The sequence below is a fragment of the Hemicordylus capensis genome, chromosome 4 (assembly GCF_027244095.1).
Source record: "Hemicordylus capensis ecotype Gifberg chromosome 4, rHemCap1.1.pri, whole genome shotgun sequence".
NCBI lineage: Eukaryota > Metazoa > Chordata > Lepidosauria > Squamata > Cordylidae > Hemicordylus > Hemicordylus capensis.
In genome coordinates this window covers 211,638,204-211,782,382 of record NC_069660.1, presented here as the reverse complement: position 1 = coordinate 211,782,382, position 144,179 = coordinate 211,638,204, and the positions used below count along the sequence as shown (strand labels likewise).

General features: G+C 45.0%; 2 protein-coding genes and 1 long non-coding RNA gene across 7 annotated transcripts; 2 read left to right on the top strand and 1 right to left on the bottom strand.

The window, feature by feature from the left end:
• The first annotated feature begins 19,760 nt into the window (after positions 1-19,760).
• Positions 19,761-46,708, top strand: TFAP2A (transcription factor AP-2 alpha). Of its 3 annotated transcripts, none has more exons than XM_053248979.1 (7): positions 19,761-20,708; positions 28,416-28,850; positions 32,657-32,708; positions 35,590-35,821; positions 38,106-38,224; positions 42,125-42,266; positions 44,578-44,817. In XM_053248979.1, the coding sequence occupies exons 1-7, from the start codon at positions 20,487-20,489 to the stop codon at positions 44,675-44,677; spliced, it is 1,302 nt and encodes a 433-aa protein (XP_053104954.1). In that variant the 5' UTR covers positions 19,761-20,486; the 3' UTR covers positions 44,678-44,817. The 3 variants fall into 3 exon arrangements, with proteins under 3 accessions (XP_053104954.1, XP_053104952.1, XP_053104955.1); XM_053248977.1 differs by having other exon boundaries at positions 19,763-20,708; positions 44,574-46,708; XM_053248980.1 differs by lacking the exon at positions 19,761-20,708 and adding an exon at positions 26,966-27,130 and having other exon boundaries at positions 44,574-46,708.
• Positions 46,709-76,106: 29,398 nt separating this feature from the next.
• Positions 76,107-143,681, bottom strand: LOC128324432 (uncharacterized). Of its 2 annotated transcripts, XR_008306852.1 has the most exons (9): positions 143,452-143,681; positions 129,195-129,313; positions 128,922-129,000; positions 103,709-103,818; positions 102,279-102,467; positions 85,035-85,110; positions 84,181-84,258; positions 80,036-80,190; positions 76,107-76,232 (listed from the first exon to the last, which is right to left on the bottom strand). It is a non-coding gene; the product is annotated as an uncharacterized LOC128324432 (long non-coding RNA). The 2 variants fall into 2 exon arrangements; XR_008306853.1 differs by lacking the exon at positions 102,279-102,467.
• LOC128324431 (uncharacterized) lies at positions 133,830-139,457 on the top strand. 2 transcript variants are annotated; one of them, XM_053248981.1, is made up of 7 exons: positions 133,830-133,853; positions 134,585-134,613; positions 135,841-136,372; positions 137,424-137,549; positions 137,729-137,770; positions 137,855-138,085; positions 139,052-139,457. In XM_053248981.1, the coding sequence occupies exons 3-7, from the start codon at positions 136,156-136,158 to the stop codon at positions 139,225-139,227; spliced, it is 792 nt and encodes a 263-aa protein (XP_053104956.1). In that variant the 5' UTR covers positions 133,830-133,853; positions 134,585-134,613; positions 135,841-136,155; the 3' UTR covers positions 139,228-139,457. The 2 variants fall into 2 exon arrangements, with proteins under 2 accessions (XP_053104956.1, XP_053104957.1); XM_053248982.1 differs by lacking the exons at positions 133,830-133,853; positions 134,585-134,613 and having other exon boundaries at positions 135,480-136,372.
• Positions 143,682-144,179: the final 498 nt, after the last annotated feature.

Below are 144,179 nucleotides of genomic sequence, written 5' to 3'. Positions count from 1 at the left end.
ACCTTCAGAGTAACTCCATTGATACAAATGGATTACTCAGGAGTGAGGCTCCTGATTTGAATCTGCAATCTCTGCTGCCCACTCAGAGGTCAAACAAAGTTTATGATTCAAGGAAGAAGCAGAATGGATTCAGGTCAAACAATGGTAGAATCCAGGGCCTGTACATTTCCACCCACATCAGCTCAGGATAATTGGCTTCTCCTTGGCTCCAATGCCCTGGTGCTGCTGTCCCAGTGCACTTGCTACCCTTTGAAAACGCTGAACAGTGGGTTTCAGGAAGGCCGTTCTGACATGCCTGGGCAATGTGTCAGCCTCCGCTCCTCCCCTGAGCAGAAACCTTTCGCTAGCTCCACTCCTTCTGTGGGCCTCCGCTACAGCGCACGCCTCAGCTGTGACACATACATGGCTTCAACTACAAGATGTTTCCTGCCCAGCTTGCCTCCTCCTCTCTTGCCACTCAGCTGACTTTGGAGAAATGCGGCCCCAGCAAAGGTTAGGTCATTAGGTCTGGCATGATGACAAACTGCATCCTACTTAGGACATTTTGGGCACTGCAGTTGCTTATAAAACCTATGACACCACTTATGCCACTGATTCACAACTTAAAACACACATAACCAGGGCCATATTTTGACTTGAGTATGGCTGGAGAACCACCCGCTTTGGCTCTAATCATAGATTCACTCCGATACTGGATTCACTGCAGGAGCAAAGATGCAACCAAAGGCTTCTCACCCCATTATCCCCAGTGCATCAAGAGGGTTTGTCCATTTCTCCTGTTATGCCCCTTGGTGTGCTGTTTACACTGGGTGTTAAAGAACCCTTCACTACAAAGCAGCAGAGGTGCTGCTCTGGGGGAAGTGGGAGCTCTGCCAAGATCAAATCCTGGCATAGGATCCTGGTAGACTGGGAGCTATGCTGTGAGGGCAAATCCTGCAGAACAGATTGTGGCTCTGTCTACACATGTGAGGGACAGGATTGTGCACTGGACTGTACCACTTCAGGCTACAGGTAGGGAAATGACGTGTGTTATGTTTTTTTTCTATTTTATTTATTTAAAACATTTACATGCTGCCTTTCACATACATTTTCCCAAGACAGTTTACGATTAAAAACTCACATCATTTGCGATTACAGCAATTTAAACTGGCAGTTAAGATCTAAAGCAGAGATTCTCAGCCTTGGGTCCGCAGATGTTGTTGGACTTCACCTCCCATAATCCCCAGCCCCAGTGGCCTTTGGTTGGGGATTATGGGAGTTGAAGTCCAGCAACATCTGGGGACCCAAGGTTGAGAACCCATGATCTAAAGTCCTTCAGAGACTTGGGAGAAGGATTAAATATTTCGACAGGCACCCAAACAAGAGAACAGCAGCTGTGCCAGGCAAGCCTCTCCACGGAGGAAGTTCCATAAATGGGTCGCAACAATAAAAACAAGTCCTCTCTCTGTAAGCAACAAACTAGCACACAAGACAAGCTCAGCCAGAACCTCTTTCTCTATGGTGTGCATGTATGTATTTTACGTGTGTGTGTGTGTGTGTGTGTGTGAGTGTGTGTGTGTGTGTGTGTGTGTGCACTCAAAATGGTACTTCTCCCCAGAAGGAGAGTTTCCTAGAAGAAATTTAACATTTTTATGTATGCAACCACAGCGGCTAGGATAGTCTATGCACAAAAGTGGAAAGCCACTAAAATGTCCTTGAAAGAAGACTGGCTGATAAAAATTTTGGAATATGCAGAGATGGCAAAGCTCACAACATTTATAAGAGAAGATCATTTCGAATGCTTTAAAGAAGATTGGGAGCCTTTTTTGCTTTATTTAAAGAATTATTTTCCCAATATGGACTTTTCAGTAGGGTTTGAAATATAGTAATACCAGCAGGTCGGGTTGGATAAAATCGAGTAGTATCGAATGTAGTTTGTATATTTTGAACAATTATAGCAATAGCTTATATGTAGTGAACCATGCAGATAGGTGAGCTGGAAGTCAATTTTTATTTATGTGTAGAGTTAGGAAATGAATGTAAATGAATATAAAAGTTATTGTAAAATCTAATAAAAATTTAAGAAGCAAAAAATAAAAATAAAAAATGGTCCCTCTCCCTCCTGCAGCTGGACTGTCCAGTCCACCCTACTGCTCCCTTCTGCTGCATGTGGAGACCAGATCTGTCTCCCACCCCCAAGACCACCATTTCCCTATGCTTAATCTGCAGCATCACTCTTTTATTAAAGTGAAGAAAATGAAATGCAACAGCTGGCCTGCATCTAAGAAGAATGCCTGGACTCAGTGATCGAACTGGCTCCTTTGTTGAAGGTTGCACCAACCCCCTGTACAATGGTCACACATGCTTACGTCACTTGCTGGAACAGTGGTCCAGCAATTCAGAGAGGTAGAAAGGTTTAGGATCTAGATGCCAGTTCCACGTATATGACTTCTTGTTGGCAACCAGCTTACACTACTGTTCCAGCTAAGCAATTGTGACAGAGAGAGCCAGCATGGTGTAGTAGTTAGAGTGCTGGACTAGGACTGGGGAGACCCAAGTTCAAATCCCCATTCAGACATGAAACTAGCTGGGTGACTCTGGGCCAGTCACTTCTCTCTCAGCCTAGCCTACTTCACAGGGTTGTTGTGAAAGAGAAACTCAAGTATGTAGTACACTGCTCTGGGCTCCTTGGAGGAAGAGTGGGATATAAATGTAGTAATAATAATAATAATAATAATAATAATTCATGTGTGTATGTGGTGATGAGTTCAGGGGTGTCCTTAGAGAACCCTGGTGGGGTGTGGGGGCCTGGGGCTAATCCGCTAGTGCAGGCCCTCCCTTCCAGTTTATTTTGATGGCAGCAACAAGTGTGTGTCCCTGCAGCTGCCCTGCTTGCCCTACCCTAAGGACAGTCCTGGGTGATGGCACATATTGGCCACATCTGCATCCTCCTTCCTCCAAGAAGCTCAGGGTGGTGCATATGGGGTACATTTAATCCTCAAAATAACCCTATAAAGCTGAGAGGTAGCAATATTGCTCAAGTCACCCGGGATGCTTAATAATTGAGCAGAGATTCAAATATATATTATGAAGTCTATTTATCTCTGTCTCTGGCCAGCTTCACATCCTTACGCACACAAGAGATCAGAATATGGCTTTCCCACCGGGAGGTTTTTCACACATGGCTCTATCATGCAGCCCAAACCTGAACAATAGAACCCACCCGCTAAGTCTGGTGAGCCATTAGCACAAAGTTTCTGTTCTTGGTGCCTCCCTGGGGTTGGTTACTACGGCTGTGTGGCTACATTCAGTTTGGGGGTGGGGCTCACACGTTCTAGAGGCCTGCTCTACCTACTAGGCCATGTTGTTACACTACACAAAGAAGACCACACAGGTTTGTGTTTCCACAGAGTTTTCAAAGCTATTCCACAAAGGACAGGAAAAAACTAAGGGGACCCACCTGTTATCCACTATCCAGATATTCTTCCCAGAAGCTCTGAGGGGACTTGTTTGAAAACTAGGCTTGTGAAGTTGTATGCCAAGCAGAGAGAGTCTTCTTAAGAAGACTCTGGAGGCGCTGGCTTGTGAAGGAAGCTGACAAAAGCTCTCAGGGCAAAGGAATTCAAACAGCCCCACCTGGAAAAGCCGGTCCTGATCAAAGGGGAAGGGAAAGACAAAGGCAAAGGTGCCACTTCATCGAATGGAGCAGGCAACCCAACTGACAAGCAGCCGCAGCAGCATGCTGAATGAAAGCGTTCGGACCTATCAGGGAAGCCAGAGGCCTCCTAGGGAGTGATCACCCCTGTAAAAGGAGTTCCAGTTCGGAGACTAAATTGCCTTAAATCTAAAGCACTCCAGTTTAAATGTATATAAATGGACCCCCCAAGTCCCTGTCTTAGAACTTTGCAGGGCAGTCCTATGCGTAGTACTTACCTGGCAGTAAAGCCTCACTCAACACATGGAGTGTACTTCTGAGTAAACATGCACAGGATTGGCTAAGTCATATTGTAACAGCGGTGATGAAAAAAACCCTGAAGAATGTTTCTCAGCATTTCCTACAAAATAAAGCCTAGGAACAAAAGAAGCTGCCATATACTGAGTCAGGCCATTGGTCTATCTAGCTCAGTATTGTCTTCACAGACTGGCAGTGCCTTCTCCAAGGTTGCAGGCAGGAATCTCTCTCAGCCCTCTCTTGGAGATGCCAGAGAGGGAACTAGAAACTTTCTGCTCTTCCCAGAGTGGCTCCATCCCCTGAGGGGAATACCTTACGGTGCTCACATTTCTAGTCTCCCATTCATATGCAACCAGGGTGGACCCTGCTTAGCTAAGGGGACATGTTATGCTTGCTACCACAAGACCAGCTCACCTCTCCAAAAGAACCTCCCCATATATTTCTTTTTCCTCCACTTTTTTGTACATTGGTCCCCTGATTTTACAACTACTGCAATGTAAACTAAGCCATTTTCAGCTGCAAAGTGTGTTGTCATCTTTAGTGTACACTTTTACAGCCACATTGTGAGCAAATACACTGTTACTCCCATTTTACAGATGGTAAACAGAGTTGTAAAGATGTGCAGAACGTTTTGAACATGAAACGTTTTGACTCAAAATATGCCTTTTTGAGTGTTTCAAGCTCGAAACAGAACACCCTCTTTTTAAAGGGCCTGTTTTAAGCTCGAAGCAGAACAACCACATTTCGACTGAAATGTTTTGATGTTTTGAGTGCCATTATGGAGGCCTGTTTTTCCCTTGCCGATTGGTTTTCTGGCACTGGCTTCTGATTGGTTTCCGATCTCTTGCTTCTTGGTTGGCTTGTTATCATATAAATCAAGTGGTCCCATGGGCAACTATGCCCCCATTGGCTGGGAAGGAGAAACACAAAAGGAGGGGATTTCAAATTCAAAATATATTAAAAGGGACTGGGGGAGGCAGAGAGAGCCCTTATACTGTGCCTCTCTTGAAGAAGAGGATACATAAGGACAGGAGAGGAGAAAGAAAGGTTTGATTCTGTGGTTTTCTTTTCTTAACACTGAATATAATATGCTGAGCTATTGCTGCTATAACTGTCTGTTTTTGCTGGATCTCAGATTGACAAAGGCAGAACTTGGATGTCTGCCTGCCTTGAATTGTGGTTTGGTTTGTTTGTAAGATAGTGTTGTGGCACAAAATGGACAGTCACAGCTCTCTGCTCTGTGTGTGTTGTGTAATACTTCTTGGTGATTGCTGTGATGAGTTCCATGTCTGACCTTGAGACTAACTTGTGCTTCACTCACTGCTCTGGTCTGCTCTGCAATCTGCACTGCAAGGTTTACTCAATCAAAATGTGGCTGATGAAGCTGTAGTTGAACTTATGGCTATACTTGCTCCTAAGAGTACTGCTGTGGCAGCTGTTGCAATGCTAGGAAGTAAGGAGTCATGATTGTGTGCGAGAGAGCAATTTGTGCCAATGATGTTACTGCAGCATAAGCACTGTGGCTGGCAGTGGATTCTGGGTCAATGATTCTTTTTTGGCCATTTTTGGACTGTGTTTGAAATGGGAGGGACAGATTCCCTTTTACTGTGTGCTTCTGCAGAGTTTTTCAAGGTTGGGTTGCAAAAAATGGGGAAACTCAAAACACCCCATTGTTCCCCAAGCACAGTTCCTAGAGACACCAAAGTGGGTTGGGTGGTAGGGCATGATGGGTGCTACCTGCCACTCAACCCACAAAAGAAATGGGCAAGCAGGTGATTTTAAACAAATGTTTAACCTTTCTCCCAAACCCCCATAGGATCTGCTATTCTGACAAAACATTTTGTCCATTTTATGTTTCATTTTGAGCTTGAAACAGAACGCAGAATCCATTTTGTGCACAACCCTACTGAGTTGAGAGCACCAGCAAATACTCCCTACTGGAGGTGCCATTGGCAGAATACAGAAGTCACTTTTCTGTCAGGAGAACATTCAAAGGGCTCTGGCTGACTCTGCGCTGACAGCAAAGATGGAATTCAAGACTATGTCTCACAGATCCAAAACTTATCTGGCTTTCTTTGTGTGGCAGAGAAATGCCTTCCTTCCTTTCTGCTTGGGGTCTATGCCCCTGCCAAGATCTCCCACACAGTCCTCTTTGAATTATCCCCATAAGCCAATAATGCGTGGAGGGAGTCCGCAAGGTCATCCTCTCCCTGGTCCAGTGTAAAGAGTAGTGAGTTTTCCTGCCCCATTATACTTGACTTGGAATACCTGCAGTATTAGTCATCAGCCTGGAGAGACACTCTTTAGAGCAATTCGGCATCTAGCCCAAGGATACTCTTACTGGGCAATTCTGATTCCTTACAAGAAGTCAAGAATTACTGCAGAGCCTCCTCCTTGCTTCTTGTATTGCCTTGCAGCTGGACGTGACTGCCTGGAAGTGTGAAAAACAAACAAGAGCTTGGAAAATGAAAGTGTGTCAAGTGCATCATCAACACACATATGAGGAACCCATATGGAGAACTTCCTTGTTCACCTACCTGTCATTCATTTAAAGGTGCTGTCTTAAACATAGAGAGGTAGCACCTGGTACTCCCCTCCTAGGATTGTACCATGTAAGAATGCAGGTGAGGGTGACATGTTTGAATGCTTCTACAAAAAGTCAGTGATTGTAAACACATCCACACACACCCACACCCCTAGGTTAGAACCTCCTCACATGTATTTGGGTGTGTGCGTGCAAGGAGATTTTGTTTCTCTAGATCATGACTCAGTTTTAACACAGATAGTATGCCTGTGTGGGTTTTTAATAAGAGTGAGTGCACTGGTGTGGTTAATAAATGAAATCATACATTTTATGCAAATGAAGACTTGTTTTATGGCTGAGTTTAAGTGAAGCTTCTGCTTATGAAAGCAAAATTCAGTTCTGGTGAGCCTGTTAGCAACAGTGAGTCTGAACAGGTCTCCAGATTTTGGAAAATGTTGGTGGTAACTTTCCCCAGTAATGCTCAATGTGTATGTTTCATTCCAGAGAAACTCTCTTCATGGATTATCTTCAGCACCACACTGAGAAACTGAAATGAATATTGCAATTTACTAGCAAGACAATTGCAGCCTAATATTATAAAATGTATTCTGAAATAAGACTTGCTGTGCTCAGTGGTCCTTACTCTCAGGTAAGTAAGTGTACATAAGATTGCAGGCATGTATCTTGACCCCTTGCAAAATTACCCATTGGTTTCAACAAATTCAGGCCCAATCTACTCTGCATAGGATCGGGATGTGTAACCGCAATCCTACTCAAAAGTACCTTGCAATAAGTCCCAGTGACTTGCAACCAGTGTGGGTTAAATATTCATGAATAGTCTCACTGAAGTTAATAGAGCAAGTTAGTCATGACTAATCTGTCCCATTAACTTCAGTGGGACTACTTATGAGTTATTTAATCCAGATGTCAATCACTGGGGCTTAATCCAGAATAAACATGCACATAAACAAAGGCAGTTAAACTGCAGTTCCTAAATTGCCTACCCTGAAATAAAGTGTGCTGTCAAGTGCCCACAGAGCTCTGTGGTTTTCTTTGGTAGCATACAGGAGGGGTTTACCATTGCCATCTCCTACGCAGTATGAGATGATGCCTTTCAGCCTCTTCCTATATCGCTGCTGCCCGATATAGGTGTTTCCCATAGTCTGGGGAACATACCAGTAGGGATTTGAACCAGCAACCTTCTGCTTATTAGTCAAGCATTTCCCTGTTGGGCCACTAAGGTGATCGTCCTTTTAAAGCAATAGAGGCTCTTCTAAAATCAAATCCTTGGAGGTCTTAAAGGAGGCGGGGTTTGAGGGTGTCCTACAATCTTCTGCGTGCAAAGGTGCTGGCTTCACTGAATTGTAGATTGACTCTGTAATTCATCTTAAATAAACACACTACCACCCATTGGGTTTGAGACTGGATTGATTCCAAGCCTGCCATCCTCAACAACAGGCATGCGTGGCTGCTGTTTCCTTCAGTCTGGAGAACTACTTCATTTACAGCGGTGGTTGATGATCAACTTGGTGCAAAAGAAAAGAAATTCAGGCTTCCATATATGCGTCCCTTCCTCTATTCCCGCAGCCTCAGTACAGGCGGCGAGAGGAAGAGCCGGATCAGCTTAATCAGGATTCAGGAACTGGGGTCGGTGATTCAGGACAGCCATTTTTATGTATTTATTTATATCTCCGTAAACCGCTTTGGGAACTTTTGTGGGAAAGCGGTATATAAACATTCCTGGTAGTCGTGCTATTGAAGACAATTGCGAAATGCCCTGGAGTTTAAAGAGCGCCCTTGGGGGCCCGGATCGAAAGAACTAGTCGTGACAAAATCCCCTTGGAAGGAAAGTGAGAGAAGTTATTCGTGGCCGGTGACACTGACCCCTGGTGGCTACTCGAAGATCTTTCGACACATCTCACTTCAATCAAGCCGTGGCACTCCGAAAGGCGATTAATGGCTGGCTCTCACCAAAGAGAACCACACATGGCTCTGTGGTCGCCAGGAGTCGACACCAACTGATGGCGCAACTTTACTTTACTCTCCTAGTTGTGCATAACCCGGGGCAAGCAGCATCTCCGCCCCGCAGATAAGTAGCTTGCGCCCTGCCGTCCCCCATTGCTGGTCCCCCTGGGGAAAGGCACTCTTCACATACGAAATAGGCACATACTCTTCACATATTTGTATACCGTTTATGTAAAGAGCCACCCTCTGCCCTTGCGTTGTTTGGGATGGGAGCATTCATGTGAAATACACACTTGTTTTCCTTTCAAAGTTCGCCCCCTCCCATGCACTGGGCCCACTCTGACCCGCCCCACCGCAGTATTCTTGCTGATGCCACTCCTGTGTACTTCCGCAGAGCCCCTAACCCAAAGAATTAGCCTCCCGGCCGGGCAAAGAAATCTGTTTCCTCTGCAAAGGTCCCGTCCCTGAACACGCAAAGGAGAGAGAGGGCCTTCAAGGTTGCAATCCACGCACATTTGCTACGAAGTAAGACCCATTGCTACATCTGATGCATGTCTACCTGGCTGGGGGTCTTACTGGATCCCTTACTGAATCGAATGGGTCTTCTGAGTGAGCATGTATAAGATCGGGCTGCAGGAGTGTTAAACGAAAGGGGGAAAGGAAGGCTAGACTACATACATATTTGGACCACTGAATAAGTTGAAGCCATTTATTGATAGAATATCCCTCCTGTGATGTAACCGACAAACCACGTGGGAGTCCTTCAGGGGCACTGGTACATTACAGTGAGATTTCACTAGAGTAAGAGGCTCGGGTTGCAATGTTCATGTTGGAGAGGGAAGGCGGCGCACGGCTCCGCCTCTTAGTGGGGCTTAATACTTCTTGACTTAAAACCGGCACTCAACTTCCCATTGAGATGAGATCCATGGGACTTTAAAATACCTGACTTTACTCGAATAGCACGGGGGTGTGTGTGTTTTATTTATCTAAATAGGAACATAGGAAACTGCCATAAATCAATGTTTAGATATTGCTTTTCTTTACACACACACACACACAAACCACAGCGGGATGCAGGTGTGAGAAAGAGAGGAGTATAATATGAATTAACATATAATGCACCATTAATTATGCCAGCCAACTTTTCAGGAATCAGGATTGTTCTAAGAATTAATAATAGTAATTTTTAAAAGCAGAGAACTTTGTATGTTCCAAAGCACTATACAAATGCCAAGCATAATTGTTTATTATTAACACTGGTATATCTTTAAGATATGCGTACATGGGAAAGGATGTATAGCTCATTTAAGGGTATTTCGCTCTCTTTGTAATCTACAAACCTGGATAGGTATATATATCCCGTTGTTATACTGCTATCCTAAGGAATATCAACCTTACTTATATAGAAGTAGCATATTTGGTGCCCCTTAAAACTCAGTGGCACTTACTTCCGAGTAAGCGCGTTGGGATCGAGAAGCTACTCACTGAGTCTCTCCGGGTTTGCCTCCAAGTCTATGTGTGTGTCGACAAAGCCAATGGAATCACTTGTGCAACAAACTTTTGGCCCCGATTCATCACCCGTTGTAATGGCCAAGATCCAGTAAAGTTAAACATGCAGGCTACTTGTTATAGAGGTTCTTTCAGACCGCTCACTTTAAATGCGAATTGTAGGAGCGCATATTATTGCAACTCATTTCGATGGAAAAGACTGTAATGCATACAGTATTTAATTCTCTCCCACTGAAATCAAATTGACATTTCATAATCGGAAATCAGTGGGGATTTCCAGTTTCAGTTTGGCCAGATGGAGTCCATTTGTCAGGCTCCTTCTTAAGCTGGCAAGGCCATTACAGAAGACAGTATTTTCTCCACCAGTCCCACCTTAGGGCTGGTAAAATCCTCAGCACAGCAGGAGCCCGTAGTCGGTAAACTTCCGCAAAAACTTCCGCCGCGAAGTCCTAACGGCTTTGCAAGTAAAATCAACAATGGCTTTCTATTGGAAAGGAGGAGAGAGAGAGATACACAGTAGACAATTAGCTGGTTCAGGGAAGGCACACTGTCACACGGGCATCCTTTATGAATGGAAATGCATTTTTCAGTAACAAAGCAACTCGAAGTGTCTCCTTTTGTTCCTTAGCCTCCGCCCTGCGCACTCCCCTGCCGCCTCAAGCATTTATACTGTTTTCCTCCAGGGCGGATTAAACTATGACAGGATGGATAAGTGGTGATTTTGTCTCCTTTGATGGGGGAATTGCTGTGTAAACAGAAGGAAAATCCCGGACTGATAATGGCCATGCATCCGCAACAGCAACTTGCGATATGCCGCCGAAGAATCCTGCAGCACTAGTTGCGCGCGGGGTGGGAAGGAACAAACTTCTGCGGGAAAAGAAGGCTTCGCCAAGAAAGCCCCCTGGGTTCTTGTATTTGCTGGCGAGTGCATTTCACGGTCTCTGAGCCACGACCTAATGAATCTGAAGAATTTGGATTTCAACCAGCTTCGTCAGTCCATCTACTCCCCGGGTTCTAGCTGAACTTCTGAATCCTATTTTGTGCAGCCTAGTTTAAACTCCATTAAGGGGACGCCGCGCCCACACAATTGTGACAGGATCGAGGAGACATTACATTCTCTTTGGGCATTTCTGAACCAGTTCTAGGGAGCCAGTGGAAACGTACAGAATCGCTGCCAAAGTTTTCAAGTGGCGGGGGCGGGGGGAGGCGGAGGGTAATCCTACCGATCTTCTGATTTCTCCTCCAAAGTGAGAGACATAATGTATGGAAAACATATCACCCTGATCTTCATAGGCCCTCCGTGTTGTACGCTGTTCACGCTCAGACACAAGCCTTTTTGTATACCTCCTACTATTTCCAGTTTCTACCGTCGCCAATACGAGTGAAAATATCTTGCCCCACACATGGGGAGTAGGGGCGATCTGTGAATGGTGATGTTTTTGTTTTAGGAAAAAATGTATTAATCGGTAGGAATCCTGGGTACAGATCAGCGGCTGGCATCCAGTCTAAATTACTCCACAGAACAACTCAGGAGTTACTCTCTAAAGCACTTAATTCTAATAGGAATTAGGTCTGGTAATTTAATCTGGATGACAGTCAGCGTGGACTGCATTGTGGGGGGAGGGGACTGAGGGGGCACAGAACTGGGCCAGAATCACAGGCTAGATTTCAGAAACAGAAGTGGGGAGCAGCTAGGAAAGGGACTAATTTTCTGAGGGGGGGTGCTTGCCCCCCTTGCTCCCCAGAGCCATCCTTGATACAGAAGAGCGAAGTTGGAACACTTGTACCGCGCTTACAGGGCGCGTTCTAGACTTGCTTAGATTCGCAAACTGAGCATTTAGGAACTTTGGATTGACTGGGTCCTGACGCCAAAACTTTGGAACGCTGATATACATGGTTTGGAACTTGCCTTGGCAAACTTGCGCAAATAACAATTACAATGTGCAAATACTTGTTCTGGAGTTCCGCGGGAGACCCATGCTCTAGGATAAAGTTCCACCAAACAAAAGTAACTTGTGCACATGCGTAAAAACGAATAAATAAATTCAAAACAAAGCAAGCTGTGGCATAACATACCTTGCGAGAGTTTACACGGAGGTAAATCCCACTAATTTCAATGGGATTTACTCTCAAGTATGTGTACATAGAGGAGATGTGTAGCCACACCTGTGGCATGGCGTTATACGGGCTTGAATCAGGAATTTCACAATGGAAGCCCGCAAAAGCGTAAACGTGGAGTGCATTTGAGAAGACGACTCAGTTTGTTGTTTTTAAAAGCCTCTTTGATTTTATGGGAGGACGTTTCAAGAATGTACTTAGCAGAATAATCCTATGCATATCAGCTCAGAAGTTTGCGATTAGAGATGGCACCTCCGTCCTCCAACCTCTTTCTTTCCGCTGGCAGAGAGGCGCACGCGTGTAGTATATCCTACTTGCTCGCTAACTTCCCATTCCTCTTTTGGCGCGAATCCCACCTCGAACAGGATAAATTAATTAAGACCTGCTGTTTTTCCAGTTGTCATCACCTGCCGGCCTTAACCGGTGTGAATCGCAGGCTTTTGCGTTCATCCAGTCACAAAGCAACAGGAGCGGAGGCAAAAAGTTAATCGACAGAGGTGCGCAAAAGAGCGAGGGACCAAAGAAGGTGGCGATTTGGCACACTCTAGAAGGGTGGGGTGTACCCCGGATGTATCTTTAAAAGCGCTGACTGCGTCATTTTTGTATGGGTGATTGATAGATTTCCGATCCGTCAGGGGAATCAAGCTTTACAGCCCATCGGGATTTATTTCCTCGGCTGAGAAGTGTAAGGGAACTTAGGGAGAGGGAATGTTCCCTTATCTACCTTTCCCGATGCCAACACGTGATTTGGAAAATTAATTGTTTTGTTGGGCACCTGTTGCCTCATAATGTTGATTCAGCTAAAGATAGTGATTGCGAAGGCTACATTCCAAAACGTATATACTAGAAAATAGCTCATTGTACTTTCTCAGATTCGTTTCTGAGTAAGCAGTTTGGCCCATGCCGTAAATCCCATTAAAACCAATGGAACAAGGTGATCACATAACTCTCTTGCTTTCCCAGGGGCTTAGTCACCTCAGACATAACTGTGATTCAAGTCAATTCGGGGCCAGTGGAGGATTGTGAAAGATATTGACTTTGGGCACGTCCTCCAGCTCCTAGCACAGACAACCCCACAGAAATTGGCCTGGCACAATATTGACTCTAAATGTGAATGTAAACTGTTCTTAGCAGCATTTGCATGGACTGATACCACGATCACGCTTATTTTTATTTAAGGGATTACACTTAGGAGACCTAAGTGGGGCATAATCAGAGGTTTATACAGTTATGAATGATGGAGCAGGAACTTTTTCTATTTCTCTTATAATGTGCTCAAAGGGAACTGGTTGACAGTAGGTTCGGGACCAAGGAGAGGAAGGACATATCAACCAGGCATAATTCACTTGCAGGATTTGCTGTCACAAGACGTGGTGGTGGCCACTCAGTTCAGGGGTTGTTTTTCGTTAAACAATTAGACAAATCCATGGAAGACGGGACTATCAACAACTAGCCTTGATAGCTCCATGGAACTTCCATGTACACCTGAGAACTAGATGCTAGGGATCAACATCAAGTTTGTTCACAGGGGGAAGGACTGTAGCTCAGTGGAGGAGCATCTGCTTTGCATGCGGAAGATCCCAGGTTCCATCTCTAATATCTCCAGATAGGGCTGGGAGATGCCCTTTTGAAACCCTGAAGTGCAGACAAGACTGATCTAGATGGACCAATGGTCAGAGTCGGGCTAAGGCAGCTTCCTATGTTCATCTTGTGTTTGTGGACCTTCAGAGACTGTTCCCTTCTGCAAACCATATTCTGGACTTGGGGAAGGGGGCTTAGTCTGATCCAGTAACACAACAGAATAATAGAATCATAGGATTTTAAAGCTAGAAGGGACTCTGGACAGGAGTCGTTTGCTGCAGCGCCCTCTATAGGGCTAAACCGGTCCTGCTTTAACAAGCTATTGAGATCAACCGGATACCGTGGACTAACCCAGAGTCTTACTTGGAATGACCTTCTTAACACAGGGATGATTGTACTGATATTATTAATAAAGGCTAAGAAGGACTGGCACAGTGAACGCGTTATAGGAACCATTAAGAAACTGGGGCCAATAGCTGAATCTCAATCCAGCAGCATCTTCATTTTTCTTTCCTGCTGGTGGACTTTAAAGGGTATCCGGGATACCTTTTAAAGGTATCACCTTTAGACTGTGATCCACAAGCCAGTTCAGCCGGAGCGCGTTGAGTCAAGGCGATTTAGCCCTGGAGACTGCAATCCTTCACACCCTTACTTGAGAGTAGGTCCTATTGCGTTCTGGAGACTTCTGAGTGAAACCTGCAGAGACTGTACCAAGGAAGTAGATCCCAGTAAGTAAATGTCGTATAAACATCCCGGCCTGCGGGTATGGGACGGTGAACAGAACGCAACTTCCTTAACACCATTTCTCCCCAGAGCTGAGAGCCCTTTCTTCTCCCTTCCATCCTGGAGTCAAATCGGAGTCCTCCGGCCTCCCTCCCTGCTGGCCAGTGCCTGACTCCTTCGACGCCCAGCCTGGTCTGGAGAGCCTGGCGCTCCGGGAGTCCCACGGCACCGGCACCATGATAATAGGTTGCTGTTTATTTGCAAATACCTGTGGCTGAGCAGGCATTTCTGCTCCCGCCCCTCCCTCTCCGCAGGGATAGGAATACCGTCACTGCTGATGGGATGAACTCCTACCCTTCGGGGGAAAGATGCTGCGTTGCAGCTTCGTTATCGCTCAGCTCTCTGAACCCCCCTTTAGGGCACTTGCAAAACCTCCCGCCTCCTTCCCTGGGAAGCAAGAAGAAAGGAAGACCAGCCCTGCGCGCGGCGAACTCCGGCTCGGATCCACAAGCTCCTGAGTCCAAGGCCTATGACTTCAAAGGGAATAAACCGGTTTAACTGAATGGTAAGCCATGCATGGTAATGAATGGCAGAAAGTTCACAGCCCTGGTTAAGCCACAGCACACTTGGGCTTAGCTCCTTCGACTTCATCGGGACATGGAGCCCGATCCATACACCGGTTAAGCAGAAGCAACAGGATGTGCGCCGATTGCGCCGCACAGATTTCGTGTCAAGGAGATTTGGTCCCAAGAAATGTGTGTGAACCCTGCATAGTCTGGTTTAACCAGGCTGAAGTTCGAGGCCGCCTGTTGCACCCCAGAATCAAGCGGAGAAGGAAGTAAGGTGGAAAATATCTTCAAGAAACCTGTTCCACCTTTTGCCCAGAAAACAAAACATAACCGCAAAGTCAGAAGGACCAAAACATAAATAAATTACTTTGAGCCCAACATTCAAATTCATTTATCCTTCCTTCCTTCCTTTCTCTCTTTCTCTCCCCCTTCTTTCTCCCATAACTAAAGCTTCCCTCACAAAAACTAGCTCTTGTGCGATTGTTGTGAAACTGTCCCGATGCTTTTCTCGCCTTGTGATATTTCTCTAAGATATTTCGGAGAAGTGCAGTTTCTACTCCACGTAGTGTCAGCTGACATCTTATTGGATTGCTCTGGAGCAGGGTGCTTTCCTAACAATGTGTGTGCCCGTCTTTCTCCAGATCTTCCTCAGTATAGCATACCGGGAAAGATAATCATTTTTTTTTAAAGGAAAAATAACTAGAAGTGAACGAGAAACACTAGAAACGACCGAGCGTTTTACAAGCCTTCCTCTCGACGCACAACTTATATCATAACAAAAACCTTGTTCCACTACTCTGTCGCTTCTTAAACGACAAGGAAAATGGTCCCCAAGAAGGTTGCTTTTGAAGTGTTGCATTCAAGTTTGGAACACCAACAAAACAATCAGCCCGGACCAACAGCCTGGAGAAAGGTCCCAGAAGGTTCCACGCCATGTATTGCTGTTATTTGTTTACATGAAGATCCTGCGGAAAGTCGCCAAGTTAGTAAACTGGAGAAACTGCAGAGAAACACACCACATTCTCCTTCCATCTGATCTATGCAAAGAGAAGTCAAAAGTCTTTTCAAGAACTCCACCCCTGCAATATATCCCTTCTAAATACCCCCTTGTTTCTTTCCCCCTCCTGTCTGAATCTTTCCTGTAATCATTTTGAGTTTTACAGCCCGATCTCCTACCCCGTTAAGCCGAACTTTCATTTAAGTCCCAGCAAAGCCACCGGAGCTCTAGATCGGTTCTAGTCCAGGAGATTCGGCTTTAACCGAGCCGTGGATCGTGAACTGAACACCGAAAAGCGCTTCCTCAGCTGACTCTCGCCCAGCCCACCCGCTCCACTTCAGGCTTGGTTTAGTCTTAGCAGCCGTCTTAAAACCCTCTTAATATTTCCCATTTGTTTGAAGGGAAGGGATATAATGAATGCATCTGCAGCGACGTCTGCATCAAGCCGATCTATCATACTCAATGGAGCCCAAGTATTTGCATAGGAGCCGACTGGGGGAGTTCCACTGCGACTTGGTCGGCTGAGTTAGGCGCTTTGGCTGAATTGAACCGCGCCGCGCAAGCGAGATCCCCCCTGCCTGCCATCAGCAATCCCAGGAGACCGAAACACTCCGCGGGTGGCCGCCCCAAAGACCTGACCCTCCTCCACCAGAGCGCAAAGCCAAGAAGAGGCCAACCTGTCCTCTAGAGGGGGTGAGGCGCGGGAACTCAGGGCGCGACCCCTCTCTTTTGAAACCCAAGGGACCTCGGGCCGTTGCTGGCAAGGGGACCGCGCGCTCTGCAGCGAAGCCGCCACCTAGCCTCCGCCTCGCCAGGCGGGCAAAGTGCAGCCGTTGGGCTGTGGCAGTCCTCCCAGCAGCCCGAGGAGACCGCAGGCCGGCGTTCCTGACGGCTCGTCACCTGGGTGGCAGGGAGATCGCCCCGCTGGCACGCACCTTCCCGTCCCCCACCTCGGCACGGGCACCCAAGGCAGCTGGCACACCGGTTGGCGCTCCGTGCCTCGCAAGCCCTGTCCGTCAGTTACTCAGCCGCCTCCATCTCGCTTGCTCTCCTTTTGCTTCAGCAAGCAAGCCACCCGCCCTCCCTCCCCAGGTCTCTCCCCGCTGCCGCAGAGCCAAGCCATAGCCTTAGAGGAATCCCAGCAGGTCCTTCGGCTCAGCGCTGTTCCGATCTCCCCGCTAGGAAATCAGGCCGCTCCTCAGAGAACCTGGGAGTGGGAGGCAAGAAACCCAGCTCCAGAGCTGCTGCTTGCTGTAAATCCATCATCCGCTTCCAGACGCGAGCTCTGGAAGGGAGCTGGACGCATGCATTCCTGCGTCAGTGCGCAGGCGCGGGCAGGTAGCACCCTGCTCTTTATGACCAGGTGAGCTAGTCCTCTGGCAGGTAAAAGGAGGATTTGCCTAAAGAGATCGCAGGCGAGGCGAGCGGGCGGATCACTCATTCCATGACCAGCAGGGACCTTGTGATAGGCAGCCCGAAGCCAGGATGTCACTCCTTGCAAAAATGGGGGACTGGCAGGTAATATTATTTCCCTTCTCTCTGTTTCTGTAATCCCTCCTTTCTTCCTCTCTCCTGGTTTTCTTTGGAGCTTAAGAATGCAGTGGGGATAATGGATCCAGCCCAAGCAAATGAGCACCCTGTTCCCTTGGGAATTCTCGAAGGGCATTGCCCTCAGGGACAATACAATCTAACTGATCGGAGCACTTCGTGGAGGCGAAACTGCTTGCCAGAAACGAGGCTCTGGGTAGCAATTCCACAAGGGGGGGGACACCAGTAACAACTTCCCCCCAAATATGTCGGTTTGGGGAGAAACGGTGCACAGGGTGCTCCAGGAGCTCCCCTTCCCCTTCCCTTCCAAAGCTTAGTGGGAAAGAACCAATTCGTCTCCAACGTTTTATAACGTCTATATAAATCTGAGTTGCTCATTTTTCAAAAGGGTTGGACTGATCGGGTGGATCAGTCTACTTTTGTGCTACTTTTCTTGAGGTAGATCGGCCGAACTGTTTTGCAGGGAAGCAAAAAGAGACGTTTAAGAGGCCTGAACTCAACTCTTTGATTCTTTTGCAAACTTAGTGTGTGCAAGAGAGAAATGAGGGGTGGGTGTGCGTGGGGATGGGAAGGCTTCATGGAAAGCACCGGCTGGGCCTGAGGGTCAAAGAAAGGCAGGGGGTCGACCCCGTTCGAGGAAGCGCTGCATTTTTAGAAAACACCAGGGTGGGGTTTTGTTGCTTATGAACGTCCCGCTTTCACCCACCGGCTGCTCCGTCAGCCTAGGCCTTGCTTGCGAGGGAAACTCACAGAGGAATTCCTGAGCCAACCTGGTAGTGCCCGTAGTCCGACGGCTGTATTTATGGCTCCAGCGCTCATTTATTCTTTGAAAATTTCGAGAGTGCTTTCAACCCAACCCCTCACACCTCCCCACCCCCACCAAACAAAAAAAAAAAAAAAAACCTGGAAAAAGTGAACTTTGTGTAAGGTTGGACGCTGCTGCCTCCTCCTCCGGGTCTGGACCGAGTGATCCAAAGAAAGTGTCAGCCAAACTCTCATCGTTTTCAAGTGCCTTTTGTCTTCGAAGAGTTTTGAGCAGTCCAATTCTAAGTACGTCGGGCACGAACCTAAAAAAGTGTCCGGCCGATTATACATGTGTGTATGTCTGAAGCTATTCGAACATTTTATGGGAGTCAAACGTGTTAAACTGTGACTGGATCGTGCCCATTGGGTGCAGTCCTTATCCAATGAGAGACAATAGCAAAACTCCCGTTGTCTTTAATACAGCGTAGTTTATCTTGTAAGAAAGGTGATCCTCCTAAACACCTTTCCTTTTGAAGTTAAATCTCACTGAAATTGACGTGACTGTAAAGGAATCTAAACCAGAGAAAAAGTTAAGTTAAACCAAGAGTTGCTTTCTTTTCTAGCTTATGCTAGTGGAATGGCATCGGCTTAAGCCCAGATACCGACCGAAGTACTACTGATCGAATTGTAAATAACACCCCGATCCTAAATCTCTGACTTAAAAGGAGGAAGCTTCTTTGGTTTCAGTTCAACAGGACATTGAACCAAGTGGATTATTTAGGATCAGAGCGTTATTTAACATTCCCCAGGAGAACTCCTCTCATCCCACATACTCCGAAGTAATCGCCTCGGCCCCACTAAAATGGATGGGACTCCTGCAGGATGAGTGTAGAGTACGTGGTCTGTGGATCGCAATCAGCTTTCACTTTGGTAGGTGCTATAAAAGGCAAGCCTGTTTGGGCATTTCAGTGTCTTTAGGGAGGCCAGGAAGGGTCTTATTGGAGGGGGGGGGGATATTGTTCGGTTTGTAGGCGCACCACTAGACCTTTCCTAAGCGGCGCGCGCGTCTCTAGTGCACGTTTGTGTGTGCTTTCACGTGTGCTGGCCTGTATTCTCAAAAGGAACGCTTCTTGAGAAAAGTGGTGGCCGCTTTCCATTCCGAGCGAGGCGAATGTATTGTGGAAGATTACCAGCCGCCCCGGCATTTCAGTGCGTGCCCGAAGCCCCGCACCAGGAGGCGGCTTGCAAAATCTCCCCTTGCCGTCTGTCTCTCAATCTTGGAGGCTTCCAATCGCGGCCCAGCCAAGACTTTGCAAACTAAGTGGTCTTGCATGCCGGCCAGTCGCTCAGCGGCCAGGCAGGCCTCTCCAGTGCAGCCCTTTCTTCACCCCCTACCCCGACGATAATGGAGCCAGGGCCGTCTGGAGCCAAAGCTGGGGCCGGGGGCGGGGGGGGAGGGCGGAATCCCGCATGCCGGTCAGAGCTTGCCTGGGAGCCAAGCGGTGCAGTCGCCGCGGGAAGGCAGGCCGAGCGCGCGCGCATTGGTTTGCAACTGACTCGCTTGTCATCGGGGTGATGGGCACCGAGACCAACCTGGCGCTCTCGGGGATGACGCCTGTTGGAGCGGGAGGGGGGATCTCCTCCTCTTCCAGAGCCCTCCCCTTTCTCGCCAGCTCCTCGCAGCTCCATTTGAACCTCAAAGGGCATCCGACCGACTGCTGTGTATTCCCAGCAACTTTGAAAGACAAAAGAGGGCTGCAGAAGAGTAGAAGAAGGGAAGGTGGGGAGGGAGGCCAGGAGAGACGGCCCTTTCCAGAATCTTGAAAGGGGCTCAGGACGACGAGTCTCGCCATCTCTTCACCAGCTAGAATTTGACTCGGTCTTGACTCCCTAAATTTCAAAGTACCAGTCCATAAGCAACTTAAGTCGGAGCCAGCCAGAGGCCCTCCCCCTCAAAAGGTCTGAATCCAGCTCCCTCCGGTTTAACTGTCTTGTGGCTGGTTCTGATGAAGCATCGGGCACAGATCCAGGGAAGCTCAATAAGTGCCCAAATGGGCGGACTGCGACTCATTTCGCAAGGTGCCTCTGCCTCCTTGGACCTGTAGATCTCGCTGTGGTTCAACAAAAGGAGAAGCGCTCAGCTGGAGGCTGGTTCCGTCCTGAAGCGAAGCCTGCCTCAACTGCCGTTCCAGGTAGACGGTTCAGACACGCGCCCGATCCCACTACAGTCTCCCCATTATAGCTTCAGCATCAACAAAATGCGGCGGCGAGTCCCCGATGAAAGGGCAAGCGCATAGACCTGCCTGCCAGACTGCTCGGAGTCTTTATCTACAGGGCGGAGAGAAAGCGAACAGGTTGCTGCTTGTCTGTTTCTTTCGAAAAGATGCTTTAAAGCGGAAGGCAATGCGGGTCAGTGGCGTCCCACCTGGGCGATCAGAAATGAAAAGACAAAACAGACCCCCACAAACACGGTTTTGGAGAGAGCATCGTGTCTCAACGGTAGGAGGCAAATCAAAAACAGGGCATGCATGGGGTGTGCTCAGGGATACCTGCAGACGAAGGCACCCAGCGCTTCCCATCCTGAGACTCTAGGGCTGTAGTCCCCACTACATTTATGTGGAAGTAAATGCTGTGCAAATAGGTAGATGTCCCGGAGGGCAGATATACCGGGACTCAAGCCATCTTGGATGCTTAATTCCAAATGTTGTGGGTACACACTACACTGAGAGAAAAGCACTCTGCACATTGTCAGAAACACCTTTCCGTTTCTTGTTACTTCAGAAAATCCAAGATTCGGAAATCTGCTTATTGAAAGCAGATTTTGGGCTTGGGTCAAACAACCTCCACTCACACCATGGGGAATTCTTGATGGTAATAATAACGGAAACTGCAATTTGGTTCGAACCAATTACAGAAGTTGAAATTTCATTGACTTCAATGGCACTATCCCCCCTGCACCAGATACACTTCATACATTTATTTAGAATAAATCTTGTTGACTTGAATGGAATAGACTTCCGTGCTATTGCGATCTGCTTAGGAACGCAACCTAAATGGCCTAAATAAACATTTCCTCAAAGAGCCTCACTCAAAACGCCTTCCTTGGGGTTACAGGTCCGGCTGATTCAGCGTACTTACTTGGAAGTAATGGTGCTTAAGATCGCAGCCCTGGACACAGGGGCTAGCTATAATTGAGCATGTGTTCAAAGAACCCGATCCCCCAGCTCCCGGGGGCCACCCAGCTCCTGAGGGCCACCCAGCTCCACCCCTCCCCATTTTCTTCCTTATCTCCCTCACTTCAGGGGGCGGTGGGGAGAAACACGTCCCCCGCCTCTTCCCTAGCTACGTCCCTGCCTGGACAAATCTGGAACAGACTCAATTCTCTCTAATTAGTGGCACAAGTATATTATTCTGCTAAAATACAACAACAAATCACTCAAACAGACTACAACTTCCAATAGTCCACGTGGTGGGGGGAAGTTTAGTTAATATAATAACTTCAGGAAGAGGGATTTCCCCCGCCCCAAGGGACCAGTGCTCCAAAGCTTAGGGGGAAATAGGCCTCAGAAGAGTTTTGCAAACTAATAATAATAACAGTTAAACACCCATAAAGACAAGAAAAGCTTGTTTGCAAACTTGCAAGCCCTGCAGCTCTCAAATGCCAGGCATTTAAGCCTCCAGCCTTATGCACAGTTACTTGGAAACGGGTCCCAGTGACCTAGTGGGACTTCTAAGCAAACCCGCAGGGGACTGGGCTACCTGGCTGCAATCCTTGTCTCTGGGACCTTAGTGGGAAGTGAGCCTCGATGAAACCAATCCATTTCCTTTCCTGCAAACGTGGACAGGATCGGACTGCAAGTTTCAGTTCATTCAAACCTATTGGGGATTCCGATTTAATGCCACAGGAATTGCGCCGCTCCTGCATGGGTCCTGCTTTTCATTAGAAATCTCATTTCCAAAGAAAGAGAAAATATGGTGGTGGGAAGAGGAGATAACCGGAAGTATGGCCCTTTCTCCACTCCCCGATCTGACGACTTGAGGAGGGATGCCAAGACTACTTTATTGCTTTTACTCAGCAACCAGGGAGGGGGGGAATGTATGGGAGGAGGGAAGTTGGATCGACACAGAGGATCGCGTGGATTAAAAAACAAACAAACACCACACCCGTAATAAAAACCCTTCTCCTTTCGCTTCTCCCTCCCCACAAGAGTCCCGGGGCTTCCACGGACCTTTCCCCTTAACATTTATTTAGTAAAGTCGCAGGCGGCCCCCTTAGCTACCTGCGTCCATTCGCTTGCAGGTTGTTGCGCGGCTGAGCAACTGGCCTATTGTTGCTATGCTAATGAGGCGATTAGGCTGTTGTTGGTAAAAGACTAGCTGGGAAAAGGGAAAAGTTTCGACCATTAGAGGGAGATCTCCGAGCGGGCACGGGAGATCTCCTCCTCCTCCTCCTCCTCCTCCTCCTCCTCCTGGTCCTCCTCCTCCTCCTCCTACTCAAGCACTCCAGCGGGCGCGCTCTGCATGCCAGAGGAGAGCGCAAGGCAGGCAGGCAGGCAGGGCAAAGCAGCCTCCTCTCTCTCTCTCTCTCTCCCTCTCTCTCTCTCCCTCTCTCTTTTTTCCCGCGCTCTCGCTGTCTCTTCTCTCTCTCTCGCCACGCCAATCCATGAAAATGCTTTGGAAACTGACGGATAATATCAAGTATGAGGAATGTGAGGTAAGCGCTTTCCCGCGGCGGCGACATAGATACTCGAGAGACGACGACCCCCACCTACCCAACCGTCCCGTCCCACCCTCCCTGCCAAAAAAAAAGCCCAGGCGCCACTCCAGGAGCACCTTGCGGGAGCCGCCGACGCTCTGGGAGACAAACTTCCTGGGCAGTCTACTTGCTACATCTTCCAGAGGGCGCGTGGGTGCTGCGGGGCCAGGCAGAGGAGACACAGTTGGGGAGTGGGGTGTCTTGGAAAAAGCGACCTTGGCCAAAGTAGATGAAAAAGTATTGATTCTTCGTCTGTCTGTCTGTATGTATTTGTTTATTATTAGAACCACACTAGTCTTTTTGCACAAAGTACAGGAATGGGAGGAAAGGAAGAAGTGAATGAGTGAGTGAGTGAGTGAGTGAATGAAATAATCAGGACGAGAAAAGGCAACAAGGCAAAGAACAAACGATTCTAACGGACAGAGTCAACAGAGGGGTCCCCCAGATCCTTTCCTGACGCTTGCAGAACTGGTGCCGTTGATCCACAACTCTGATGAGCAACAGTGAGGGACTTTTCCGGGCTTTTCCACTTCAACCCCCTCGGCCCCCCCCCCCCCGTTGCTCACCTCGTCTTTCTCAGCCAGTGGACTAGGTTTTGATGGCAGGACTGGATGGCTTTAAGCACGCCTTTCAAACAGAGAAGCCGCCTCAAAGGCGTTGCTATTGGGTCACGCTCGGCAATGTTGATTGTGGAGAGGAGGGCAGGCAGAGGCAGAGAGGTGCCCTCTCTGTGAACAGGGCAAGCGGTGATAGGGCTAGCCGTCCTTTCGCTTCGACTCATTGTGGATGTTGTGCATAATCTTTGAGGAATATAATGTAATATATGCGACACTGGAGGCTGGCAAAGAGAGGTGGATACATCGAATAGATTGATAAATAGGAATAGATGATGGAAATGGATGCATGGACCACTACCGTGAAACCTAGGAGACTTCTTAAATAAGCGCATCTCAAAGTTGTGTACTTAGAAAGAGCTTTTACGTTTAAAAGCTATTTTTTCATGCTTAATACTTTTAAAACCATTTCCCTTCCCCTCCCCTCCCTTCGTGGACTGCAGAAACAATGTCTTCCCAACCCCGATCTGGTTCTTGTGGGTCTTTCATTCCCATCCCATACCAATGGGTGGGGGTGTAAGGGGTGTGATATACATTTTCGTCCTCTGTGTTGTGCACAGGATAGAAGCCGGCGAATGCCAGTCTGGGAGGTTAATTAAGAAAACAAATGTGGTTGGGTGTAGAGATTTATGGCTCTGTTGGAGGGGCAGGTCTGTGTACAAATGTCAAAACCAGAGAGTAGATGGCGTGCAGAGCTGAGATCTCCTTTTTAATAACTGAAAAAGATGTGTGGTGTGTTCTCTTCTCCTACCCCCCAACTCCACCCACAATCACCGAAACAGTCGTTTAGAGTTAAAGCTGTTCACTTTTTTCCCTGTGAGAAGCACGTGCGGCTATGGATTAGTTTGCAGATGTCTTTTGTTGTTTTCTCGCTCTTGCGGCTTCACACTGAGGTGATAAACAAACAAATCAAGAGGCGAGCCTTCCAAGGCCGATCGGGGTGGCGTGTGGGGACCATGGTGGGATTTCTTCGGTAGGAGAAGGTATCTCTGCAGTTCTGGTGGTCGCAGAACTCTTGGAGCAGACGAGGGCACCTGACACCGACTAGGCGGTTTGGGAACTGACTAGGGTTGCAACTCTTTGCGCACCCTTACTTAGGAGTAAGACCCATCGAAGCCAGTGGGGTTTACTCCCGAGTAAACACGCATGGAGTCGCAATGCCCGAGAGCGTGGAGAAATTCGTCTTTATTTTTTTGTTTGTTTGTTGTTTTTAAAAGGCTGATGATGGGACAGCTTTTGGAACTTGGACAGAAGTTCTGCTGACTTGCACGGAATTTTCTCCAGTATTTGCTTGCGGTGATTTGCTTAGGATCGCCGCCTGAATCGCCTCAGTTCTTAACATTTCTATTACCTTCAGGACTGAGAATATACAGTGTTCCTTTCCGATCGCAAAGCCTCTTGTCTCTCTCTCTCTCTCTCTCTCCCTCCCTCTTTCTGAAAGTAAAGACGAGGTCTGAAGACGGTGGAGCAACCGGCTTGCAAAGCTGAGGCTTGTTGCAGAGCTGATTAAAAAAACATAACAAACAAAAAAAAAAAAATTGGTGAGGTGTGCTGCTGTGGGAGCTCTGCAGGGACTTGCTCGGTCGGCGGCAGAGCGCCTGTTGTTATGATAAGCCGGCAGGAAAAGTGGAGCATGCCTGTCATCTCACAGGATTCGCTGGCTGCGAGTTGCCCAGCCAGTCGGACGGGTTGGGCCGAGGCTGGGAGCCCCGGCTTGTCAGGGCCAGCAAAGCTCCAGTCGCCTCCCTTTTCTCCTTCCCTCCCCCCACTCTTCGCCACCCCTTTTCCCGATCCTCGGCCCCAAAGGGGGAAGGCTCCGTGGGGCTCCCAGGACGGCGAGAGCGGCTCCGCTGCCCCGATCCCCCGGCGACTGAGCTCGAAGGGGCGACGGGGATCCCACGCACCGAGCAGGGAGGGCCCAGCCCGGGGCTCCGGCCAGGCCCTGCTGCTGCTGCTGCCACCGCCGTCGCTGCCTCCGGGCCCTCGAGTCATGGACGTGACGCAGCAGGAGGCCGCCGGAGCAGAGCAGCTGAAAGGTGGAGGCGCCGACGAGCCCGGGTCCGAGAGCGGCTCGTCCTCCGAGGCCAAGAGGGGAGCCGGAGCCCAGCAGCAGCAGCTGCTCGCCCTGCCTTTCCAGGCGTCCGCCTTCGCCCAGCAACAGCCACAGCCTGAGGTGCGCGCTGCGCTGCGCTGCCTGCCTGCTCCTCCGAGGGAGCATCGCCCCCCACCCCGCCCCGTCTGCTCCTGCCCCCCTTTGCCCGACTCTTCTTCCCCTTCTCCCTCCTCTCCGCAAAGCTTCTTTTTCTCCACCCCACTTCCTCCCTCCCTCATCGCCCTCCCCACTTGCTTCTTCTCCCCCCTTTCTCTCCCCACCTCAGATGTCTCTAGCACCAGGTCTCCTTTCCCCAGCCTTTCACTCCTAGAGACCCCCGCTTTCGCAATGCCGCTTCCCCTTCTCTGCTTCGTCTCTCCTCATCCTCTCTTCTTTCCTCCCTGCTCCCGCCGCCTCTCTTCTCTTCCACACTCACTTTCTCCGGCAGTAGACAGTAGTCCTTTCCCATTCGCTCTCTTCCCCTCCTTCCCCCCTCCCTCCCTCCTCCCCACCCCCTTTCCCTTTTGCCCCTCTCCTTTCTCCCTTCTCCATGCACTCCCTCCCCCCCCCCTCCACTGCCTGCTTGCCTTGCCTGCCGCCTGCCTGGGCTAGCTCCCACCCTCTCGCTCTGCTTGGCTCTCTTTCTCTTTCACTTCTGCATGCCCTGCAACCTTTTAAAATGTTGCCCCTTTCCTGTGATTCGTCAGACGCAGCAGCGGCATGGCTCCCCCCCCCACCTCTCCCTCTCGCTCCCTTTTTGTGTCTCTCCCTCTCCCCCCCATCTCTGATTAGATACACTGATTCTTCATTCAATGGACGTCATTTAGAACAGACTCTGCCTTGAGTTGCTTCCTCGCTTCACGCTCGATTTCCAGCCATTCTTCCCTTATTAAGTATTCGTGTCATATTAATAGTCATGAATATCTGCTATTAGGACTCTCAAGGAAAGCAAGCTGCAGATCTCTCTCTCTCTCTCTCTCTCTCTCTCTCTCTCTCTCTCTCTGTTATTAGGAGCTCACGTGAAGCAAAGAACGAGGCAGAGAGAGAAAGAGAGAGGAGGGGGCGACAAAAAAAATCGGATTAAGGAACACACACACGCAACTTTGAATCGTAATATCACGACAGGATCCGCCGGCTCTTGCCTTTGCAGCTGCAGCACGTCGGGCATTTGGTCAAGTTCTGATGGATTATAGGCGCGCTTCCCCAGGGCTCGCGGACAAACCTGGGCGTTGGGGACTTGGTGTAGCCACAGTCTAGACCTGGGCTTCTCCTATTGTGTGTGTGAGAGGGAGGGAGGGAGGGAGGGGGAGAGAGCGAGCGCGTGTGTGCAAGAGCGAGAGAGGGAGAGAGACCGAGCGAGAGACCTAAAGAGCGGGCATACTTTTCTCTGCCTTTTCCCTGCTTTGACTTGGTACCCCCGGAAACCGCGCAGATGTTAGTTCACAGTTTCTCAGCGATGGTGAGTGGCTTTAGATTTCTCTATCCGGGGTTGATGATGGTGGGGTCGTTGGTATTTCTTTTCTCACACCCTGCGAGGATCTCTCTGTGGTTCCCCGCGCTTTGATTCTCTCTCTCCCCACCCCACACACCTTAAACGATCACTTCTTTATTATTGCTTTGGCTGCTTAAACTGAACTACAAAAGGCTGTCTTTGCTTCCATCCGTTTCCATTGTGATTTTTTCCCCTTTTATTTCTTTCCCTTTCCCCTCTCCTTTCAGTGTTTCCAGTTGGATATCCCATCTTTCCGTAAGGCTCGTGTGAGATTGAAGTCGAAAGCATTTAACGATATCTTTCTAATAACTCCCAGCCCGCATTCCCACCCCCACCTTCCATTTGTGTGGCTGTTAATTTCCTTTAGATGTACCTGTGGGCTATAATTTCATAACCTTTCAAGTCCCAATTGTGCACCGGCAAAATAATTTACATTTCCGCTCCTCTTCTCCTTTTTTATCTTTATTTCCGTTTTCCCACTTATACCTCTTAGATGTTTGTCTTTGCATTATTAATACAGAATAATCTCTCTGTGTGTATATACATATACAAATGTGCTTATATTATACCACAGATTCTACAAATAAAGCAGAACACTGTTATGGCCCCTTCGTCCAAACATTTTTTTTTCTTGTCAAATTTGTAAATAGCTGTTTTACTCAAAATCACATTTTGATCTTAGTTCCGGACATGCTGTTAAAAAAAGGGCAAGTCTTTTTGATGGCATTTTCCTGGAGAAATTAAGGGCGATAACAACGTTATCATTTTTAATTTTTTCGATGGGCAGGGAAATCTGTTTATTTGTTTTCGTTTTAAAAGTCCAAAGCCGAGATACATATTATTATTATTACTATTATTATTATTGCAAATTTTGCCTGTTGGATTCTCTAAAAAGAATGGCTGAGTTCAATTTTCGAACTACAAAAAAATCCGGGGTATGGGGTGGGAATATGTTTTTCAGAATATGCCTATCAAAGTAGGATTTTCCCATTGTATATTAAACACCTTTATTCTTTTAATAATAACAAAGATAATTATTCAGCTGTTCCATTTTAAAAATGTCAATCCTCAAAAATAAAAAATAAATCTAGAGAGTTGGATTTCCCCCCTCTCGCCTTTGAACCCAATGAATTGCAAATCGTGGTTACATCGTTTGGGGGGGGGGGTGTAGAAATTAACAGTTGGCCTGTAAGACAGCTTGGTTTTGATCTTCCTCTCCCTCTTTCTCCCCCCTCCCTTTCTGATTCATCAGGATCGTCACGATGGCACCAGCAATGGGACAGCCCGGTTACCCCAGTTGGGGACTGTGGGTCAGTCTCCTTACACCAGCGCCCCTCCGCTTTCCCACACCCCGAACGCCGACTTCCAGCCTCCCTATTTCCCCCCTCCATACCAGCCCATCTACCCTCAGTCCCAAGACCCTTACTCCCACGTTAACGACCCCTATAGTTTGAACCCTCTTCACGCCCAGCCCCAACCCCAACACCCAGGCTGGCCGGGACAGAGACAAAACCAGGAAACGGGGCTTTTACACACGCATCGGGGACTTCCCCACCAGCTCTCCGGCTTGGATCCACGAAGGGATTACCGGCGGCATGAAGATCTATTGCATGGACCTCACGGCTTGAGCTCAGGACTAGGAGACATCCCCATCCATTCCATACCTCACTCTATAGAAGACGTATCGGTAAGGAGAACCTCGCGTACATTCAGGGGCTGCCTCCCGGATTTGGTCTTTTTTTTTTTTTTTTTTTAATGCACTTATACCATTTTTCTTGGGGCTGGTGGACGGGATTACAAGGTGCATTTCGAGCCAAATGACCTCCGGCCTGCAATGAAGACAACTAGGTGATTGTCTAGAACCGTATGAAAGGGGGGGGGGGAGTTAAACCCTCGTTCATCATCGCGCCCCACTATCGTCTCCCCAGCAAATACTAGAAACATAACAGTTCTTAGCATCTATTCCCAGAGTTGCGTTAAGAAGGTGGTGGTGGTGGTGGGTCGCTGAACAGACAAACGAATCGAGGAATAAATCAAACCAATGTCCTAGTTAAGGCTATCTTTTTCATGGCCAGTGACGATGAGTGGTCGCCACGGGGAGGGCTGTGTGATAATATGGTCCGAGGGCCTTTGCCTTTAGTCTTGGGAAAGGAAGCAAGAGCCCTTCAGATGCCCAAGGCTCCTGCAATACCTTTCTCAGTCTGAAGGCGGGGAAGAAAGGGAGTCATCCCAATGTATTGCAAATGAAAAACCTGCCAGCCCAAAACAAGAACAAGAGGATTGGAGACTTGACAGAAAGGGCTGTCGAAAGTAGCAAGAGAAGCTAGCCAGAGTCTCCCTTCTGACGAAAGGACAATACATTGAAACAAACATCCAAAAGTGTTTTTGTTGTTGTTCTATTATCTGCTCAGTAACTAATAGGTTATCCTATTTTAGTCAAGAACCGGAAGCACCCCAAATATTTATTGTCCACTGTCTGGAGTTGAATTCTGTTATCCGCCAATGCAGCAATCCGTTCTCAAAAGATTTCTTAATAAGTGTGGCATTAGCACCTTGCCTCCATGCAGCCCAGCTCGGCCATTGTCCATGGGGAAGCACCTTATATGCTTGTATTCAAAGGACAATTCGCTATCAAAGGTCTCTCCCTCCTGGCTTTCCTACTGGAAATAGAATGTGATCAGGCCAGTAATTTCATGCACGTTTCCAAAGGCTTGTTATACCACGCAGAAAGCATTGGGGGCGGGGGGGGCGGGGAGGGGGGGCTTGTGGTATCTGGATGTGATTTTTGTTGCTGCTGCTGCTGCTAAAATGCCACCCCAAATTACAGGATCAAATATTATACCAATATATCCGTTGACAGTTTAATGATTTACAGTTTCATGTTGCAAGGATAATGTTCCACGGGTTCACCTATTTGGGGGTCATTTTGAAACCTTTTATTTCTTCCCCTTTCAGTAAATCATAGTTCGAAGAGGGAAAATAGCGCGCTGCTCTAACTCTGTCCACCCCCGAATATTGCTAGTTGTGTGTTTAGTTGTTTTGCAATAGGTGCGGTGCGTTTCTAAAAAAGACTTGTGTGTGTGATTTTAGGAAGCCGTTTAGATGGGCTTAAAGTAAAACAATCCTTCATTTAATCTGAAAGAAAACAATAACATGCAGGCAATATATGGGCTGCGATTCTAAACAGACTTATTCGGAAACGCTCAGTTGAAATCAAGGAGATCTACTTTCAAGCGAAAGTAGTCCCGTTGAAACCAAAGGGACTTCCAACCACATGTGTTGAGGTATCAGGATATAAACTAATTTGATGCTAGCGGGGGGTTGTGTTACTGTGAGAAATATGATCCAAAAAATAGTCCTCTTTCTTACAATTTCGTTTCGTAAAAGTGAGTTGAAAAACGCACATTCCTATAGATTTGTTTTAAACATATTCCTGCTTTTATTTCCTTCTCGGGAAGTAAAGACTTTATCACTAGTACATTTTCAGAAAATCAGATGCCATCTGGTTTAAATCCGTAAACTGACATAGCCCTTCTCCCTCCCCTTGCCCCCCCATTCCCCTCCCCTCTCCTCTTAAGCTTAAATGGAGGCTCAGCCGGATCCACAACCCAGTTAAGCCGAAGCGCTTTGCGTTAAGGCGGTGTTGTGCCACCCACTTCCGTGGAGTAAACGGGCCTAAAACAATTTCTTTGGGCAAGTGGATTGTGGACCGGACTGGGGAAGAGTGGCTTTTAAGAGTGGCTCTTCATGGGTGGGGTGTGGGTGGGGTATTGAAGTTCTTTTAACGGAATTTGGGTCAGGGAAAGGGGTCATTTTCAATGTTCTCTTCTTTGCCGCAGTTAACCTTTCCTAGAAACGGTTCTTTAGTATTGAAGACATGCTAAGGCGAGGGCGAGAATTATTTAATCATAAAGATCGCGGCGGGATTTTAAAACCTAAACAGTCGGTGCTTTGCATGGACTCTATATAGGTAGAGAAATCAGACAAATAAAAATGTTACGCCCCACTACGTTTACTTTATGGGTTTAGGGCCGCCTGCTTGAAGGGATCATATTTCCCCATATAGTTAAAAAAAATCCAAAGAAAACTGCAGCAGTAGTCATTTCTGAACATTTCTCAATTTAATTATGCTCAAATCCAGAAGCACTTTAGGCAAGTTACAAATGAGAGCATTGAGTACAATAAAACCTGTAATAAAGCAACTTCGTACCATCCACCCGGAATCATTGAGATCAGGCACAATTAACAGGAGCATAAATCCAAGGCAGAATGGAAAATGTTAGACTCGGTATTATTGTTGGACAGAGACTACAGAAGGAAGAGAAAGCGGCTTGGGGTTGGTTGTGCGTACGTGCGTGCGTGTATGTGTGTGTATTTTAAATGGCAGTGTCTGCGTTTTGTTACACGATTGTGAAATATTCTATCTCAGCAGCGCTGGTGCTAATTTGTAAACACAGACAGACACATTAGATTGACTGTCAGGTTGGGAATTAGAAAACATGATTTTCATTTTACTTTCTAATCACGTTTTGAACCCCAGCGCGCGCGCGCGGACACACACACACACACACACACACACACACACACATCTGTAAGAGAATTGAAACAGCAGCAATAGCAGCAACAAAACCTACTAGGAGACAATGGGGAAGAAGTAGGGCTTTATGTTCTTGGACTGATCTTCAGCTTATATACAGTGATTCCGTATCCCCGCCCTCTGTTTCCTCCATGAAAGCCTGCCCTGGGATTGGGTTTTACTCCCCGCGGTCTCTTTCCAAAATGATCATTCCTACTTCCACTCCTGTTCCTCTTTCTGGCTTCTATTGTGTTTCTGACTGTCCTCTGTGCCCACAGGCGGCACAAGACTCTCATTGTGAAATCTGGCGATTATCTGAATAACCCATTTAAAATGGCAGCAGCACTAACAACAACAACAAAAACCCCATTGAGAAGGAGAGACTGAAACGCTCAGGCTGCGATCCTATGCACACTTAGTCGGTAATAAATCCCACGGAAATTAGAGGGGCTTTTCCCGAGTAAAGGTGCACAGGATTGTGCTGCAAAGTGGCAAATCCATGTACAGTTACTTAGGAGTAAGCCCCATGGGACACAGTTGGACCTACTTGTGAGTAAATGTGTTTAGGATTCAGGTACGGGGCTGCAACCCTAAGCATCTTTATTTAGAAGCAAATTTTCTTGAAATCGATGGAACTTGTTTATTAGTAGAGGATCGTCTTATTAAACTGAAATATTTTACAGACTTTAAAAATAAATAAATAAATAATAACGAGATTAAACTGAGTATAATATTGCCTTAAAAAACAAGAACCCTAACATGTTCACACATCGAAATGAGATATTTCCCTATACAAATCTGTTTAAAAATCTCTCTAACGGAGAAAAATAACTCAGAAGAGAGAGGAGGGAGCTTCTTTACGTGTTTCTTTTGGTTTGTTTAAATATTCACATCCCTGTATATTCCTTTTGTTGCAGCACGTAGAGGACCCGGGTATTAACATCCCAGATCAAACTGTAATTAAAAAAGGTAAGCCATTTCCTTTAGCATTCCAAGCATGTCCTCACAAGCTAGGTACTGTTGCCGAGAGAACTTACTAAAGCTATTGTTTCCCTCCCGCCCCCACGGCCGCCCCCCCAATGTAATTTACAACAGGCTTGCAAATGGAAAACGAAATTGACAACAATCCCGGTTGAAACCAACCTTTTAGTTAAACCAACCTCTCTGATTCTGTATGTGTGTGTGATTATATTATCTAGCTAAACGGATCCAGGTTTTAGTTCTTCCTAATCGCATTCGTGGTTCAGCACCGACTTCTAATTTCTTTAGTTGCCTGAAATTATTTTTCATTATAAAAGAAAACGTCAATCCCCTCCAGCCCGCCTCCCCACCCCCCCGGCCACTTCAGGTTTATGAGATTGTTCTGGATTGTTTACATCCGAGGGCTTTGTTGTAACAAGCGAGCAAGGATGGCGGAAGGGTGCATACTGGCTTGGTGCGTCTCCGTGGCGGTGGTGGTCGCTTGTTTTTTGAACAGCAGAGTCTGGCTTTCTTCTACTGGTTCTTAATGGTGTGCTGTAGTAGTTGTGTGTCTAGAAGATGAAGTGTTCTCATTCCCATCTCCCTTCAAACTACTGTGCAAGGATTATGGAAAAATAGCGCGCGGCTTGGGGTGGTTGGTTTTTTTTTTTTTTTTTTTTGGTTGTTTTTTTAAGGTGGTTCTCGATGCTGGCAAAGGAGCAAAACGATTGGCTCCCGATTTGAGTTCTGTTCGGAAAACTGTTGTTGGAGTGAAAATCATTGGACTGAATGCTTGGCTATTATTCGGTGGGAAAGGGCGCGTGTTTGCATTCGCTCCAGGAGAGCGTTTGGGTATTTTAGGCACCACCGGGGTCTGATGCTCTAAAAGCTGTTCTCCTTTCGAAATCTCAGCGCTGCACAGAGAAGCTAAAGTTTCATCCCCCCCCCCCAATCTGGGGAGCCTTTGTCACGTCAAATTAGATGTGCAAGGAATAAATCTTAAAGAGATGCTCTTTCCAAGTCGACATGATAATTGGCTCTTTTATTAGTAATCTCAAGAGTTCGTTTAACTCCTATTGTCTCTATTAGCCTCCCCAGAGCTATTAATGTCACAAGTGATCTATCCAAAACCTAGATATCCCCCCTCCTTGCTCCACCCTTTAACATTTGGATTAGGCCCACTAAAGTGAGAATGTGAAAGCGGGGTGGGTTTGGAAACAGGGGGAATAAGCATAAACTGAAGATGACAAAAGAGTAAATATTTATAGTGTAACCGGGCTGGAACGTGAACACAACGTCCATCGCATGCAAACAAGGCTATCCTCCCGCCCCGCCCCCACTTCTGTTTAGCTAAGATGGAAAATCCAGAGGGGTTTGGAGACTTTTGAGCTGGTTCTGGATGTTTTCTAACAATGCCCTAGATCTTTTTTGTCTCTCTTTTCAGAGAAGGGTAAAAGATATGAGGAATGTCAGAGAGAAAAAACAAAACAGTTATTCATTTTGGGAAGCAGATATGCCCAGGACTAGGGAGAAGCTTTTCAGTTTCTGTTTTCTGGTGTTGTTTTGGGTGCTTTTGCATGTGTGTTTTGCCAGTATTGTCACTTTCTTTTGATGATCGAAACTGCCTCCATGGTTTTCCAGTTTAAAGAAGTGGCGGTGTCTGTAAACGCTAACCTCACTTATTCTGAAACAGTTCATTTGAAGAGGTTGGGGTTATTCTGGAACAAGTGGTCAAGTGATGTATGGACTGTACCATTAAACCCCCCAGAACAGGCTAAGGCGTATGCTTTGGGAGTTTATCTCCCAAAGATCTATCTATCTATCTATCTGTCTGTCTGTCTGTCATAAAGAGTGTGTGTGTTTACATATACTTCTCAGCATGCTCAGTGTTCCCTCAATACAGCAATTTGGCTTTAAGTCACAACAAATCAATAGAACATTCCCCATTCTATACATTTAAGATGGAAGTAGCTGAGAACTCCACCTCTTTCCCCGCCCCTTTGGAATATGCTCCGTTTGACACAACTCCCGTTTTAGATGGGCCCTTCAATGGAAGGGGGGCAGGAATCACTTTAAACCAGACACTAGTCTTGTTTGTGTCTCTGCCCAATGCCAGCTTCTCTTGAAAAGCTTGATTTAGCTCTAGAAATAGCCAGTGTACATCTAGGAGGATCAAACTTTTAAGCAAGAGATGGGAACCCCCTTGAGCTTTTGCTTGCCTCCCTTCTTTCCCCTGCAAAAAGCCCAACATAAACTTGGTGTGTTCTGGAAAGATCATCATTGTATGAGTCAGGTGGTGTAGCTGTTTGTTTGTCTGTTTATTCGGTGGCATTTAAGGGCAAGTCTGTTCTGTTTTTCTTCTTTTCCCTCTGAGTTGGTGCTGCACTGAGCAGGACATGTGTCTGTGTCAATGTGTGGGGTGGGGGGGGGGGAAGAGCCTTCCTTAGTCCTTGGCCTTCAAAGAAAGAGGACGGGACTTTGGGGCTGGGAGACAGAAAGCAGCCGCCAGCCAGTCCGGGGGTTAGCCGGTGCCCCTTGCCAGAGTGCCCGCGGCGCTCTGATTCTCGCCCGAGTTCTCCAATAAGAGCCCGGCCTTCCTTGCCTTCGCTGTTGCCTTCCATCTGCCAGCCACCTTCCCCGGCTTGTCGCCTTCCCCTCCCCCCGCTCTTGTTATTCCCCAATCCCCTCCCCCACGTTTCCCAAGCCAGCCCCTCCCCTCCTGGCCCTCCCCCCTTCCAGCCGTTCCCCTCCCCCTCAATTCATCTCTCCCATCCATCCATCCCCTTAGGCTGCTGGCAGCTGCTAATCCTCTCAGCATTTGTGCACTAACGCGGCTCTCCCTTCCCTCGGCCTCCCTTCTCTCCCCACCCTTCCCTCCCCGACTCTGCAGGCCCCGTGTCCCTCTCCAAGTCTAACGCCAACGCCGTCTCCTCCATCTCCATCAACAAGGACACGCTCTTCGGCGGCGTGGTGAACCCCAACGAGGTCTTCTGCTCGGTGCCCGGCCGCCTGTCCCTTCTGAGCTCCACCTCCAAGTACAAGGTCACAGTGGCAGAAGTGCAGAGGCGCCTTTCCCCGCCCGAGTGCCTCAACGCGTCTCTGCTGGGCGGAGTGCTTCGGAGGTGAGGGGCGGGGCTTGGCGGGAAGAAAGGAGGGGGCGGGGGCAATTGATTGTTCGTGGAAACGCCCCAAACGCCTTTTGGGAGGGAAGGGAGCCTATTGGAAGGGAGGGCTGTTGACTGCGTAACATCCGGCCAATCACGTGGCCCAAAAGGCGCCACTTTCCTACAGTTCTGCTTGGCTAGCCTTGCAGTGTAACTTCTAATGCAGGAGACACCAGAGTTCAGTTTGCATCCCTATATGGACTGGCAGTGTCTCCTTCTAGTTATAAGCAAGGGTAGTTATGAAGGAATCGTTAGTTCTGCTTCTGCTATGGCCCCAAACACGTTCTTTATGTTTAGAACATAAAAGGTCCCACGTTGAGGCCTAACATTAAAACTGAGTTCTGGGGCTCTGGTGGGTCTAAGTCCTGCTCCACAGTTATTTCAGACCCATGGAAATATTTCAGCACTTTGCCTATTGTGCCTTCATGGCCTATCTTTCATGCTTAGCATTTCTGGGAATGAAGCTTGCTACTACCGGGCTATTCAAACATTAGCTGTATACATGTAAAATCTGTGTGCAGTGAACTCAGACTGTTGGTTTGTATACAATGTACAGTTATTCACATAAGTTCAACACAGATATGGCAATACACACAACCTGTACCCTAAATTTGAGAGTCACCAGATTCACTCTTAAATGAACGGATGTGCAGTCATCCACAAAAAAAATGTGCGTTTAACACCTGTACAAATACAATATGTGTGAATAGATATCTTTCACAATATGGATTTGTAATAGTTTTGGGGTTTTTTTTGGAGGAAAATATCTGATCAAATTGTTTAGTCATGTATGAAGTAATTTTAGTTTCACCATAGTGCAACCTCAATCCCAGAGTCCCTTCTTCTAATACTTATTCAGGGATAATATTTGTAGAAATTTATCCCTTTTGTGAGGGGGCTTACATGGGAATATGAAGGGCAATAACTTACATCAGTACACTTCAGCTTCATGAAACATTTTGAGACAAAGAATGAAGCACAACATACACATAAATAGTAATATGTGGAGCATCTTAAATGCACTGGCCTTTGTGCCATTGTACCTGGAAGTCCTGAGTTCAAATTCCACGAATGCAGTGAGTGCTGTTAAGCAAATCACTCCAACTCAGCCCTAAGTTTGCAACTGGCGGGAGGTGGCGGGGTGGGGGCAACCATGACTTACTTTAGTGGGGTGTTATTAATGAGACAAAAATGCATGGCACTTTGCAAATTACAGATACAAATGTCCTTACTGAAAATGCAGATACTATTATTGTTATTAGTCATTAGCATTAATGATTTTTGTATGACTATTAACTGTACCTGCCCCACCACATAGCACAAAATCACAGCTCTCTGAAGACTGGACTGCCACAGTGCTCAGAGCAGCCTGTGTGTTTTGCCACAGGAAACTTGTGCATCCAGTTACTAGCAGCAAGGAACACGTTCCCCTCAGTGTAGCAGAACACGCCACAGGAAAGCTCACACACACACCAGTTGAGGGCACTGCCAGCATTACTTTACTGAGGAGAGCCACCAGATATGCTGAGCTAATAGGCCATGCTGCAACAAGGGAATTTTCTAGGTTATATCCAGCATGCTGCAGAGCAGAGTTCCTCCTTTAGAGTTTTCTTTTCTTTTCTTTTTGGAGTGGAAGAAAATAGGAAACAGGAAATGACCTTTCTACCACCAATATATTTTTGTTTTGTGACAATAAGATAATTTTAAAAGGGGAGAGAAAATTTGTGTAAGTAAAGAGAGAGGGGGGGGGCACATCTTTCAATTTTTATATTTACAGCCTTCCATAATGAAGGCTCTTGATGATTGTGAATTAGGCTTGTTAATAATGCAAGGGAATCTGGCTAAACCAAGTCCCCATTGGACCACTTACTCATGTGTAAAAAGCACTAATAGCAGTTATAGCTTTGGTCACAAGATGCTATGACATGTGACAGCCTCTCCTTGTAGAGTTACTTGGTATCTTTCTATGGTTTGCCTTAGAAATAGTACAAGAGTGAGTAACTTTGGTTGCCTTAGCTCCATAGTTATTTCAGACTCAAGGAAATATTTTAGCAACCTCACTTTCTTATGCCTTTGTGGCTTATCCATGCTTACCATTTCCTGGAGTGAAACTTTTCTTATTTCTTTAAATAACCTTCATAATCAGGATTTGTAATAGTTTTTGAAGAAGAATATTTGCAAGTATCTGATGTATATTAATCATAAGTTAAGTAGTGTTATTACTTTTAAATATCTGAAACAGGGCAAAATCAAAAAATGGAGGGAGATCTTTGAGAGAAAAACTGGACAAAATAGGATTAAATTTGCCAGCTGGGAGACGCAAAGCTGCTAATGTTACCCTGCTGACATCACTAGTGGAGGGTAAGTGATGGTTTTGGTTTTGGCAGTGGGATTATTTGGAAAATGTGTGTATGTATTTTGACAATTGAACAGAACAAGAACCTTTGGGAGGCCTGCACTGAAATGTTTATGGGTATTGTTTAATTTAAATCATTATGTATGAAGAAATTGCTCATTTTGACTTTTTTAATTGTTGTTTTTCAAAAGGTGAATTGAAACTGTCAGCCCAGTCTAAAACCCATTTATGTCAACATACTTGGAAGTGGGCTGTATTGAAATATGTTTGGACTTAAATCTCTGTAATGCATTTAGGATCTCATTGAAATAAATGAAACTAAGTTGGCTTCAGTTCTCCAACTTCACTTTAACTGGGTTGTTGGCTGAATGTTCACTTCTACTGAAAAGTAGGGCTGAAAACATTAATCGAGAAAGCGTAATTAATGGATTAATGTATTAATCACTGATTGACATGGTGGATTTTAATTGGATTTTCATCAGAGCAGTCCCTAGTGAAAGGGGTACAGTAGTTATGTGTACAATCACTTTACATCTCTTGATTCAAACAACAAGGTTATGGTAATATCCTAAATACATTTCTTAGCTGTACTATTTGCTTAAGAGAAGCCAATTCTTTTCACGATAAATGTCATAATTTTTATTGGTTAACAAATGGATTAATCAGTTTAAAACAAGTAACTTCACTGTGATTCACAAACCAGTTGATCTGAAGCATTTGGGTCTAAATGGATAGTTAATGAGAAATACAACCCAGTTATACTTAAGTCTTTTTAGTCAATTTATTTCAATAGGACTCAGGCTTCTCACCTAAACATATTCACTGGAAAATATGTTATTAATTACTATTAATGTTTGGGTTAAAAATAAGTAGAGTAAAAAAATGGGAGGTGGCCTAAAACTGCCATCCATCCATCCATCCATCCATTTGCAACTACTGTAAATGTGTCCAGAATCTGGATGTAAATCTGTTTTAATCCATGCATTCAGCTTAACTGTATTGCAGATCCAGCCTTAAAATCAGGCTGAATGAATTCATCAGGGATTAAACTGGAACTCCAAATGTTCTAGTCTAACTTGTTGGTGGATAACCACTTGATAGTGACAATCAAATAGAATTGTATCCATTGCAATATTTTCAGCAAACTTTATCGCAGATTATCCTTGAAGTCCATGTTGTTGGTGTGTTCTGCTGAAATGGACTGACTCAAAGATTCTTAAAATGACTCTCAAGAGTATTAGGCTGTTTGTAAGACCAGGACCATGGCAATGATTCAGAGAGGCAAGGAAGGGCTCTGGGAACAATTCCATATTGGCAGCCCATCTGAATGAATCCTTGTAAAAAGGATGTTTTAATTAATCCAACTTAGAAACTGTAATATATTGCATTAATAATACTGCCAGACCCAGTAGGTGTCATCACAAGTGTATGCATTATAAACAAAGGCAGCACTGGACAGTTACACATTTGACAATTCAGCCTACCTATCAGTGGAGGCATTATTATTATTCAGAACAAAATTACTTATACAGCACAAAGGTTTCTAGCAAGTGTCATGCCTCACCTAGGGAGACCCATTATGACTGAAAAGCAGTATTAAAAGCAGTATTTTTAAAAAATCAATATTAAGGTGGAATTTGAAATGTTCAGAATAGCTTCCACAGTCGATAACCTCCATCTTTGCCAGCTATCACGAGAAGGTTGAGTAATTCTTACATAGTTCCCTTCAGCAAATATTTGAATGAACCCCTGTGAGGTGGAGGAGAAAAGGAATCCAATTTAGAAATGAGACTAGATATTTACTTACTTACTTATTAAACATTTTGCACTGTAACTAAGGCGCAGTGTAACTGGTAGGCTGGGAGATCATCTGTCTGAGCAGAGAAAGTTTTCATGCCCCCCTCCGGTCTTCTTCACCTCATTCTCTGCCAGCCCATCACTAAATAGTTTTAAATGCCAGATACTGCAGCTACCTGAAGTTAAGTCTCTGCTGCTTTAAACCGCATACCAGTAAATCATTTAAGTTATTCTGACATCTGCATTTGAGAAATGCGTGACCATTACTTCCTGAATTAGTTTGGGAATCCTTGACCTAAGTCATGATTTAATAGTGTCTTGAGAGCCTCGAAGCTAGCCCCTGAAGTCCTCTTTTGTTCTCAGTCGCGGCAGAATATGGGGCAGCTTCTTTGATACCGGTTCCTATTTTAAGTGTAAAAAGGGGGAAACAGTGAGCAAACTATGTCAACGTTAAGATGGAAGTGGGGGGGTGGGTTCATTTGACCAAATGCTTTATAATGTGGAAAGAGATGCAATGGTCCGGTTTTAAAGAGGGCGACATTGTCGCAGCTGTTGACACAGAAGGAAGCTGATATGGGTTGATAACGCAACCTTTCTTCTTCAGCGTTTAATTTTTGAGGTCTTTAACCCCGATTTTGGTTACTGTCTGTAAAGTGATTTTTAAGCTCTTTGGGATCCTCGGGTTAGTCCTGGTTTTGCTTGGAATCAGCTAATAGTTTTCTTTGCTTTATGGTCTGTTTTAAAATATTTAAGGGTTCAAAGCAGTGAAACTAAAGCATTTTAAGAATGCCAGCCGCAACTGAGAGAGCATCAAAGAGATTTTCATTGTCGTTAGTAACTAAAATATATTTACATGGGCATGAGGAACTGACGAGTAACAAAGGAATGGGAAGTTCACAGACTGCTGAAGAAACATATTAAATGGATACTAATGTAAATTCCTGTTGGCAAAAAGAATTAGAGAAGAAATTTCTGGTGGTTGTTAACGTTTTTGAGATGTTAAGCACAATGTAGATGGTTTAATAGGATCTATAGTCTATTTGCTGCCTCATACCTTTCTTTATAAAGAACTTCTTTTTAAACTGTCAGTTTAAATATAACCACTTATATTTAGGAAAAAACAATGAAGTAAGGCCTAATGCGCAGATAAACCGATAATGGTGACTAATTCTTTTCTCAAGAGATAATATACAGTTGTTTTGGCTGCGGGTCCCTGTGCGATGAGGCAGTTTCTAAAGTACTGTTATTGTTTATGATCCGCTCCATTTTATGGAAACAAGCTCACTGGACTGAGGCTTTGAAGCTCTAATTGGCGCATGCGTTCTTCCGGACCTAGAGCTAATGGCAGGAAGCCCTGCAGTAAAAACCAACTGGTTCAGGAAATTAAAACCAAAGATTTGAAAATCAACAAAACAGACAGACTCAGCGGAATGACCCTAAAATTCTTATGGTTAATCGTTTGAAGGAGGGAGAGAAGGAGGGAAGGATGGATAATTATATGCGATCAAGTTAAATTTTAAACACTTAACTGTTTAATGCAGTTCATTCAGCGAAACTCTGATCAATAATCAGTTTTAGTCATTAGTATATGCTAAAAAAATAGGAGCATTTAGTTTGTTGTGGTTTTGAATGTACACAGAGATATCAGAATTTATCTCTTTCTGTTTGTAAGAGATGAATTGTAAGAGATGAATTGTAAGAGATGAATTGAATCAGACAGATATGGAGTGGATAAAGTAGATTTCAACATGCTTTAATCGTTCTGGTTGCTTCTGGAGATTCTGAGTGTTGAGTGCTGATGTCCGAGATGTAAACAATGTCCACTGCTTGATTTAAAACAATGTGTTAATCTTAGGGTTCCTCAAAGCACTTCCTCTTAACTAACTCCTTACTTGTGGATTATAAATGTGGAAATTTTAACGTCTTCAGTGACTGCCTGTTAAAATCAGGGGTGCAATTTTGCGCTTACTGATTAAAGAACAAGGTCCCACTGACTGAAACATGTAGCAGGGCTAGCAGCTCAACCATGTTACCAAGTTCTGTTTCTCCGTTTGAGTTCTGTGGATTGATCAGAAATGTATTCCCACCCCACCTACCCCTCATTTCAGGAGAAGCAGTTCACCTAGCCAGAGATTTTGGTTACGTCTGTGAGACAGAATTTCCTGCCAAAGCAGTAGCTGAATTTCTCAACCGACAACATTCCGATCCAAACGAGCAAGTCACAAGAAAAAACATGCTTCTAGCTACAAAGTAAGACATTTACCTTTGTGGAGTATCACTGAGTTGTAAAAAATATTTTTTTTAAAAAAAATATTAATGGTGTGATGTGATTTGCTTTTTCTTAGATTAATCTGCATTTGTTCATGGGTGATAATTCGCCATATATGAACGATTTCCCTTATATGACGTACCCTGAGAGCATGTATGCATTGCAGAGGGGAAGGATATGTTATCAGCGTTACTATCGGGAACGAGTTTATGTAGGTGGATGAGGAGAATTCTTTTCTCCAATGACAGTAAATTGTGGTGGCTGCGAAGTGATGCTTTTCTTGAAGAGTGGCATTTGTAGATGGGTCTCAGTTTATCAATTTGCTGTTTTTACATAGTAAGCGGCTCAATAAGGTGCACTTGTTAGGGAGTAAATCCCATTGAAGTCAGTGGAATTGCTAGAAGGCTTCCGATTAAGAATTGAGCTGCACTAATGCATTCTTATGCTTGATATCAGTGGAATCTACATCCGGAATAAACATGCAGGTTGCATAATGATCTTGGTCCACTCAAATTTGCGTTGTAGGACATGGAAAGACATTTTAAATGTGACAGTCAGCAAGCGGCTGAAATGCCAATGGAGTTTCTTTTAGAAGGGAGGCGTTCTCTGCGAGGCCTGGGGTGGGGCGTGGATAGGGAACCAGACTAGACTTCCAGGAGGGTGTGTGTGTGTGTGAGGTATAGAGAGAAATCTCTCGATTGTTGTGAACTATGTGTTTGCTGGAAATTAAAAGGCTTGTTTAGTAGCCCTTAATTACCGATGGAAATGTCGCCAGAGGGCACCGGCTGAAGATGGTGGCAGTGTATGGCTGCGAGATATTTAACACTGGCCTTCAGAGCCAAAGGCTTCAATAGGCCCCTAGTCTCTCTGCTGTATTCTCCCCTCAAGAGTTTGCTCAGAGATGGTTGGGAATGTAACTTCTGCGCAGGTCCCTCCCAGCCATGCCTTTTCACCTGCCGCAGAGAGCGTTTGCATTGCTTCCCCGTTAATGCCAGGCTAGCCCCCGCCCCTCGCACCCAGCTTCGCGGAAGAGGAAGTCCTAGCACTGGCAGGCCTAGCAGGAAGCTCGAATCCAGCCTCCCCTCTCCTTTGAAAGCTCCAGCTTCCTTCCTTCCTTCCTTCCAGGCATTCATTATCTAATTTTATCGGCAAGGAATTAAAATCCTTATATATTTGTACTATAGGAACACTGAAAAGAAAAATTCCTAGAATAGCCTATGAATTATTTTGCTTTGATATGATCGGACTAGATAAGCAGACCCTAAGCTCACTTATTTGAGTGTGCTATTGGAATCGATGGATTCCTGTGAAAAAATATGCTTATAACGATGCACTAAGAGAACTGTTCACTTGAGATCAGAAAGCTGCTCGAGGAGAGATTGGATATACTTGTGGCTGCTATATAGACCTCATCGATGTTTGTAGTGGATGTGTGTGGGTGGGTGGTGGGGGCGGGAGAGGGATGGAAGAAGGAGGTGATAAAAGAGTAGTGTAGTGAAGGGGAAATCTGGAGGATGCCCGTGTGATTCCTGCAACGTTTCATTGAAGCCTTTGGTTTGTGTGTATGAATGCTAGAGGGGGAGAGTTTGGGGTTAAGAAGAGAGGCCCCCTGTGTGCGGGAGAGAGCTTCTCTCTCTATCTTTCAGTCTGACCAGGAGTGGCTGAGCTTATGAAGCACATAGATAGGGACAGATGTTAGTGAGACTGGGGGCGCTTTAGGGGAGTCAAGGTCATGCATGTCTGTGGCAGTGCTGCATGTTGCTTCCTGCCATTGCTATGGCTGTTTCTAGAAAGGACAGTGACCAAACATTGCACTGAAAGGGGGGCAATAAGGCATAGGGTCTGGGCTTGGGGATTACACTCTGAGAGACACACCAAGAAAGAAGGATGCAGGGGAGGTGGTGTGTGGAAGGCCGCGGGTGAAAAGAAGAACGCGGGTGCAAATGCATTCGTATGCTAGGAAGTAGAAAGGGAAAGCTGGCTTCTGAAGAGGGGTGTGTTTGGGTGCATGCGAGAGAGGATGGAAGGGAGAGAGGTGGGCGATGGAGGCAAAAGAGGAGCCTGTGTTGGTGTGTGCACGAGATCGCGGTGGGAGGAAGCAAGCAGGCATGGGGGGGGTGGTTTCTCGCCCTCCCCCTCTGAGTGGGTGTCGAAGTCTCCACGCTGGCCTCTTTGCTCTGGAGGTGCTACTGACTCCTTGGCTTGGCTGCTTGCTGACAAGGCTGGCTCACCCCCGCCCCCGTTTCTCCCCCCCTCTCCCCCTTCTCTTTGCTCCATTTGTGCTGCAGACAGATCTGCAAGGAGTTCACCGACCTGCTGGCTCAGGACCGGTCTCCTCTGGGGAACTCTCGGCCCACCCCCATCCTGGAGCCGGGCATCCAGAGCTGCCTGACCCACTTCAACCTCATCTCGCACGGCTTCGGGAGCCCTGCTGTGTGCGCCGCAGTCACCGCCCTGCAGAACTATCTCACCGAGGCGCTCAAGGCCATGGACAAAATGTACCTCAGCAACAACCCCAACAGCCACAACGACAACAGCTCCAAAAGCGGCGACAAAGAGGAGAAGCACCGAAAATGAGGACTTGCCTCCTCCTCCACCCCCTGCCGCCCAGCCAGCTCTCCAGCCTGCCCCTCCCTGCTTTTCTCTTTTCCTCCTCATCATCAACTCTCCCCCCCTCCCGGCCTCGTCGCTCTAAGGCTACAGCAAGAGAGGCCCAGAAAGCTTCTGCCCCAGCCTCTTCACACACAGACAGTAGGACTGGAACCCCACTCCCAAGCTCGCCTCCTCCTTTCCGCCACCATTTCCCAGTTCATGCCCAGTTGCTATCCAGTCTGGAGCCTAAGAAAACGAACAAGGCGATGGAGCCAGTCTAGGAGGGGGGGAAATTGTCTGAGTTTGTGTGAACTTTTCATTTTTTAAAAAACAACAACTTCTAAAAATTAAAAAAAGAACTTTTTTTCTAAAAAAAAGAGAGAGAGAGAACTAAAATAAAGATTAATAAATAAGTAAATACGGAGAAAAATAAACGAGCTTCATCGGACTGAATCACCATCTCCCCTTACACAAACTTCCGTTTAAGATTGTAGCCATATTTAAAAAAAAAAGCAAAAGAGGCAAAAAGGATCATGACGACATTTTATCAGTATTGTGAATAAACTTGAACACAAACCACGCAGTTCCATGTCATGTCTTCAGTTGTAGAACCTTTCTCCTGTACAAGGCGACCAATTTGAACTTTCCTATGGTGACACCGATTCACAGTTCTTCTATGAGGGAATCAGTGTTCATGTATGTATATATTTATTTATGTGTAATTTAATGGGAATTGTAAATATGGTGAGTCTGTTTGAAACTTTTTTTTTATTTATCTGGTGATCTCGTTTACCTCTTGTTTAGTGGGTTTATAAATCTTCCCCCTTCTTAGTTCCATCACTGTGGTTCATGGTTCCTGACTTAGAAAACAGAGGGGTGAGGTTTTTTGTTTTTTGTTTTTGGAGGGAGGGGGTGGTATTTTTCTGGGATTTATCACTTCAGCCCTGTTGTAGCATGTTTAAAAAGGCGACAATAAAGCAGCTAAGCAAATAAAATAATCAGGATTAAAAAACCCAACCATATTATTAGTATGACCTTTACTTTCTCATTGAGAAAGAAAAACAATAACCCTGAAATGATGTTTGACCCTCTTCTAGAAAGATTTTTTAAAGTGTTCGTTTCTAACCATTCCTTATGTGTTACAGCTGAAAAAGTAAAGAAACAAAGTTTATGCCCAGAGTTGTCCTACTGAAAACAGGATCAGAGCAATAAATTGATATTGTCTATTCAGATAAAGGCTTAGGGATCTTCCCTCCTCCCCTTTTCATTTTGAGTTGTGTTTTGGTTCAAAGAACTTCCACACATTTGGGACCACCTGGTATCCTCTATTTCCACCAGCCATATTGGAAGCAGTTATAGTTGTATTGTATTGAGTTGTGCTGGCAGTAGTTTCCATGCCTGTCAATGTATCATAGTCCTTTGTTGCCCAGATAAATAAATATTTGATACGCTTTATGTCGATTTTTTTTATTCAGTGGCTGTCTTTACCCAGGCGTATTTTTGTTCTTGGCAGTATTTTTTATTCAGTATGGTTACAGTAATTGAGTTTAACTCTCCCTTGACAATTGCTCCTTGCAATAAGCAGCTGAACCCATTGTTTCCCTCAAGTATAATAAAAACTTACTTTCAAGTTGGAGTTCAGAGCAGGGTATCATTTAGATATTCCACTGAGTCTGTATTCAGACAAATTACACAATAAAACACAATGTACTCTTTTGGATAAAAAATATTGTACTGTTAAAGAAATGGCATACTTTTCTTTAACTGAACGGTAATTTTATTTTTTAAAAAATAAAGTTTTATTTTATTTATTTGATCTTTTAGGTTTTTATTTCTGCTTTGTAATAATGTATCAGGACTACTGATCTTACATTAACGTCTTAATACTAATTTGCATTACCTTTTAATCCTTATTAGCCATTTATAGGAAAAGGGGGATTATATTCATGATCAAGACCATGCACAAGTTTATATATATATATATATATATATATATATATATATATATATATATATATATATATACACACACACACACACACACACACTCACATACAACTTTGAATTAATTGAATGTTTGTGTGTGAGGGAGGGAGGGAGAGAGAGAATTCATACTGTGGAAAATGATGTTCTAGCTACCTATTGAGCAATAGATATATTACAGTTTTATTATGGATAATATTTAAGTCTGAGTGGTGTATATAAAACAAATGTATATATTTATGCATATATCTGAGTATATTATATTTTGATCAATATTTTAGATATGGAAGAGTGAGAGACATGTTATATCTCAATTATATGTTTTAAATTATTACCAGTGCAAAGTACATACTAGATATAGAGTATTCTCATGTTGTTAAGATCTGGGCCCAAGTTGAAATAAGTCTTCAGTTGAAGTATTTGCTCATTTTTGACAATTAAATTTGGCTCAAAATGTTGCTATTGTGAAAATTGCAATTAACATAATTGCTTCAGTTTCATTCTGGTGATTTGTGATACAGCGTTGGCTTGTGCTAATATGGCTTTAGTAGAAAAGGAATGGATAATTGACCTTAAGGTGTTCTCCCTGTGGAAACCTTTTTTTTTTAAAAAGACAACTTGGTTATCATGCTTATTTGGAATGTTTAGCCAGAAGAGTCTGAGCAAAACATTGTGAAACTCTTACTTTCAGCACAATCTGGTTGGATCCAGCACAGATTAAATTGGTCCATCCTGCATTCTCTTAAGCACTGCAAAATAGTTGAATATATTAGGAGGCTTTATAGTGCCTTGTGGAGGCTTTATATTTCTAAGGCAGAATGGAGAGCACTAACTAGTCTGATACATTTTCCATTAATCTGCAAAGAGAATTATTCTGTTTCTGTGATTTTACCTTTGGTAGGTGAAGTAAATGCAAGAGACAATGTGCATGATGTTCGTTGGGGTTTTTAAAAAGATTTTTTAAAAACTGCTTAGTAATCTACTTATGGAAGGCAATGGAGTAAACCAGTGGCCAAGCAGAGGAAAGTTGGTGGAGCTGAAATGCTATTTTTCAATGACAGACTGTTTATAAAATGATGTGCAAATATATATGAGAGAGAAAGAGATGTGAAAAATGTAGACTGAAAGGAGATCTTCTGCATGTAAAGATGACATCGTTTTGAAAATGCTTATTCATTCCCCACCCCCAAGATATATTGGTTAACTGTAAAGTGGATGTAACAAAATAATGAGGTGAATGAACCCTAACTGTACACGCAGCCTTGACATAAATGAAATGCACAGCGTTGTAGCAGGTGAAGTGAAGCATTGTCTATCTGGGCTGTTTTTCTTGGCTGCATCACAGATTGTGTGGGGGATCCTAACCTCAGGCACAATGGCATTCATAAACAGCAAGGCACACACTGCTGCTCTTTCTCTAGCATTGCATAAATACTCATTTTTAAATGAAAAACAATCTTATTAAATACCAGTCATTCATATCTGGATTTACAGATGCTTGTTACTCTTTTTTTAACTCTGCCTAATCGTTTGAGGCTATAAGTGGGCAATGTGTAAAAACAGGCTTAATCTTAGAATATGAGGAAGTCCTAATAATTTTAAGGCTCTGGATAATGTCCTGTGGATATAAAATATGATTTATTAAATGTAAACCAATAAATGATATTGCATATTTTGATATATTGCAAATAATATAATTACATTTATAATTATTGGGGCTTTATAACATTCTGATATTAAACCAACATTAACAACAACTAACATTCATATTGCTCATTTATAATATTAAAATATTATATATTATATATACTTAGCAAACTGATTTTAGTATCCTACATTTTAAGACATTTGGATTACATTTTTAAAAAGCCTATTAAAGTCAACTAGAACTTTACAATTGCCTTCAGTGCCATTTTAGCAACCTAATTCCAAACACCTTCACTTGGAAGTAAGAGCCACTGAAGTAAAAGCAACTGTCACTTTCAAGTATCGGTTGGCAATTATTATTTAGACATAGATTTAGAATTGGTTGGCTATCTTCCATTCCAAATAAACTGAATATATTTTTATTTCATTCCCCCCTTAAAAATATTATGCATGGCAGAATTACTTCTCAGCTGAATGCTTAGATCCATATTTGAAAGTTATCCTATTCATTTGCATTGCTTTTTTCATTAGAACATAACTTCCAACATATTTAGGGTTGTGATGGTGTGAAGGTTATTAGTAAGTGGCCCTATTTTCTTTAGAGAATTTGGGTGAGATTATTGAGATATTTCTATACCACTTTTCTTCCTTTTTGAACTTGTTGCTGTTACTATTGTTCTTTTGTTATTTATTACTGAGGATTTTTATTTTTATTTTGCAGAATAATGGAAATGGTGCTCACTGCAGTTTGGGGCTCATCTGCTGTGACCAAAGTGCAGTTACCAAATCGTGCTAATTACTTTCACATTCTTTTTGAGGGGGATGCATTTTACACGTTGTAATCAATCATTGTTTCAGCCTTTCAAGGCTGAAATAGGCCATGCTTTTACTTGCTAACCCCAAAAATGTTTTTCCCCTGTAGATTAATTGAAATTAGGATGAATGGTTAAATGTTAATGAGTTATAGCTCAGTTCCTCCATGCTATGCTAATTTATGCATTTTTAAAAATGTAGCACAATGCTCCTTCAAGCTGAATGGTTACCTCCCTCCTCTGTAATAAATCATCATCTATCCCTCTTCCCTCCCAACCCCCAAAATCGAATATTAATATAATTTGAGATTTAACTGGTGGAACAGCCATCAGGACAGCAATGCCCCGCAGCTGAAATAATATTTAAAATAGAAGAGATTTGACATTTGATAAGTCAGTGGCTTGAAATACCCAGTTGTACTTAGCTAATTCAGTCCTTAACCTCTGGTTTCAAATAAATCAATTACAGTCGATTCCACTTCAGTTCAGAAGTGCACGAGGTTTTGAGTTAATTGAATACATTTTATTCACTTGCTAGGAATATTCATTTATCCAAATCCTTAAATATCAAGGAGATTTATTTGATTGCCCATGTTAAATCTAACTGCATAATCAGATCAAGCCTTCCCTTGTTTGCTTGGAATCTCTCTAAATTCCATAATGGGCATCTCGTTTTTTCTCTAGCACGCGCACACCACACACACACACACACACACACACACACACACACTGCAATTGAGCAGAATCAACTTTATACCTGCATTTAATACAACTATAATACGAACTCGCTTAACGTGGATTAAGTTCCACTGAAACCAGTAGAACGTACTCCTAAAGAATTGTATTTAGGAATGAGGTTCCATATATGTACGAAGGAAGAAACAGATTTAATTCGGTTTAGCTGGTTTGTGGCCTGAGCTGCCGCAAACCAAACTCAGAACTGTAGTCACAGTCACAACTATATGCTGGGAACATGAAGAAGAAACGGTATCGCGACGATCCACAGTCCCCTCTAGTAGTAGTGAGATACTTCATGGCTTCGCCATCAATGAGCAAGACTGCAGCCCTATGCACGCTCACCTGGAGATATGGAGTGCCATTGAACATAGAGGGGTTAGCATGCATAGAATTGTGCAGTACGCCTGTTGAGCCAAAAGCAAACAACGGACTACAGTGGCTCGTTTTAAAATCCCATTGATTTTAGTGGCGCAGCCTAAGTCAGTAGAATTCGAACATTTGCAAAGAGCAATGTGGAAGAAAATCAGACATTCTGTTTCTGCGGAAGGAGGAGCTTGCTTAATAGGGTTAAAGGCTCAGGGTGTTATAGCTGTTTTGCAAGATCTTCGTTTTGCCCCTCCAATGATTGGTGTTCAGCACTCAGTGAGGAAACCTGCATTGCCTATCGTCTCCATTTTCTATAGCCATTATGTTTAGAAATCCGTAAGAAGTAACGGGAACATAAATATCGACTTTACTAGAATACGTATTTTATTTACCTATATACAGTGTAGGTGATGAAGTCCTTATTTAATGCTACTACTAATCATAATACCACAGCACGTTTTGAGTGTCCAGTAAAGTAGGTGGATATTGTTTTCTCCATACTACAGTTAAGACGGCGAGATAGTGGCTTGCCTTAGCCCACTCACAGATACACCCCTACGCACACATTTTACTCCAAAATAAGGCTCACTCTGTTCAGTGGAAGCTAGTCTTAGATAAATTTGCACACAGGGTTGCTGCCCTAGGGCAGAGGTTCTCCAGGTTGGCTCCCTAGATGTTGTTGAACATCTATCTCCTCTCATCCCAGCCACAATAATTGATAGGAGCTGGGGATGATGATGCGAGTTCTAGTCCAACAACATCTGGGGACCCAAGTTTGAGGAAACTTGCTCCAGGAAGTTGCAGAGGCGAGATCTGAAGCCGAGAATTGGTTCACGGGGCAGCCAGTACGAGACACTAGTCTAACTTTGCAAAGGTAGAAATAATATGGATACAGATCATAGTTTGCGGTGTCATCAGTTCTAGGCATGTCCAGACATCCCTTCTACGCCAGGCTTTGAAAGCGTCGTCTACATGCTTGGTGCATGCTCCTCTTGTGCTTACAGATCCATCATAAATGACTTTGCGCCATATTCTCCTGGCAGTGACGAACTGTGCGGATTCTGTATTCTTTCTAGCTGTATGTTTGCATGTAGCCAGCCAGCCGCCTGCCGGCCGCGGTTTGCCTCTCTAGGATCGGAGGGGGCTTCATTAGCGTCATTATCAATCACTACCGCTTGCCTAACGTGTCCAAAGAGTAATCAGGTTAGACAACTGCTTGAAACCAACATCTGCTCCCCTTCCCACGCACCCCAGTATAAACCCCTTTCCCTTTATCGTCCCATTACTGGAAGATCAGGCAAGTCCTGGGCAGGGGTCAGGGCCATAAAGCAGAGGCAGATCGTTAGAGCTCGACTGGAGAGGAAAGCGCATTAGAAATGACAAAGGGCTTCATCACCACAGCTACCACCATCACCTTCATAATCGGGGGCTGCAAGTAGGCAAAAGGCTCAGGAGTCCGCATCTGTTTGCCTTGTTCCTTCCCTCCTGTTCCGTATTCCAAAAACCTTTCATTGTGCTGCCGAGGCAAGATATTATTCCCCGCTGCTACTGTGTGCTTTGGAAAAAAAGAGACAGAACAGCCCATAATCGTCGTCATCGGCATCATCATCATCATCATCATCATCCATCCCATTCCCTCACACCTGATTACTTACTTCAAGCAAATAACAGGAAACCTCTTGATCGTTCAGTGAGTCACGCTCGGTGGCTCCCGGTTAAAGAAAAAACAGCCCCGTGAAAGAGGCCAAGAGGATTGCTTCAACTGAGACGTGTGTGTGTTTCACGCCCACGCCCTAAGCCCCAATCGCACTCGTAAATATAAAGCAGAAGGTGGCAATTCGCGATTACAGAGACTCAGACTCACTCCACGCGGAATCGGGTTATTTTGTATACTCCCTGACATGCTCAGACACCAAGAGATCAAAAGGAAGACACCACCATCACCAAGCATACACCATTTGACTTGTGGTGGAATTTAGATTCTGATTCGTGATTTTGAGTCACTAACCACTACAGTGATTTTGAGTTCGTGATCTTGAGTCACTAACTATAGTTCTTCCAGATAGGAACATAGGTATTATTATTATTTCTTGTTTACACAGTCAGACAGGTGTTGTTGACTGGTTTGTTTTATCCAGACATCGAGTCCTTCCCAAGGACCTGGGATGCCAGAATTTTATTGTCAATGGTTATAGATATCGTCGCAGAATATAGGCTGTTCCCAGTAAAGCTGCTTTTTGTAATTGGCTGATGGTGATTTCTGTGGCCCCTATGGTGTTGAGGTGCTCTTCAAGGTCTTTTGGAACTGCACCCAGGGCACCAATTACCACTGGGATTATTTTGGTCTTTTTCTGCCACAGCCTTTCAATTTCAATTTGTAGATCTTTGTATTTGGTGATTTTTTCTATTTCTTTTTCTTCTATTCTGCTATCCCCTGGTATTGCTATGTCGATTATTTTGACTTGTTTTTCTTTCTTCTCGAATACAGTGATATCTGGTGTATATTAAAAATATTTATACCCCGCCCCTCCAGTGCACAACTGCTCGGGACAGCTTACAACAATAAGACAGACACAGATACAATAAAATTCACTATTTTTTTTTTAAGTCAGTTTAAAAACCACAGTTATTAGGTTCAAATTAAAACGGAAAATTATAAAAAGCTGAAGAAGCTAAAGAACCTACCAGATATAACAAAACAATAATAGAGCATTAAAAAGCCTCCTTTAAAAGGTGCGTTTTGGGATGTTTTTTTAAAAACACTGAGGAACAAGGGAAGCTGCCATATACTGAGTCACACCACAGGTCCATCTAACACAGTATTGTCTACCCAGATTGGCAGCGGCTTCTTCAAGGCTGCAGGCAGGAATCTCTCTCAGGCCTTTCTTGGAGATGCCAGGGAGGGAACTTGGAACCTTCTGCTCTTCCCAGAGCCGCTCCATCCCCTGAGGGGAACATCTTACAGTGCTCACACATCAAGTCTCCCATTCATAAGCAACCAGGGCGGACCTTACTTAACTAAGGGGACAAGCCATGTTTGCTACCACAAGACCATCTGTCCTCCAGATTAATGAATCCGGGGTCAACTAGTGTGTATACATATTGCATAGTGTGCAATGTATATGCACACACACTACAGAATAGTGTATATGTGGATAATGTCTTTAGGATTGGCGAGCATTGGTGAAACCAGAAGCGAAGACCAAGTGTGAAACTGTTTCTTTGTTCTATACATCCAGTTAAATCGCTCTGCCTTTTACTCCATTTTCGGACCCTGTCCTAGTTGTGGCTGAAACTCCATTTGAAGGCAACCATCATCTCAATGCATGGTCCAGTTGAACAAACGTTTAACTCGAGGAGCTTCTTCTGTATCACCGGCTGCAATCCTGATTGCACCCAGTGCACTCCATGAGACCTACTTCCGAGTAAACATGCGCAGGATCGGGCCGCATACCTATTTAAACTCGAGTCCTTGACTCAACCTGGTGCATAACTCCAGATAAACACTCCTTCCTAATTCCCTCGGGCGGGCTAACCGTTCCTCCCCGCCACTCTCATAATCTCGGTATGTGATCGTAGAATTGGATGGGCCAGTCGCCCAAAAAGCATCTCTTCTGTGCCCCGACGACAGGAAGAGATCACAGGCAGCACGCAGGACACGTCAATTTCGCTTATGTTGTTAGAGGGTGGGGTCCTCTTCTTCCGGATTGCCTCGTCTCCACAGAACATGGTGGGCACTCTTTCTTTCAGAAGACACCCCCCACCCATAGCACTATTTCTGCACCCTATTCCCACTTCAGTTAAATCCGGTATGCTCTTTAGTTGTGTAATGAGATCAGACAGTCTCTCCTTCCCGCCATCAAATCCACCTCTTACTAAAGGTCTTGATCCCGCTTGCTGCCTCTTATCTCTACAAACCAAATCATCACCGAAGTCCTCTGAAAATCAGTGGTATTTCTCCTGATGATCAACATCCATGCATGCATGGATGGATCATCAGTTCACCGCAAAAGGTAAAACCAAGACCTAGTGTGGTGCTTATGCTTAAGTGGACCTTTCAAATGATTCAGGCTACTTGACAAGTCTATTGCAAAATGCTTCTGTACCAACCCTGTAAAAAAAGTTGATCGGTACATCTTGACTAGGAAGCAGATGGCCTGGCCTTTGGGTGGCCGTACCTGGATCGTAGCCCTCCACCAGGAAAACAACAGCAACCGATCAGCTAGTCTGCAGTTACTTCTAATTACGGATCCATAACTCGTAGAAGAAAGTCCTGAGGCTTTGTATATTTACTCAGGAGTAAGTCCCACTGAGAAAAAAAGGCCTACTCCCTAGTAAGTGTGCACAGGATTGCAGCCTTATTCCTTTAAACTTACTTGGGCTGCACTCTAAGTATTATATTGTTATATACTAGTTGGGAATCGATTTGTACACCACCTAGAGATTTACATATCAGGCGGTATAAAAATATAGATAGATAGATAGATAGATAGATAGATAGATAGATAGATAAAATTAAATTAAATTAAATTAAATTAAATTAAATTGCGTAGGTTCCTGCTTTTGCATAGTACAGTATCTGCTTTTGTAAGCGACAGCTAAAATACAGGCTGGTGTAAAGGAACTTGAAGGCCCCTTTCTTATTCCAGAAAAGAGGGCGATCCTAAACACCTTTGCTATGAAGTAATTCCCACCGATTTCTAGAAGACTGACTCCTTAGCAAGTGGGTTTGGAACACCTTAATGAATGCAGACACGTTGGACACAATCCAGTCAACGTTAAGAATGTTTAACCCTCATGAACTTCAGTAGGAAAGTCAAGTCTTTCCCAATGAAATGAATGAAAGTGCTTAACTTGGGCTGGATCTCTCCCTTTCTGTGTAGTTAATCTCTTTTTATTATTACAGCAGATATTCATTGATTTTATATGGATATGCGTTAATAATTCCTCCTGGGTTAGGTTACATTTCATCGAGGAGAACTTTCCCTTTTAATCCAGAAGGTGAATAGGACTTAATCCGGCTGTATTCTTTGCAACACGCAACTGTTTATAAAGAAGTTTTCTTTTTCAGAAAGGAATGCAGTATAGGGCATTCCTTGCCTTTCCTTTTGCCAGTATAGGGCATTCCTTGCGTTTCCTTTTGGAATTCTAATTCTAACATCTGCCCCACTTTCTCTAGGGTACTTTCAGGTTTCACCGACAGCCTGTTACTTAGCTGGGTGAGGAGAGCACACAACTTCTTTAACCTATTTATTGGCAATAAATTTGTTTATTTTAACTCCTTACAAAGATTTGAACACTGTTACAATAACTGGTTTGAATGTCTCCCCCACCCCTATTTGCCTAGTTTGCCAGTATCTTGGGAATAATTTCTATGAAGTCCTTTTTTTAGTAATGTGTCACTCTGGGATTCATCACTCAAACTTCGCTAGCATTTCTGCGGGGGGAATCTGTGAAACAGGACATACTGTGTAGCAAATAACTGATTATTGTCAAGTGGATATTAACACACATATTTTTAGAAAGTGTTGTATTGACAGATCATTAATTGTGATTAAAATTCTTCCAGTATCCTCTTAAATGTAGCATATCCGAATCTGAGGTACTTATAATTTTTTTAATTGCTTGCAAATAAGGTATTGAATACTTTGGAAGAAGGGGAAACATCTAAAGTACATTTCCTTGGAGTAAATCCAGAGTAGCTCTTTGGTATAAAGCAGAATTAAACCTACTTGAAAACTGAGCCAACAAAAGCAACAGCAAACTCATCCATCTTATTCTCATAGAACTTCCTTTTTCAGATGGAATAGATTCCACGGGTTATTCTAGGTGACTTGTGGGTTGGCTTCAAGGTCGAATAAGTACATCCTTACGATTTATGTCTATTTATCTTGAAGTAAAGGCCCACTGAAGGCAATGGGACTTACTCCCAAGGAAGTGTGCCAGCACTACGACCTGGAAGCCGGAAATGATTTTCCACAGTTCTGTTCGCTTCAATGACGCTTTCTTAGGTAACCTTTCCTGCATATTGGGCAAGATCCAGATATGGTTAAGCACCATTGAAATAAATGAGACATGACTAACTGAAATCCCATTTGTTTCAATGGGAGTTATTATTTTATTTTATTTTATTTTAATAAACTGACTAACGTAGTTTGGATCCTGCCCACTGTTTATTCCCCACGTGACACTAGTAATTCATTCAAGAGATTCCTCTGCTGCCTCGATTCTTGGATGCTTATAGAATGCGGAGTGCATTCAAAATGAGCAGATTCTCTGCAGTCGTGTTGTGGTACAGAGACAGGCGTGCAAGTTGCCCGGTTATTCTGTTCGTCCAGGAAAGGTCGCTAATCTGCGTTTTTGATTCAGAAGAGGGTGTTTTGGTGTCACAGCAGCTCTCTGGTGGGGCATACTTTAACAGACCTGCTGCAGTGGGGAACAGGAAGGGCCAGTTCACACACCCACGTTCCTCACTCCTTGAGTCAAGATGACCTACATGTGTGATTGAAGTCATCTCTACAGATGGTAGAACGTCCTTCTCAGCGATGTCACCTTCTCTTTTTCAGGGGAAACAGTTCAGTGAGTTTAGCTGAGCGTCCTCTTCAGTGAGTCTAAGGCTAGGCATGCTTATTCAGAAGTAAATGCCACTGATTTCAGCGGGGATACTCCCAAGGAAATGTGCATGGGATTGTAGCTCAAACGAGCAGGGAAGCACCCAAAAAGTGGATCAGCCCACAATCTTTAAATGTCTCCTCGGGCAGCAAGAAGGAAAGGGGATAGGGGTGTGTGTGTGAGAGAGAGAGAGAGAGAGAGAGGATGCACCTGGTGGATCTACAAATCAAAGAGTCGGAATGAATCTCTCCTCGGTTGCAGGGCTGGGGCAACCTCCGCTTTGCCAAAAGCCCACCCTGGGAAGAAGAACCCCTCTCCATCGCCCTTTGGCTGGTGGCTCTCCTTGCGGATGTGGTTCCTCCCGACAGAAGCTCAAGAGAGGTATTTGAACACGCAGTCACTGGACCGACAGAAGCAGGAGGGGATATAACGCCAGATTCAGCGTCACGTGTGAACATGACCTCAAGGAACACCTTAAAACCACGTGCCACGTGTGAATTTGGGAAGCGTCCTCAGTGAATTTTGCCTAAGTGTCATACAAAACGCACGAGAGCCCTGTGAAAATGGGATGCACGTTTTAGCTGCGATTACCGATTGGGGAAACACAAAAGCGGATCTCCGTGTAAAAAGAGCAAGCTGGTGGTGGCGACCCAGATATGGTCGGAGCACAGTAAGACTCTTCTGATCCTTCCCCTCGATTCAGAATCGGCTTCTGGGGAAGGAGATTGGGAGGCCGGCCGGCTGCTTATTTGTTCTCATTGTCATCTTCAGGGCGATGTTCACCTCTGGCCCTTCTTTTCCTTCCCCCGCTTCGGTGGGGGCTGGGAGCGAGCCTGGCCTTCTCTGGCTATAGTTTGATATTCCAGGTTCAGCCTCCTCCTTCCTCGCCGCTCATTCTCTAAAGCCAGCCAGGGGGAGAGTTGCCCCAGGCCAAACATATGCTTCTTTCCATAGCACTAATCCACCTTTAGCGTGGAGGAATAATTGCTCGAGTGGCCATGGATTCTGGGCGCTTTTGTCCCTCGCTGGCTCCCATCCGCTGGGCACACGCCATTTCAATCAAATTCTTTCTCTAATACTGTCTGCTTTTATCAAATCCCAGCTTCAGCAAATGAGGGGAGAACACTGGAGAGGGGAAAGAAAGAAAGAAAGAACACCCCTCCCACACACACACACACCAGCATAGGTGAGATACAGCACCATCCTGCAAACACGCATCTCTTTGGGACCACAGAAGGGTGAATGAGGCAGACTAAAACAAAATATCTTCCTCCTCCCCAATATATACTCTGCCAACAAACAAAATGAGCCCCTCTCAGGAGCACAGGTTTGTCAGCCTTCCCAAAGATAAATAGGGAGCAGGGAGGTTGGAACTGGCTCAAACCTTTTGCTTCCGTTTTGTGTAGGACCCATAAGCAAATTTAATCCAATTGGTCAGGAGAGACAGTATCTCCCTCCCCCATAATTCAGAGTAAATATGATTATTCCATAAAAGCACCTAAATATTTGTAAACTAAAATATAAAATGTAAGAACAGCAAATGCTCTTAAAATACACCAGGTTTATGTGCCATAACTTAATGTTGAATCTATGTTAAATGGTTCTTTGAACCTTCCTGTGAGTCTTACCATTTCCCCCATTCTACTAAAACCCCCTTTCCTCCTCACACCCCAAAATGGCTGTGCTACTCACTAGCATCTCTTTCTATAGCAATACTTTGCATTTTTATCCCACTCTTCCTCCATGGAGCTCAGGGCAACCTGGTTTGAAGGCCCATAATGCAACAACCTGACCTTGTATGTGCACAGCCCCAAGTTCTAGCATGGAAGAAAGGTAGGGTATAAAATGAAATAAATATCCCCCATTTTATCTTTATGACAACCTGGTCAGGTAGGTTAGGCTGAGAAACAGTAGGCTTGTTCACACAGTTGTTGGAATATAGGTTTAATGTAGGTTTAATATAGGTTAAATTGAAGTGATTGTGTGAACCCATGCCAAGGTGGTTTATGGACCGAGATCCCCACCTTGACATGGGTTCACACAATCACACTAATGTTGGCAAGCCATATTAAACCTAGATTCAAATGACCTTGTGAACAAGCCTAGTGAGTGGCCCAGGATCACGCAGTGAATGTCAGGGCTGAGTAGGGACTTGAATCTGGGCCTCCACAGTCCAACCACTACATCTCACTGGCTTTCAGTCTGTGTTCAAAAGCACACATTTAGTTATTTAAATATATTGTATACAATAGCACTAGCACTTACATTTATATACCACTTTATAGCCGGAGCTCTCTAAGCGGTTTACAATGATTTAGCATATTGCCCCCAACATTCTGGGTACTCATTTTACCGACCTCGGAAGGATGGAAGGCTGAGTCAACCTTGAGCCCCTGGTCAGGATCAAACTTGTAACCTTCTGGTTACAGGGCAGCAGTTTTACCACTACACCACCAGGGGCGTATTCAATATCTTGTATATTTAAAACAAAAAGTTCTCAAAGCAATGTAAATAGTGAGGGATGATAAGATGGTGCCACATCCCAAAGGAGCTTGTTGTCTTAAAAAACAACAAAACTTTCCTTTAAAAAAAAGATTGACCCATGTTGATTACATTGCCATAGATATTTAAAAAAACAAAATAGCAACAATTAAAATACTCTTGAAACGCACTCCTTGCCCTCCTCTGTCTGGACTATACCATTTCAGATTGCAGGTGACACCTTACCTCCACAAAAGATTGTTTTCACGGAGAAAACTAGCATGTCAGGAAGAAGGCTAGGTTAGAGCCTTTCTTCCTGATATCTCGCTTTCTAAGGGAATGTTTGCATTCTTGCAGAGATATGAGCATCCCATCATTTTAAGTAGCTAGGTGTTCTTTTACCATGAGGTAGCGGCTCCAGTGGCATTTTGAACTGCTACAGCCTGGACACAGGATTACCACCTCACCTGCTATTTGTTGAAACTAGGCTTTAATTCTGAGCAGAAATAGAAAACTAGGCTTTATTTCTAACTATGTCAAAGGGCTTAATTAAAAATACTCAGAAATAGGATTGAAGCCTTTTGAATGCAAGGTATAAGAGTTATTGGCCCTGCATATTAATTAATCTACTATGGGGCATGAAAAATACTGACATTTTCCCCTTAGGATCCTCTAATCATTTCTTTTAGCATTGCTAAAATATTTGGGGGGCAAGCCACATAATGGCACAGCGGGGGAAATGATTTGACTAGCAAGCTAGAGGTTGCCAGTTCGAATCCTGGCTGGTATGTTTCCCAGACTATGGGAAACACCTATATCGGGCAGCAGCGATACAGGACGATGCTGAAAGGCATAATTTCATACTGCATGGGAGAAGGCAGTGGTAAACCCCTCCTGTATTCTACCAAAGACAACCACTGGGCTCTGTGGTCGCCAGGAGTTGACACCAACTCGAAGGCACACTTTACCTTTACCTAGAGAGGGTTCCATCCTTTGAATTTCCAATGCTCCTGTAGCTTCTTCCAAATAAGTATGTGTGGAGGAGCACTTTCCCTTCCTTTAAAAGTGAGGTTGTTGTTTTGGAAAACAAAGCAAAGCAAAGCATTCCTAGTGAGAGGCCTTTTAAAGCTTTCCATTGGTGAAAACAGGTTTATTTGCAACGGCAAACTTGGTCACCCAGAAAAGAAAGTGTGTGTGTGTGTGTGTGTGTGTGTGTGTGTGTGTTTCCACAAGTCTTTTTAATGGAACACTTATCTGGTTAGCTCTTCCTCGCCCTTCTCCTTCCCCACAGTTAGAAAAAGCCTATTAATTCGCCCTATGAACTCAGTATTGAATCCATTAATTTGTGAATAATCCTGTCCTCGGGCTTCTGGAAGAAAAGAAACTGGGGCTCCCGGGAAGACAGCGCTCATGAGCCACCCCCACCAGTGTCAGCCTCATGCCTGCCTCACCTTTACCCAGCCGGTCAGCCACTCTCTCTGCATTGCTGATTGCTGTCCCTTGCACTGTTTGCAGACCTCACCCTTTCACAGAGCCTCTCCAGGAAGTGTGGAACACACCCACATTTTGCCCCTGCCCTTGCCTAGACATCCTTAGTGGCCTATGGAAGATGACCCATGTGCTGGGAAGTCCCCTGTTCAAACCCCAGATACACCATGGATTTCCTACTCAGCCTTAGGCAAATCAACATCTTTCAGTCTCAGCCCCACCATCTGCAACAAGAGGATAATATCCTGATCTGTTTGATTTGGCAATTGGATAATGTATTTGAAGTACAGCAGAACTTAGGGGGGAAACACATGACACAAATATTATGTATTACTGGGCCAGTTACTTGAGCCTGATTTTTGCACCTTGCCACCACATGGTGAACCTATTCCTGATCCTGATCAGTTTCTTCCAGGAAGTGTAGCTTAATGTTATAAGTCACCATTATAATGTTATAAGCAACATTAATATTACAAGCCACCATTATAATGTTGTTATTATTATTTTAGATTATTATTATTATTTAGATATAGTTTATTATTATTATTATTATTATTATTAAGATAGTTATAAGCAACATTAAGTGTAGCGTAATGTTAGAACCTGGAGGTGGCTATAGGTCACCTCCAGCCTCAAAGGCAGGATGCCTCTGAGTACCAGTTGCAGGGGAGTAACAGCAGGAGGGAGGACATGCCCTCAACTCCTGCCTGTGGCTTCCAGTGGCATCTGGTGGGCCACTGTGTGAAACAGGATGCTGGACTAGATGGGCCTTGGGCCTGATCCAGCAGGGCTGCTCTTATATTCTTATGTTCTTAATGTTGCTTTTTGGGCCACATATATGCAGTCAATTTTGGATTAGTATTATAGTCCCAGTGCTATGAGAGAGCAACAAGCACCATATAAATAATAGTTGGTGTATCTGATTGAGGATGGGGCCATAGCTCAGTGGGAGAGCATCTGCGTTGCATGCCAAAGGTCCAGGGTTGCATCCCTGGCATCTGTGGACAGGGCAGGGCTGGGAAAGACTCCTGCCTAAAAACCTCAGTAAGCCGCTGCCAGTCAGTGGAGACAATATGGAGCTAGACGTCATTTGATGGTAGCCTTCTGGGGACAGGGATCAATTTTACTTACTTACTTACTCAAGGTAAAGTGTGCCCTCAAGCCGGTGTTGACTCTTGGTGACCACAGAGCCCTGTGCTTGTCTTTCGTAGAGTACAGGAGGGGTTTAACATTGTCTCCTCCCGTGCATTATGAGATGACGCCTTCAAGCGTCTTCCTATATCGCTGCTGCCTAATTTAGGTGTTTCCCATAGTCTGGGAAACATCCCAGTGGGGATTCAAATTGGCAGCCTCTGGCTTGCTAGTCAAGTCATTTCCCCACTGCGCCAGCAGGTGGCTGCTACTTAGGAACATAGGAAGCATAGGAAGCTGCCATATACTGAGTCAGACCACTGGTCTATCTAGCTCAGTATTGTCTTCACAGACTGGCAGCGGCTTCTCCAAGGTTGCAGGCAGGAATCTCTCTCAGCCCTGTCTTGGAAATGCCAGGGAGGGAACTTGGAACCTTCTGCTCTTCTCAGAGCCCCTCCATCCTCTGAGGGATGGAGCCCTTACTTACTAATCAATCAATCAATCAATCAATCAATCAATCAATCAATTCTCTATGTAAACTGCTTTGGAAACTTTTGTTGAAAAGCGACATATAAATATTTGTTGTTAGACAGACCAATGTTTCTGAGGCTGGTTTCAGGATTAGGCAGCTTCCTATCTTCCCAGATGTCCCACCATTTCTAGTCCTGCAAAGGATTATGTCCATAACTTGTATGTGATATCTATTAGAGGTCACTTTTCCTCTGTGTGTCATGGTACTGTAGCTTTCCCTTTCCCTTGATAATGTCTAATAAAAGAACACCACTCTAATTTCCTTACTCCACCAGTACCTCTTACATAGAAGAAACTCCAGTGATGGAGGATACTCATTCAGATTATGTGCTCAGTTTCCATTTTCTCTGTCTTTCTTGCAGTGCAGGGCAGCGATGGCAACTACTTGTCACTGCTCCACACGAACAAGCTATTCAGGCTTTTAACATCTTCTAAGACTTTATTTCACAACAAATGAATTAGGCTGTACAGGATAACACTATTTAAGATTGCTTTGAAACACATCAATGCCTTATAGATTATTAATCTGACTCCTGTTAAAATACTGCTGCTACTGATCATTTCAGCCTCCTATTCCCATGTATTACATTGTTCCTCCCCCTAAGTACTCAATACAACTATAGTAAAGCTCACATGTGAATTTACATGTTCATAAAGTCATAACAAGGTATTTTGTAGAAGACTCCTCTTATAGAACTAACTTCCAGAAGGGAAATTGGAATAATTAAGGAACAATTGGTTAGCTGCAAGATCCGAAAAAATCAACTAAGGGCCTAAAGTTGCATTAAACCCTATGTATTGAGACCATCCTACCATGAGACTGTGTTTTTCCATCAATATCACGCATGCTCTCAAGTGTCTGATGGGATTTGCAAACTAGTCCTCCGAAGTCAGACTTTGCAATAAGATGCTAGCTGGTTATCTGCTTCAGAACCTTCAGAAAAACAAGTGGAGATGTCCACAGTCAGAAGCAGAGTGCTTAATTACTGTGACAAGGATCAACTTGGGTATCCTGGAAGGTGCCATACAAAATGACATAGGCTCAGCCATGATGCAGCACAAGTTTTTCATGCAGGGCCTGTTGCTTGAAGAAGATGGTGAAATGAAGATCAGCGAGAAGGCTGAGTTAGTTCCTATTTTGCATCTGTCTTCTGCCACAAAGGAAAGGTGGCTTAACCTGGCAATAGCTGCATTCATGAAGAAAGGAGGAAATCAATGACTTGACAGTTAGAGAGGGTAAGAGAACACCTAGCTACTTAAAATCAGGGATGTGCACGAATCATGATTCAAAGCATGATTCGTAACACATCCCCTGCTCCTCCAGCACTCGCAGGCACTTTAAGTCTCCCAGGCCAGATGAATTACATCTCAAAGTATTGAAGGAAGTGTAGATCTCAGAGTGACTGACTTTAATCATTGGGAATTCCTGGTGAAATGGTGAAGTGCTGGAAGACTGAAGAAAAGCAAACATTGCCCATATCTTCAGAAGAGTAAAAAAGAAGGATCTGAGAAACCACAAACCAGCCAGCTTGATGCTGATACCTGGCAAGATCCTAGAACAGATTTTTAAGCAGTTGTCCCATGGGCAATTAGAAAAGAATGCGTGATTACTAGGAATCAGTATGGGTTTGTCAAGAACAAATCGTGCAAGACTAATCTCTCATTTTTTTGATAGTTACTTGTTTAGTAGATCATGGGGATGTCATGGACATAGTATATCTATGCAAAGCAATTATTTGACAAAGATTCTCTTGAAACCCTTGTCGATTAGACAAGGGTTGTGAGAAAGGGCTCAATGAATGCTCACTGGTGGTTTCACATCAGCCTATAAGAAGCTACAAAGTGGAGTGCCGCTGCTCTCTGACCTGGACTATGAGCTGTTCAACATTTTTATAAATGATTTGGGTGAGGGAGTAAGGGGATGCTTATAAGACCCCTTGGTGTCTTCATGGATCACAAACTAAATATGAGTCTGCAATGTGGTGTAACTGCTAAAAAAGTGAATGCAGTCTTTGGCTGCATTAACAAAGGCATAGGGGCCATTCATACAACCTACCGGGTGGGCAGGGAGAAGGCTTCCCAAACCTTGCCTTTCCCCCAGATGATTGTTTGTTGACTGGGGGGATCACGGAGCACACTCCCACATGATTGGCCCTGCCCCATGCAGCACAGAGCAGGGCAGAACACTCTGAGGCTGGGACTCATCATCCCAGCCTCTATGAATCCCACAGTGCACTGCTTGCTGAGCACGATGCACTGGGGAATTCCCCCAGGCAAAGGTACTCTAGGTGCCCCTCTCTGTGCAAGCAGCTCATGCTGATACGTGATCCCCAGAGCCAGGTTAAGGTTGTGTCAGCTAACAGCTGGGCTGCGCTGTGGTGCTGGGTTTAGTGCCGCAGCACGGCTGGGAACTGCATGGATCCCGGTGGTTCTCACGGGCAGCCAAGCCAAGCCCAGGCTTGGCTGCTGAAACTTAGGCTTGGCTGCTTGTGAGAACAGCCACATAGTGTACGAACAGCAATAAGTGGCAGTTCTGTTCCTTTCTACTGGTCAGATCTTGCTTGGAATAATGTCCAGTGCTGGGTATCACCTCCTGAGAGAATACTGAGAAACTGGAACAGGTTCAGAGGAGGACAACAAGGAGGGTCTGGAAATCAAGTTCTATAAGAAATAGTTAGACATATTTACTCTGGAGAAGAGAACTCTAAGGGGAGATATGATAGCTGTCTTCAGCTGGGTGAAGGACTTCAGATTTGTTTCTATTGCTTCTCAGAGCAGGACTAGAACGAATGGACTGAAATTACAAGGAGGCAGATTTAGGCTAGACATTATATAGCATTTCTTAACTGAAAGAATGGTTCATCTGTGGAATAGTCTGCCTCAATCAGTGGTGGGTTCTGGATGGCCATCTGTCAGGGATGCTATAGCAGATTCCTGCACTGATCAGTAGCTTGAACTAGAAGACCTCAAAGATCCCTTCCTATTCTAAAATTCTGTTGTTCTGTGACTGCTCTGCTGATGGGCTGCTATTACTTTTATTTGAGCCCCCTCTCAGTATCATCTTCAGGATCAGTTTGTCTCAGAGGAAGAACTCCCTCTTTTATCATTGGTGTTGTCCTTTGGTTCTCAGTCTCCAAGGGTGGCCTTGCACATTTTGCAGAAGCATTTATGGAACATCCAGAGGCTTCAAGCCTGCTGTGGCCTGTCTGGTGTGAATCATGCCCTCTTGCTCTCTAGATGACACACTACAGGGTAGCAGGGATGGCCCAGCTATGCCATGCAGGTTGCAACAGGCACTGAGGCCTCCCAGTTCTTGCATGCTTGTGTATTGTCAACAGCAAACACCAGGGCTTAGAGGCCGCTGGACAGACCTAGTATGACTGGGTGTAAGTATTCTGTCTTGGAATTCATCTCTACTTCCAGAATGGTACAAAGATGCATAATTCTCTTGGATGGATTCGCCCATCTCTCCTTAAAAAAAAGGGGGGGGGGAATCAACTGCAAGGCTGTACTCCTCAAGGAAAGATTTCTGGACCAAATCAGAGATGGATTTCCCAATAGGCCCAGGTCTAGGGGCACCTAGATCTGAGGGGGCATCAGAGAGGTCAGGCTTTTGGTCAGTCCCCCCCCCCCCAAATTGAATGTTCAGACTGAAAGGCAGGGTGGTGTTATGACTGATAGACACCGCAAGCTAGGGGTGGTGATAGCATCTCACAGGGAGTTGCCAGGGAATAAATCCATCTCTGGGCTTAGCTAATTATATCATTTTCTTTGCCAATGTTTCCTAGGCAAATCCTGCAAAGGTCATGCCTACCAGTATGCTACAAGTGATATTAGGTCACCTCCATTGCCAAAGATAAGAGGCAAGGATTGTCTAGTGATTGGTGATGGCAATTTTGTAACTTAGCTAATCTAGTAATTACTGCAGTTCTCATCTGTGTGTGAAGCAAGTCAAATGCAGCCCACATGCATGAATACATCCCTGGCAGCTCACCAGAAAGAACTCAGGCATCCCTCCTGGTTTTGATGCCTCCCTAAAACAGCAGAAACAGAGTGGAGAGGTCTACAAGCATCTGGCAGATCATCATACATAGTTGGTGGCCTGCATTTGGTTTGGCTGATAATGTTCAGGCCTACTTTAGTTTTTAGGGTTGCCACCTTTTGTCTTGATGGTGCTTCCCCGCCTTTGACAATTGTATATCATGCAGAAATACAACACCTGATTCTTTCTTTAGCACACAAATAAATGATAAAACTTCACCTTCTGAATTTCTGCTCCGTAAACAGCTGTTAAGGGCAGAGGAGCACTTCCAGAGGAAAAAGTTGGCAGCCTTATAAATACCTTTCTTGTACTGTTATAGGCCATTTTCACAGTGAGGTCTTTCCTATGGCTGTTGAGAAAAAACTACTTTTAAAAAAATCCTCTTGGTTTAGATGTAACCACAACTCCCACACAAGCTGCCTTATGAAAACCAGACTTTTCTATGAAAAGACTCTTCTGGCAGCAATTAGTCTGGCTTTCTTTAACAAAAATTTTTGTAATGTCATTCAGAAGGGCGGGCGGGGGGCGGGGAGAAATCTCCAGTATAATTTTGATTACCCAGATTTTTTTTGATTTTTTTTTAAAGAAAAACAAAATAAAACATGTTAACATGCTGTTTTTGAGCTGGAAAAGACTCTAATTTTCCCATTGACTGGGAACCTGCTGAAATATCTCCATGAAGACATTGTTTCAATGAGAGCATGCCTGTTCATTTAATAAGGGGGGGAAGGGTGTTAAAAGGCATTAACATGTGTACACGGTCCAAATAGTATTTCATGTGGTTTACCAAAACCATTTAGCCTAACCCTGACTATATTGAATAAATGGAAAAGAGGCATGCTATAGAACATCTGAGCTGAAAAGACTCCTAGTGGCAAATACATTTTTTTTAAAACATGGTTGCTTTTCAGACAGTTTTATGGCACTTCATTTTGTTTCAAGCTGCAAGATTGGAGATGGGGTGGCAGAAAGAATTCAAATTCTATGCTTTTCATTTTCCAAAGCATGTAGTCTCCTAGAAAGTAACAAACTCCATTTAACACAAACGAAGATTCTAGCCCCAGTCCCATTCTTACTGCACACAGCTAGTAGGGTTGCCAACTTTCCAACTGGCCCCTGCTGCTGAATCTTTTGCAAAGGCATGATCTGCAGGAATTGCCTCAGCAAGCTATTCAAAGCATGGCGATAAACATTTTCCATTGCTTGCTGCAAATGAAGCTATTGTTAAAGATATAGTTTCAGAAGCCAGTTAAAAAGTTGAGAACCAAGGAATCAGTCCCATGTAACACAATTAGTGGAGGTCAACTGGGGATGTGCATCTCAAGTCACATGAAAATACACATCCAACTGGGTCAATGGCTTGATCTTTGCCAGACCATAGTTCAGATGCAAATGCACACCCACCTGCACATTGTTTGAGTTCATGGAAGCACACAGATCTCCTTTGCTGAGCTGACTTTTCTATTGACCTGATTCACACAATTGTTCAAATCTAAGTTTAATGTGAGTTTGTGTAAACCAGTGGTGGCCAGTAAGGGTGGGGGAGAAAATGAGCTGAAGGTGCTCATGTGGCTCAAAAATAACCCACACCTTGGTGTGGGTTTACACAATTGCTTTGCTGTTGGTAATCTACATTAAACCTAGATTTGAATTATTATGTGAACCAGGCCACTGTTAGCTTTCCTGCCTCCCCTCATCCCATTCTGAGATCTCTGAAAAACACCAAAAATATCATGAGATTCAACCCCTCCTCTTTAAGCAGTAAAACTGTCTATGTAAGTAAACTCACATCATCCTGGTTATTAGGTTCTTCATAATGTATCTGTCAAGAAGCCCTACATCCCCAGAAGATAGCACCAGGTGTGGCTGAGATACAGTAGTTGCTTTCTCACCCAAGACACAATTTTGCCCAAGTGGTCCCGGTCCTTATTTAGTTTGATAGGCATTACTCAATTAAACATGGCCTTTGGCTGGCAACTACAGCTAGGCAAATGGGGCTTGCCTCATAGAGACATGAGATACAGCACTGTCCCCTAAATATGTCATGGCCCTGCTACCCAAATGGCAGTTTCAGATTGGATGGCAACACTGTGTAGTCTCACTCCAGTAGTCTTAGCTGTGTGCTCTTGCTTACTCATACCAGGGAAGTCACATATGACCAAAAGACTGGTTAATGTCCCATCTGGCTTCACTCTGCTGGGGGCTAAGAATGGACTGAGGCAAAGGCAGAGAGATGTTGGATTACACAAATGAAACCAGTTTGGGTCATGTACTAGGAGGGAGAACAGAGACTTTGTCCTGCTAGCTGGGCAAAGAGGCACCTTTCAAAGTGGTGTTCCTCTTTACATTAAGCAGAAGAAGAGCAACTGGACCTAGTCAATCCCAGCACAGCATCCTTCCAACAACCGTTGGTGATGTTATATGAAGTAATCCACACAAACAAAAACTATGTTCTACAGGAGCTGTGTGTGCTCCCAATTTTTAGTTGTGTGGAAGCAAGGTAGAAGGAAAATCTGAGTAGCTTTTCCTCCTACCTTGCTTCCACACAATCACTTCTACACAGGTTTCCCTCCTACCTTGCTTCCACACACAACTGAAGATTGGGAGCACACACAGCTCCCAAACTGGGGCAGAATACAGTATTTGATTGTGTGAATGACCTCCTTGTGTCTCTTCAGAGTCTTTGTCGGGTTGTAACTGGGACAACCCAACCCTTTTGGGACAAGGAACTATCTTATCTTTATTATTCTTTTCCTTTGTCAACTGCTTTGATTACCTTTTGTTGTTGAAAAGTGGTATATAAATAATAGGGACAATCCACAGCAGGGAGGAGAAAAAACCATGAAGCAGAAAGGGCATCAAACCAGAATTCTGCAGTTGTTTTGCTCGCTCACTCTTTGAGGGATTCTACCCTCTACTGAGAAAGCATTGCTATTTTAGTTCTCTGCTCCTGAAGGAATTTGGGTTTGGTGCAAGCAGTACTGCCCTTCAAGACCAGACTGGTAAAAGCTTGGTTTCTAGCAAAGAAAAAGTGGAAATTCACCCTTTTTAGCCTGGAAGTTGCAAAAGTTCAACTGAATTTGGAATGCCAGGGGGTCATCTGACAGTTGAATACTGTGTATATTTATTATGATGATTCAGACTATTTATAAACTGCCTTTCCCAACAGTTTACATAGCCAAAGAAATGAAAAGATGGGGGAAAGGGAATGAGGAAATGGTTCTGTGTGTGTCCCAAAGAGGTTTGCAAGGCAGACACAGTGGAAGGGATGCTGCGCTGCATGCTAAATAGTTGCTCTCCCCCTGCTGAATAAAAGAGAGCCAGCCACCACTTAAAAGGTGCCTATTTGCCCAGTTAAAGGTAAAAAGGTAAAGTATGCCATCAAGTTGATTTTGACTCCTGGCGCCCACAGAGCCCTGTGGTTTTCTTTTGGTAGAATACAGGAGGGGTTTACCATTGCCTCCTCCAGTGCAGTATGAGATGATGCCTTCTTTCAGCATCTTCCTATATCACTGCTGCCCGATATACTGCCAGCAGGGATTCAAACCAGCAACCTTCTGCTTCTTAGTCAAGTATTTCCCTGCTGCGCCACTTAAGTTAGCTGCAGTTTATTATTTTTACAATGGAATGGGAGTACACTAGGTCAGGAATGGGCCTAGAGCCAGCCCCCAAAGCAATGTTAGCTGTGGCTCCTAGGAGCCCAACCCAATTTTAATCCAGGAGTTGTACCAATTGTACCCATAATTTCACACATAAAGGAAACAAAATAACTGTTGTGAGGACATTGCGCGCGCACACACACACACACACACCATCTGCTCTGTAGGTGTTGGACTAGGGCAGGAAATGGACAAGATGGCCACCTTCCACCCGGGGCGTAGCTAGGGGAGAGGGGGCCGTGTTCATCCCTCTCTCTGGCGGCCCCCCCAGAGTGAGGGAGATAATGAAGGAAATAGGGAGGGATGAAGCTGGAGGGCCCTCAGGAGCTGGGGGCCCGTGTTCTTTGAACCCTTTCGCTCAATTATAGCTATGACCCTGCTTCCACCTTTGGAATTCTACTTCTCACCAGATCTGGTACCGGTAGTTCTAAACATGGGATAACCAGTGCGACTAATTAGTTAAGCCTTTAATTGAAGCTTCCCCCACTAGCTCTACAGAACAGCACCTTCTTAGTAGCACTATTATATCTGGAGCAAAGGAATATAGAGTCCCCAAAGCAAACTCTGTCTCTCAGCCTGTATCGTGTAAATAGGTTGCCTGCTTTGTTCTGGCCCAGCTTCTGTATGTGGCCTGGGCACATGAGGTTTAGTAGGTCCATCTTTTGCTATACCTTTATCTCCATGACAAGTTCTGCTTGCTTAATGACTATGCATCATGCTGCTGCTAAAGGGACAGGATGGAGCAGGACAGGGGAAGAGAGATGGCGGCCTTCTTTCTGAAATCCTCTTCTGCTCCCTCTGTGGCTGTCCGTGAACAAACCACTTTTATCTCTTGCCTCCGGTATTAACAAACCAGCCTGTTCGGAGTCATGACTGAAGGATAGGGAGGATAGGGCCACAGTAAGCACTGTGGGCTTCTGTGGTCTCACAGGTCGCCAGCTGCAGGCCCAGACTCCAGAGCTTCTCCCCTGCTCAACACATACAATTACGCGCATAAAAATAGCCTGCCTTTCTCTAAACAAAGTGAAAACTGGTTTAAAAACAGAAATATTCGGAAGTTTTCATGCATAAGAGAAACGAGGCCCTGCATTTCAAATCAAAAAAAGAATCTTTATTCAAGTAAACATAAGTTTTGGGCGGTATAAAAATATGTTAAATAAATAAATAAATAAATAAGTGTTCCATTGTCACTGTATATAATTTAACCCGTGAAGAATCGATTGGTTAGAAAATATTTATCCGGCTAAGACCCTGCTCTTCATCCTCTCCCAGGCAGCTTCTATGAGCAAGCAGAAGCCCTGAGGGTCCTGTTCCCTAAACTCACCTGGTCTCTTTCTTTCCCATCCATCCTATGGTGAAAGGCGGGCATGCTTAAATGCCTGTGATCAAAGCAGACAGAAGCAAGCTATTGTAGGAAGAGGCGAAGCAGCAAGCCTCACCTTCTCCCTTTGGCTTGAACTCACCTTAGGCTTGAAATATTATTATTATTATTATTATTATTATTATTATTATTATTATTATTTCGATTTCTATACTGCCCTTCCAAAAATGGCTCAGGGCGTGTTACACAGAGAAATAATAAATAAATAAGATGGCTCCCTGTCCCCAAAGGGCTCACATTCTAAAATGAAACATAAGACACACACCAGCAACAGTCACTGGAGGTACTGTGCTGGGGATGGAAAAGGGCCACTTACTCTCCCCCTGCTAAATAAAGAGAATCACCACGGTAAAAGGTGCCTCTTTGCCCAGTTAGCAGGAAATAGACTAAGAAAGAGACCCCACCCCTCCTTTTTGACACCCCCCTGGGTAAAATTGCGTGCCAAAAAGAGAGGGTGGGGGTGCATATTAAGATTTCAGATCTTGGCTTTAATTGGGCGAACTACAAATATTCCTGGCCCAGAAACACACACAGCAGTGAGCTCGTAACCAGCTTAATTGCAAGGGGCGAGGGAAAACGTCATCCTTGGAAGAGGCTCCTGGCAGTGGCCGCCTCAGCCCCACCACGTGCAGCGCCCCTCGCTCTCTGCCTTCACCGGAGTGAGAAAGAAAGCGAGGCCGCGTCTTTCAAGCAGTGGGAAACGGCGAGAGACGTGGAATTGGTGCGCCCGCTGGGACTCACCGCCGGGTTCCTCCAACTGCAAGAAGCTGTAAGTGCTTCCAGAATCCACAGGAATCGGCTAAGATGACAATCCTAGATCCACTTATTAGCGAGCATGCATGAGTAAGCATGCATAGGAGGACTAGTATGCCACGGGGAAATCTTATGCTCACCTGGGCTGTCTTTAGGACTCCCTTAAGGTGGGCTGCCTTTAGGATTGCAGTGCAGATCCCACACACCGTGTGTGAGTGATCTCCTCGGAAGATCGTGCATATAGAATGGAAAGGATTCCGACAGATCTGCTCTAAGCTTTAGGTGCAGTCCAGGGATAAAAGTCTTTTATTGGCGTGGACCATTTGTTCTCTAAACCGTAAACCCTACGCATGCGTCGTCCAAGAGGAAGATGCTCCTGGACTCTCGGTCAAGTCCTTGCATCCCCCTAAGCTGACGTGGTGGAGATTAACTATTAAGACCTTTTATGATGGGAGTTGTAGGTCCAGCATCCAAGGTAAGGAGCCCCTGCACTAGTGTTCAGAACTGCTAGAGATCCAGCAGCCCTTTCCACCATTGCATATGGTCACTCTACTTCTGGTCATCACTTGGCTCCTAGCCCCCTTGCCTTTTCGGGTTGCCAGCTCCCCCCCCCCCGCCCCCGGAGATGTCTTCCAGAGCTGTGTGATGGGAAGAAAAGCAACAGCTGAAGCTATTTCCAGCATGAAGATGCAGCTAGGAGAAAGCCCCATCTGTTGAATTTCTGCCTCTGTGATGGAGGGAGACTGGCAACTCTTATTTCCTTGGCAGTAAGTTCTGTTAATGCCCGTGCAACCCACATTCTCATGGATAGCCCGTTTTATCTCCGAGGGCCGAGGCGGGTAACAAAACACACACAATATACACTTCATTTTAAAAAAGAAAGACAGACAGACAGACAGACAAATGGCACGTGCTACTGCCATGACGCAGCGGGGAAGTAACCTGGCTAGGGAGCCAAGTTAGGCTAGGGAGCCAAGTTACTGCTGGTTCGAATCCCCGCTGGTATGTTTCCCAGACTATGGGAAACATAATATATAGTATAGTGTGTGTGTGTGTGTGTGTGTGTGTGTATATATATCGTATAGTTTATTATAGTATAGTATATATATATCGTATAGTTTATTATAGTATAGTATAGTATTCATACTATATAGTATAGTATGACTATATAGGGAAACACCTATATCGGACAGCAGCGATATAGGAAGGTGCTGAAAGGCATCTGCGCGGGAGGAGGCAATGATAAACCCCTCCCAAAGAAAACCACGTGGCTCTGTGGTCGCGAGGTGTCAATACCGACTGGATGGCACAACTTTACCTTTACTGCTGTACCTAATTTGCCAAATACAGGACCTATAGCATGGTGGTAGGGCATTGCAGGCAGGAAGTCCCCGGTCCAACATCTGTTTTCACAACAAGCCTGTGAAGTAGGTTAGGCTAAGAGAGAATGATTGGCCTGAGGCCAGTGACCAAGGGGCGGGGGGTTGGCTCTGGGATGTCCTGGCCCTCGTGTGACCCTCCAACCCACTACCCTACTCTGCTTCTCTTTTTGCCCCGCGAGTGAAACGAGACTCCACGTTTTAGAAGCGGATTTGGAAGGGCGGAGTGGGGGTGAGCAAATGCAAAGGAGCTCAAGGACCCTCTATCCCTTAATTCGAGGGGTGCCGGTGCGCGTGTGGGTGAAGAGGGGAGTTTTCGCACCTGGCCTGCTGGAATTCCTGCTTAAAAGGTACAGGAGACTTCTTCTCCTTTCCAGCTGGTCATCTTAATTTGAAAGGGAGAAACAAAATAATAATATTTTTTGGGGGGGGGGGGGCTCTATTTCTGTTACGGCCAAGACAGAAAGAAAGGGAGGGGGGGAAGAGAGAGGAACAGAGAGATAAAGGCTAATAATGTGTCGCTCAATTAATAAACATGGCAATTTCACACCCAAAAGAGAAGGCCATTATTCCCTCCCAAGTGCTTATCGGCTCCATCACAAAAGGGGTCACGGCGCAGCTGTGACAAGCCCCGGTGTTATTATGGAGGAGGCTGATCGGAGCCCGCTTGCCATCCCCAGCTCATACCTCCAGGCAAAGTTTTGCTGCGGGCGCAGCCGGTGCCACCCCGTGATAAAGGACTTACTCGATGTGGAAAGGAAAGGAGCAGCAGCAGCGATCGCAGGGAAAGTAATAATCTCTTTGCGCTGGCTCACACACAGGCTGGGCGGGGGGAATCGACGCCATCCCCCCCCCCCCTTGCTTTCTTTTGTCCTCCTGCCCCCTCCTGTCTCTTGATCTCCAGGACACGTTGTAGCTCAGAAATTTCAGTGACAACAGAATGGGGATCCCAAAGAAACCAGGAGAGGCACCGTTTTAACTGCCCACCTCCCCCCATAAGCTCTTAATCACATTACACTTTAACTGAGCATGTGTAATTTCAGGAGCACAATTACTTGGGTCTTCAGGAGACAAAAGACCGGCCAGAGGTTTGCTGCAATTAAAATTCTCGTATTAAAAATATATCGTTCTGGCCTTAAGCGCATACTTATTGCGAAGGAGAAGGCCGGCCGTTGAAATCAAAGAGGCTGGCCGTCCCAGTAGGCGAGTTTAGCAAGCTCTTGGGAAAGTGCTGGAGCATCTCGGAAACCAAAGAGTTAAAACACCCGAAGAAGTGGGCTCTGATCCACGAGCGCCTAGACCACAACCCATCTGTTAGGCTTGAAAGTGTCACAAAACTCGTTATTTTGGCTGCAATAGACTAGTAGCAACGCAGTCATAAGTGTGTTTACTCAGAAGTAAGTTCCTCCCTGAATTCATTGGGGCTTGCTCATCAACCTTGTGCAGACAGATGTCACATGTGAAACAGAGATGCTATACTATCTCACTTCACCAGGAATACATTTATTTTCCAAACAGACAATTGGCACTATTATTTACAAGCAGAGCAGCGATGATACTCTGAGCAATGTGCACGGGTGTATGAACCTGCTTTTGGACAACTGCCGCACACTCAAGGGTTACAGGCATTACTGACAATGCACTGCAAGCTTACGGTGGGTTCTGTATATACGGGGCGCAGATCCCTCCTCCCTCCTAAGCATTTGAGGAGTTCCATCTCCTTTTATTGCCAAATCTAATAATCCATGTCTTCAGTCCCCAAAACGTATTCTCCTCCCCCAATTTAAGCGTGGATAGGCCGCGGCCAATCAGCGCCAATACCGAGCTGGGTCGGTGGTCTGGCTTGGTATAAAGCCGCTTCCATTCTGTTCAGTGGAATTTGCTTACAAGTAAGCGTGCAGAGGAGTACAGCCTGAAGCTGGGGGTTTCTCTCCACTCTAGGTGCACGACCAAATTATCATATTGACGGTTTTAGCAAAGAAAAAATCCGGTTTTGGAGCACTTAACCGCGTGAACAAGGGGACTTCTGTTTCACAATCTGGATTTGGCGTCACAAATTGGGAGGATGGGGAAGAGAGAAAGTACTGGATCAGGCACCTGGTCCGGGTAATAATGGAGCTAATTCCCCACTTTCCTTTATGTTGGTATAAGAGTTACTTAAAAACTCCACCTCTCAGCCCGGCGTAACGCCACTCATTCAGCTAAATGTGTAATTATCAAGCCCAGGTCTGCTGAGACACGCATACCTGCAGATTACATTCAAATAGGGCTTCTTGTCTTCTTCCCGATGACGATCGTGTGTCGTTGGGGGAACAAAGACGTCGAAAAGGATTGTCCCAAGGACAGATCCACCTGCATGTGGTCAAGAAAACCGATCCATAAGAACCCGTTTCTCCTCAGTCAGACAACCTACTCAGATGTGAATAAATGGACCATTGTGAGTTGGAAAATAGCCCGTTGCCTACGATGAAGCCTGTTTAATTCGATTTACTTGGACGGCTAATCGAGCTGTGTAGACACAACGCTGTCCCCTGTGGGGGAATCAGAGGTTAGAAAATGGGCTCATTCAACGAATAATTTGTTTTTCTTTGGTGGGTTGCCTTCCCCAGTGGCAGGTTCGACGACTACATTTTGTAACCTTAGAAAAACCACCACCTTGGGATAGAAATATGTGTAAATGAGTATGTTTTTAAACAAAGTTTCCTTTGCCAACCTCTCAGCCTCCCCTCTCCGCGTCTACTTTGGTCGTTTTGGCGCTTCATTGTGGCAAAGCAAACAAAAGAGAGAGGGCGCAAAAAAGTGTAATTACATTTAAAAACAAAACAAAACAACAACAACAACACAAACACACACACACACACACACACACACACACACACACACATTAGGCGTTGCCAGTGGTCTAACTGTCAATGGAGCCCAACAGCCGTAGCTCGAAAGGAAGTTTGGATTCGGCCGGGCTGTGGGGCGGGGAAGGAGACAAGGCTCGCCGCTGACTCAGCAGTTTCCCAAGTGCCCAAATGATCCTTCTCGCCTCGCTTTCCTACAGCCCGGTTCAAGCGCGTCTCTGTAATATTGGCTTTTAAATTAAAACAGATCTTTGTGAGCGTGGCCATAGCCGTGCTTTAAAGAGGTTTCCCTGGGTAAAAAAGAATAATAATAATAATAATTCCGATGACTGTAACGAGAAAATATTGCATAAACCCTTGCTTCCTATTTAAATGCAAAACAGAGGACCTAGAGAGAAAGAGACACACTCCCAGCCTCGCTCTTTTTCTGCTGCACGGTGAGTTAGCAGCCCGAGGGAGGGAGGGTTTGTCCCTTGCATGTTAATTTTTCTAGCACCTGTCACCTGGAGAAGTTGCGACTCCACATGCCCCGGGGATCTGACTTCACATGAGCCCCCTCCCCCCCCGCCCATGATTCGGCCATCCAATCAGGGTTGGCAACGCTTCTTTTCCCCTCCGCGTACAAGGATACACATAAACATCCGGATAATCCAAGGTTACGGTCCTCTAGATTCGGAGTTAGTGAAACAACACCGTTTTACAAGCTTTACGAAACAGGAGTTTCCTGTTGTATTCACTTCATTCTGAGGTCTAAAGAAGCATATTTTATTGCCTTCAGGGCAATTTGCCATTGATTTAAAGAACAGGAATATAGGAAGCTGCCATAAGGAGTCAAACCATCAGTCTAGCTCATTGTCTATTTCTTGCACCATTGACATGTGGAAATCCATTTTTTGTGGTGTGAGGTGTCTTTCTGCACCCTACATCTTGTTACCATAACATATTGTTTGGTAAGGGACATAGGAAGTGGCCATCTGAGTCACACCATTGGTCCGTCTAACTCAGTATTGTCTACACCGGGGATTCTCAACGTTGGGTCTCCATATGTTATTGGACTTCAACTCCCATAATCCCCAGACCCAGTGGCCTTTGGCTGGGGATTATGGGAGCTGAAGTCCAATAACATCTGGGGACCCAACGTTGAGAATCCCTGGACACAGATCTGCAGTGGCAGCTTCTAGAAATCAGCAGGAGCTGGAGACAAGAAGACATCACTAAATTTGTGAAGTTAACCGCAAGAATAACCAGCTGGGCATGTTTAGCCCTTCATATGTGCATGTGGTTAGAAAATTACACCTCCCCCCCCCCAACAAAGCAGCCCAATTTAATTACGCCCTCCACACACTTATTTGTGAAGAAGCTCCATTAAAGCCAATGGAGTTGACTTTCAAGGAAACACGGCTAGGTTGGCACTGCACTACACAACAGAACTCTGTAGCTATTTGCACAGGGAAAGAGCTCCTGGAGATGCTGTTTGTGTGTTTGGCACTTGCGTGTTTCTGTAATGTGCATGAAAGAGATGTGAGTTTGGGGTGGTATATAAATATGTTTAACTCACTAACGAACTAACTAATCTTTGCAGTTCAGGTGGGGGGAGGGAAACAGGCTGAGCTTGTTGAGAGGTCCTGTGCTCTTTTGTGATCAGCTCACTGTGGTGGACTTTGAACTTGGCAGCTGCAATGGAAGATGCTTGCAAGACCAGAAGCAGAGAGGAGGGAGTTAGGATCAGTGGAGAGAAGGATGCACCTCGTGCCGCTTTCCACTCCCTGCATCCACCCCCGACTTGATCTAGCGCTCTATCTCTTCCAGGGGTGGAGCTATCTATGTTCACCCATCTGCTGTCAAAATGGACTTTCTCTCGCACCCTCCATTTGCCTTCCTTTAGCGCTTTTGAGCTCAGCTCCTCCCTTCACACCTAACTTGTTTTTTCCTTCCAAAGTCCAGCAAGCAAGGCTCTGCAGTTGGCCCTGCTCACCGTTGGAGGCACCTTGCTGCTGCTGCTGCTGCTCTGGCCATCCCCATCACGCCTGCTCCTCCTGCCACCCCTCACCACCCAATACTGATTCTGCCGCCCCAAACCGACCAATACGGATCCTGCCACTGCTGCCACTCTTGTTGCTCCTGCCGCCCACTTTGCTGCTCCCGCTTGCTAGCCAGCGCTCAGACTTCCAAGCTTCTGACTAGCCATGGGGCAAGCAGCAGCACAGGGGGCAGCACAAGCGGCATGAGCGGCAGCATGAGCACTATGTGTGGCAGTGCAGTTGGCAAGGCTCCATAAGTTGTGGCACGTAACAAGGTACCATTGATGGTGAGTGGCCAGAGCAGCGAGTGGTGGCAAGACTGCAGGCAGCAGAAGCCTCGGGTGGCAAGAGTGGTGAGTGGCAGGAGGAGTGGTGGGCAGCAGCAGGCAGCATGAGTGACAGGTGGCAGGAGCAGCAGCATGGGTGTCAGGAGCAGTGAGGGGCAGCACAGGTTGGCAGGTGCGGCAGCAGGTGGCAGGAGCAGTGGCAAGGCACCATCATCAGGGGAGGCTGTTCATGTTCATCCATTGAACATCCTCCTCCTCTTCCTTTGCTACATCACTGGAGTGGGGAGGGAAAGCTGTGGGCCCAGATGCCTGATCTTCTAAGTTCCTAGCAATGCCTCTGCCGCCGAAAAATGGACCCCAATACTGAAATGTGAATAGGTACTGAAAAATTTCAGACTGTTATATCATAAAACATTATCTAAGAGAAAATCTTACCTCGGTACTGAACTATGACAGAGTTATAATAAATTATGGCATAGCGCATCAGAAAATATTACCCCAGTACTGAAATCTGCCAGAGTAAGGGGGAAATTATGTTCTTGTCCATTATAAAAAATACTGGGTAAGTACATCGGACAGGGTAAGTAAAAATAACATTATACGAATGCCCCCCTGATTATTATACCAATTAGCACCCTGATTGAGTGTCTAGGTCTGCCTAGTGGGTGGGCTGGCCCTGTCTCTATGAGGAAGAAGGGTGCACTTGCTGTGTGTCACACAGTGGTGGCTTTTGCTGTAACAAAGGAGGAGGAAATGATAGAGGCAAATGTGTGTGCACACAGAGGGGTACTCATGAAGTCAAGTGTTGGGTTGCCACTGCCACTTGGAAGAAGGTTAGGGGCAGCATTTGATGCCCTGACTCAGGTGCAAGGAGGTCTTGAGTCACCACTGTATAGCTGCCACCTTTTTCATGGCAGGCCTTCTCTGCCTTTAACAATTGCCTGACACACAGAAATCTCCACATTGGGCCATTCTATGCTTGTTATTTTATTACTTACATTGTATTCTTCCCCCATGGAGCTCAAGATGGTGTCCATGTAGCTCTATATAACCCCATTCTTTCTTCACAACTGGCCCAAGTCACCCAGGCAGGGAGCATCATGGATGAGTGAGAATTTGAAGCCAAGTCTTCCAGATCCTAGGCAACATGGCACTACCGTAGGAAAGAGTAACAAGGCACAAAAACCCTTTCAGGAAAAGATGGCTACCCTGAATTTGTATAGCCTTTCATATGACAGGGGTGGAGACAAAGGGAAAGCTTGAGGAGCAATTCCTCAGTTTTTTAATGTGGGAGAGGAAAGACACTTGTAGTGAGAAATATGAGTCACTGGGTTTGATGAGACAGTTCAGTAAAACAAAGAAGGGGACTCCTCAGATGCTTGGAAGGTATCCATGCCCCTGTCAATTACTTCCAACCATTTTGATTTTCATCACAAGAGTGATTACAATGTCGCAAGAGTCAAAATCTCTTCCTTTAAAATAGATATTCTGGCAACCCTCTGCTAACCCATTCCTTTTATTCCAGGATAATTGAGACAGAATCCTCTGGCAATCATTGCTGTGACTTGAAACAACTGTAACATCCTTCAGTGCATCAGCCTGATTGTGTGAAGGTGGGACACTAATTTATAGTGCACTTTTGTGGCTATAACTTCAGGTTCTACCCTCACATAACAACAGAGACTTGTGGTTCCATGCAAGACCTGAGTTTCCAACTAAGGGACTCTAAACCTGATGTTTCCCTTTCACAGGGAGAGAAAAAGGCCATAATTCTATGACAGAATACCTGCTTTGCACGCAGAAATCCCTAGATCTTAACTGGTGTCTCCAGGAAAAGATCTCAGGTAGTAGGGCTAGGAAAGATCTTTTTCTGAGAGCCTGTAGAGCTGCCAGTCAGAGCAGACAATACTACTCATAGGCAACTTCATGTGTTCCATGGGCACAGCACCAAAACAACAACTCCCTCTGAAAGCAGAGAGGGAAACTTGCAAGATACTTTATCCTAGGAAGTGCACATTTCCCCACATCGATTTCTCTTAGAGAAGACAGATTCTCTATATGTGACATTTTCTTTTCCTCCAAGAAATTACTCATAGCACCTTTGAGGTTTCTTTGATTACCCTTCCAGGGTCCCTAGAGTGGGCCATCATCACTTCCGTGCATGGAGAAGTTCCATTTGCACATGGCTACCTTGCTGGATTGCAGTGTGTTGAGTGAGCCAGTCTTTTGCTTTGATCCTGGAGTGTATTCAAAGGGATGTGTATGAGAAGTGAATGAATGGAGGCTCTGGATATGAAGAGGAAGGTTGCTGTGTGAACTGGCCCAAGCGTTGTATAATCAAGTGATGCTCAGGCATGCATCAAGTGGCATATGTCATGGAGTAACACATGTAGATTCATGAGATTAGAGCAGGGTTCTCAAATTGGGGCCCCCAGATGTTTTTGGACTACAACTCCCATAATCCTCAGACACAATGGCTGGATGATGGGAATTGTAGTCCAATGATATCTGGGGACCCAAGTTTGAGAACTCCTGGATTAGAGGGCTGGCTTGGTCTGTTGATAGTAGCTTGATCTGGAGAAGCTGGTGAAGTTTTCTAAAGCATGGAACATTTTCATGCTCCTGTTAAAGGCAGAGGAGTGGATGCCAGTTAAAAACACACACACTGGTAATCCTTGAATCCTATATGTTTATTAAGTTCTTCTAAGAAAGAAGATTTCACTACCCACCAGGTCTCCCTATTCTCCACCAGCTAGATTTGTATAGATTAACAGAAGGTGTCCTTGCTCATTGCTTAACCATGGACAACTAGGCCAAACTTGCAACTGAACAAAATTCTCATTGACTGACATGGGAACTTAGTCTGGGAAAAGACTACAAAATTTCACCCAGAGTAATGTGGTGCTTGCTATTGTTCAGTGGAAATACCTCTCCCCCTCCCCTAAAATGAAAGAGTTTTTCAATTGACTTATTTGCACTGTGATCTATGACAGCAGGATTTCGAAGGAGTGCTCTTCATTGACTGCTGGGTTTGAAAACAAACATGATTGATTTGGGGCAGGAAACTCCAGCCCAAAGTGGCAAGGAAACCTTTTAAACATTTGGGAATTCCTTTTTGCTTTCAAGAGAGAGAGAGCGAGAGCCAGGGGCTTTGGGGCTCTCCTTCTGATTGGCTGCTGAGGTGGGCAACCCAAAGGGGAAGATGCATTCCCAACCTGCCTGATGGAGCATTTCAGAAGCATCAAAGGGAAGGTGAGAGCTAATCCGAAAATGACCACTTCTAAAAGCTCCCCAAATGGTTGCAAAGGCAGAGCTGCTGCAGCCCAACTCAGCCAGACTCCCCCACCCTCCCTCCACCACAACAAAACCTTCCACTTAATGTCATAATAACACTTATGAAGCAAGAGCAAGCACAGGCTCTCACACTGGTTTTTCTGCATTCTTGGGACTAATTAACAATACAGAGAGGGCAAGATGGTTTGGGTCAAAATGTTATCGGAGTCACCTTGTGTCAGGCAAAGGGGACTGTAATTATCAGATTAGAACCCTGATTCTGTAGCTTTTACCTCTTGCCTTCCTTAGCATCTGAAGTGAGGAGCAATCATCGCCCCCAGATGGCAAAACAATGTCCACCCAGCACTCCTTCAAATGCAGAACGCAGCAGGAGACACAGTGGCCAGTCACCCCACTGTTTTTTTCTTTCAGAAAAGTGGGCAAGGGGCATCCTGCAGCCCAGCAAGGAGAAAAAGAGGGCTCCCAACTCCTTGCCACATCATGGAACTCGCACTCCCCAAGTGTGCTCTGTATCATCCTAACATCCGCTGTTGCCACCTTTTTACTGGCCTTGCATTTCTGTCACCTGGCCAGGCAGCTTGTTATTATGTGTTTACAGAACAGAGAGCCATAGCCAGTCCTGGGCCTTTGATGAATGTACCTCCACAATGCACCTATTTTCAAACACCTGTTGGTCAAAGTAATAACTGACAGCAAGGAAAGTCTTGGCCTCCATCGTGGGCTGAACAGATTCCATTCCCAGATGCTCAGCCAGACTCCCTTGCCTAAGAGCAGGGGTGACCGATATGAAGCTCTCCAGCTAGTGTTGGACTATAGTTCCCTTTCGGTGATGGGAGTTGTAGTCCAGCAGCAGCTAGGGAGCCTCAAGTTGGCCACCCCACCCTTGCCTTTGAGACTACCAGTACAGCTGCTGTGGAAGGCAGCAGCAGAAGGACCAAGGATGAGAGCAGGAACTTCTGCCTGAATATTCTTGCACCACGAGAAAGAAAGAAAGGAACCATCTTATTTTTGTTCCTGCAACTGGATGTCGATGTGATTTTATTGTGAGAATCTCTTATAAACCCCTTTGAGAGCCTCTTGTGGCTAGAAAGCAGGTTGTACATTTTCAAATAAAGAAATAGAACAGATTAATAGGTGAGACCCATCATTGACCAGGCAAAGTCATTTTGCGTGAAAAATAAGAAGCTATTTACAACTTCCCCTGCAGCATATTTAGGTGTAAAAAGTCGTGCATCCAGCTATTTTAAGTGGCAGGATTGTTTATGCAAAATTTGGAATCTATTAGTAATCAGGAAGTGTGACTTTATTTTGCATAAACAAATCCACAAACTTCAAAATAGATTTATATATATATATGATTTTTAAAAATTAATGTGCTTGCAAAAGAGAAGTAAAAGAACAGTTTGAAATTTGTAGGATGTCAAAATTCAAACATTATTCATTTTATTGAATAATTTTATCATATATGGTACATTTGAATCTGAAAAAGATCTTTTGCTTCTCGGGCATGATGTCATTTTTGAATTATTGATCTGATTAGTGAGTGTTAAAAAATCTGTTCAGAACAACAGCAGTTAAAATATGATGGTGATATTCAGAATTTATAATAAAAATTACCACCAAAAAAAAGTTTAAACTCTTCCTCCAGCATATTCCAGTGTAAAAATTAGAGCATTCAGCTAATTTCAGTGGGAAGATTGTGTATGCACAATTTGGTATCTGTAGGTATGCCTTTCTGTTGCACACCCACAAACCAACTCTTTAAAATATATTATATATTTTTGATGTGCAGGAGCAGTCTTTGTACATATTTTCTGAGCATGCCCTAAAATAAGCACTTCCTACTTACTGGTCTCAGATCCTGTAAGGGACAAGGAAGGGAGGCAGCTGGATGGTAAATTCATGCAAAAAATGAAATTTCTTCATCCTATTTTGGAAGGGCAAAACACAATATAACACACAATCTTTTACTTCATTAGGCACAATTTAAAAGACAGAACATGATACACTTTACTAGCTTTATAATGGGCTGGTTCTCATGATCTGATGATCATAGTTATGTTGCCAAATGTCCGGCAGTGGTAGGGGGAGGCCAGTGTGTTCCTGATTCCCAGTCATCTGTACAGTGAAAATGACTAGGAAGTGATAGTATAGGAGGGTTCAATCGTGGTTGCTCAGCGTGGCAACCAACAGTGGCCAACCTACTTCAAATCCCAGATCTCCGATGTCATATAACAGCATGACAGTAGCCTGAAATTTAGTAGATACAGCTTTTCCTACTATTTCCCACCCCCACCCTCCCCACCCACAGTGTAAGGAGTTGCTTTTCCTACTTAATGATTACTTAACATAACACAGCCTTAACTTCTCTGTATTGTTTAGGCGGATCTTAAAGGCAAGGGACTGAAAACAGGTGGCAACTCCACCCACAACCTTATTGGACAAACGCTCACATCTGTTTTAGTAGCATATAACTTTCAAACACGCTTTGCTAACAACTCATTCTTAATTCCTGTTGTGATGCCTGATTTTTCCTTTAGTGTCCTGCATCTGTCGTTTGATGTAACTCCAGCATTGGCAGCTACAGTGTTAATTTGGTTAAAAATGGCTGCCTTCTGTTTTTAATCCTGGATAAATAACATTAAGATGAGCATAGCATGAGAGAGACTCAAGGGTGATCCCAGTGCTAGCAGTGAAAGCTACCTTCAGTTCTTTGTCCTTGGAGCCTTGGGTTCAGAGCTAAGCTTCAGGCATGAGCTAGAGACTGCTTTTCTTGTGCCTTTTGAAAGATAAACATGCAGCATGCTCAGAATCACACCTGGGGCTAAAGATCCATGGCTATATAATGCTTGAAATATAATATGGCTATTTACTTTGGAGAGAAGGTGCATGATTTCTGGAGCAGCTTCTGGGTTTTGTGCTACCTGCAACTCCCTCCCACCCACAATGGAATTTTGTTTGATTTATTTTAAAAAATTCTAGCCTGCCTTTTTATCAAAAGGTGAAGGCATTGTGTATTACAGGCCAGCCATTAGATTTTCACCAATTTTTAGAAACAGATACAACCTCAAAAGCGAATCTGAGTCTTACAAAATTAATCTGAGAAGTGGCTTTGGGCAGATCCCTGCCTATTCGTCTTAGTTCTCCATTTGTAAAATAATAATAAGAATAGCAAGGCCCCTTAAGATACTTTTCAGGTCTGGAGAAGACAATACACGACAGTACACCCAGGACATCTCAGTCGCTACCCACTCCTTCCCCACCACAATCCCTAGACTCTTGCCACCTCCACCAACTCTTTGCAGGAGAGAAAGAAGAAACAGTTCCAGAACAGGTGTGTTAAATTGGCATGTGGATCACTGCATCTCCAACAGTTACTATTTGAGGACATTTTTAATCACTCAAGATGTAGAGGAGTCCAGCAGGCCCTGAAAATAATCTTCTGCTGGGCTCGGGGGTGGGGTGTAGGGGAACTGGGAAAGGTACTGTAAAATACAGAATGTCAAAAAAACCACAACACCCCACATTAAATTAAAAAAGAAAGAGGAAAGAGGAAGGAAGCCCTCAACACTTTCTGTCTGTCGGACTGCAGTTTCTACAGCTGAAACATTATTTGCCATGAAGAGCACGACTCTGTGAATTTTGTTGGCAATGATTCCCCATATATGTGAATATTTGGAAAATGCACCATTGGTATTAGTATTACACAGACAGACAGACAGACAGGTTTTTTTAAAATAAGAAAAGTTCTCAAAGCAGTTTAAATAAAGAAGTGGGGTGGGCGGAGGTTCCCTGCCCCCAAAGGCTCACGTTTTTGCAGAAAGTCAACATTTATTTATTTACGATATTTCCATCTTACCTTCAACCCAACCAGGTCCACAAAGCAGCTTAGGATAAAACAATAATTCTCAACAATGACCACTCAATAAAACAAAGTTAAAATGTAAAAAAAGAGAGAGAGAGAGAGAGAGAGAGAGAGAGAGAGAGAGAGAGATGCATTTTAACAAATACACTGAATCCCAAGCAGCCTCTGAAATAAAGTCATTTTTACATGATGTCGTAAAACTAATACTGAAAAAGCAAAGCAAACTTCCCTATGGAGTGAGCTCTACAGCTTCAGTACCACCACAGAGCAAGCCCTCTCTCATTTCATCATCCTCTGCATTTCAGATACAGGGGAACATGGAGCAGGTCTCCATAGATGACCTAAGTTTGCAGGCCTATTCACACAAGAGAAGGTGATCCATGAGGTATCTAGCTTCCGGTTAGGGCCTTTAAAGGTCAAACACAGCACCTTGAACTGGGACTGCAGGCCTTTCGACATCCTGTGAAGTAATGTTTGAAGATTTTTTCCTACTAACTTCATTCATTCACTTAACGGTCATGAAGTGCCCCCTTGAATAGGTAACTAAACTCAAAGCAGTCAAATGATTCAAAACATGTATGTTGAATTTTGGGGTCAAAGCCCAATGTCAAAAATTTGAACAGCAAAATTGGTAAATGTCAGTAATTTTTGAATTTTCATGACATTTTATTGACTCTAGTAGTTCCCCCAGGGCCTTACCACTGCAGATCACTGCTGAATCCTCAATACTCCATCGCTTTGGTCTCTCTCTCTCTCTCTCTCTCGACAGCTACAGTGGAACCAAGGGAAACCCTGCTGAAGACATGTGGCGTGTGTCTCTGGAAGCACAGGCCATAGAAAATTCTCCCGATTTCCCCTGTGCTCTCACAGGTCCAAGTTACAGAATGCTTGTGGTGATAAATAGGAGAATAAATGTAACCTATGTAACTATATTTGTACCAACAGGACATTCAGCACCTGTTTTGCAAATTTCACCAATGCAATTCAGGGCGTGGGGTTGTGACATTTCCCTGTAGTTTTTGAATGGTATAATCATCAGGGCCCTCTGTAGGCTACTTCCAATTGAAAGATAAACATGTGTCTGCCTATCTGTTCCATTTCCACAAGAGAATAAAATGCTGGCCGTGGCACGGAAATCACTGAATTCTGATTCTAAGATATGAGTAGATGTTCAGGAGAAAAAGCTACTTCGGTCAACTGACAGAGTTCCCAAGACAGCTCTACAACACCCACATTACTGGCAGAGACTGGCTGGCTGTGGCTACGTTATGAAAAGGTAAGGGCACAGGTCTCTTTGTGGGTATGACATGATATGTCACAGAATTTTCATGGCTGGCTTTTCACATGGTACAGTGGGGTGCACTGAGGCTTCAAAAGCCTTTGTGCATCTATGGAAGCTTCCTGCATGCAGGGCTCCAGGATCTTGTGGGTCACAGTGTGAGAATTCATCGGTGGACCCACTTAAGTGCTGGAGAGCTGAAGAGAGCAGGAATGTAAACTCCATGCTTCTACTTTGGTGCCCCTCCCCATAGGAGCACCAGAGTCTTTGTGCTTGAGCTTCCTAGAGCCTTCTGCACATCATGCTGGGTACTTGCGGAAGTTGATGGCAAAGTGCAAAAGACCACTTACGGTCTTCCTGGGCACTCAGCCCAAGGTGAAAATGGCAGCACTCTTCACTTGGTAGGCCCCTTACTACCCTCTTGATCTTGGTCGGCAGCCCACCTTGCTGACTGCTAGCACTAGCCATGCCTGGAATGACACTTTGGATCCTGCTCATAGATGGGGATGTATGGTGCCAGTTGGAGCATAATTTTCAGGCTAATTTTCCTAACACTTAGGCAAATGTGTTATGATTTGTACCTTTGCCTTATACCAAGTCTGGACTGTAAATGAAACAGAAAATCAATCCCAAAGAATGGAGAGAATTCATAAGGGGATGGTTGTCTTCAAGACTCTCCATCAGGAGAGAGCCAAGCCAAACACACTGATTTCCTTGAGTGTGGTCATCAGTTTGTGTATGCCAAAAGGATACTGTTTGTCTATTGTTTGTGGTTCCATACATCACATTTGCCCCCTGCTAACAGAGCCAAAACATCCACAGCATTCCTACAATCTTGGAGTGAAAACACAAACTAGCAAGTAAGAGAAGAGTGACCTTGATGCCATTTCTTCTCCGTCCCTCTCAGGGGTCAGGATCCAAAGACTCACATAACTAGTTCTGTGCCGCTGAGAATGCTTGGTGCTTGTTTGTTTTTAACAACTGCTCCCCACATTACACGGAAATCTGCTTCTGAGATTGAGGCACCTTTCAAAAAGCAGCCTGTGATGTGGTTTGGGAGTTTTCTGTTCACAAGAAGAAAGCAAAACATCTCACAAGGCATGCTCAAGGCCTTGGTTAAGCCCAAGGAGTGCTCTTTAGACCCGGACCATTGCCAGTTTTTCATATAGGGCACACTCAGGCAAATGACTACTCATGTGAAAATCTCTGAATGAAGAATATGTTACCATGTGATGCCTATCACACACCACAATTTGGCCCTCAGGGGTTGATGTTTTAGATCTCAACAAAACTTTAGAGATTGGTGTGGATGAAGATAAGGGGAAAGGCCACAGATCAGTGGTAGAGCACACGCCTAGCATGTAGAAGGTCCCAGTTTCAGTCCCCCACACTTCCAGTTAAAAGGATCCCAGGGTTGGCAAATTCTGCGGGATATTTTGGAGAGTTGCTGCCAGACAGCATACAAGGACCAATGGCTGGACTCAGTATAAGGCAGTAGCCACAGAAATGAACTGGGCAGCCTGCACGCACTTTAGAATTTATTGTGAGCGGTTGTTCTGGGTGTCAGAGCTGTTTTAGTGGCTATGTATTATAAGCAGGGAGTTCAGTGGGCTGCAGATCACACCAGTTCCTAATTTAATTCAAAATGGCACACTAGCAGTAAACTTCAGGACCTAGCAAGTTAAAATGCATAAGCAAATCTAAAGATTTATTTACCTAGGTCCGTGATTCAGCATTTAGGTGCTAGAAATAAATTGCAAAATGAAAACAAGATCTTGGCTACGCACAACACTATTTTGATGCTCTAACAGCAGTGATCCATACTTGCTATGATCTTCAGGACAGACACGGAGGGACTCCCCTGTGATTATTCAAGGTAATGGGAATGCTTGGGTGAGTAAATTTCCAGTGCATATATGCTAAAGATCTGTGCCATCTGGTTAACTCACAGGTCACTGGAATGCTTTAGACAACTGAGTTCCACTCATTTTCCATCACTTGGCAAATGCAGGGAAAAGAATGGCTGTCCAAACACTCTGTGCATGAGAACACAGGGCTTTCATCAAGGGTCAACATCATTGCACAGGTGCTGAGGGTCCAAGGGCCCACTACTGGAGTCATAGTCTTTGTGTTATAGTAGCAGACCATCTCAGGACCCATCTAGGTAGAAGGGGACCCATTCATGACTCCAGAAACTGGAGTCAGCCCTGCATGAACTCCAAGAGTGGAAGATTAAATTCATCTGTTGTACATCTGCTGTCCACACCCAAGTTGCTGTGTGGCAATGATGGAGCAACATGAGAATCCAGTGCAAGTGGCCTGCCCCAGAACAATACTTCCTGGGGGGCAGGCATATCATGGAGCTTGGCTGAGGGGGGTATGTGAAAATCTCTCAATGACAGCGCCACCATCAGATGGAGATGGAAGGAGGGAGGTGTGGCAAAATAAGGGAAAGCCCAGCCAGTGGGAGTTCTCATGAGACAGGGATGCCCTCTTGCAATACTGTCAGAGTAGTATCAGGAGATTTGAAATGGGGGGTGGGAGGGGGCTTGAAGGAGGAGGAGAAGGATGAAGCAAGAGTGACAGCCTTGGATCCTGGGGAAGAGCAAAGGGGAAGGATTAATGATCATCATCGGAGGAGGATATGGGTGAAGAGAAACCCCCTATGCTCACATACTGAGGCTCTTGAGGGGGGTGGGTACGCACAGGAAAATAACACATGACGCAAGAGCTCCAGTGACCAGTGTTGACATCTGCCTTTATAACTGTTATTCCTTGTCAGTAGCCATGTAAAAGGTGACACAGAGAACAAAAATGAGCAACCTGCAATTATGAGGAAATGTTCGCTGAGTCACTGTGAAAGCCCTTAAGCCAGTCTGGTGGATAGTGCAAAAAGCAGGGTACACTTTCGGCAGACTCTGTGGATGACAGAGGAGGCTAGCTGAGCATCTCTTGCTCCTTTCTAAGTATGACATTGAATGCTTGAATGCACTAAGATATAGGCAGAAATTTAAGAACACACAACCCAAATCCTGGAGTGTGCATTACCAAATGACTCTAACAGGATCCAGGCATTACACTGTATGTGGGTTCAGATATTTGTACACTTGTACATGTTTTTGTGTGAATGACTGTATGTGGGTTTATTTTAAAAGCGAAGCTGTGTACAGGCCCTCCGGAATGCGGGGTATAGTTAGGAAGTGTGCTGCTGCTGCTGTGTACTGAAGATAATGTGTGAATAGCTGTACATACATACAGATCCGTACACATATACACTGTACACAGATTGTATGTGTATTGAACATAACGTATGAGCTGGGCTTGTTTTTCACTGGAATAAAGAGGTGCAAGGGAAATACTGGCTAATGTGTTGCCCAGCATGATGGCTCTGCAATGATCTACACTGGGTGTGCTGTGGGCTTCTAAGGCAACCTTGACTTTGATCAGAAGCAGCAGTTCCAGAAACAGTGTTTCTGCAGGCTTTTGTTGCAAATGGGGAACCTGTGGAAATGTTGCTTCCACAACCACTGCTTCTGAAGAGCATCAGGGCTGCCTTAGAACTAGTCCACTGCAGCTCCGGGGCACATTGTTATGAAGCTGGAATGTTGCGCGTCATGATAGCCAATATGTCCTATTCCAAAGCAAAACCTAAGATGGCCATGGCTTCAAGTCACAAAGGGAGGGGATGAGAAGTCCCTCAAAGTCTGGTGTGCCCACTATTTGATTGCTCTGTGCTTGATGAATGGCAGCTGACTATCTGAACTGACCCTTCTGGGTTCCGGTTATATGTGAGTTCTAATAAAAGCCCAGCTTGTGGGTGGAATCCTCCACTCTGTTAAAATCAGAGTGAGTAATGGCTTCAAAAGAGGTGGGGTGGTAGATTTTACCCCTTGATACAGAGCAGACAAATCCTTCCATTCGTTCGATTTGGCTGCCTGCTCCAACCCACAGTGGCCATTCCTGGATCTCCACAGGCGCCTGCCTTTCCAACAACAAATACTTTCTAAATACAAATGCATATCGACACCTAAGCCAATGATGCAGAGAAGGCCACCACATTCTTTGCAGCCCTTGATGTGACTCCTCTCGCATTTCCCCCATCTGGATGCTGCTTCTGTCTCTGGCCTCCATCCTTCTGTGCCCACAATATGCCCCCTTCTATCCTGATGATGAAGGAAATTCCCGTCTCCCCTCATGTGGATATTTTAGATCACATTTTGCCCCTGGCAACAACCAAGCAACCACACATGAAGTCCATGGGGTTGGACTGAAGTAGTAAACAGCTATATTTAAAATGCAGCCTATGTGAGGCTACTCCCTTGCCCATGTTGTTGCAGAACCCCAATAAACAGCAGCCACGTCCAGGACAGATCTCTGAATAAGGCATCAAAACCAGCGCTGGCAGCTGTAATGTGTGGTCTAGCTATTTTCAGTGCTATTTAAAAAGCGGCCGTCCCTCCTTCTGTTAACAGGGATATTTGCTCTTCCCTTCGATATGGAGAGTTAAATGACTCTTTTTACTTGAAAGCGATGGAGGAAGGCTGGATGGGCATCTGCAGGGGATACTGAACCTTGAGGTAAAGAAGCCCCTGTGGAACAGAATGAATAATGGGCAATTGAAAGACTTTTTTCAGGAGAGAGAGGTGTGGTTTGGAGAGAGCTTGACTCAAGTCTTACCTATACTGGGTGCAAAATGCAATTGCATCTAATGGAAAATACAGGAGTGGTTTACTATTGCCTTTCTTCTGCACAGTATGAGATGATGCCTTTGCCACTGACACTGAAGTGAGCATCTGCCTCCAGCACCTTCCAATATCATTGCTGCCCAATATAGGTGACTACAAATATATATTGACTAGGCACAGTCTGGGAAGCACACCGGCAGGGATTCAAACTAACAACCTCTTGCTCCCTAGGCAAGCTGCTTCCCCGATGCACTACTACAGCCAATGTTTTAGTGATATCGTGGGTGTTTTTTCAGTGTCTTGAAAACCCCATCCTTTCCAGTGATCAGAAGAAGCAGAATAAGTCATGCAAATGTGCTTAATTTGAATACTTTGTACAGGTTGGAGAATTCTTCATCTCATTGCTCAGAATTTAGGTGTAGAATTGTATGTATGTATGTATGCATGTATGTATGTATAAGCATAGGAATTCACACATATTGGCCTATACCACAGATACATCCTGGAGGGAAGTGTGCAAGAAGAGATGGGAGTATTGAAAATATTTGCCCATATTCATCACTGAGTTTGGAGTACTAATTTAACATTATGGGAGTTCTGACAAAACATGGAATCCACTGTCACAACCGGTTATTTTAGGATTCTAAGCTCGATGGGTAATATGGATATAAACTGCAAGATCTTTGGGGCAGGGTCATGTCTTTTTGTCACTCTATACAGTGTTGAGTATTGGTGCATATAATAAATAAATACAGTGTACTGGCTGACATAATGTGCAGCATCCTATGGGTGCTCACTGCAAGAGCTGCTGTGTGCTTGTAAAACTGCATTCACAGGTCAGCTTCAGACATACACTTTAACAGCAGTTAATACTAACTGGAGTTAAACTTCCAAACTCCAATTCACACCACAGACATACAACTAACTGTGGCCTGCAAATTCTAGTTCCAGGACATTCCAGTAAGCTCTGCAGCCCGCCTGTCCATTCTTATGAGTTTTGAGAACAGTTTGCAGGCTTGCTGGGATTACTCAGAAGTAAATGATTTAATTCATTGGGCTTCCTCTTAAGTAAGACTGCATAGGATTGCAGCTGTAGAAGTGTGGCTTGCTTTTAGAGGTATGTGCGTGCTGGCAAAGATATAGAAAGAATGATTTTATTTTACTGGGAAACAAAAGGCTTTGCAGTGCCTTGCAGCAGGTATTAGTAGGAGGTTTGCATCTCTTTAAATTTCATGACAGAACTGGGAAGAGAGGGAAGGATGTGGGGGAGGTGCTGAATCTCTGAGAGGCGATTGCTGTCAGACAGAAGCACTTAACTGCAGTTCTGGGTGAGTCAGCATTTGGGAGTAACTCTTCTGCGGCAAAACCGCAGTTATCGGCAGCGAACCATTGAGAAAACCTCAGGTCCCAATTGGAGTTTGTCGGGGAACTCGAGTTAACTTTTGAGGCTTAACAGTAGTTTTGTGCATTCGGGCGTACTAGAGTTCAAAGCTCTGGCAGCTTTAACTGCAGTTAAAGTCTACGTGTGAACCGGCCCACACAGTTGTGCAAGAGCACTCTTGCACAAGTGCCAGAAATGGCACAAAAAACAGTTGTGTGATGGTCCAGTCATGGGCAATAATGGTTCAACCATTGTGTAACTACATTTGCACAATTTCTGGCCCTTGTGCAAAAGCAAAAGCTCATACAACTTGAACACAGTTTTATGAGCATGCACCAACCCCCCAGTGCTGGGAACACCCATGGGATGCTGTGCACTATATCAGCCATTATGAGGATGGTCCTTCTCCCCAGGAACTTCATAGTATTTTACTGGACACACTGTGCATGTCCACTTGGGCTGCTACTATTAACCCACCTCATAGGGTTATTGTGAGACTGTTCCAGGTAAAAGGTTGTACAGCACTGTGTTGTATGGAAGAAACAGAGGGAAATGGCCCCAGGGCAGGCATTCTTGATTGCGTCCAGTCAACGAGAGATGTTTGGACATGTTCATTGCTTCATCCCTAGAAAATAAGTTCAGGAATCCAAGGACTTGGGAAAATGTGATCACGCCTTTCCGAAAAGCACGTGGGACAGGCCGGTGTGGTGCTTTGATGTGTAACCCAGCAATAACAGAGGGCCGAAGTACTACGGTGCACATGGCAGCTACAAAACAACATGTGCTGATTGATCTGAGATTGCAAGCAATACCTAAGTGTAAGGAGACTATAAGAACCACCCGGAGAGGCCATGGGAACAGGAAAAGGCCATTTTAATGCCACCTTCCTGCTTTTTCATCCAGCTCCCTCGTTCTCCAGTAACAAATCTAGGTGTCTGTTGAACTCATTTATTTGCTTTGCGTCAACTGCCTTTGTAATGTATTCCATATGCTTATTACTCTTTGTGTGAAATAGCTCTGCCTGCTCAGTCTATTTGACTAATATTTGGTGGCGCACCCCCCCCCCCGCCCACCAGCCCCAGCCTTCAAAGCTGTATCCAATTCTGCTCTAAGCAAGGTTAGGAGCAGGCATGGGTGCTGCTGCCTGGAGTTTCCCAAACCCAGTCAATTCCTCTTCAAATCATAGGGGTGCTGGCAAAATCAACTCAGAATTAAGCACATCGAAGTCCATGGATTTCATTGGGAGAGTGATGCAGGTGACTAAATCTCTCTCATGGAGCCAATGAGATCCTCCTAACACCTACCTTTCCCTCAATCTTTATATATATATTTAAATCATGTTAGGTCATACATTAAATTAAATGGACAGGGTCCAGCCAAAGTTAGTCATGACTAAGTATCATTGAAATTAAAAGGATTTAAGCTAGTAATGACTAACTTGTCTCATTGGTTTGAATGGTGCTTACTCATGACCAACTAGATAGTATGGATCCTGCTCTATATTTTAAGGTGTGGACTGATTTGAGCATGTTGCTCCAATAGGCTCAGTCCAGAGGTTTATAGAGGTACCCTGTTTAATTTAAAATTGGACTTAGCTGGGTTTTTATTCTCCAGGCTGGGTTCCCCCCTTCCCCCCCCCGCCAACCCCCAGTCTCTTTTTTGCTCACCTCCGCAGAGCTAAGCAATGAACATTTATAAGCAAGACGATGAGGCTGTGCACATGAGCAGCCAAGCCCAGGCTTGGGCATCCCAGCTTTGGGCTGGGCCCAAAGGATCATAGCCGATCAAATCCAGAATAAAACCTGATCCTGGCACTGCCTTGCCTCAATTTTTTTACTTGGCCTTTTACCAGGGTTAGAGGGCGTGAGTGCACCCTCCACCCTGGGGCTGGGGTTGTATGTGTGCTTGGGTTGCTTGCAGCCCGAGTGCACACAGAATTGGGTGCCTAGAGCGCCCGACTCACGGGGGATTCCCCCAATGTACTGTGCATGTCGTGTGGTGCATTGTGGGATATCCAGAGGTCGGGACTCATTTTCCCGGCCTCTGGAGATCCGCACTGCTTGAAGCAGCATGGATCATGTGGGAGTGTGAGCTGCACTCCATACAGTAAACCAATGGTCGTCTGGGGGGTGGGGAAGGTAGGTAGAACCCTGTCTTTCTCCCTACCAACCTCCCCACCCTGGTGGCGATCGTGTGAATAGCCTTTATATTGTTTTAAATATTGTTTTAAATTTTGTACACCACCTAGGCGGTATAAAAATATAATTAATGAATAAATATTAACAAACAACATAGGCACATAAGAAATCACCTCTGTGAGGTCTCTCTCACCCTATCTTTTAATAAGGGGTAGACCAACTACCAGGGTAGATGAAAAATTCACCAAAAAATAGTGAAGAGGTAACTTGTCAGGAAAAACTGAGTATTTTATTTTAAGTCAGTCAGTCATCTTTATTCGGTCAACTGACCACCAAAGTATTTTATTTTAACATGTCAACTTATGTAAAATCTCTGCTTGATTCCACTTGTCCCTTCTATCATCACAGGGGCTTCCTTTAGGGATGAAACAAAGCAGTCATCTACACGCCCATCTCTGGTTACGTTTTTCCTCCTCCTCTAAGGAATTCAGGGCAGCATACACAGTTCCTCTCCCTTATTTTATTTTCTCTCAACATGAGGCTGAGCGCTTGTGACTGGTCAAAAGTCACTCAGTATACTTCATGGCAAAACTGGGATTTGAACCTAGGTCTCCCCACTCCACTTTCAGCACTCTAACTGCTACACTACACTGGCTCTCTTTCAGACTATATGTGATTATGCAGGAGCACTCATCTTTCTGGACAACTCAGTACAGCTCTACCCACAGGGCAAGTACTATAATTTTTTTTTGGGGGGGGGAGACGTGGCAAATTGCCCTCTATGGGCCCTGCCCTACCTGGGTGGACCCTGAGAGAGTCACTCTGCCACACCACACAAAAGCCATGGACACAGAGGAGAGCCCTTCTGGGAGCCTTAGGCGTTTTGCAGCTACCCTTGTCTCCAGTCCTGGTATTGAGATAATCTGTGAGGCTCGCTCTGTTGTAAGTGCCTGAAGTATACCAGGTTGCTATAAGAACTCTGGCCTTCTCAGTGGTGGCTCCTCACTATAGATGCTTCTGTCACTTTGCCCCAAGAAACTCATCTGTCACCTTCTTTACTAACATTGAGAAAGCAAGTCAAGACTCTTTTATTTCAGATATCTTTTCTTTGAAATTGATGGATGTTTTAATCTGGGATACATTTGAGTCTATTCTTGCCTCATATGTTTACTGTTTAGTAATGTTAATTATAACTAGCTGACCCTGCACAGAGCATCTGTGCACTCTTTGGGGCCGGCGGTTACCTCTCCCCCTACCCTTCTGCCCCAGTCTCTGCTTCTAGGCCCAGCCATCTCTCCTCCCCACTGCCACTTCTGCCCCCCGCCCCACTTTCTTATCCCCCTCCTGGGCCTTGCCTCCGTGGCCGGGCCTGCCACCTCTGGCCTCCACAGCCAGGCCGCGGCTGCAGCAACCAATCCTCCTGGGTGCGCCTCAGCCAATCAGGCGCTGCTGCTGCCCAGCCAATCAGCTGGGCTCTGGGACACACATTCACACCCAGGAGAATTAATATAATAAACTAGTTTAGCCTGTGCAGAGCATCTGCGCGCTAGTACTTGATTGCTCCCCTCACCCCCTGCCACAGCCCTTCTCATCTCAGAGATCTCTCCACCCTCACCTGAGGCGCACTCCTGTTCCTCTTCCTCCATCCCATTGCTTCCACCCTCCTCACCCCTCTTGGTCGCTCCTCCATCTCTTTACTCCATCCGCCTCACCCCTTTTGGTTGCGGCTGCAGCACTGCTGGCACCTATTGGCCAAGTTGCAGCCCCCTATTCCCAGAGACCTCCCCACCCTCACCTGAGCCCCGCTCCTGCACATCCCCACAGGAGCAGCAGCAGCAATGGTTGACCAGGCCCATCCTCGCTGCCGCCACCACCATGTTCTCCTCAGGTCGCTGACAGGCCCAGACTCATCCCTTTCCTGCCTGCCTGCCTCCACCAATGGGCTCGGTAGCCCCAAACAGCAGCAGTGGTTGACTGGGCCCTTCGTTGCTGCCAATAGGTGCCGCCGTGGCTGCTTGTTCCCCTCAGGCCGTTGACAGGCTCAGGCCCGTCCCTCATCCTTCCTTCTTTCTCTCTTCCCCTCTCTTCTTTCTTTCTCTTTCTTTCTCCTCCACTCGCTCTTCCCCTCTGTTTTTCTTTCCCTCCCTCCCTCTCTTTCTCTCTCGTCCTGAGTTAACAGATCTTGTTTCCCATCTAATTCATACAACGGCAGCCTCCTTCTTCTGAAAGGGCTCTTTCATCCCTGACGACCCTCTCTTCGCAGACCCCTGCCCACTATCCTTTTAAATATATAGATTCCTCTCCGTTACAATCAAGAACATCTTCCGACCAGTAAGAGTTGCATTCTAACTGTCCTTAACCATCAGTCTCCTCATCCCTATCTGCATATGGAATCCCCACTGCCCAATCACCACAGTGCCACAGGCTCCTGCTCCCTATCTGCATATGGAATCCCCACTGCTCAATTACCATGGTGCTTCTGCTCTCATAGGCTCCTCCTCTCTATCTGCATATGGAATCCCCATTGCCCAATCAGGTGCTTCTGCTTGCGAGAGCTGCCATGTACGGGAATAGCCACGGATATGCCTTAAAGAATTATATATATAGATGATCAGTAGTGATTTTAACATTTGTTGTGATTTTATTATTCTTTTATATTGTGAACTGCTTAAAGAGCTTGACTATGGAGCAGTAAGCACAAATAAATAAATAAAAGCACAAATAAACAAACACACGTGTACTTCTGAGAAATCAGCTCCACAAAGATGATCAAGAGTGAGTGATGTGAACAGGCTGTGTCACTAAAGGTCAAATAATTTTGGAACCCTTTGTGTCAATATGTACATTTCCCTACCAGCTATATTTCTAATATTTAGAAGTATTCAATGTCTTTTTCCGTGGATTGCAAATTTAACTCCCAAATGCGATACATGTTCAGAATTCCAAAATGTAGAATACAGTATCAAAAGTGTTATGAGATTTGTTTAGACCTGATGTCAAAAAAGGTTAAACCAGCTGCATAGGTACAATTTTAAACAGGTATGCTCTGTTTACCTATCTGCAATGTGTCTGCACATTGAGAAAAAGAGTACTATGCCTCTTGAAGACATATGGATGGAAGATATGGGGTGTGTGTGTGTGTGTGTGTGTGTGTGTGTGTGTGTGTACACTCTCACTTACATGGGTTTCTCTTTGTTCTACTTAATGTCTCAGGTGTTCATCCTTCCTATTTCACCAGATACTGATTTCATCATGTTTGGTTTGGCAGTAAAAAAGAATCCACAACAGGATTAGATTTCAATAGCACAATACTCGCATCCTGAGGCAAATGATTTGTCCAAGCTTAATATGAAGTACTTTAGGATATATTGTGTGATGTAAACACTACTTCTAATAAAATGGTGCCTGCGGTACAGGTCTTCAGCTTGTAATACCCTATTTGTGTTGGCCTATACACACTGGATTCAAAGCCATTATGATAAAAATATATATCCTCCTATAGTGTGATTAAAAGAAAAGAAAAGAAAATGCAAGGTTTGGATAGGGTGACCAGACACAGTAGAGAACAGGGCTCTTTTACCTGTACTGATGATATGCCATGTTGCACATGGCAAAGTCCCTTTTCCTCTCGTATCCATTCACCCTGGGCTTAGATTTAGGGCCAGCCCAGTTTGTACAGTCAAGAGACTCAAGTGGTAAAGATTTTCCTGGGCTCTGACACTTCAGATTGCCAGTAGGGGCTGCATGTTTGAAAACTCCCATTAAAAACATTTTAAATGTTTTATATGTAGGGTGTCTCCCCCTCCTCTCGAATCTGAGAGACTGAAAACTTTTACCCCTCCCCTGCCACAGACTTATGTGGAATGTTCAAGGAAAAGCTTTTGTCAGGGATCTGCATAAGACCTCCGCTGAACGCTCAGCTCTTCCTCCCCCACCCCGGAGGTGCCCCTTTATTCGGGGGCACTCCTGTCTCCTTTTTCAGCCGACTGTGCTGCTGGCATAGCTGAAAACATGGAATTTGACTGGCCGCCTTGGCCGGATGGCCTTTTGCCATCCGATGATGAAAATGACGTAGTCTCGCAAGGCAAGACTTCTGCCTCACAAGATTCCATTGGGAGATCTCTCAGGACTTTGAAGTCTCACGAGAGTTCCAGTACTTTATTTATTATTATTACATTTATATCCTGCTCTTCCTCCAAGGAGCCCAGAGCAGTGTACTACATACTCGAGTTTCTCCTCACAACAACCCTGTGAAGTAGGTTAGGCTGAGAGAGAAGTGACTGGCCCAGAGTCACCCAGCTAGTTTCATGGCTGAATGGGGATTTGCACTCGGGTCTCCGTGGTCCTAGTCCAGCACTCTAACTACTACATCACTGCTGGCCCAGTAAGGCCAGGAACTATTGTGAGAACATGCGCGGGACTTCCTGGCTATATAAAGGCTGGTTGGCCCATGATGAGGTCCAGATGGGCGAGGGCTGCCCTCGAGGAGGGCGCCCAAGGAGCCAGGTCCAGGGCTAGGCAAAGGCCCCTGACCGTGCTGTGAGGTAACAGGTAGCAGGAGCTGTCAATACCCTGGGCTGAAACTCTGGGGCTGGACCTGACCTAATAATCCCTAGTGGCCAGATCCTCTTGGCCCCATCACCGGGTTTCACAGCTTTATCACTTGATTCTACAGATGGCAGTGCCAAACCTTTGCAGTGGCAGCTACTTCTGGTTGTACTGCCAACGCAGCCTTCTGGAAGCTGCCTTAGAGTTGCTTATTGATATTGTTGTTGTTATAGAAAGCATCTAAGCATGCCATGGAAATATACTTAAGTTAGTTACTTATCAGATTGAATTGCTCTTGGACCATCCACTGATTCATCTAGACTAATTAGGAAATCATTGATACTAGTGTGCACATTTCAGCAACACATAGCACAGGTTTCAATTCATTTAAAATTATAAAAAGACTCTTGAGCAGCTGGATAAAAAAAGGGAAAGAGAGAAAGGGAATCAAACCCTTTGGATGAGCAAATTTCCCCCAAATATCTGAATCTGGCTGGAGCCGAAAATGCAAGCATCAGATAAAAATAACAAGACGTGCACGGTAGAGGACAGATCGCTGTGTTTCTTCTTTGCCTGAGGCTGCACATGCCCAGTGAGCGCTTCAGTGGTAAAGAAGAGCCACACTGCATTCCCCAGCAGAAGGAGGCTGGAGTGAAGAGGGTCTGTGTTTGATGTATGAGCTTTGGCTTGCCATTGTGAGTCACCCCAGAACTAGCTGCAGGCAAAACAAAAATCTTTTGTGATTAATTAGAAAAACTGGACAATTATGAATTGACTGCATACAACTAGTCTAGAGCAATATAAATAGTAATGAAGTTGGCTCCATGTCTGCGATGAACACATTGTGCGTTTATGAGAGATCACAAAAAAAGAAAGAAAGAAAGAAAGAAAGAAAAGGAATAATAAAAAGGGCTCCCATTTAGGCAGTGTCAGTTTAAATAACATAATTTCTGCTCTCTGACTCTTTATTTGTTTCATTTTTTTTTAAAAAAAGAAAAGAAACCCAGGATTAGATTTGAAAGGATAAAACTGAGTTTTCGCTGCCTTTTCTCAAAGCCTGGTTGTTCTCTTGATGTCTGCCTTAACAATATGCTTCATTTCAGCGACCATCCAAAACGATTACAGCCGGAATGAATGAATGAGTCTAGTTGTGCTGCTTGTGGGATGCACTTTAGCCTTGTTTCTTTCTGTTATGTCTGTAGCTTTTGCAAAGCAGCAATTGCTGGCACATGGAGCAGACAGAAGGAATTTTGTGGTAGCTTTGTGAGAAAGGAACTAAAGCAACAATGCTTGAGAGCCATGTGGCTCAGTGGCTAGCACCGGGTCGAATATGTGGTTCAAATTGCAAGAGAGCCACACATTCACAAGTGGCCTTTCCACACAAAGATGTGTGCTCTCTTGCATTGATTCATTACGCAGCACTCCTGCAAGGCCCAATCCAACAACAATAGCATGATATCCCTTCCACATGTAATAAATGTAGGGGGAACAGGCAAGAGATGCTGTGAGCTCTTGATCTGTAGGTGTGCTCAAGCATGAAAAATAGATAACAATAGTAATGATGTAAACTGCCCTGAGACATTTTTGGAAGGGTGGTATAAAAATAGAACTAGCTGATCCTGCACAGAGCATCTGTGCAGTTGTGCACTGAGCCTGTGGCATCCCCCTGCAGCGCTCTCGCTCGCTCGCCCCCCCGCAGCGCTCCTGCTCGCTCGCCCCCCGCAGCGCTCCCGCTCGCTCACTCGCCCCCCGCAGCACTCCCTTGCCCTTCCTTCTGTCTCTCTTCCCCCTTCCTTTTTTCTCTTTCTCTCTCCTCCACTCGCTCTTCCCCACTCTTTCTTCCCACTCCCTTCATGTTTTTTCTTTCTCTCCCTCCCTGAATTAACATATTTTGTTCATCTTGTTTCCTCATTTAATTCACACAACGGCATCCTCCTTCTCCTGAAGGGGCTTTTTTCCTCCCTCAGGACCCATCTTTTTGCAGACCCCTGCCTGCTATCCTTTTATATCCAGAACATCTTCCGACCAGTAACAGCTGCATTCCAACTGACCTTAACCATCACAGGTCCCTCCTCCTTATCGGCATAGGGAATCCCCACTGCCCAATCACCATGGTACTTCTGCTCTCACAGGCTCCTTCTCTCTATCTGCATATGGAATCCCCACTGCCCAATCAGGTGCTTCTGCTTGCAAACTCAGCCAATTGCCTCCTTCCTACCACGTTGCCACGCATGGCCCGTCTACAAGAAATAAGTATATAGAAGATGAATGGATGAATGAATGAATAAATAAATAAATAAATAAATAAAGGAAGGTTCACAAATTGATGGGTCAGATAGCTTTGCTGCTTTTCACCACTTTATACAAATGGGACACCATCCAACCAGTTAAGCACATGCTTAAAGTTCTCCCTTTGAAATTAATGGGACTTAAATGTGCTAACTCTGGTTGGATCATGTCCTGGATTAGCAGTCCAGTGCTGAGACCTCACTTTAGGGGACAGTATAGCAAGTAAAATATTACAGAGTGGAGTGGAGTGGAGAGGAGAGGAGAGCCCTATAATATATGATAAATAAAAACAATATAGGTTTTCAGTGCAAATACATCTCATAAATGCTCATAAAATGCATTAGACTTTCATCAGAAGGACTACTTCTAGAAAAGATATATGGACTGTATCCAGGACTGTATTTACAAAAGTGCATGTACTGCTGGAAAAAGATGATCAGGGTTGAAAGCAGCTAGATAGTTGCTCATAATCTCTGACAGATCTCTGTCAGCACCCTTGTCTAATCTGTAATCTCAAGGATAAAGAATTGCTGATACCATGGGCAACTCTTCCATGAAGCAGGGAGAGGCTGTTGCCTCTAGTGTGGGTGTGAAATAGGGAGGCATAATATTGACCTTCACATCAGGCATCAAAATGTCTTGGACTGCCCTAACTGATACCCACCCAGCCCAATAACAGCCTGTACAGGTGGGGCAGGCGGACCAGAAAACAACCCACAAGTCCAGTTCCTTCCCACTCTCCTCTTTCCGCCCCATCTGCCTCACTCTCCTTTGCTTCCCCCACTGTGATATTAACCCCAGGTGCATGGACTGGTCATTCACCTGGTTCTCCAAGCTGGGTGAATGACCAGTCTATGTGCTTGGGGTTAATGATGTTGTAGGGGAGGCGAGGAGAGCATGGCAGCTGGGGCGGGAAAAGGAGTGGGAACGAGCTGCACCTGTGGTTCATTTCCCACCCCCTATTGCTCCATTTGTATGGGCTTCTACTGACCCAGCCACTATTTTTTAACTTATAATCTACTACTAAGAATTTAACCTTCCCTCCATATAATGGGATAATAAAACCCTTCAAAACTCTCCAAATATGACAACTGAATTCTAGAGCTGCTAGAATTCACCTACCCCAGAAGCTTCTCATTCATATGCATGGCATTATGTGCATGGCACTGCTTTGCAGTGGTTCCGCTCCTACCTCAAGGTCAGATTCCAGATGGTGTCTCTTGGAGTCTGTTGTTCTTCAAAATCTGAACTCTTCTACGGTGTCCCTCAGGGCTCCATATTGTCTCCGATGTTGTTTAACATCTATATGAAACCATTGGAAGAGATGATCAGATTTGGTGCAGGGTGTTATCAATATGCTGATGATACCCAAATCTATTTCTCTGTGTCAACATCATCAGGAGAAGGCATAACCTCTTTAAATGGCTGCCTGGAGGTGCTGATGGGCTGGATGAGGGATAACAAACTGAGGATGAATCCAGATAAGACTGAGATTGTGCGGGGTTTGAACTCAGGAGATGATTTTGATCTGCCGGTTCTGGATGGGGTCATGCTCTCCCGGAAGGAACAGGTAAGCAATATGGGGGTGCTTCTGGATCCGAACCTCTCCCTGGTGTCCCAGGTTGGAGCGATGGCCAGAGGTGCCTTCTATCAGCTTTGGCTGATACGCCAGCTGTGTCCATTTCTTGAGATGAATGACCACAAAATGGTGGTAAATATGCTGGTAACCTCTAGGCTGGATTACTACAATGCGCTCTATGTGGGGCTGCCTTTGTACATAGACTAGAAACTACAGTTGGTCCAGAATGCAGCAGCCAGGTTGGTCTCTGGATCATCTAGGAGAGACCATATTACTCCTGTGCTGAAAAAACTACACTGGCTGCTGATATGTTTCCAGGCAAAATACAAAGTGCTGGTTATTACCTATAAAGCCCTAAACAGCTTAGGCCCTGGGTATTTAAGAGAACATAATCTTCACCATGAGCCCCACCGCCTGTTAAGATCATTTGGAGAAGTTTGTCTGCAGTTGCCACCAGCTCATTTGGTGGCTACTTGGGAACAGGCCTTCTCTGTTGCTGCTCCTGGACTTTGGAATGCACTCCCTGTTGAAATAAGAGCCTCCCCATCTCTGGCAACTTTTTTAAAAAGTTGAAGACACTGAAGACACATTTATTTATGCAGGCTTTGAATTAGATTTATGGTTTTAAAATTTTATGTTGATTTTAAATGATTTTAATGTTTAAATAATTTTAATTGTTTAATTGATTTAGTTTTGATTTCCTTAATTGATTTTAATTGATTTTATTTTGATGTAAACTGCCCTGAGCCATTTGGAAGGGCGGTATATAAATCAACTAACTAACTAACTAACTAATCATAGGCTTGAAAATTGGAATCAAAGGGCATGATCCAGCAAAGATTCTAGTGGAAGATTCTGTGTCTGTACCACTTTTTTGTATGGCAGAGCCTCAACATGCAGTCTGTAGAGCTTAGACACAGGTTTATCAACATCACCTCAGCGAGAACTAAGCCTGAATCACATTGGTTGACATGATGAGGAAAATGACTCAAAGTAGTCCGATTCAAATTATGCCTAACTTGTGTTTTTAATGTGATAGTAGGATTGCTTTGACTATTCTGAGTCATTTTCCTTACTGAGTCAGCTATTGATTTCAATGGGAGAAATTTAAGCATGTGCTAGACTCTCCATTTGAAATACCTGCGAGTTAATAGTGGGTTAATGTTACCAGATTAGGCCCACTATCTTTTAATGTTACATTATAGTCCTATATACCCCACCCAAACATATTCAGTGAATGCATAAGGAGGAGCATTCTCATCTTCTGCATGTTTGCTGCCATTGAGAAAAGGCAGTATGCGCACTCACACTAAAGGTGTTGTGCAATGTGGCTACACACAGATGTTGTGGCATGTGGCTACTGGCCACACTCGCCATACTGACCTCACTCGCCGCTCAAGTGTTTAGTGAACATGGGGCGGGGGGAGTTGTCTGAACATACACATATGTTGGAATCATAGTATGCCAGCATATCACAAGCAATAGTTATTGGCCAACATGTTGCACATGGCAAGACTGGAATTTACGATCTGCCAGGGTTGCTGTGCATGTGAAAGTCAGCCTCAGTGGTGCTGTGCAAGAGTGCAGTTGCCAAAAGAGGTGCACCTAGGTAATTTTGGAGCCTGGCCCTAAAGGCCTTTGGAGGCCTGCTGCATGTTAAGCATCATTTTTTAACACGTAGGTTCTTTAGGGCACAAACCACACCACCCAGGACAGATAATTTGGGGGCCCCTAGTGAGTGTGGAGGCCCTGGACTTTGGCCCTGAAGTCCAGGGGTAAGAGCGCCTCTGGCTGCCAAACTCCTTAAAATAGTGCACAGGCACTTGTGCAGTGCTTTGTCCATTGTTTCAACAGTGCCTGTGTACTGTTTTAGGTAGTTGAGTAACTGTGCTCTTGCACAATACCACTGGGGCTGACATTCATGTGTGCAGCAGCCCCGGTGGGTCGGAATTGTCAGTCTTGCCTAGTGCAATACATTGGCCAATTTATTTAAAATGTTATGCTCTGTCACAAATAACTTAAACACAGAAAGCAGATATCTCTATAGATATTCATTGCTTGCCAACAATGCATTCAATATTGTATGACTAGTTGAAGAATAATTTCTATAGCACACTCTGTCTCACACATACAGCCAAAACCTAGGGTAACTATCAACTCCCCTGCATGCACTTATGTGCACCACAATTTGTGACTGTGACAATTTGTCACAATTTACTTGCTGACAGTCATTTCCAAGTAAACAGCTTGGGCTTGCATCCTAGATGGGTTTCAACTCCAGTTATTTGGTTAAACCAGATTATCCCAAGCTTAAGCAGCTTAGATTCTCACACTTCCAAATCACCCCTGTGGTGAGTGCAATGTAAGTTGCAGCTTGATGTGCTATAATGTGGCCATTGTATTGCTCTTTGCACAGCCCGGCCTGAGTGATTTTTGCCCCTTATTTGATTGCTAGCTCAAAATCGAACTGACCACATAAAAGAGATGCTCCGCTACACAGCTAGCTGTAATGTGTGCTGAACTTGTCATGTATGGAGGGTTGATTCTGGGGTGGGTCAGTGGGCCACTCACACGAAAGCTACATCAACTCACACGAAAGCTATATCAGAATGGTGTAGTCAGTATTTCACTCATCACACATATGCTACTATGTTTCTTTTGTAGTTTAAGGTAGAATATGATTTCCCATCAGCAACTTACACAGTTAATTTATTGAGATTCCACCCCCTACCCCCATCACTGCTGGTCTTAAAATATTTTAATACCTGAAGCAAAATATCCCCCCTGCCCTGGCTTTTTCTGCCTGAGGCTTGTTTTCTACTGACAGTGAAAACAGAAAATTGTGCTCTCTTTAGGATCTCTTACTCCAGAGACTCCATGTTACTTCACAGGCTAGCTGGCTCTGCCCATAATACTGTTTGCAGCTCTACAAGTAATACCTGCTTTCTTGAGAGCATTCCGACCTGGTCATAAACAAATTATCAGATTGTTTTGTGTAGGTAAATTGCCTCCACAAGAAAGGTGGGGTGGTGCCAAACAACAAAGGGAATTCAACCCCAAAGACATCACTGAAGATTCAGCGACTAGGGTTCTGTTGTGATTAACTCCCCTTATCTCCTGCCTCTCTGTGCCCAAGTGTCTTTGCTGCCCTACTGTTTGGCTCTCTCCTGTGGTCACATTGTTTTCTATTATTATTCATGTAGAGCAGCCTCAGTAGTGAACCCGTTGACCATTCAGTCAGTAGAGTAGCTGCTGCTAATTAAAAGTTCCCAACCTCTTGCCCGAAGGCCAGGCCAGAGCCAGTCAGAGAGGAGCCAGGTCCAAGCTATTCAGGACCAATCGATCAGCTGATTAACCCTTATTACTGATTGGTCAGAGCTGATTGCATCTCAGTAAAGAAATCTTCACTAGCCCCAAGGCATAAAGGGAAGCTATACATTCAGTATTAGCCAAAGGAAGCTGCCTCAGTTCTCAGTATCTGCTGCACACAGCTTCTAGCGGAGGATTTTCGGTTTTTTTGGGTGGGGGTTGTTTTAAAGGCCAGTGGTAATCCCCCCCACCGCAAGTTTATTTTCACCAGCATTCAGTTCCATGTTTTCAGTTCTCCCACGCCCCTAAGATCTCACTCTGGAGGGAAATGTCACTAAAGGATCTTTGAAAATGACAGGCGAAGCACTGAGGCCTTTTTGTTGGACAATTTTTAACAAGTTAAAATACTTAAGATGAGAAGAGGTGGTCAAATGGCTTCATCTATGTATCATGATTGCATTTTTCTGGATCTTAAATGTTGGCATTTTAAATATTCACAAACTATAAATATTGACATGTTTGTTAAATTACAGCAGAGTTGTACAATCTCTCTCTCTCTCTCTCTCTCTCTCTCTCTCTCACACACACACACACACACACACACACACACACACACATCCTGTCATGGAAATTTGTAATTGACTTTGTAATTAATTACTATCACGATGCAGTCCTTTATCCCTTTCCTTTTCTCTCTCTCTCTTTCACAGACATAAGCACTGGCAGACACACATTCATAACAGCGACCTTTTCTAGATAAAAACAAGTTGTTCTGGTAAGAACTAATCTGCCCACTTTCCATTCACTATAATCTTAATTGATAATTACCATCTTCACATGTTAGCCCACTTCAGCCTTAAACATTCACATGTCCACCATCTTGAATTGGGATGGATGACATAATCACAAACTACGCTGTTGAGGTGTCCCTATGTATCACTCACTACAACTGTACCAAATTTGGTTCAAATTGGTTAGGCGGTCCATAAGTTAGTCCACTTGTGCCTCAAATGTTCATGTGTCTGCCATCTTGAATCAGGAGGGAGATATCATTATTATGCCCTTGAGATGTCCCTATGTGTCCTTAAAATAGCAGCAAATTTGGTTCAAATTGGTTAGGCGGTCCATAAGTTAGCCCAGTTACGCTTCAAATGTTCATGCATCTGCCATCTTGAATGGGGTGGATAACATCATCACAAACTATGCCATTGAGGTGCCTCTATGTGTCCCTACAACTGTACCCAATTTGGTCCAGGCATTGTGAAATTGAAGTGGGGTGGGTGGACACATGGACACACACACAGAATGCTGGATGATCTCATAAGCTTACTTTCCTTAAGGAAAGTAGGCTAAAAATGAAGATATGCTGCTATTTAAAAAGAGTATGACTCTAGTTCTCATGACTGCAACAACAAAACAATCAACTTATTTAGCTTTTATAATGCTGTCAGAGAATGGACCAGCTGCAACCATGTTTTTGCCCATCAGTCAAAGCATAATGCACAATTGTATATTCTGTGCATAACTTAATGATGGCCTACACATACATAGACACACAAATTAGTAGATTGAAACAACATGAGGAAAATTATATTGTTGGGTAGAGAAAACATGGATATTAATGCAAACAATGCTTTAAAGTATTAATTGATGTCAATATATGCAAACTCACCCACTTATCTCCCTGCCTAACCTACCTCACAGGGTTGTTGTGAGGATAAACACAAGCATGTATGCTGCTCTGGGCTTCTTGGAGGAAGAGTGAGATAAAAATGTAAATAAGCAAACAAATAAACAAACAAACATGCAAATTCACCCTTAAATCAGATGGATGTAATACAGCAAAAATGATATAGGTAGCTGTGTTGGTCTATTAGTAAAAATCCAAAGGCCACATCAAGGTGGTGCAGGACCAACTAAAATGTCACAAAGTAATAAGCAAGCTTCAAGTTCTCCATAATTCTTCTTCAAGCTGGACGTTAAGCAAACTGGAAGCAAGAAAGAGTAAAAGGTGGGCATGACACTGGGCATGACACTGAAGTCCCAAAGTCTGCAGTTTCTATGGGTCAAACTAGACATTGTTTGAAGCAGAAAACTGGGCTAGTGTGCTTGTTTTTTATTCAGCAAACAGCAGCCAGATCAGTCTTGCATGGATCAAGACTGCAGCATGGTGGGGGTGGGGAGAGGAATTTTACCCTTTTCCTCACCATGGTCTTAATGTGAACGAGATTGCTCCCCCTAGCTTCCATTTGCCCTCAGAAAAAGGCCCCCATGGGCACCAGTGTGATTGCTTGTCAAAGTGATCAAGGCACTTGAGGGTTCCTGCTTGACAGAGACTTCTAGCAGTACACATTCTTGGATCTTTCCTTCCCTTATTGGCCACTCTGGTCTGGACTAGGCTAGGAGAGGCTGAACTGTGCTGCAACTCTTGGGGGAAAGACTTGGATGTAATTACCTCCTTTTCACTCTGTGAATGGCCCCAACTTGGCAAACATTACATCAAGATGGTGAGCAGATAATGGATGTGTGTCAATTGTGTTGATGATGACTCTGTAAATATCCAAAGTAATCAACCATGCCATTCCTCCACTCAGCCGAACACACAACACAATCCTGCCCCCTGGAGAAGTCCTTTTGGAAGGCAGATTGTACATGTAATAATATCTAATGCTGTCAACCTTGAATTTTCAAGGTCACAGTCCCTCAGTACAACCACTTTACAGTAAACCACACACAACAATACACTTTTCAAAATGTTCTTTTAAAACTCTTTTTGCCTTCCCCAGTTGTTTTATAGCTTTTGACTTGGTTCTCTGAGAACTTTGACACTGAAATACAAAGCAGAGACTGAACATACAACATGTAAAATAAATAAAATTAGAGACAAATTGAAGTATCATATTTGGAATTTTAAACCACAATTTAAAGACTAGATAGATAGGTAGTTAGTTATTGATAGATAGCATCTCCTTCTCTGTTTGTTTTTAGGAGGATCCTGAAGACCTATGTCCCCAGGCTTTTAACTGAAACCAAATTTTTAAATTTTAATGGGTTTTTCTCTATTATGATTTTTAAAATCTTTTTATGAATTTTAAATGTTTTATATTTTATATCTTGTTTTAATTCTGTACACTACCTAGAGATTTCTATATTAGGCGGTATATAAATTACATAGATATACATACAAACACACTTTGTATGCCACCCCAAACTTCCATCTCTGGGCAGCTCACAACGACATAAAAAGTTAAAATACAGAAGTAAAAACCTTACAAAAGTTTAAAACCACAACTACATTTAAAAGCTTGGGTGAAAAGGCAGGTCTTTAAGGATTTTTTAAAAGAGATAGGGAAGCTCTCATCTTGATAGGTAGTGTATTCCAGAGTCTCGGGGCAGCAATAGAGAAGGCCAGTTCCCGCACAGCCACCAGATGAACTGGTGGCAGCTGCAGACTGACCTCTCCTGATGATCTCAAAGGGCGATGGGGCTCATGGTGAAGAAGACATTCTCTTAAATACCCAGGTCCTAAGCTGTTTAGGGCTTTATAGGATATAACCAGCACCTTGTATTTTGCCCGGAAACTTATTGGTAGCCAGTGTAGCTTTTTCAACATTTTACTTTATTTATTTATTTATTTTTATATTTATTATACATAGGAGTAATATGGTCTCTTCTAGATGTCCCAGAGACCAACTTGGCTGCCCCATTCTGTAACAATTGCAATTTCCGGACTACGTACAATCCACATAGAGTGCATTGCAGTAATCAAGTCTGGAGATTACCAGCATATGTACCACTACATATTACCCCACCCCCACCCCATCTTTAAAACAAAGACACTAAAATTGTATGAGAGATCACTTAAGGCAGGGTTCAATTACAGTTTGTACATTTTTGAGTCCCATTGATTTCAATGAGGAATTCAAGCATGGGCTCTACAGTCAGCCCCATGCAGACTGAGGCACATCTAAGCCTATTATAATGAATGACTGACATCCTGATTAACGAAGTGCATGGGTAATAAAGACCTGAGGGGAAGCGACTGAGGCTTGTGTGCAGCTCCTGCAGTACCTCTACACATGTGCTGTTGTGTAAGTAGGTGAAACATTCCCACTTTGTAAGCACTCCGGGAGAGAAGAAACACATCACTGACATTGTGGAGTAGTTGTTAGTGTACTGGGCTAGGATTAGGGAGACCCAAATTCAAATCCCCCATTTAGTAATGAAACTCACTGGGTGATTCTGGGCCAATCACTTATCCCTCAGCCTAACCTACCTCACAGGGTTGTTGTGAGGATAAACTTAGTCATCTACACCACTCTGGGCTAAGAGTAGGACACACACACACACACACACACACACACACTTTCCTTTCTTCCAGAGTACAGGCAGAATGGGGACACTTTCACCCCATTCGCCTGTAATGCAAAACTGGATTTGAAGGGGCCAGAAGTTGCCAAATGTATTCCCTGTAATTGGAGCAGAGAGAGGAAGCTCCTCCCTCTCTCCGTCTGTCACTGGATGTGTGAGCTTCATGCAAGATGGAAGCCTACACAAACAGTTCCCCCTCCACTCTGCAGTCTCCCTGATTGAAGAGAACCTGCTCTCCATTACATCTGAATTTGGACAGGAGAATGAGGGTGGGGTGGGGAGCGGAACCCATGGATCTGCATGATGTGCAAATGCAGCCTTTGCTTGCTTGCACAACAGTGCTCATGTTTGGATTAGGGGAGTTGTGTGCAGGCTCCAGTTGCCTTTCTGTAGTTCCTCATTACCCATGGATTCTTTACTCAGGTTGTCCATCAATGATGCTACTAACTCCATAGGCTCATGCTGCAAATCTCTCTCACAGATATCAGTGGGGAGCTGGGTGTTTTGGTGGTGGTGTTTTTTGTTGCTGCTGTTCTAGGGTCTTGTCAGTATCTTTGGAGGTCCTAGATAATTAATGACCGCATGTTCTAGTGCTGTTACTAAGCACACATGCATCAGTCCTTGAACAGTGCTGAAATGTTGTATAAATGCAGTGCTGAGCTCTTTGGAGGAAAGTATAATACAAGTGTGAGTAGCAAATATATCTCAACAGAGCTGCTGCTGTTACCCTCTCCAATCTCCTTAGTGAAGTTTATAAAGGATGCTGCTGCATTGCTTTCAACTGTTGGCTTTTTTAACTGCTTCTCTTGTAAACACAAAGTAATCTTACATAGATTTAACTAAAAGTGTATTCAGAAACAACTCAATTTCCTGCCTTCTCCTTTCCCTCCCTTTTCTTTCCAACTCCACCCCCCACACTCTCTACAGGATTCCCACTGGGACAAACTTCTGTATAACAAAACACAGAAGATTACTAGATAGAATACAACATGAGCTTTGGGACTGTGTGAGGAGGAACATTAGTCCTCACACAGCAGAGTACACTGTGGTGGTAAAGAAGTTCAGCCCAAGAGATTATCTGGAAACAGTATGTTGAGATAAAAAAGCAAATAAAAATGTATTAAGAAACTAAACATTTCATAATGAGACAGACATAAAACAAGATACCTAAACAGGCACTAGCCTTCAACAACAACTGAACAGTTTTAACTAGGCGTGTACAAATAGATTCACTGTTGAATCGATTTGGGTCAAATTGGGAGTGATTCGCAGATTTGACCCCAAATTAAATTGTCCTAAAAAATAGAGGGTCTGATTTAGAGTTGAGGAGAATCACCCCTGATTTGACCCAAATCAATTAGGGCAATTTGAATGATATTTGAAGCCTGTTTTACTGGAGAAACAGGCCTCAAAACCGTGCTTTGGGTCAGTGATTTCTCCCGTGGGGAGAATGGGTCTACCAACTGGGATTAGTGGGTAGACCAGCCCTCCACTTTGGACTTAGCACATCAGCCCACCTTGGAGGACAGGTTTACCTGAGTAGACCTGTCCTCCAGGGCGGGCTGACACACTGAGACCAGAGTGGAGGGCTGGTCTACCTGCCAATCCCAATTGGTAGTCCAGCTCTCCCTGGAAAAACAGGAGAGTTGGTCTATCAATTGAGATTGGTGGGTAGACCAACCTTCTGCTCTGGACGTAGCATGTCAGCCCGGGTAGACCTGTCCTCTGATGCAGGCTGATATGCTAAGTCTGGAGCAAAGGGTTGGTCTACTCACTGATCCCAATAAGTAGACCAGCTCTTCCAAGAAAAAAGTGCAATTTTAAGACTCATTGTCCCAGCAAAAGGGGCTTCAAAATGACACATGAATCACCTGAATCAATCTGGGTGATTTGGAGCTTATTCATCAAGTCAGCCAGACAAGATGGCTGCTTTAGATGAATCAATTTTGGGGGGTCTGTGATTCAATTTGACCTCAAATCGAATAGCAGATTTTGATGTGTGCACACCCCTAGTTCTAACTGACTGTAAATGACAAGACAGACCTATTAACATCTCATCATGCCTCTATTGGCCAGAAGAGGTTAGAATTCTGACTTCTAACACTTACCAGGGCTGCTGCCAGGGATCAGCATCTTTAGGCAGCTGCCAAGGGCTCAGGTCCCTTACAAGGCCCACTGTGGATATCTGAGACCACCTCCATGCTCAAAACCTTTGTGCAGCTGTTTTCTCAGCCAAGAGAGTTGTTCTGCTGTCACCTCCTTTCTCCCATCCACTAATGTAAGTCCCCTAGTTAAGTCCCACCACTTGGAGGCAAGGTTGTAGCTCATTGGTAGAACAGCTGCGGAAGGTCCCAGGTTCAATCCCTGGCAGCATCTCCAAGGAGGGCTGGGAGAGACTCCTGCCTGAAACTTCAGAGAGCTGCTGTCAGTCAGTGAAGACCAATACTGAACTAGATGGGTCAATGGTCTGACTTGGTACAAGGCAGCTTACTACATTTTATAAAGCTGAGGGGGACACCCAGGTAGGAAAAGAACATGTAGGGCAGTTTGTGGATGGCGTCTTGAAAGCTGGAGTTGGTCAGCATCTATGTAATACCTGTACATCCTATACATAGAAACAATTAGATTATTATCAAGGACACCACAAAACTCCAGTCTCCTCCAGTCAAGAACATATCAAGGCTGCCCTGATTGTTGTTCAGTTCCAAGGAGAATGAAGCACAACATGTGTTTATCTTATTTTGTCATATGTATCTAAATTTGTTAAAAACCTTGGCTGATATCCAGATTAAGTTACTTAACAGAACAATTCAGGAGTTACTTTAAAGGTCTACTTAATTACAATAGGACTACTCAGTAGTAATTAAGTCTGGATGTCAGCCATTGGAGCTCATCTCATGATCACAGAGAAGAGCTCTGGGACTGTTTGAGATGAAGGAGGATTAAGTTTACCTTCCCCACAGAGAATCGGTAGCTGTTCCCTGGGCAGGTAGATCACCTGCCCAGACGAATGGCAGCTCTCCTGTGGTCCACTGGTGGCTTGCCCGGCTGCTCTGGAGGTCAGGTGCAGGGAAGCACTGCCGTGCTGCACCCCACCCCCCAGAATATAAGAACATAAGAACAACCCTGATGGATCAGGCCCAAGGACTGTTCCAAGCCCATCTAGTCCAGCATCCTGTTTTGCACAGTAGCCCACCAGATGCCACTGGAAGCCACAGCCAGGAGTTGAGAGCATGTCCTTTCTCCTGCTGTTACTCCCCTGCAACTGGTACTCAGAGGCATCCTGCCTTTGAGCATGGAGGTGGCCTATAGCCCTCTGACTAGTAGCCATTGATAGACCTCTCCTCCACGAAGTTATCCAAATCCCTCTTAAAGCCATCCAGGTGTTGGCTGTCACCACATCTTGTGGCAGAGAATTCCACAAGTTGATTATGCGTTGTGTGAAAAAGTACCTCCGTTGGTTGGTCCTAAAATTCCTGGCAATCAATTTCATGGGATGACCCCTGGTTCTAGTGTTATGTGAGAGGGAGAAGAATTTCTCTCTATCCACTTTCTCCACACCATACATGATTTTATAGACCTCTATCATGTCTCCTTGCAGTCATCTTTTTTTCTAAACTAAATAGCCCCAGATGTTGTAGCCTTGCCTCATAAGGAAGGTGCTCTAGGCCCCTGATCATCTTGGTTGCCCTCTTCTGCACCTTTTTCAGTTCTACAATGTCCTTTTTTACATGTGGTGACCAGAATTGTACGCAGTACTCCAGGTGTGGCCTCACCATAGTTTTGTATAAGGGCATTATAATATTAGCCATTTTATTTTCAATCCCCTTCCTGATGATCCCTAGCATGGAATTAGCCTTTTCCACAGCTGCCGCACATTGAGTCGACATTTTCAAGGAGCTGTCCACCAGGACCCCAATATCCCTCTCCTGGTCAGTCACCAAAAGCTCAGATCCCATCAGTGTATACTTGAAGTTGGGATTTTCGTCCCAATGTGTATTACTTTAAATTTACAACACTGAAACGGATTTGCCATTTCATCACCCACTCGCCCAGTTTGGAGAGATCCTTTTGGAGCTCCTCACAATCTGTTTTGGATTTCACTACCTGAAAGAGTTTGGTATCATCATCTGCAAATATGGCCACCTCGCTGCTTATCCCTGCTTCTAGATCATTTATGAATAAATTAAAAAGCACCCTGGGGGACCCCACTTCTTACTTCCCTCCATTGTGAAAACTGTCAATTTATACCTACCCTCTGTTTCCTGTCCTTCAATCAGTTAGTAATCCACACATGTACTTGTCCCCTTATCCTATGACTGCTAAGTTTTCTCAGGAGGCTTTGATAAGGAACTTTGTCGAATGTTTTTTGGAAGTCCAGATGTACTATGTCAACTGGATCACTTTTATCCACACACTTGTTGACACTCTCTCAAAGAACTCCAAAAGGTTCGTGAGGCAAGATTTACCATTGAAGAAGCCATGCTGCTTCCAGCAGCTTCTCTCCCAGCAGGGCCTGTTCTTCTATGTGCTTAACAATTTTATCCTTGAGGATGCTTTACATCAATTTGCCTGGAACGGACGTTTAGCTAACCAGCCTGTAATTTCCTGGATTGCCCCTGGATCCCTTTTTGAAAACTGGTGTTACATTTGCTACTTTCCAGTCCTCTGGTATAGAGCCTGATTGCAGGGATAAGTTATATATTTTAGAAAGGAGGTTGGCAATTTCACATTTGAGTTCTTTGAGGACTCTAAGATGGATGCTGTCTGGCCCTGGCAATTTGCTAGTTTTCAGTTTTTCCAGACAGTTTAGAACATCAACTCTTGTCACTTCTGTCTGACTCCGTTCTTTAGCCTCCATCCCTGAAAAGCCTGGAGCCCCAATTATGCACCGCTCCCCCGCAGTGTGCCTGCCGCTTGCTCCTTTAACCTCATTTAGGCAGGAGGCTTCACACGTGGGTTTGCTGCCATGTAGCCACTGGGATCAGGTATTATCCTGTTAGTTAACACGAGCGTGCAAAACTGGGCTGGGCTCCCTTAGCCCAGTTTTGCACGCTCATGTGAATTGCCTCATTGTCTTTAACAATTGTACCATAGAGTTAGTTCTCCACAAGGCAGTCTGGTGACATCAGGTTCAGAGTCTGGACTGACATTGTGGAAAACCAGAACCTCACGGGAGTTTCAAGGCAGTAAAATGTTACATTTTCTCCAGTTGCTCAACATAGTTTTGATTCAGCACATGTTTCAACTGGCTACCTTCCTTAACAAAACAAAACTCTGTTTAGATTCAGGAATATGTAAGAGCATCAAAAAGGAACCCAAATATAATATATGAAGGGAGAAGCTAACAGAAGCCCAAACCTTAGGTTGGGTGGAGACTAACAGTAGTATACAACTGCCACTGAAGAAGACTTGATACAATCGAAACACATCTGGCAACAATACAGGAGAGATCAGATGCTGGCAAGATCATGATATGATGCTTCATCTTCAAACTAAAGCACAATACTGGGGACATTTATGAACACTTCTCTCATTTAATTGGCAATTTTTAATATGAACTATTGGATTTAATATGGAGAGTACCTTGATGACTATTTTGTATTGGTTTTATTGAGATTTATGGGTATATTTTTATCGATCTAAAACTTTTTGTATAGTTGGACAGTGTTTTTAAACCATACAGTTTTATCACTATTATATTAAAATATATTATATATTATATTTCGATTCTTTTTTTGATGCTCTTCCTTCTTTAAGAAGACAACACAGTAAGTATTTGACATTCATGAAGTATTATTTCTTCTGTTGCATTTTTTCCTGGAACATAGTTCTGTAATAACCACTTGAAGGTTATTTATCTTGAGCTCCAGAAGTTGGTTTGATATTAAAAATGAAGTCCCACAAGTCCCCACTTTTGGCCTAAAAGTCTGTGAACCGGTGATCTTAATAAAACATTGGTAGTGAGGCTATAAAATTACAGCAGTGACAAAGATGGGTCTCTTGAATCTCCCCAGTCTTTTTGAAATAATTTAGGGATGCTGATGTAGAGGTCTTAAACACTCTTTCCCCCTTACTAATATTTTCTCTTTATGTACACCAAGGGCTTGCCATGTTTTATCCAAACACATGGATCCAAAGTATATCGTTAAAATGATGTACTCTCCAATCGTGTGCCACTGCCTGTTAACTAATCAGGAAATACATGGTGAGCCTGCTGTGATTTACAATGTGTTAATACATTCCTACTCAATGTGTTATGCAACTTCTTGCTTTTTTAAAGAAGCAAACCACACACAACAACTAAATATGCAACTAATAGGAAATAACCTTTCCCTGCTTTATTTATTTAAACATTTCTATCCTGTCTTTGTGCTGAAAGCATGCCCTCTCAAGGTGGCTTTCAGAAGATTAAAATAAACAATAAAATCAATTCAAACAATTAAAACAAGACATCAGTGAAAGCCAATAGAATAAAACCACTCCCTAACTGCAATCAAGCCAAGAACCATTTTATGAGAAGGTCTGCCTTTAAATATTTTTTTTAAAAAAGTGATTTGTAACCAGACTTTGGAAAATCACAAGCAAACTGACCTAGCTGACATCCTTAGGTATCAAAGTCCATGGAGAGGGCATCATCATACAATTTACATTCCTGTAAATGCCCACCTAACCTTAGGTGGAGGTATGGGCGCCATCAGGGGATGGCCAAGTCAGGCGCTGACCAGAGGGGACCAGGGCCATCAAAAGGTCTGCAGCTGACCCAAGGCCTATCCGCCCAGGGGTGGGCTCCATTGCTGCCTTTGCCACCTGTGAATGGGAGCTTTCTCTAGAATTCCTTGAAATGACACAGAGGCTTCTAAGAAAAGCTCTCATTCATGGATGGGAAAGGTGGGAAGAGGTGACTATTGCTGGCAAGCAAGTTCTTTCCCCCAAGTAAATTCCCTATCCATGAAAATCTGTGCTATTGCAGAGGCTTCTGGAAAAAGCCCCCATTCACAGAGGAATACGGCAATGATGGAGTTTTGTTCCCATATCACATTCATGGATAGGGAAGGTGCCTGAAAGGTCCCCCTAACTGGGGCAGTGGGGCAGCATCAGCAGCCCCGAGTGTTTTGTAGTGGTTGTGCTGGTGGGTGCTGTAATTCAAAGAATAATGCAGTGTGCCTATCAGAATAGGTAAACTGTATTTTTTAAAAAGATGGCACTACTAGCACAGCGACTGATACCCAGTTAGGTCACCACTAGGGCTTAGTGTGGAGGCTACAATGGCTCTTGTTCGAGATCCACTTTGAACCTGGAGTTGGCCCTGTGGGGGTGGGGGCACTTGATGCCTGGTGCTCTGAGAGCTCTTGAGGACACATACCAGAGGTGGCATTTCTTCAGCTATCCAGGACTAAGGTTGATCAGTAGTGACCAGTACTACCTAATATTGTATAATTTTATCTGCTGGCTAACTATTCCTTTGTTAAATGAATAGTGCAGAACACTCAGCTGGTGGAGCTAATACGAATACAACAAATATTTATATACCGCTTTTTAACAAAAGTTCCCAAAGCGGTTTACATGGTTATAAATAAATAAACAGAATGGCTAATGGTGGGAAATAGTTTCCTGGTAGGTGGGAAATATCTTGCTTCCTCATCTACCTCTTGTATTTAAATGAGATCATCATCAAGGCCACAGAAATACCAGCAATCACACTTAGGGAGTTTCTCTTTTCAGATTAACGTTCAAAGCAGGAAGAGCATGGGCAGAAGAATGATTGACATGCTGGGGGTGGGATTTCCAAATCTGCTTCGGGTGTGCTACAGCGCTTGGATTTTTGAATGTCTGAACAGGGCTAGAAAGAGTGAGAGATTCTAGCTGGACTTAACTGAGACTGGGGAACTTTCCAAGTTGTTCTCTGGGGGATCTACCTTGTAGGAGTGCTTGTTTGCCTCCACTGATGCTCTGTGTAACAAAATGGGCTGTGGTTACACATCCCTACACACCCTTCTTTGAATTCTCAGTAGCACTGCTACTGCTCCCAGTCCAGGGAGAACCTCTGGCTAGTTTGAACCTTGAGCCTTAGTTTAGGGACCTTTAGAACTCCCCTTCAGCTATCCCCTCTGTCACTGCAGAACAGGAGACAGACTAAGTCCATCCCACAATTTAGTCAAGGATGCTGCACATGGCAGGGTGACAGCCCCTGAATCAATGAACAATTGAGACTCCATGGTATCCAGGGAATCTTTAGGTCTGGCACACAAGCTGAGTTGAGAGGGCACACACGTTGAGAGGGCATGCCCTCACCTCTTGCCTCTAGGCTTCTCAGAGGAATCTGGTGGACCACTGTGTGAAACAGGATGTTGGGGTCTTGGGCCTGATCCAGCAGGGCTGTTCTTATGAGTTCAAGGAAATTTACATGCCCCCCTCCCCCCAAGGTAGGATGTTATCAGTTCAGGTGATATGTCAATTTCCTCTGTGTCTAGATGATTGAGAAAGTGTTATTTCCTGCAACAGATGCCCACAGTGAGGACTTGACTGGTTGTTTCAGCTTGTGGAAACTCCCATAATGCTCTCTCTTTCTTTACACTCTGTTTGTATACTTATAAATATACCACTGCTCTCTGTCATCCAGACTAAACTTAACCCATGTAGCACTGTCCCTGATACAGAACAGTTGCATGCAACCGTGAAATTGGGAATGTTCATATGATTTCATTTGTGTCATGGTTGCATTTTGATACTTCTAATTATTTTGGTCTTGCACTTGGAGACCTTTGACATCATCAACTCTGATTTTCCAGTGAGTACTATGGACTGTTCTCAGAGCCATTCATAATTTACTTTAAACACACAGACACAAACTTCTGAAGTAGCCCCAATATTGGGAATAGATTATGTGGTCTGAATAAATAATGTAGTTAGGTCAAGAAGTGTATTTGCATATTCTGCTTCCCCAAACCCAGACAGAATCTCCAGTTCAGATTCCTCTATGGTTTTTGAGATTTTACTAACTGTTGCTCCCATGTTTTTAAGCTTATCTGTGAGGCTAGAAAGAAAAGTGAGGTTATCTGAACCTTAATTCTGGACCAGATCCCCAAACCAACACTTCTGTAGAGTCCTTGCAGAAGTCTGGAATGTATGTCACTCAGGATATTCTATTTTACATACTGTATTCTGACTTTCTTGTTATGTGGAACAGTATAGTCATTAGACCTTGGCATCCGTAAAAATGTTGGATCATTTCTAACCTGATCTAACTCAACTACGATCCCCACAATGCATTGCACTCTGGGGTCCTTCTGAGCTCTTCTAAAAGGCAAGTGCTGCATACAGCCAGGGATGTAGCTATAATTGAGTAGATGGGTTCAAAGAACCTGGGCCCCCCAGCTCCACCCCTGACAAGGAGAGGGGCAAACACTGGCCCCTAGCTATGCCCCTGCATACAGCACTTGCCTTTTTAAAATGCCCATTTCCCTCTTTAAAATGAAGGTTGGTGCTGCTGGTGGCAGCAGTGGAGGCCTGGCAGCCTGGTGGCCCAGCTGTAGTGGAGACCCAGACCTGGCACCAGCAGCTGTTTCCAGTGCTGGGCTGGGGGGCAGGGGAGTTGTGTAAAGGTAAGGGTGGGGGAAAGCAGGGAAAGGGTGGAGAGAGACAGTAGGACAGTGGGGGGAGTAATTTGACGAATGCCTAGTAATCTGACTAATTCCATAACAATAGGAAAGAATTTAGTTGGAGTTCCAATTGTTGGGCCTCTATTTTTCCAGAATTAATTTAGATAGTCCTGACATGGGGACTATTGGTCCAACATTCCTGTCAGAACTATCCAACCAATTCAGTACAGAACCAATAACGTTTTAGAACTGCATTCCTAACCACACTTACTTATGTTTTCTATTGTTTATCCTTCTCCAAAGATCTCAGAACAGCATTTTCACTTCACAACAGTTCTATATGGTAAGTTAAGCACACATTTATACATTACTTCATTTCTGTGCACCTCCTCTCTGACTGCTGAATATTATTATTATTTATTATTATTATTATTATTATTATTATTAATTTGATTTGTATACCGCCCTTACAAAATGGCTCAAGGCGGTTTACAATTAAAACACACCACTAAAACAGTAAAGAGCTAAACCAAATTAAAAAACAATATAACAATTAACAATTTAAAAACATTTTAAAACAATTAAACAATTACAGTGATTAAACAATTACAAAACAAATTACAAAACAAATTAAAAAACAATATAACAGTTAACAATTTAAAAACATTTTAGAACAATTAAACAATTACAGTGATTAAACAATTGCAAAACCCAAAATCGGGTTTTGAATTTTAAAATAAACCAGAAATTAAACCCCCCACAATTTAGGAAGCTGAGAAAGCTTGGGTGAAAAGAAGGGTTTTCAGGTGTTTTTTTGAAAATTGCCAGAGATGGGGAGGATCGTATCTTAGTACAGAGCGCATTCCACAATCTTGGGGCAGCGACCGAGAAGGCCCGTCTCTGTGTAGCCACTAAACGAGTTGGCGGTAACTGGAGACGGACCTCCTCAGATGATCTCAATGGGTGGTGGGGCTCATAACGAAGAAGACACTCTCTTAGGTACCCAGGGCCTAAGCTGTTTAGGGCTTTGTAAGTTATAACTAGCACTTTGTATTTTGTCCAGAAACCTATTGGCAGCCAGTGTAACTCCATCAGTAAAGGAGTAACATGGTCTCTCCGAGATGACCCAGAGACCAACCTGGCTGCTGCGTTCTGAACCAACTGAAGTTTCCGGATTACGTATAAAGGCAGCCCCACGTAGAGCGCATTACAAAAGTCAAGTCTGGAGGTTACCAGCAGATGTACCACAGTTTTGAGGTAACTGATCTCGAGAAACGGGCGCAGCTGGCGTATCAGCCGGAGCTGATAGAAAGCACCCCTGGCCACCGCCTCTACCTGAGAAACCAGGGAGAGGTGTGAATCCAGAAGTACTCCCAGACTGCGAACCTGTTCCTTTTGGGGAAGTGTGGCCCCATCTAGAACAGGCAGATCAAAATCGTCTCTAGAGTTCTGACCCCTCACAATAAGTACCTCCATCTTATCTGGATTCAGCTTCAGTTTATTCTCCCTCATCCAGCCCATTACTGCTTCCAGACAAGCATTTAGGGAGGATATGCCAGCTCCTGAAGAAGTTGACATGGAGAAGTAGATCTGGGTGTCATTAGCATACTGGCAACACCCAGCTCCAAATCCCCTGATGATCTCTCCCAGCGGTTTCATGTAGATGTTAAAAAGCATTGGAGAAAGTACGGAGCCTTGAGGGACACCATACTTAAGCTCAGATTTTGAAGAGCAACAGTTTCCAATCGACACCATCTGGAATCTATCCGAGAGGTAGAAGCAGAAACACTGTAAAACAGTGCCTCCCACCCCCAACACCCCCAGACGTTCCAGAAGGATACTATGGTCAATAGTATCGAAAGCCGCCGAGAGATCCAAAAGGACCAACAGAGTCACACTTCCTCTGGCAATTGCCAATTGGAGATCATCCATCAAGCCGACCAAGGCAGTCTCCACCCCATAGCCTGCCCGAAAACCAGTTTGAAATGGGTCTAGATAATCAGTTTCCTCCAAGACCGCCTGGAGCTGAGAGGCCACCACCCTCTCAATTACCTTGCCCAGCCATGGGAGGTTGGAAACAGTCCTATAATTGCTCAACTCTGAGGGATCTAATGCAGGCTTCTTTAGAGGAGGTCTAATGATTGCCTCCTTAAGACAAGGAGGCATCCTGCCCTCCCTCAGAGAAACATTTATGATATCCACCAGGCTGTTTACAACAACCTCCCTGCTAGATCGAACAAGCCATGTTGGACAAGGGTCAAGAGAACAAGTGGTAGGCCTCACCGATCCAAGCAGCTTGTCCACATCCTCAGGAGTCACAAACTGAAACCGATCCAGTCGAATCACATAAGAGGAGTTGTTTGGCACCTCCAGCTCAGACATCAAATTAATTGTGGGGTCTCCATCTAGGTCAGCCCGAATTCGAGAGATTTTATCTGCGAAAAACTCTTTAAACACATCACAGCGGGTAACTGATGACTCCAAATTCTGGTTCAAGGTGGGGGGGCAGATATTAATCCCCTCACAACCCTGAACAACTCCGCTGGACGTGAATTCGCAGAGGCAATACGGGCAGAAAAGAACTGCCTCTTTGCCGCATGTATTGCCTGAGCATAGAGCTTTAGATGTGCTCTATGTCGCAATCTGTCAGATTCGAGTCGAGTCTTCCTCCACTTGCACACCAATCACCTACCTTGCTGTTTCAGCCCCCGTAGATCTTCTGTACACCAAGGGGCCAAATTTGAAGCGGGTCGGAGGGGACACTTGGGAGCAACCATGTCTACTGCCCTGGTGAGCAAGTTGTTCCAATTCTCAGCCAGGGCATCAGCAGGATCACCAGCAAAGCCAACATTAAATCCCTCCAAGGCTTCTTGGAATCTTAATGGATCCAATAACCTCTTCGGGCAGACCATTCTAATGGACCCCTCACCCCTGCAGAGGTGGGAAGTGGTTGTAAGTCCAACCTTAACCAGATGGTGGTCCATCCATGACAATGGGGAAATCACAGGAGTCCCCACCCACAGAACACCACCCTGATCAGAGTAAAATACCAAATCAAGCGTGTGACCTGCAATATGCGTCGGTCCAGAGACCCATAGTTGTCATGGCCGCTATGAACTCCCAAGCTACCCTGGACAGATTGGTCCCGAAATGAACATTGAAGTCCCCCAGCACCAAGAGTCTGGGAGACTCCAACACGAGTTCCGCGACCAAGTCCGTGAGCTCAGTAAGGGATTCTGCTGGGCAGCGGGGTGATTGGTACACCAACACAAGTCCCAATCTATCCCTGGTCCCCAAACTCAAGTACACACATTCAATATGGTCCGATACCCTGACAGGGACCCTGGTAAGGGAGATGTTATCCTTATAGACCACAGCCACCCCACCTCCCTGCCCACGTCCCCTCACCTGCTCCTCTACAGAATATCCTGGAGGGAGAAGCTGGGACCAAACTGGACCACTAGCCTCCCCCAACCAAGTCTCAGTAATACATACCAGGTTGGCCCCTTCATCCAAATCATGGATGAGTTCAGATTTATTTTCGACTGACCTGGCATTACAGAGGAGCAGGGAAAAGCTATGTGGGTTGTTGGCAGTACTCCCCAAGGTCAAAGAGCTGGCAGGACAGCTGGAAGGGGAGACCGCTATTAAATTTCTGACTACCCTTCCCCCGGAACAGCCCGCTGACCTGCCAACATTACTTCTTCTATTCCCCACCACCACCGGGATGGCTGCTCCATAGTCAACGAAGGCACCTCCTGTCCCCCCATCTTCAGATGAACCCAAACACATTACAGCAATTTCAACCCAAGTCTAAAACAGCTTAAAACAAATTAAACAGAAGCCCTCTAGCCCTCACCCTCATTCTCCCCCGAAGTGGCTCCCCCAAAGGGGCGACTCCTTTGGTGTCACCCCTTCGGTGGCAACCCCTTTGGTGTCACCCCTTTGGTGGCAACCCCACTGCCACAAGGAGCCTTCCTATAAAGCCCAAAACTGAGCAGGTGACCCGAGGAACAGCTGAGTCACTCAGGGACTGGTCCCAGTCCTGCCCACACTTCCCACAGATGTTAACCTGAGGCAGCAGCCCCATAGGGGAAGCAAAAGCAGGCAGGCAACAGCAGAAGGAACCCCAGCACCAACCTGGTCTCTCACTCCAGGCAGCACTGGGTGGGAGCTAGATGGACTCTCCCTTTCTCTCTCTGCTGGGCTTCTGACCCAGCATAATAAATATTACATATTTTCTAATATGTAAACTGACTCCGCTGAAAGCATTGCACTTGAAGGGGCATGAAAGTTTTATATGTGTTTATCTGTGATGGCCCATTCGTAGATTCAAGTCACCAAAAATAAGCATGTACCTGTGAACCACTTTCTATGGAGCTTCTGAGCTGAGTAAAGACTTGAACCTGGGTTGGAAACCCAAACGTATGGAAACCCCAAACATATGGTGGTTGAATTCTCAGTGAATGTTTTAGGAGAAGGGTGGGAGTTACTGTTCATAGGCTTTTTTGACATCCTCATGGCCTACGTGAAGCTTTTGTTGAACTGGGTTAATGTGTTTCTTGCTTGGGCATGCTGAATTCTATTTTTAGTTGGTTTTATTCCACACTCCTCATCCTTGCTTTCATTATTTATAGGTGCTTTGGTGCACTCTGTAGAAGTTTCTTACTGAACCTACATTTAGCTTTTAACAAGTGGTATGGCAATCTCTTGAACATTGTCTCAAGCTTGAGATATCTAATATGCTGATTTACAATGCCTGATATCCTCTGTGCTTTCTGCTTATAGATTATGTTCCTGAATCTATTTGTAACCAAAGTGGCTGGCAACCAATGCTTTAAAAAAGGTTAATATCATTTGTCTGTGTTTTAGTCACTTTGTAGAGTAATATGCTATTATCGGGGAAAGATTAGACACTCCTAGCCCATGGGAACTGATGTCCTCAGAAATGTCAAATTTCATTATTTTCAGAATGCTCTCATGGTAGCAGTTCTATTTAATTCTATCAAAATTATCTTTTCCATCACCCTCCTACCATTATCTTCTACTGATACCATGCTAAGGGCCAGTGCAGATATAATACTGCCAATACTTTAAGCATAAATAAGGGATCAGAAATGGGCCATGCACCCCCCTCTCATGCTCCTTCCCCTAGCCCCTGCTCTCTCATGTATATCAATTCCTCCCAGAACCCTTCACTATGGTTCATTAGTCCTTTTTATATGTTATGTTGAACATGTGATGGTGAGGAGGTTCAGAATTGTGTGGACTGTCCATGCTCCTGACCTCCATGTGTTCAGATGAATGTCTGAACAGAAGCTATGCCCACACAACTGTACAAGCTTAGGGTCCTCTTCCTGGAAAAACAGGCATTGACATCCTTAAAAAGTGTGTACCTGCATGAGGAAGGGCGGTTGGGACATGCTTGGAGCCCTTGCACAACGCCCACCCCCCAGCAGTTCCCCCGTGTGTGCATTGATCCATTAGGGTTCCAAATGCTGCCCATGTTCTGTACACACACTGAAAGATGGGAAACCTGTTGCTGAGGGCCAGCAATGTGTTTCTGATCATAGAGAGTTTCTCTGGCAGGCCTGTCCTTAGGGCAGGGCGACCAAGGTGATCACCCCGGGTCCTACATTGGGACAGGCCCCACGAAGGAGCAGCCTGCCCTACAAAAATTAACCTTCCTCCCATCTCCCAGTTCAGCTGCAGCCTGCAGGAACTATCCAAAGGCTCCCTGCAGAAGAGAAGCCACTACAGTTCCCTTTCTCCGACTCTCAGCTGTTCAGTGGGTGGGCGGGGCTTCCAAAGGCTTCTCTGACACAGCAGGCCTCTCTGAAGCTCTCCCCAGTCTCTGACCCTGATGTTTTCCAGCCAGGAGGCAGAGAGGCCAGTGCTAGTGACCCACTGGAGTGCTGTGCACACCCTTTGCCCTCTATGCCCTGCAGCCCTGGGCTGTGCTGAGAGTCTGTGCCTCCTGCTCCTTCTCAGAGTCAGCAATGGAAGGTATAGGATTTCCCTTTTTTCATAATCCCACCCCACCCTTGTATATTATGGAATGGCTTCCTATAGGGCTTTGATATATGGCACAGCTATAGGCAGAGTGGGAGAGCTCCGAATATGAAAATGGTTTGGACAAATTGTTTATTTTAAATAATCTTTTGGATTTTTTTTCTTAAAAACATCAAAAAAAGTCCTATAAGTGGTTTGTTTCATGGCAGAAAATTACAAAAACTTCTGGAACTGAAGCCGCCTCTTGGACCATCATTCCACCCCCATGTGGAGGAATCTGCCCTTTGCCTTCATAAAAAAGCGTAAAAGCACCCCTCCTTTTGCCCCACCCTTTAGATCACCTGGAATGACTTTGATATTGAGCACAGATGTAGGGCAGAGTGGGAGGGCTCTGAATATTGAAATGGATTGGTCGATCCGTTGATTTTTTAAACAATTTTTCCCTACTGCAGAAAAGCTGCCAGAAAGAGTAATCCATAGAGTACTTCACAACTAGTGAAAGTAGGGCTAACTATAAACAGCTGAATAAACTTTATTTATTCATTTTATTTGTACATGCACTAATGCTCAAGTTGGTTTGCAATCCAGAATGTCTGAGTGAGAACTGTGACACAAGGGGCATGTGTTGTGCTTTTAACTTTCCCGCCTTATGTCTCACTCAGACATTCACTATATGTCCAAGCACGTTGGCATGTCCAAAAACTGCACTCACTCACTCACGCTACTTACACAGTGAGGCTATTCTCACAACCGCTGGAAAGTGGGCTAAGGGAGCCTAGCCCGCTTTCCAGAACTGCTGGAAAGCCGGCTAGCCCGCTTCATTTACCCTCCTCATTTCCTGATTGTGAGTTGCTGCAGCATTGGGGGTCTCCCCAGAATGCCCCACGCACTCGCACAGGGCATCCTGGGACTTCTGGGGGCCGGGTGGCCCCTGATCCCCACCACCTCTACTGGCTCCATGATGGAGCAGGTAATCGTGTGGGCACCTGATCCGACCGCCCAGGGAGGACAGAGTGCTCGTGTGAGGGGACAGCGGACCAAACCCACACTCCCCACCAAACCCTCCTCGGCTCTCCACACTGCTTATGTGGAGAACTTCACTACGTCATTGATCAGTATGTTTTTGTAATCATATGAAATGTTAAGGAGGCCCCACACATACTGATTCTCTCCCAGTCAAGCAACCCCACAGGGACGGTCCTGGTCTCTGGCATGTGAGCAATGCTCCAAACTAATGGGCCTTGCACAATAGCATGCACACAGTGGGACTGAAGGAGTTGCGCAAGAGCTCCCGGCAATGTCCCCACAGTCTCTCCTTACGCATATATTTTGTTAGGATGTCAGCTAGGATGCTGAATGATAGGGCAAGGGAGACTTCTGTATGGACATGTGTAGCCTCTATGAAGACAGTCAACTGAATGGGTGGAGGTCAGGAGGGTGGCAGCATGGGTGACCTCATTATCCCCTCCACGCATTCATCCTAATGCATGAAAAAGGCTATATTCTCTGCACTGACTAGAGTGAACACTCACCAGGATTTGCTCCTCAAAAAGATGTGAAGCCAGGGTTGATGTTGCCTTTCAGCTGTTTGTATTTTTGAATATTTATGACCTGAAAAAGAAAAGTTGTCTTTAAAACCCACATTTTTGATCTGTGAACCACAGTAGCTTAGGTGTGAGGATATGGTACAGGGGAATTCCTAAGCAAATCAATATTGTAGGCAGAATGTAATGACTGTTGGTGTTATATTGCTAAGGATAACAGCTTGTTTGAAAACAAAAAATGGTTCAGATCTTGTAGCTTACCATGTGAATGAAATGCAGTTGGACTTTTCTGGATTTTGGATGGCAACTGTGAAATCCATCAAGGAAATGATGCTGTAATCAATCAATCAATCAATCAATCAATCATGCATTTTTGTCCCCTTGAAAAGAAGAAAAGAAACTTTCTGTTTGACTGTATAGTATAGAGCTCAGCACTTTACTGAATCAAACAGGATTGAAACAAATAAATTTGCTTGTAGAACCCTGAATGTCAAAGCTTAACTTTTAACTTTTCAATTTAAGAATGTTTCCTTCTTGAATGGATTTTAAACATTTGGGGAATACTTCAGTGGGAATTTTTTGGGTAAAATTCAAGTCAAATATTCTTATATCTAATTAAAACTTTTTTAAAAATTACTTTGAAGATTCTGCAGATTTCAGCTTCCATTTTTGTTTCATAATCTGGCTCTCGGGGTTTTCCTTTTCCTTTTCCAAAGGCTGCCCTGGCAGTGTAGTGATGGGACTGGCAGTAGCTCAGTTGCACTCCTCCTGTTGTTTTCAATGGCAGGAGTGCTGTGCTGCTGCCTGGAAGTAGGCTTGCCACCTGAAGAGCTCCAAAATAAAGAACAGGTGGGGTGGCTGGCAGGAAGGCTGCTTCAACTCACCTTCCCCCCCAGATGAGCAATTTCATGTTCTCTGGAGTGCTGACCACTGTGTGGTGTAGCGTGAAGCTCCGGAGGCTGGGATGACACGCCCCAGGCTCCAGGAATCCCATATTGCACTGTGCAACACACGTGATGCATTGAGGGATTCCCCTGAGAGATGGGAGCTCTAGGTGCCTGTCTCTGTGCGTGGCCGGCTGGAAGCAGACCTGCTTGCACATGAGCAGGAAGCTGGGGTTCAAAGCCAGGCTGGGAAAGGGCCCAATCGCAGTGGATCTCACCCACAGTCTAACCCAGGCTGGGTATCCCTAGCCTGTGTTAAACAGCGTGTGAGAATAGCCTCACTGTAAGACCTTAATAAAATGACATTATGTGTGTCCATCAGAACATGAATAATTATTTATTAGTAGTGGAATATATTAATGTATTAAATTTACCTAATATATTTATATACTGCTTTCCTGAGATTTCATGGGTAGCATTCAGACTCAGTGAGCCAGAGCAGAGTTCCATTGAAATTTATGTGCCTTAAGGTAGTAAAGATAATTTTCTGTGATTTCAGTGGTGCTTCTCATGAGTAACTTTGTCTAAGTGCTACTCCATAATAAGCAATAGCAATTCTGAAAAGCAGCATTATAAGAAAACAACATAGCTGATAACAGTAAATCTCAATCCATTTTAAATAGATAGCATGCTAAATTAAAGTTGCTTTTTGCCGTTAGAGTACATCTCTTCTTTTCCATGAGTTTTTAAAGTTACTTCTTGCAGCATTTTTGGTTACTCCATATTTGTACAATTTTGGTAATATAAGCGGCCCTGAATAGCTTGGGAGGAGAGCTGGTCTTGTGGTAGCAAATGCATTGTCCCCTTTGCTAAGCAGGGTCCACCCTGGTTTGTATTTGAATGGGAGACTACAGGTGAGCACCCAGAGGCGTATCTAGGAAAAATAGCGCCTAGGGCAATCACTGAAATTGCGCTCCCTGTCCAAACATCTGACACCCATCTTTCAGATAACTTTACCATGATATCAGCTGAAAAATACAAGTCAAGCTTGTTAATCTTTTAATATTTCAAAAACTATTTAGCAGTGGACTTAGCCAGACCAAAAAATGCTGGAAAACTACACATTTCAGTATGCTGGGGCTCATAAAATACCCAAATACTATGTGGAGGTGTACTTGGAAAACCAAACAGAAGTGCCTGTCTAATTCTCTACTATGCATTGTAGCATCATTATTACATAAGTTTTAAAAATAAATGGAGAATTTGACTTTTCCCAGATACTCTGAAAATAATTAAAGGATATGCAGAGTAAACTGTGTCACTGCTTGGAAAATATTCTAGTATTTCAGAAAGACAGTTAGAATGAGAGAAAGAGAGCAAGAAACTCCCAGTGGGCCTTAATACTAAGGATCTCACACTGATTCAAAGACAAACTCACCATTAATAGCCATATTAGCAAGACATCACATTTAAGTGGAGCCAGCATGGTGTGTGGAGCCAGCATGGTGTTGTGGTTAGAGTGCTGGACTAGGACTGGGGAGACCCGAGTTCAAATCTCCATTCAGCCATGAGACTAGCTGGGTGACTCTGGGCCAGTCACTTCTCTCTCAGCCTAACCTACTTCACAGGGTTGTTGTGAGGAGAAACTTAAGTATGTAGTACACTGCTCTGGGCTCCTTGGAGGAAGAGCGGGATATAAATGTAAAAACAAACAAACTCACTTATCACAAGAAGCAAAGTAAGAGCAAATGAATATAATCCTAACTCATAAGCTTCAGCTCAGTATTCACAAGCCCTGATTCTCTGTACATAGTGCCAAACTGAATATGTGTACAGTGACTTATATTATATTAAAAATTTTTAATTTTTTTTTACCTGTAGCCCCTTCAAGGGGCTTCCTAAAGGCTGGGGAGGGGGTGTCTGCAAAGGTTCCCCTTCCCCCCACTGGCCTCTAGGGCCTCACAGGGACCATTTGAGCATGTGTGGTGGCCATTTTTAAAAATAAAATATGTTTTTATAAAATGGCTGCTGAAAACAAAATGGCCACCGTGCATGCTCAAATGGCCTCTGTGAGGCCTGGTAGGCCTCACAGAGGCCATTTGAGCATGTGTGGTGGCCATTTTGTTTTCGATGACCATTTTTAAATATTTTTAATTTTCAAAAATGGCGCCCCCCTTCAAGTGGCGTCTGGGGCATGTGCCCTGCCATAGATACGCCCCTGGCGACACTGACTTGACAGCACTCAATCAATCAATCACTCAATCAAGGGAGCAACAGCTAGAATGCTCCTGGCCTGTCCCCTAAAAATGTAAGAGTAGCATCCTTGGGAGGATTCATCCATCCACTGTGGGGCCATGAGCTGCCGTGGTGGGTCTTTGGGGAGGCCAAATAGGCAGCCCCTTAGTCCAAGGTTCATTTTGATGTGCAGCTGGGTGCATTCTATTCAGCGCATTTAAAAAAAATGTGCAGTGGAAACTAAGATGTTGTGCAGTTGGGCCTATGGAGTTTAATAAGGACATACTGTAGGTTGTTTCTGAAGATGTAACGGGGTGGGGGGGGGCAAGATATTGAATATTGTTTGTTTTCCATTTCATAAGCTTATACAAAAAGTACATTACAGCCTTCTGTTTCTCTCGCTCATTCTTTGTGAGCCACCATCATTTTTCTTGCTTCCCCTCTTTCTTTGTCCTTCTCATTTCCCCCTCCTTCCCTCTCTGTCACTTTCTTTCTATTCATTTGCCCTTTCCCTTCTGTTAGCAAATGCTGAAGGAAGGGGATGCTTGTGGATAGGGGTGGGCTGCAGCCACTGCTAGTGCAGGTTTATAATAAACCTGCATGAGTCCTCTGTAACATCTGAGTCCTCTGTAACTCATGAAAGAGTGCAAAGGCAACAGCCACACCCACTGCATGTCCCCAGCATCTGGGATTCAGCCTGTGCACCTGGAGGTTCTCTATAGCCATCCTGACTAATCGCCACAGAGGGGCCTCTCCTCCTCCATGAATGTTTCTAACCCCCTTTCAAACCCATCTAAGCCAGGGATCATCACCACACCTAGTTCCACAAGTTAATTGGCTTTCTTTTTTGTGTATTCTGAACAGAGACGGGCCTTAGTGCTAAATGTGATGTGAGGGATTTCCTAGCTAAGGGACTTCAGCAAGTGATTAGGTGGAAAACATGTGGGGAGCAGGGAGGGCAGGACAGGGGTGACTCTCCCCTGGTGCTTTGACACTTTGAGCTGCACAACCAAGACAGTGTTTGGATTCAAACCAGAACCAGCGTGGCCAGTAACTGATCTTGTGATCTCGCAATCAGCCACAGAATTCTGCCGTCATGGTTCCCCTTGGAGACCTGCGAGGATTCTGCAGGAGGCTCACTTGGCAGCATTCTAGATAAGCTGCAGCTTCTTTGATAAGTTGGCTGTCTTTGGCTGCCAGTTTATCATCAGCTTATCATCTCAGCTGTCAGGATAGGTGGCTGCTGGTCATGGGTGAACTGTAGGTAAGTCTCCGGCATGATGGGGAAGCAAAATCTAATGGCTGCCTGGACTTGGTTTTTAAAGATGCCCTTCCATTGCTTTACATGCGATTGTGCTCCCTATGTGATCTTCAGTGGTCACAAGTTCACCACCAGTATTCATACCACACAGCTTCTCCTTGAAATGCAGGTGGCCCTCGAAGGTCACTTGCTGGGCTGATTTCCACTGTATTTCTTTTTTTTCTTTTAATTTTTTTTATTGGTTTTTACAATATCTTAACAATCCCATTACATCTAATTAAATAAATATTGACTTCCCGCTCACCACTGTATTTCTTAAGCTTGCAGGTCCTAGACCTGTGAAACTGTAGCACCCAGGAGCTACTGGCTGGACCCTGTGGGCCTACTTGGGGTTTTTTTTGGGGGGGGGGAATCCTGCCCACCAGTTGAAGCTGACTTCAAAAGCTGCCCTCTGCCAGCACCCCCATGTTATTTCCAAGAACATGCCTAACCTTTTCTTCTTTCATGTTCCTATAGGTCTCACCCAGAGGCAGAACCAAAGTGAGTTGCTTTCCCCCCCTCTTAACTCCTCTTAATGCTTTTGGCTCTGGTGTGGCCAGCTAAAGGGATGGGGGTGGAGGGGGTGGGGGTTGTTCAGACATAGCCCAAACTCAGGTAAATGTGTGCCATCGAGTCGGTGTTGACTCCTGGTGACCACAGAGTCCTGTGGTTGTCTTTGGTAGAATACAGGAGGGGTTTACTATTGCCATCTCCCGCGCAGTGTGAGATGATGCCTTTCAGCATCTTCCTATATTGCTGCTGCCCGATATAGGTGTTTCCCATAGTCTGGGGAACATACTGGCAGGGATTCGAGTTGTCAGAAATTTAAACCCTCTTATTCCATTTTTTAAACAAAACAAAACATCATGTATGTTCTTTCAGCTGAAGTGTCCCCTTTTTTGGGAGGGCTTTTTAAAAAGCTGAAAATCTTCTCTGGAGAGGGGTGGGAAAGCTGGCCTCATATCTATAAACTATGAGAGTGGGTCTGCCCCCCGCCCTGTCAACCAGTCAATCCCCAAGTGAAAACAATTTGAGCAAAATGCAGTGAGTGACTTTCAATAGCAATTAATTTCACTGTTCCCAACCATGGAATCATCCAAAATTAGCAGGGCTTTCTAGAAGGATTATGGGTGAGGGCATGCTTGGGATGGCACAGCACCCCCTAGGATTACTGGGGGACCTCTCAATTTCCTGTGATTTGCTACTAAGAATGTTTCTCCTTATCTCTGCAGGGATGAAGATGAAGAGGGGGCACAGACTGGTAAATGGATGAAGAGAGTGCATGCTTCTTCTCAGGGCTCCTCAACCCCCCAGGGAGTGTCTCCTTGAAGACCTGTTTCACTGACAACAGAGAGAGATGGGCAGACGTCCATCTGATGGGTGAAGGGCAGGAGGGCAAGTTCAGCCACCTCTATCCTTTGCTGCTGGCACTTGTTGCAGCCAAAAGTGTTGGAGGAGACCAGGGGGCCCGGGCAAGTAACATCTGGAGACCCTCCCTTCTAGGAGGAGATGAGGAAAGGGCTGTGGCAGCAGGCAGGCAGGTTTGGTCATCCCTTGGAAGTGGTGCAATTCTGAAAAAGCCCTGCAAGAACCCTTTGCCCACACCCAGCCCCAAGACATCCTCTGGGCCTTGTTCCGCTGCCTTGGAGAAGAGGAAGCTAAAGCATGCTGTTGTCTTGTTTCCAAAGCTGGTGTCTTGTTTCCTAGTCCCTTAGCTAGGACCCATGTAATTTGACAATTGGAGGATCACCTGCAAACAAGGGCAACATTTCCTAGCCAATGAGCTCTGAGATCAGTCCAAAGAGACTCTTTCTTTCTCTGATCCCAGTTTTCTGCCCCTTGGAGCTGGGCCTGCATTCCTCAGATCATAGCTATGCTTCCTGCTTATGGCGTCCAGGCAGATTTTCAAGCCCCACCCCCACCCCCGCACATAGGTCAAAAGGCTGTAACTGGGGGTTGTTGCTTCAGCCAGAGAGCAAATGCATTGTTTAGTCCATGTAAACCATCAGCTCCCACTCTGCTCAAAGGAGAAGCCTCTTTCCTCACAGGTATGAGGAAAGAGGGCCCATAGTCCAGTAGTGGAACCAGTGCTTTGCATGCACAAGGTCTTGGGTTGAGTCTTCTTCATCTTCTGTTAAAGGATGTTAGCTAGCCAGGGAAAGGCTTCTGCCCAAGAGCGGCTGTCAGCCAGAGTAGGGCAAAGTGAGCCAGGGGTATGACTTGGTAGAAGGCAGCTGCATTGGTATGTTCAGCAGATAGAGCCTGGCCATTGCACTCCCTTCTGAAGCGTAGTTGGTGAGGGCTGTCTTGCCAGTGCTATGCAATATATTCCTCTTCATCCCTTGCTTGTTTCCTTGGGTGGACCACCTCACCCACAATCCCAGGCTACACCCCAGCTGGTTAACCTAGGCAGAAAGGGGAGGCAATTTCTATCAGGGCTATGGGCCATCCTCATTTCCAGATTCCTGCTTTATTTCCTCTCTTTCAGGTCATCCCAGAAATCTGACCCATGTTGCTCCATGTCCTGGGGGACCCATGTTGCACCATGTTCTGGGGGACCCTCTGGGGGAAGAGCCCAATGAGGCAACCTTGGTACCAGGACCCCTTCCAGGACTTCATGTCCCCACTGACATTCTGGGGAAAGAGCTCAAGGAGGAAACCTCAGTGCTAGGATCCCTTCCAGAACCTCGCGTCCCCACAGATATTCTGGAGGCTCAACGAGGCAACTTCAGTGCCAGGATCCCTTTCAGGACCTCTCATTTGCACTGATATTCTCGAGGAAACGCTCAAAGAGGAAACCTCGATGCCAGGATCCCTTCTAGGACCTCACATCACCAATGACATTCTGGGGGAAGAGGTCAATGAGGAAACCTCAGTGCCAGGTCCTTCCATCCCCACTGGCACTCCAAAGGAAGAAGCTTTTGTGTCAGAGCCCTTACCAGAGCCTTCCATCGCTGACAATGATCTTGCACAAGAAATAGAAATCCTCACAGGATTACAGGATGACTATGTCCAGCGGCGTAAGTATTGTGGCACCTCAGAACCCTTTTGCATAGACATAAGAACATAAGAACAGCCCTGCTGGATCAGGCTCAAGGCCCATCTAGTCCAGCATCCTGTTTCGCACAGTGGCCCACCAGATGCCGCTGGAAGCCACAGGCAGGAGCTGAGGGCGTGCCCTCTCTCCTGCCATTGCTCCCCTGCAACTGGTACTTAGAGGCACATCCTTGAGGCTGGAGGTGGCCCACAGCCCTCTGACTAGTAGCCATTGATAGATCTCTCCTCCATGAAGTCATCCAAACCCCTCTTAAAGCCATCCAGGTTGTTGGCCGTCACCACATCCTGTGGTAGAGAGTTCCACAAGTGGATCACGCGTTGTGTGAAAAAGTACTTCCGTTTGTTGGTCCTAGACCTCCTGGCAATCAATTTCATGGAGTGACCCCTGGTTCTAGTGTCGTGTGAGAGGGAAAAGAATCTCTCTCTCTCCACTTTCTCCACGCCATGCATGATTTTATAGACCTCTATCATGTCACCCCGCAGACGTCTTTTTTCTAAACTAAAAAGCCCCAGGTGTTGTAGTCTTGCCTCGTAAGAAAGGTGTTCTAGGCCCCTGATCATCTTGGTTGCCCTCTTCTGTACCTTCTCCAGTTCAACAATGTCCTTTTTAAGATGTGGTTACCAGAATTGTACGCAGTACTCCAAGTGTGGTCGCACCATAGTTTTGTATAAGGGCATTATAATGTTAGCCGTTTTATTTTCAATCCCCTTCCTAATGATCCCTAGCATGGAATTTGCCTTTTTCACAGCTGCCGCACATTGAATAGACACTTTCAACGAGCTGTCAACCACAACCCCAAGATCCCTTTCCTGGTCCGTCACCGACAGCTCATATCCCATCAGCATATACTTGAAGTTGGGGTTTTTCGTCACCCAGCACAAAGTTCAGCTGGAGTTTTGATACTCAGCCCAGATGATGGACCAAGCACTAGCACTGCCCCTTTTTGCAAGACACCAGCACTCAGCCTGGTCAGAGCATACAACACTTGTTCCCTTTTGCTCTCTTTGTTGCAGAAATGAGGGTTCGCCGCATTTCCCAGCAGTTCCCTCGTTCTCTCCGGGCCATCAACCTGCAAATTGGACACGCACATACAAGGCTCATCCGCAGTGAAGTTCGGCTGCAGCGGTGGGGAAAGGAAGGTACGTTTGCAGCACACCCCTGAAGTTGCTGCTGGGCTAAAAATGGCTCTTTTGCTCTCTGTTTCCTTCTCCTGAATGTTGAAATGTTTGATTTGAGTCTGCATCTAAGTTTCGGAGGGGAGGCCTGTGGGTGGGTTGTCAGTGCTTGCTGAAGTGTTCCTTCGTTTTCTGTTTTTCAGGTGACCAAGCTCTGATGCCTGTAATTCAGACAGCTTCTCGTGGTGAGCAGTGAGGGCAAGTGATGGCGGGTGTGGTAGTATGCCAGCGTTTGCGGCTGACCACCTGTTGCTTCTTCTCTCTTGCAGATGTTCCTGAAGGCCCTGCTGCATGTCTCCGCCCGCCTGGGTCCGGTTCATCATTATCTTCTGCCTCGCTGGAAGTTGGCTCCATCCCACCCTCCGCCTCCACCTCTTCTTTCCTCCTGCATCCCTCTCCCCCTCCTCCTCCATCCCCACCTCCTCTAGAGCCGGACCTCAGCAATGTGAAGGAAACTTTCCAGAGTTTGATGGATTTGCAGTTCCATCAGCTGAATGACCGTAAGTCTCACAGAGGCAGCACCCCTTTTCCATCCTCATTGTCGTTGTACAATCTAAAACACTTATAGTCTAAAAACAGAGATGGGAAAGCAATAGAGGAAGGAGAGGGAAGTTGAGGTGGGACAAGTGGGGGAACAATGTGTATGTATTTCAGCTGCACCTCCGTAGGACCAGGGAGACGCAGGTTTGAATTCTCATCCAGCCATGAACCTCGCTGGGTGACTTTGGGCTAGTCACTTGTCCCGCAGTCTAACTTAACTTTTAGGGTTGTTAGGAGGGAAAAAATAACCATGTATATCTCCCTGAGCTGCTTGAGGAAGAGCAGAATGTGAATACTAAATTCATGAATGCCGATAATATGAATGCTAATATCAGCCCTTTTGAGTTCAAGCTGGGCTGAAACAGGAAACCAAGGAGGATGACATACAATTGTGCTTATCACAATTCTCCTTATAACGTTGTCAATGTACATGGGCAAAAGTTCCCGGCCACCAGGAGCATACAGTCTAAAGTTTGGCTTTGGAGAGAGAAGTGAGGAAGAGGAGGAAAGCATAAGGGGCATTCAGTTCAAGCTGATGGAGCTGCCTCTGCTGAGGCATTAAGCCAAAAGCTGCACAGAGGAGGTGGGTTGCACTGGAAGGATAGGAGAGAGATGTGGGCCCACGTGAGTGGCGGTTCCAGACCCAAGGGTCAGCGAGGGAGAAGAATAAGAGTAGTTTTAGAGAGCAGGAGACCTCTAGGTGGCTGAAGACAGAAGCTGAAGGAGCAAAAACCAACCTGACGGGGTGCAAGCTGGGGGAGGGGGGAGGATCAGTGCAGAGGGACAGGGTGGGACATAGCCATGGAGGGTTTTCAAGGTAGAGATGAGAAGTCTGTGCTGGGCATGGCAAGGGACTAGAAGTCAGTGCAGGGACTGGTATTGTGGAGGACAGGCCCCTTGACCCTGTTTGTTTTCTTTCCTCCAAGGCCAAAGAGACCTCCGCAGCTGCCAGGAATGTGTGCAAAACATCAAGGCACTGAGGGGACAGCTCCGGAGACTGCGGAGCAGACTAGAAAGTGTGGAAGCCACTATTGGGATCCTGGTTCCTCCAAGGGAGCTGTATGTTGAGGAGGAAAAAGAGGAAGACCAAAACCAGCAATAAAATGCTGCATATTTATTTAAAAAATATTAAACATTTGTTTTAATAGGATGGGATGTAGAGATAAAACAGCAATAGAACATGCATATTTACTGCTTAAAAATTAAAAAGTTGATTTTAAAGAAAATAAAGTTGTCTTACTTTGAATATTCTTTGGGCAGAGTTGGGTAAAAATGTCTTTGGGTCAAACCCAGCCACAGAAAAGGCTCTATGGCCAGTCCACTTGGGGCCAAGAGATGTTCTGAGAAGTTCAAGAGGTAGCTCAAGATAGACTGCTCCTTGCCAGGAGGCTTATACAGAGCTTGTCTGCCCCTATATGTATGGCTAGGAGGCCTGATTTTGGCCCTGAAGAGGGATCTGCCTCTTGTGGAAGAGGATGGAGTGGTGATACAGAAGGGGAAGCTTGATTTAGGGCAGGGCTGTACAACACCAGCCATCCAGCTGCTGTTTGACTACAGTTCCCATCTACCCTGACTATTGGCTAGTGCAACTGGTGACTATGGGAGCTGTAACCCAACAACAGCTGGAAGGCCCAAGTGGTGCAGCCCTGGGTTAGGTGAACCACTCAGGGCTGCTGGGTGGCAGGAATAATGGAAACGAGGCCAAGTGTTCCAAATGGAAAGGAGGCCAAATGTTATTCTCCACCCCCTTTTTTCCCACCAAGAGCCAAAGCAGCAGCTAGAGGCTTGGATCCAGGCAAAGAGTCAAGCTGAGTGACTGATTTGGCCCTGGGGGAGAAGCTAGGAGGTGCCCCCCCCATTTCCTTTGCAGGAAGAAAAGCCATTTCCTTTGCAGGAAGAAAAGGCTCTCTGTAGAGCATGACACTCCCAGCAGAGAACAAAAAAGGCAACATCCATATCTGCTTCCTCCCAGAGCCTTTTGGCCCTGCTGATCTTCCAAGGAAAGAACCCAAAAGAAGCAACCTCTGTATTAGGCCCTCTCCCAGGGCCTTCCATCCCTGCTGAGACTCAGAGAAAAGGACCTAAAGAGGCAAACTCTGCATCGGGTCCCCATCCAGGACATCCCATCCCTGCTATGGGCAATCTCCCAAGTATGGGCAATCCATACTTGGGGGAAAGAACTCAAAGAGACAGGAGACGACCTCTATATCATGGAAGCTCTGCACCAGACCTCCACCCAGGGCAATCCATCCCTGTTGATACCTCAGGGAAAGACAATGACGAGGCACCCTATGTAGCAGGCCCCCTCCCAAATGCAGGATCAGCAATGAGAATAAACTTTTAGTCTCCAGGCCATTTTTCTGCACGAGAGAGGAGGAAAGCCTGAATTGGAACACTTGTCACTGCAGATGCTAGATTTGATATGACTGTAAAATAAGACAGCAATGCAGGAAATGCTACATTTGAGCCTATGTTAGCTACACAGCTCAGTGACCAAATGCCTGTCCTTGACCATCTCTAAGAGCCCTTAAAGATGGTCAAGGACAAAGACATGTTTGCTCTTGATGCTCATCGTGCATGCACTGGGAAGAGTCATTAGAATCAACAGAAGGTGCCTTGTGAATGGGATACATTGGGCTTAGTACCTAGAAAAACACTTTAGCATAAGAGTGCTGTGTCCATGAATGCAGTAATACAAAGAGGTGATGTTTCAGATAAATGGTGAGCCTGAATCCGACAGCTCTAGGAAACTACTTTGTTACTCTGACAATGATTCAGGAATATCATCCAATCTTCAACGTCAGGTTCATTTGAAAAGTGAAGAGAGAGTTTCTGTAATCCTGGCACCATTATTACATTTTATTAACATTATGCTAATTAACTCGACAGGCATACATTGATTTCCTTGAAAGGATTCAATATCCTGGCCCAGAATGACCAACATTTAATCTACTAAAGTTTTTAACTTTAGAGAAATAAAAAGCTCAAGGATATATGACTGTTTTGGATGCTCTTTAGTAATAATTGAACTACTTTAATAGAATTTCCTTATTCTGCTGAACCAGATGGCTGAATTCTGAAAGCACATTTAGCTAATAGTTTCTCCCCCCACCGCCCCTCTTCTTCTGATAGCGAATAGTTAGTTCATATCTTTATCAATATATGCTAGCCCAGGACCGACTCCAAAAGTAAATGGGATATTTGGCCCAGGGGTTGGGGAGCCAACAAATGAGCAACTGAAAGTCCCTTGCTGTTGCCTAGCAACTAATACACATCCCTTTGCCTTGGCTCAGCAAAATTGTGCCAAATCAGATCTTGACATGGCTATCACCATGACAGTGACTGGAACAAGGCAAGAAAGGATGCATCTTGTCAAGAGAAAGGCACATTGCCTGCATTCCTCCACAGGATGTCCCAGCACTCTCTATGTAGGGACTGAAGTGTCCAGCTTTTAAAAAATGCTTGATTTGACTTAACTTCCAGTTAACAGAAGCTCTGCTCACAATCACAGCTACAATGAAGTCAGCTGACCCACTTCCATTGACTTTGGTAAAAGCAGTTCTGGAATGGCAGATTGCAGAAGCATTGTGGGTGGGTTGCCAAACTGCTGCTAGTGGGTGAAGATACAACACAGTAGTGGGCAGAGGCATATCTAGGGAAAATAGCGCCTAGGCCAAGCACTGAAATTGCGCCCCTGTCCAAACAGGAATGATGGGACTTGTAGAAAACAATTTCTGGAAATCCCTGTTAAAAGGAACATTGTACCATCTAGACATGGTTGTTGATCAAAACCTGAAAACAAGAGCTATCTCTGTAAAAAACTTAGAACAACAGTCAGGAGTTATGTGAGGATTCCAAGTGTCATTTTCTCTGTCTCATCTCATGCTTTTTTAAAAACATGACTTTGTCCTAGAGGATCTCCTGCCCAAATAGCCACTAGCAAAATAGGGGAAGAAGAAGGTGGCGGGGGGAGTCTATAAACCAGTGAATGATTCCTGCCAGCCTTTGTCTTGTGATGATTGTTGGCTCATGATGGGGTATATGTGCATTCACCACACCAGTGCTTACTTTGACACCAAGAGGGAGGAGGATACATTAGTTTGCCACACTAGACAGAGGCATTTGCAACAGGAGCAGACAGCCAAGTTCTGCCAGGGCCAAAACCAGCCCCTGCCAGACTAAGAAATCATTGTAATTTGCCCCTTTCGGTCACAAGCAGCGTACTGTTCTTTTAATATTGACTCTAAATCTCAGATATCCCAGTCGTGGATGGAAAATTCAGGGTCAATTTACAAGAGACACATTTTCTACATGGGAGTTTCTTCTGTGCAGGTGTTGTGCAGAAACCCATGTGTAGTGACCGCCAGGGGCATAGCAAGGTTGGAATGGGCCCAGAGATGAGATTTAAAAATGGGCCCCCAGCCCCTCAAAGTCCAGGGCGTCCACACACCCCAGGCCCCCAAGGATTTAAGTCTGATATTTCAAAATAAGTATGCTGCCTGGAAATACATTTCACTGAATACACACATGCACACTTCACAATATATAGTGATATACATTGAGTACTATATGTTTGTGCTACGTTTAATGCCTAGAACATACTAGAAACACTAATTATTAAAATGGCCCCCTCGCTGCAGATTAGCAAAGGAGACTTTCAACCATGCAGGGTGAGCCTATGTTTGTTTTCTCAGAATTCTGAACAAATTCAGTAAAGTTTATTCCAGGAGGTTTTTCACATGGGGCTTTTAAAGCCCTATAACACACATCTCCTCTGGATATAAAGCCCTATAACACACATCTCCTCCCCACTAACTTACTGCTTTATTTAGCAGGAGGAGAGTAACTGGCCCTATCCACCCCCCAGCACAATACCTTGGGAGATATTGGGAGGTATTGTGCTGGGGGGTGGATAGGGCCAGTTACTCTCCTCCTGCTAAATAAAGCAGTAAGTTAGTGGGGAGCAGTTCACACATAAGAAAAATAAAACTAAACAAAAGCACACACATGCTTCACAGTTCTCACTCAGACCTTCTGGGTTGCAAAACAACTTGAACATAAGTGCATTTTTGAGTGAATGAATGAATGAATGAATGAATATAATATTGTTCCAGAAGATTTTGTAATTTTCTTCCATCAAACAAGCCACTTATAGGGCTTTTTAGATAGTTTTTGTTTTTAAAGCCAGCAAAGTTTCCACTCTGTTTTAAATTAAATATTCAGACTTCTCAGTCTCCCCACCACCACCACCCATATCAAAGCCCTATGGCAAGCAGATCCCTATATATGGGGCGGGGAGTAAACCACAAAAAGGAATTCACAGTACCTGGCAAAAGCTGTGCTGGATGTTCTGGGCAGAGGGGCTGCTGCTGCAGAGAACTCTGCCTGCCTTCTTCTTCCTGGCTTCCTTGGGGCCTGCCGAATTCAGGCTTCAGGGAGGCCTACTCGGAGGCCTCTCTGGAAGCCCCGCCCACCCGCCGATCAGCTGAGAGGAGAGCTGCTCTGCAGTTTGTAGGCCCAGCCCGTGGAGGATCCTAGGCCACGCAGAAGGCAAGCAGGATGGCAAGTGGCTGAGGGGCCCTGGGGCTGGGCAGGTGGGCAATGGGGTGGGGGTGGCAGGAACTGGCATGGCACCCTCCCCTCAGTGGCACCTAGGGCACCTGCCCTGGCTGTCCCACCCCAGTTCCGCCCATGTGAGCGCCTTAAGATATTCCCCTTAGTGATGGGACTGCTCTGTGAAGAGCACTTGCATGCAGAAGGTCCCAAGTTCTCTCACTAGTGTCTCCAAGATAAGGCTGAGAGAGATTCCTGCCTACAATCTTGGAGAAGTTGCTGCCAGTCTGTGTAGACAATACTGAGCGAGATGGACCAAGGGCTTGGCTTGATTTAAGGCAGCTTCCTATGTTCCTATGTTCTAGCTTGCTTGAAAGGCTGGACACAAAAGGTTGAATGATTAAATGAAACAAAGAACCTTGATGCAACCATCCATGCTCAGCAATATAGACATATTAGAAGCATAGAAGAAATGTGAGTGTTGTTATTATTATTTCTTTA

Bases quoted from the DNA above. Each gene is read 5' to 3' on its own strand.
- TFAP2A (XM_053248977.1), top strand. From the start codon at position 20,487: ATGAAAGGGCAAGCGCATAGACCTGCCTGCCAGACTGCTCGGAGTCTT. The intron at 20,709-28,415 runs GTAGGAGGCAAA...CTGATTCATCAG, and splicing joins GAGAGCATCGTGTCTCAACG to GATCGTCACGATGGCACCAG. The intron at 35,822-38,105 runs GTGAGGGGCGGG...TATCTGAAACAG, and splicing joins CTGGGCGGAGTGCTTCGGAG to GGCAAAATCAAAAAATGGAG.
- LOC128324431 (XM_053248981.1), top strand. From the start codon at position 136,156: ATGCCAGGATCCCTTCTAGGACCTCACATCACCAATGACATTCTGGGG. The intron at 136,373-137,423 runs GTAAGTATTGTG...TCTTTGTTGCAG, and splicing joins GGATGACTATGTCCAGCGGC to AAATGAGGGTTCGCCGCATT. The intron at 137,550-137,728 runs GTACGTTTGCAG...TCTGTTTTTCAG, and splicing joins GCAGCGGTGGGGAAAGGAAG to GTGACCAAGCTCTGATGCCT.